This window comes from Bos indicus, chromosome 10, assembly GCF_029378745.1.
Source record: "Bos indicus isolate NIAB-ARS_2022 breed Sahiwal x Tharparkar chromosome 10, NIAB-ARS_B.indTharparkar_mat_pri_1.0, whole genome shotgun sequence".
NCBI classification, from domain to species: domain Eukaryota; kingdom Metazoa; phylum Chordata; class Mammalia; order Artiodactyla; family Bovidae; genus Bos; species Bos indicus.
Window position 1 is genome coordinate 81,973,397 of NC_091769.1, and position 121,037 is coordinate 82,094,433.

The following is a 121,037-nucleotide window of genomic DNA, read 5'->3' on the forward strand; positions in this document are numbered from 1 at the left end:
TACTGGAGTGGGTTGCCATTTCCTTCTCCAGGGGATCTTCCCAACCAGTGATGGAACATACGTCTCCTACATTGGCAAGTGGATTCTTTACCACTGAACCACAAGGTAAGCTCCTGTTTTTGTATAAAAATATTAAATTTGGTTACAGTCAAATTTATCAATCTAATATTATTTTACATTCACTGGGTTTTACATTTTTCACTTGTGGTAACTTTGAGATAATCCTTTTTATTTTCTGGGATTATGCTGACTTTGGTTTTCATGCTCAAATTTGGACTTTATTTTGCTATAAGAAATGAAATCTTCAATTATTTACTAAGAAAAAAACCCCTCAAATTGTCAGAGAGCAAAGAGAATCATCAAGAAGTAAAATTCCTTAAATATATTAAAAAATTGAACACATATCCATTGTAGCAGTGGACATGCAAAATATAATTTGCATAATTGAGAGTTTCTTTCTGAGATCGGAACTGAAAAGTAGAAACAATGAGAAAAAATAGAGTGCTCAATTATTTCTCCTTTAAACTCCTTTATGACTTAGCATGGCTGGATTAGGGAATTAGAAAACAAAACATAACCTCACCTAGGAGTGCTGCCAGGGTTAGCAGAATCACAGTGTGTCTCATTCCTTTTCTTTTATGGAAATACAGGAGAATGCAGAAAACTAATATTTCTAAAACCTAACAGGGGAAAAGATAGAAAGAGTAAAGTGTAAATTATTCTACACAAAGTCTTCAGAAGGCCACACTTCTCTTTTTTGATTTTGCAGCGATTATCATATGAGGGTTGAGGGTGACTAGAGTTCCCAAGAACAATTCTAAATATATGAGAACAACATAAGGAGCCTCAGCCATCCAGACTCAGAGTTCTAACGTCACCTGCAGGGTAGTGACACCTAGCTCTAGATCTCCAGTTCTCCCTGCAACTCCACTCTCATTTAACCAGTTGTCTACCAGACATTCCCACATGCATGTTCAAAAACCATATCATATGAATACGGGCAACACTTAACTCTTTTTGAGGGGGAGGGGCTGTACCATGCGGCATGTGGGATCTCGGTTCCCTGACCAGGGATGGAACCTGTGTACCCTTCTCTTGAAGTGTGGAGTCTTAACCACTGGACTACCAGAGAAGTCCCCACACTTAACTCCTTCTCCCCCCTCTCCATCAGCAAGGGTTAATTGTTATGGCTCCTTCCAGTGATAAAAAGAATCAACGGTACAACAACAATGACCAAAAAAGAAATGAAATAGAAACCCAACCACATGTGTTTTTTTCAAATGGCTATCCAGTTGTTCCAATGTTTTACCAACAAATTAAGATTCTGTATTATATTTTAATTTGTTAGAGTCATATTATCTTCCTTGCAAAGTTTTTTCAAGAAGTTGTAATGTTTACAATATTTCTAATTTTAGGAAAAGCTGCATTGTTATTTTATGTTGGCTGAGTTAATTAGGCTGAATCTGTCAATTATATCAAGATTAGTGGTTAAAATTAACCTCCTCATAATGAACATAGAGTCATAATTGGAGTTCCCTAAAAAGTATGCACTGAGATCAGGGTTTAGGTGGAGTTAATTTACATGGGAGGCACAAAACTGAGTATATTATGAGCAAATTTCCACTGTGGGCTACTGGAGCCATTCCCTGTAAACTCTCTAAGTCATGTGAAACACACCTTAGAATATCCCTCCATGTCGTAGGAGAAAGCTGTCAGAAAAAGAAGTGAGATACAGCATTTGAAGTAGGAAGCTGCCACAGGATGGAAATTGTCACAGCAGGAAACTGCCTCCTGCACAGTGAACTTAAGTGGATCAGGGAGGCGCAGGGTGGGCCACCAGCTACTGCACCCAGGTTCCCTAGAAAATAGATGCTGAGCCAAGGATTACATGCATTTGACCTTTTGTAGTATGATGACAATTCCTATACAGACTAGTGGCTTCTGACTTTACAGCAGTGTATTTGGCCCATCCACAGAGCAGGCTAGAAGCAAAAAGGAGTTAATACATCTGGAAGCAACTCTTAATCAATGATAAAGATTTTGCGAATAAATCTCACAGTTCCCCGAGTCCTCATGGAACAATTCTGAGGTGTCTGACAGTGTCTCTCAGAGAATCCACAGGAGAACTGTGTCCTAGTTGCTCACGTGGTCACTCACTAATGTATGCTTGATTTACTTTTATCCCTTCCCTGTCTTAGTTGTAAAGTTGGGCATGGTATTAAAGTCCCAAGACCTCTAAATGTTCACAGAGAATCAGCCTACAGACTGTGCTGAAAATAATACCCAAGATTTGTCACACATCTGCAAAATTATAAAGATTTAGGTCTCTGGTATGTTTCCTACATAAAAATTAAAGGTCCTCTTAGAAAGTGTTCTAGTTTCATTCTTTTACAAGTGGTTGACGAGATTTCCCAGCACCACTTGTTAAAGAGATTGTCTTTAATCCATTGTATATTCTTGCCTCCTTTGTCAAAGATAAGGTGTCCATATGTGCATGGATTTATCTCTGGGCTTTCTATTTTGTTCCATTGATCTATATTTCTGTCTTTGTGCCAGTACCATACTGTCTTGATAACTGTGGCTTTGTAGTAGAGCCTGAAGTCAGGTAGGTTGATTCCTCCAGTTCCATTCTTCTTTCTCAAGATTGCTTTGGCTATTCGAGGTTTTTTGTATCCAGCAATCCCACTGCTGGGCATACACACTGAGGAAACCAGAAGGGAAAGAGACACGTGTACCCCAATGTTCATCGCAGCACTGGTTATAATAGCCAGGATATGGAAGCAACCTAGATGTCCATCAGCAGATGAATGGATAAGAAAGCTGTGGTACATATACACAATGGAGTATTACTCAGCCATTAAAAAGAATACATTTGAATCAATTCTAATGAGGTGGATGAAACTGGAGCCTATTATACAGAGTGAAGTAAGCCAGAAGGAAAAACACCAATATAGTATACTAACGCATATATATGGAACTTAGAAAGATGGTAACAATAACCCTGTGTACGAGACAGCAAAAGAGACACTGATGTATAGAATAGTCTTATGGACTCTATGGGAGAGGGAGAGGGTGGGAAGATTTGGGAGAATGGCATGGAAACATGTAAAATATCATGTATGAAATGAGATGCCAGTCCAGGTTCGATGCACGATACTGGATGCTTGGGGCTGGTGCACTGGGACGACCCAGAGGGATGGTATGGGGAGGGAGGAGAGAGGAGGGTTCAGGATGGGGAACACATGTATACCTGTGGCGGATTCATTTCGATATTTGGCAAAACTAATACAATTATGTAAAGTTTAAAAATAAAATAAAATTAAAAAAAAAAGGTCCTCTTAGGAGAGAAGTGTTACCTTAAGACTTGGGATGAGAACATTTGAGGGGATACATTTGAAAACTTGAATCGGGAGATTTTCTTGAACACTCTGGGCCAGCATAACTCATTCCTTAACGCTTGCTATAAGAGAGCAGCCTCTCATTACCTGGAGACCAGGCTTCACCAAAGATTATGCTTACACTCCTGAAGATCTGTCCTTAATTTTCCCTCATAGCATCTAGACCAATAACTAGCGTCAGTCCTCAAAATGGTCCAAGTGGGGCTGTACAGTTCTTTGTATAAGATGAATTGGATCATTGCTCCAAAGAACTATGCGAAGTGGCTAATATATGACCTTAGGAGTCAGGTAGAGTGCCTGAAGAACTATGGATGGAGGTTCGTAACATTGTACAAGAGGAATTGATCAAAACTATTCCCAAGAAAAAGAAATGCAAAAGGGCAAAATGGTTATCTAAGAAGGCTTTGATGGAGCAAGGTGGCGCTCCATCAAATCGATGGAGCAAGATGGCAGAGTAGAAGGACATGTGCTCATCTTCTCCTGCAAGAACTTCAAAATTGCAACTTGCTGATGAACCACCATTGACAGGAGAATGTTGGATCCCACCAAAAAAAGATGCCCCACATCCAAGGGCAAAGGAGAAGCCCCAGCAAGATGGTAGGAGGGGCAAAATCATGTCTAGAATCAAACCCCATACTCAGCAGAGATGCTTGGAGGGCTGAAACAAAATCTTGTGCACACTACACCCAGAGACCCCACAGAGACTGAGCCAGACCAACCTTGGGGTGTTTGAGTATCTCCTGTGGAGGCACAGGTCAGCGGTGGCCTGCCGCAGGGGCAGTGGCTCTTGCTGCAGCAGACCTAGGTCACACAGTGTGTGGCATAAGCCCTCTTGGAGGAAGTCACCATTAACCCCACCATAGAGCCACCAAGCAGACAACCCACAAACTGCAGAACAATTATACCAAATAAATTCTCACACTGTTAAGAAAGTTCTAGGAACCACGACAGATTTCCCAACCTGGGGGTCTGGCAAAGGGACTGAGAACCCCCAGGGAATTTGACTTTGGAGGCCAGTAGGATTTGATTACAGAACTTACACAGGACTGGGGAAACAGACTCTTGGAGGACACAAACAAAACCTTGTGTGCACCAGGACCCAGGAGAAAAGAGCAGTCCAAAAGAGGCTGACCCAGACTTGCCTGTGAGTCTTGAGGAGACTCTAGCAGAGGCATGGGTCAACAGTGCCTGCTGCAGGGTCAGGGACACTGAATACGACAGTGCATGCAGAAGACCTTTTGAAGGAGGTTTCCATTATCTTCATTCAGTTCAGTTCAGTCACCCAGTTGTGTCCAACTCTTTGCAACCCCATGGACTGCAGCACACCAGGCTTCCTTGTCCATCATCAACTCCCTGAGCTCACTCAAATTCATGTCCATCGAGTTGGTGATGCCATCCAACCATCTAATCCTCTGTCATTCCCTTCTCTTGCCTTCAATCTCTCCCATCACTGGGGTCTTTTCCAATGAGTCAGTTCTTTACATGAGGTGGCCAAAGTATTGGAGTTTCAGCTTCAGCATCAGTCCTTCCAATGAATATTCAGGACTGATTTCCTTTAGGATTGACTGGTTGAATCTTCTTGCTGTCCAAGGGACTCTCAAGAGTCTTCTCCAACACCACAGTTCAAAAGCATCAATTCTTTGGCCCTCAGCTTTCTTTATAGTCCAACCCTCACATCCATACATGACTACTGGAAAAACCATAGCTTTGACTAGATGTACCTTTGTCAGCAAAGTAATGTCTTTGTTTTTTAATATGCTGTCTACGTTGGTCATAGCTTTTCTTCCAAGGAGTAGGCATCTTTTAATTTCATGGCTGCAGTCACCATCTGCAGTGATTTTGGAGCCCCCAAAAATAAAGTCTGACACTGTTTCCACTGTTTACCCATCTATATGCCATCAAGTGATGATCAGATGCCATGATCTTAGTTTTTTGAGTGGTGGGTTTTAAGCCAGGTTTTTCACTCTCCTCTTTCACTTGCATTAAGAGGCTCTTTAGTTCTTAGATATCTGCCGTAAGGGTGGTGTCATCTGCATATCTGAGGTTATTGATATTTCTCCCTGCAATCTTGATTCCCGTTTGTACTTCATCCAGCCTGGAATTTTGCATGATGTACTCTGCATCTAAGTTCAATAAACAGGGTAAACATATACAGTCTTGATGTACTCCTTTCCCAATTTGGAACCAGTCTGTTGTTCCATGTCCATTCTAACTGTTGCTTCTTGACCTGCATACACGGTTTGCATCAGGAAGGTAAGGTGGTTTGGTATTCCCATCTCTTGAAGAATTTTCCACAGTTTGTTGTGATCCATACAGTCTAAGGCTTTAGCATAGAGCAGAAATAGGTATTTTTCCAGAATTCTCTTGCTTTCTCATGCTTTTTTCCATGATCCAATGGATGTTGGCAATTTGACCTTTGGTTCCTCCACCTTTTCTAAATCCAGCTTGAACATCTGGAAGTTCTAGTTCATGTACTGCTGAAGCTTAACTTGAAGGATTTTGAGCATTACCTTGTTAGCATCTGAAATGAGTGCAATTGTATAGTAGTTGGAACATTCTTTGGCATTGCCCCACTTTGCAATTGGAATGAAAACTGACCTTTTCCAGTCCTGTGAGTTTCCCAAATTTGCTGGCATATTGAGTGCTGCACTTTAACTGCATTATCTTTCAGGATTTGAAATAGCTCAGCTGGAATTCCATCACCTCCACTAGCTTTGTTCGTAGTGATGCTTCCTAAGGCCCACTTGACTTCACATTTCAGGATGTCCGGCTCTAGGTGAGTGCACACCATTTTGGTTATTTGGGTAGTTAAAATCTTTTTGTACAGTTCTTCTGTGTATTACTGCCAGCTCTTCTTAATTTCTTCTGCTTCTGTTAGGTCCATACCATTTCTGTCCTTTATTGTGCCCGACTTTGCATGAAATGTTCCCTTGGTATCTCTAATTTTCTTGAAGAGATCTCTAGTCTCTGCACTGATCACTTAAAAAGGCTTTCATTTATCCCTGCTATTCTTTGGAACTCTGCATTAAGATGGGTTTATCTTTCCTTTTCTCTTTTGCCTTTTCACTTCTCTTCTTTTCTCAGCTATTTGTAAGGCCTCCTCAGACGACCATTTTGCCTTTTTGCATTTCTTTTCCTTGGGGATGGTTTGATCACTGCCTCCTGTACAATGTTACAAACCTCAGTCCATAGTTCATTGGCACTCTGTCTATCTAATCCTTTGAATCTATTTCTCACTTCCACTGAATCATAAAGGGATTTGATTTAGGTCATACCTGAATGTTCTAGTATCATTTAAGTCTGAATGTTGCAATAAGTAGTTCATCACAGTCAGTTCCCTGTTTTGTTTTTGCTGACTATATAGAGCTTCTCCATCTTTGGATGCAAAGAATATAATCAATCAGATTTCAGTATTGACCATATGGTGATGTCCATGTGTAGGGTCTTCTCTTGTGTTGTTGCAAGAAGGTGTTTGCTGTGACCAGTGCGTTCTCTTGGCAAAACTATTAGCCTTTGCCCTTCATTTTTAGTCCAAGGGCAAACTTGCCTGTTACTCCAGGTATCTCTTGACTTCCTACTTTTGCATTCCAGTCCCCTATGATGAAAAGGACCTCCTTTTTCGGTGTTAGTTCTAGAAGGTCTTGAAGGTCTTCATAGAACCGTTCAACTTCAGCTTCTTCAGCTTTAGTGGTTGGGGCACAGACTTGGATTACTGTGATATTTAATGGTTTGCCTTGGAAACGAACTGAGATCATTCTGTCATTTTTGAGACTGCATCCAAGTACTACATTTCAGAGCCTTGTGTTGACTATGAGGGCTACTCCATTTCTTCTAAGGGATTCTTGCCCACAATAGTAGATATAATGGTCATCTGAATTAAATTTGCCCATTCCTTTCCATTTTAGTTCACTGATTCCTAAAATGTTGATGTTCAATCTTGCCATCTCCTGTTTTGACAATATTTCAACATAAATCAACATGCCTTAAAATAACTTTTGGGTAACAGGACAAATCATGAGAGATATTAGAAAATATTTCAACTGCATGAAAATAAACTTACTACATGTCAAATTTATATATTTATTCAAATAAAATATGTAATATGCAATTACTATAGAATATTGCCTATTCTAGGATCTCACATAAATTTCAATAGTATGCATTCTTTTGAGAATTGCTTCTTTCACTTCGTGTATTTTCAGAGATTCATCCATGCTACCTATTCATGAAGTCTCGATAGTATTGGCATAAGAAAAGATATATAGATCAATGGGACAGAATAGGGAGTCCAGAAAGAGTTTTTCTTGCTTTGTTTTCATGATAGTTCATTATTAATGTGTAGAAAAGCAATAGATTTCTGTGTATTACTCTTGTATCCTACAACTTTATTGAACTTTTTAATTAGTTTCAATCATTTTTTGCTGGAAACCTCAGGATTTTCTCCATATATTACCACATCATCTGCAAATAGTGACAGGTTACTCTTTCTTGGATAACTTTTATTTCTTTTTCTCATCTGACTGCTATGGCAAGGACTTGCAATGATGTGTTAAATATAAATGGTTAGAGTGGGTATCCCTGTCTTGTTCCTGATTTTAGAGAAAAAGTTTCAACATTGAGTATGACGTTAGTGTGGGTCTGTCATAATGGCCTTTATTATGTTGAGATACGTTCCTTTTGTACCCACTTGTATGAAAGTTTTTATCCTGAATGAGGTTGAATTTTGTCAAATGCTTTTTCTGTGTCTATGGAGATGATTATGTGCTTTTATCCTTCCTTTTGTTAATGTGGTATATGACATTGATTTTTTTCAAATGTTGACTCATCCTCACATCTCTGGACTAAATCCCACTTGATCATGGTATTTAATCCTTTCTACATATTGTTGAATTTTCTTTTTTTTTAACTTTATTAACACATTTTCAATTAGAATAGGCATAAACCAAGAGAGGGAAAAAAAATCAGGATGATGTACCGCTGTCACTCTGTGAGCAGGGAGGAGGCAGGAAATGGAACAGATGAGCAGAACAATGTCCTGAGACTAGGCTACATAACATGTAAATGCCTCGGTCAAGTCTTAGCCAACTTAATCTACACTTGAAAACAGGAGCCAAGGTTCATCTTATTTAGTTCAAGAATTTTTACACTGAATATATAGTGCTTCATTTCTCAGAAAGTGATACTAGTTATTATTATAAGGAAGAAGTTCCCATTACACAAGGACTGCTGCTGCTGCTAGAAAACCTCAAATGCAAGTAGGTAGCTGTGCTAGCTCAGGATGCACCGTCGGACTGAGCAGCTTGTGTACATCTCCTTTGAATGCAGATCTGCACCTGGGTTTAGAAAGGCAGCAATCATTACATCTTGGCTTTTATTCTAGATGCTTAACTTAGTTAAGGTGAAAATTCAAGCGCAATAAGTAGTTAAAATGTAATGATAGTCGATACAGTCTCTTACAGCTACACACATTCTCTAATAATGCTTCATGGAATAAAACCAGTGTTACTTAATTGGTGTGTGACACACACAGAACTGAAGAAAAGTAATTCTAAATGTACACAGCGACACGGTAAAAATGCAAATACACCATAGAACTAAAGTGATCTGACAGCACTGCTTGATGCCCAGGGTGAAGGTGACGGGTCTAACACGCAGCTGAGCCTGTATCAGTCATTCCACTCACAAAGCTTGTGAAAGATTCAGTTTAGTTCAGTTCAATCGCTCAGTAGTGTCCAACTCTTTGCGAACCTATGGACTGCACCATGCCAGGCTTTCCCGTCCATCACCAACTCCCAGAGCTCGCTCAAACTCATGTCCATCCAGTCGGTGATGCCATCCAACCATCTCACCCTTTGTCATCTCCTTCTCCTCGTGTCTTCATTGTTTCTGAGCATCAGGGTCTTTTCCAATGAGTCAGTCCTTCACATCAGGTGGCCAAAATATTGGAGCTTCAGCATCAGTCCTTCCAATGAATATTCAGGACTGATTTCCTTTAGGATGGACTGGTTTGATCTCCTTGCAGTTCAAGGAACTCCCAAGAGTCTTCTCCAACACCACAGTTCAAAAGCATCAGTTCCTCAGCGCTCAGCTTTCTTTACAGTCCAACTCTCACATCCATACCTGACCACTGGAAAAACTATAGCTTTAACTAGTTGGACCTTTGTTAGGAAAGTAATGTCTCTGCTTTTGAATACGCTGTCTAGGTTGGTCATAGCTTGTCTTCCAAGGAGCAAGCATCTTTTAATTTCATGGCTGCAGTCACCATCTGCAGTATTTTGGAGCCCAGTGATTTTGATCCTAGGATCAGGATCCCAGGAAAGCATCAGGTTCCCAGGAAAGAAACTAGTCTGTGAAAGTCTTTTGAACTGTAAAACCAGGATACGATTACAACTATCTTGATGTCTGAACAAGATACCAGATCGAACAGTAAGATCCCCGGCCCTACTGGAAGACATGAAGGTCCTCACACAGCAAATGCTCACTGGCCCCTGGAAGGCTTCATGTGCATGATATAAAGGCAAGTTGCTGAAGACTTACAGGCGAACTTCTGGGAAGTTTCCACTGTGCCCTGAATTCTAAACCCCAGGAATGATGTGACCCAGCAAGCTTTTCATTATGCTTGGAGGAATGGTGTGATCCAGCAAGCTTTTCATTATGCTTGGCACCATCTGTTTAATAATGTGTCCAAAGATAAAAGCAGACATGATTATAATAGTAACTATATTTAACTATATTTCCAGCTGTGGACAGTACATCTGCGATTCGAGAGTCCTTCAGTCCAATGACATGCTGTCCATTGACCTCACAGGTGTTGTGTTCTGTAAGAAGACCATTTCTAGCTGCAGAACTGTATTTCACAATGGACGTGATTTTTTCATTTTTTAAAGACAAAGTTGACACGTCCAGTACTATCCTTATTCAAGGTAATTGTCTGTTCAAAGGGCCTGTCACGAATGGTCATGGTGATCTTCTCCCCAAAAGCCTGTGTGAGCACCCTGAGTGCCTGATCTGAGCTCCAGCCCACACAGTTCTCCTTGATCTGCAGCACCTGGTTCCCAAACCACAGACCCACCAGGGAGGACCAAGACTAGGCCTGGACGAGCTGAACAAACGCACCATTGTCTATGGATTTCAGCCTGAGCCCGATTATTATTTTTCTGTCCTAATCCTTACACAAGATGACTTCCCAGATTCCTTACTTAATCTCTGCTCTGCAGATTCCCATGTCACCACCAGTGACTAGAAGTTCATGCCAACCAACTGCCCCTGACTTGGTGCTCCAGGAACCATGGCCCTATTTGCACATATTTATTCTTCATTTAAACTCAGTCCCATTTACTGAGAGAACTCTGGATATAGTTTAGGACAGAGATTTCCATCTGGAGAGATAGGAGCAGAGGCTTCGGATAAAATCACTGGGTTGGCAGGGTTTGTGGAAAAGGCAGCCTGAGCCTGAATCTCCTTGTCTACCTTCAGGTCTTCAGGCGATGGGTACAGACACAGAGCAACTGGTCTAATGTGTCATTTAAGGCCACTGTTTCCTTATTAATTTTCTGTCTGGATAATCTGTTCTTAGACTTAAAGGCGGCCATTAAAGTCTCTTACTATTAGTGTACTATTGTCAGTTTCTCCGTCTATGCCTTTGAAGGTTTGCTTTATATATTTGGGTGCTCTCATTTAGTTGCACATATGCTAACGAATGTTATATCCTCTTCTTGTACTGATTTATCATTATATAATGCTATTCTTTGATTTTATAATAGACTTTGCTTTAAAGTCAACTTTGTCTGATATGAATATACTACCCAGGTTTCTTTTCATCTCCATTTGCATGAAATATTTTTCCATCTCCTCACATTTAGTCTGTGTCTTTAGATCTGAAGTGCGTCTCTTGTAGGCAGCGTATAGATGCTCCTTGTTTGTTTTTTTAAATCCAATTAGCCACCTATGTATTTTTTTTAAGATCTACTTCTTTGGAGCTGTGCTGAGTCTTCACTGCTGTGCATGGGCTTCCTCTAGTTTCAGTGAGCAGGAGCTACACTCGATTTGTGATGTGTGAACTTCTCATTGTGGTGGCTTCTCTCATTGTGGAGCTTGGGTTTAGGCATGTGGGCTTCAGTAGTTCTGGTGTGTGGGCTTAGTAGTTGTCGCTCATGGGCTCTAGAACACTGGCTCTTCAGTTGTGGCACACAGCATTAGTTGCGCCATAGCAGGTGGGATCTTCCTGAACCAGGGATTGAACCTGTGTCCCTGCAATGGCAGGGAGATTCTTAACTACTGGGCTACCAGGGAAGCCCAACCCTACGTCTTTTGATTGAAGCATTTAATCCATTGGCACTCAAAGAGATTATTGATAGGTATGTACATGTTGCCAATTTGTTGCTTAATGGTTCTTTTTGTAGTTTTTCTTTGTTCTTTTTTCCTTGTCATTTGGTTTTCTTGAGTAAAAAAGTTGTGTTTTTTCTCTTTAGTTTTATGTATCTATTGTGTATAGATTTTTTTTTTTTTCCAGTGAAGTACAGCTGATTTATAATGCTGTATTAGTTTGTATTACAAAGTGATTTGGGTACACACACACACACACACATACACACACGGAAGTTCCCCTGGAGAAGGGCATGGCAACCCACTCCAGTATTCTTGACTGGAAAATCCAACAGACAGAGGAGCCTGGCAGGTTACAGTCCACTGGGTCGCAAAGAGTTCGACATGACTAACGTGACTTAACAGCAAAGGTGAAATACAATGAGTAACCCATGAAGATGTGTACTACACTCCAAAGGAACTATATGAGTTTTCTAATTTATAGAAGCAGACATCAAGTGAACATGTGTGAGAACGAACGCTGACTATGTAGGATAACGGTAGAGGGATCATAAAGTTGGATTGGTCTGAATTTATTGACGTGGGCTCACTAAGCTGAGATTCTGCATTAAATGCTACAGGTTGGGGTTTCAAAAAGGGCTCTAACAATTTGTTGGTTGGTTCTCTGAAACATGGACCAAAAGAAGGCCTACTGTGAGCCAACTGGAAATGCTGAACCTCTTTTGGTTTAACGTAGAAGAGGGATTCAGAGGCTTAGGGAGACTGAAATATTAGAGTGAAGTCATTTAAGACTTGCTCACCTACACTGGGAGGGTCCAGAGGACATACCTTTCACTTAATATTTTGAGAAATAAATTTGTGAGAGGAGCCCAAAATCCTTGAAGAGCTCAATGATGGCTCTTATCTGGAGGACAGATCTTGAGTGGAAACCATGGCTACTCAATTGGGAAACTTAATGCAATAGGAATATGTGGATCCTAGGGTGGCAGGGGCCAAGTGATGGCACTCAACCACAAAAGCCAAGGGAGGCATGGTTACCATAATGAACAGTAGAGCCAAAGTAGCAATCAGAATAGTCAGGCTCATGCAAACCTACAGTCTTGGTGAATTAATCCTGATGTTCCTACAAGTGAAACAGAAATTCTCTCTTGAGCTAAATAAGCAGAAAAGTTCAAAGTCAAGTGAACAAAAGTCACTTGACTCAAATCAGGAAATGAGTCACAGCCACTCAATCAATTCCCAGAGTTGAGCCAGTTTAGAGACTCAAAACCCCTTGAATGAATGGGAGGTTAGGTCCCCTTGAGGAAGGACCCTGGCAGACTAATGAAGATTTATACAGTAAACTTTGCTCCCAGCCTTCCCCAGAGGAACCTGTAGCCTTTTAACAAGGTAAATGAACATTGAGGGAAGGAAATAATCCTATCTTCTGGAGATTACCAGTGGCTCCAAACTGACACTGATTCCAGAAGACTCAAAACATCACTGCAGCCCTCCAGATAGAGCGGGTGCTTTCAGAGGTCAGGTAGTCAAGGGAGCTTTATCTCAGGCCCATCTCACAGTAGGTCCAGGGCCTCTCCGTACCCACCCTGTGGTTTCTTCCCTAGTTGCAGAATGCGTAACTGGAACAGACATATTTAGCAGCTGGAATCCTCACATTGGTTCCCCACTTGTGCAGTGAGGGCTATTATGGTAGAAAAGCCCAAGGGGAAGCCATTTGTACTGTCTCTGCCTAGGAAAATAATAAACCAAAAGTAATACCACATCCCTGGAAGAACCGCAGATACTGCTGCCACCATCAAGGACTTGAAGGACGCAGTCCTTCACACCACATTCTCATTCATCTCTAGCTGACCTGTGCAGAAGACATGTGGATCTTGGAGAATGACAGTGGATTACTTCATTCTAAGCTTAAAGAAGTCGTGACTCCAATTGCAGCTGCTGAACCAGACATTATTTTGTTGCTTGAGCAGATTCACACATCCCCTGGTACCTGGTATGTAGCTACTGCTGTGGCAAATGGCTTTTTCTCCATTGCTGTCCATGAGGCCCACCAGAGGCAGTTCCTTTCACTGGCAAGGCCAGCAATGCACATGCACTGTTCTCCCTCTCAGACCTATCAACCACCCAGCCCTATGTCATAATTTAGTTTGCAGGGATCTCAATCACCTTTCCCTCCACAATATATCATACCAGCACATTACGTTGATGATACTATGTTGATTACATCTAGTGAGTGAGTTATAGTAACTACCCTAGGCTCACTGGCAAGACATTTGTATATCAGAGGGTGGGAAATAAATCTAACCAAAATTCATTCCTACCTCAGGGAAATTTTTAGGGTACCTGTGGTCTGGATCATGTCAAGACATCACTTTTAAGATAAAAAGTAAGTGGTATCTGGCTCTCGTACAACCAAGAAAGCAGATCAGTCCCCAAGGGGACTCTTTGGATTTGGGAGGCAACATATTCCTCATTTGGCGTGTTGCTCCAAACCATTTACCAAGTGGCCTGAAAAGGTGCTACTTTTGAGGAGGCCCAGAAGATGAGAAGGTTCTGCCCCAGGTCCAGCCAGCTGTGCAGACTTCTCAGAGACTTGGGCCATATGATCCAGCACGTGGAGTGGTGCTTCAAAGTCTCTGCTGCAGGTAGGGACAGCATTTGGAAACTTTGTCAGGCTCCTATAGGTGAATTGCACTGTGGTCCTTTAAGAATTTGATGCAAAGCTATGCCATCACCTTTGGATAACTACTCTCTTTATGAGAAACAGGTCTTGGTAGATTATAGGGACATAGTAGATAATGAATGCTTGATGATGGGCTTACCCAGTTGCCCATCATGAATTGGGTATTATCTGAGCCACCACACCATAATATGGGCCTGCATAGTAACATTCCATCATCAAACGGAAGTGATATATACAAGTCAGGCCTGAGCAGGGGAGCCTCATAGGGAGTTCCCTGTAATCAGATGACAGGGGAATAGAAGATCTGGGCCTGGTTTACAGATGGTTCTGCACGATATGCATGGACCACCTGTATGTGAAGAGCTGCAACACTACGACCCTTTGTGGGGACATTCCTGAAGCAGAGTGAAGAAGGAAAGTTCTCCCGGTGCACAGAACTTTGGGGAGTGCACTCCATTGTACACACTGCTTGCAAGGAGAAATGGCCAGATCTGTGATTATATACCCATCCATGGGCTGTGGCCAATGGTTTAGGGACATGTGAGGAACATGATGTGAAAATTGGTGACAAAGAAATATGAGAAAGAGGTATGTGGACGGGCTTATCTGGTCAAAAGACATGAAAGTATTTGTGTCACACATGAATGCTCACCAAAAGGTTACCTCAGCAGAGGATTCTAATAACCAAGTGGATAGGATGACTCATTCTGTGGATACCATTTGGCCTGTTTCCCTAGCTACCTATCATCACCCAATGGGCTCATTAACAAAGTAGCCATGGTGGCAGGGCAGAGTTGACAGTTATACATGGGCTCAGCAACACTGACTTCCACTCACCAAGAATGACTAGGCTATAGCCACCACTAACTGCCCAATCTTCAGTGGCAGAGACCAACACTGAGCCTCCAATATGGCAATTTTTCCTGGGGTGATCAGACAGCTTCCTAGTGTGTGCATCAGAAGGTGGTTCATTACCTTCCTGGACTGCTTCCAATATACAAGGTGAAGCATTTTATTCCTACAGGAGTAGACACTCTAGATGTAATCTGTGCCCCCCACCCCCACCCCACATCCAATACTTCTGCCAAAGATACCATCCATGGACTTAAAGAATGCCTTATCCGTCAGCATGGTATTCCACACAGCACTACTTTTGATCAAGAAATGTACTGCACAGAAAAATAAATGTGGCAATGGGTCCATGCTTATAGAACTCACTGGTCTTACCATGTTCCCCACCATCCTGAAGCAGCTGTCTTGACACAACAGCCTTTTGAAGACTCAGTTATAGTGCTAGCTAGGTGGCCATACCTTGCAGGATTGAAGCAAGGGTCTTCAGAAGGCTGCTTATGCCCAGAATCAATGTCGAATATATGGTGCTATTTCTCCATACTCAGGATTCAAGGGTCCAGGAATCAATGTGAAAATGGAATTGACCACACTCATTATTAACCTTAGTGACCTACTAGCAAAATTTTGGCTTCCTCTTCTCATGACTTTACACTTTGCTAGCCTCAAAGTCTTAGTCCTAGAGGGCGAAATGCTTCCACCAGGAGACCCTAGATTGATTTTATTAACAGAAAGTTAAGACTGCCACCTGGACAATTTGGTTTGCCATGCCTCCGAATCAATGAACGGAACTATGGTGATGACTGGGGTGATAAGGGGATATTGGACTACTATTCCACAGTAAAGAAGAGAAGGTCTGGAACACAGGAAATATCTTAGGGATTCTCCAGTATTACCATGCCGTGTGATTAAGGTCAATGGCAGGTTGGATTGGCCCAGACCCTCCAGGAATAAAGGTTTGGATTACCCCATCAGATAAAGAACATGATTAGATACAGTACTTGCTGACGACAAAGGAACAAAATGGGTAGTAAAAGAAGATGGTCATAAATACCAGCTACAACCATATGAGCAGTTATAGAAACAAGGATTGCAATGTGTCATGAGTATGTCCTGCTTATTTTGGTATATTTTTATATTCATGTTTCTTGTCTTTTCTTGTTATTTCCTCTTATTCTACCGTGTTGCATAAGGCGTATTGAATTTATATCATAATATCTCAGGATTAATTTCCCATTATACTGTTAAAGTTACCAGATTTCAAGAAGAATCAGTATCACCCAAGGACTTTACTTCCTCTTCTGCTGCTGCTGCTAAGTCGCTTCATTCGTGTCTGACTCTGTGCGACCCCATAGACGGCAGCCCACCAGGCTTCCCCACCCCAGGGATTCTCCAGTAAGAACACTGTAGTGGGTTGCCATTTCCTTCTCCAATGCATGAAAGTAAAAAGTGAAAGTGAAGTCGCTTAGTCGTGTCTGACTCAGCGATCCCCTGGACTGCACCCTACCAGGCTCCTCCGTTCATGGGATTTTCCAGGCAAGAGTACTCGAGTGGGGTGCAATCACCTTCTCCGACTTCCTCTTCTGAGGAAAGGGTAAATCTATAAATCTCCATAGCCTCTTGGTTCTGTCTCCCTGGGGAACTCTCACACAGGAGCCATCCCAGGATGGACTGTACACACTAAGCCAGAGACCTTGACAAGGGTCTGGCAACCAGGGGCTGCAAGTAGCAGTGGCACCGCTTACATTCACTCCCTATGACTCACTGGTGTGTTTTGTACTTCCTGTCCCCTGCAACTCTGGCTCCGCAGAGTCACCAAATGGGTCATATTTTTGCCTTCGGACAAAGCTAAAGTCCCAGTGGAAATAAAAGCTGCCACCTGGGCATTTGGGGATCCTTGGATCCCTGCAGTAGCAAGAAGAGGTCACAGTCTTGACAGGCATAGCTGAGCCTAATCATAGGAGGTAGGGCAGGGGTGTGGAAGCCAGGTGGTCTCAGGTGCCTCTTCTTATCCTCCAGCTCTACTGTGACTGTGACTGGATAGATTCAGCAATCCCAGCCTGAGAAAGGCAATGTGATCAGACGTTCGGGGACTTTAAAGATAAGGACCTGGGTAATGACACAGGGTGAATATCCCGCCCAAACCATCAGAATGCTCTCTAGAGATGAGGGAAACTAGAAGGCATAGTGGAGAGAGGCAGTAACAATCAACTTCAGCTCCAAAACCAACACAGTAGTAGGGTTCATGCTTCATCCCACTAACTTCCCTCTTCTGTGGTTCCCCACAGGCAGAGGTGCCTGCCAGAATCCCGGAGAAGTTGTTCCAAAATATAGAAAGAGGGATGGTATGGGGAGGGAGGAGGGTTCAGGATGGGGAACACATGTATACCTGTAGTGGATTCATTTTGATATATGGCAAAACCAATACAATATTGTAAAGTTAAAAAATAAAATTAAAAAAATATATAGAAAGAAAAGCTGATCAGAGCAGTGTCAAGGTCAGATTGTGGAATTTCCAAATCAGCCACCTTCATCCTCCTTCCAGGAAAGTCTTGCTGACCAGCTGCTGGAATTATCAGCATAGAGCCTCCAGATATTAGCTCTCTGGGTCAGCCTCAGTTGCTGAGGTGCACGGCCAAGCTCTTGGTCTTCCTGGAGCACCCACATCCAGTGAATGGGCAAGGGGAAAGTATGAAGACCAGGCCATTTTAGCCCAATTCAAGACTAGTCTGTCAGGTAATATTCATTCCAGAGCTTGCTGCCAGGTTGGCCAAGGCTGAAAGAGTAGTATAATTTCTCATCTGTACAGCTAACTTCCTCCACCCAATTCAAACTATCACAATGAACTAACTACTGAAAGCACCTTGCAGCCACAGGGCCAAGGGAACAAAAGAAAGAAGTTGGTTCATTCAAGTACTGGTGATTTCAGGAGGTCCTCTGCAAAGCAGGGACCAAGACTTCTAAGGAGGGCAAGTGACCAACTGCTGCTGGTGCTCCAGCAACTCAGAGGAGAACCACACTGCTAACCCCAGAGCTACAACAGTGACCTTTCAAAGCATCACTGGTCAACTGGTGCTTGTACTTCTAATGAAGAATGAGGGTGATTCTAACAGAGTCAACAAAACTGGAATCCAAAACCAAACTTGGCTACCAAAATGACAGAGTAACTTTCAGCACACAAGAAGGTAAACTCCCTTCTCTCTTCAGCCATCATTCCAGGCTACTTTTACTGGCCCCTCCCTGGCACAGATTCCCAGAAAAGAGCAGGCCAAACAGAAATAGGGTATATAGTGGCACATCTTGGACATGACATTTTAAGAGTACAAAGGTGGGAAGATGTTTACAACTGATAGACATTAGGTTACAAATGAGACTTTCCCGTGCCTTTGCTCAGGAAACATAAAGAAATGACTTCCAGAGGGAAAAAATGAACTTTTAATATTGCTTAGCACACTGAGGAGTAAGTTAAGAACATGATAAGAATCCTTCAGTGAAATATTACTGCTTATGATCCTGCCATAAGAGATCCTTAAATTTTTCTTGAAGCAGTCAGACAGGCCCTAATGCTCCTCTACTATTTAAAAGAAAAGCCAGGGATTTTTTTTTTTTTTTTTCCTTTGTGAATGAAGTAGGAGCCTTAGTCACTTTCTTCCTCCGTCTCCTCTTCTTCAGTATCCTCTTCCTCCATCATTTCTGGCTCCTTTTTCTCTTTACGCTTCTTACAAAGCACAAGGAAGCAACATACAAATAAACAAATCAAAGGAATAAGCCACAGTAACATGTGAGTGTTCTTTTCCATTTTTGTGTCTTCCGCCTGTTCTGCCTCTTCGGCCTCTTCTTCCTCCTCTTCCTCTTCTCCCTCTCCTTCCTCATCTCCTTGGGGATTACCCGGTGGGCCACTACTATTACTACCTCCACTGCCTTCATCCTTGCAGTAGGGAGGTGCCCATCCGGGGTTGCAATGGCACTCTTGCTTATTATTGCAGACCCCCTTCATGTGGCAGGTCTTAGGCTGACAGGCTTGTGGCTCAGGAACCATACTGACACACCTGCTGTGAACACAGATCTTTTTTTGACCACACATTGTGCCGTCCTTCACCTGGCCGATATCAGGTATGGACATTCCGACATGATAGTCAGTGCCCCAGCAAGTGGTGTCATTGACTTGAAACTGATGCACTGTGGAATGTTCCATCAGATTTGGGATGACTCCCACATTTTCACACTGAACTCTCCCACACAGGATATCAGGGACTTCACATTTCATGTACTCTGTGTTGCTGATACCACAGTGACCAAATCGATTTCCTTGGGTGTTGATTTCTTTGTAGCAACTCTGAGATGCACTCCTTGCATCTTTGCCAAAAATCTCCCTGCACTGTTCATCATGGTTAGCACAGTTCTTTTTATAGCAGTAGGCACTGTCACTACAGGGAATCCCATCCTGCACAAATACATCTTCTGGGCACTGATGCGATGTCCCATTGCACCACTCTGGAAGGTCACATTCATTGACCTGTTTTCTGCACAAGGTCCCTGCTGACCTGACCTTGCAGTTTTTACAGCAAGACCCAAAAGCACAAGCAGCTCCAGGCTTCAGAGCGCAATTCGGCAGACAGCAGGGATCACGTGCACACTGCCCTATGGTTCCACAGTCACACTCCTCTCCTTCTTCGACCACTAGGTTCCCACAATACTTTATCCTAAAGATATTCTCTGGATTTGGAGGAGAGAAGAGACAAAGTCCATTCCTCATCACATTGTCCCAAAACTCGGCATAACTGCAGTTGCTGAATTTACTTGTTACCGATCTGGCAGGATACATTATGCAAAACTGAAGTTCACACACACAAAATTCAGTATCATGCAGCATACCTAAATTATGACCAAGTTCATGGGTAACAGTAAGCCCAAAAGCATACAGACTCTCATCTTCGAAAACCATAACTCCACTATTAAGAGGATTCTGGCATACTCCAGCAACAAAGGCAACTCCAAGCGTAGGGTCAAATGATTTCTTTATGAAAAGATGGGCTGCATCATGTGGCAGTCGCTTATCAAGGTTAAAAAACTTCCAAACAGCAAAATCCTCCAACATATTCTCTATGTCATCAGTGGCAATTTGGTTTATTTCAGTCCAGATTTCAAGCCCAGTTAAAATTACATCAACTGCCAAAGGGCGATACAGGCTATTTATTATGTTGACAGCATTAGCTATATCATTTTGTACTACTGACACATTGCTTCCTGAGAAAATGTATCGAAGATTGTCCACAATCACTACCAGCTCAAGAAACCGCAAGTGGGTCCACCAGCCTGTGTAAGAACTTTGCTTCAGGGTGAAATTATGCAACTCCAATTGGCGTGCTATTTCCTCTTCTGTTAACCCACATCTCATACGTGGGAACTGAGTATCATTGATGTCTATTCTATATACCCAGTGTTCAAATGTGGCGGAAGACCTAACTGGTTCAATTTCATAAGCAAGATCATTTATCTGCAGTATTCCTCGAAAACCTCCAGAACAGGTACTGAGGGCAACCAGGGACTTGGGAGCACCCTCCACATAACCATGATAGTAGCAGTCATCAGGAACAAAAGGCTGATCCTGCTGCAGGGAACGCTGGTCTGTGTAGGTGAACACTGGGAGGGGCCTGGAAACCAAGAACTTCTTGACCTTCATGTGGGCGATGTGTCTTTGGCCCCCAAATCGCAGGCTATAGGAGAGCCAGCCTGGAACCTTTGCATTTCTGCCCCAGCCAGTCACCTTCAAGGGGATCACCAACTCTGGGGAAGAGAAGTGCTGGGAGGGCCTGGCCTGAGAGTGACCAGAAATGAACAGACACACCCCAAACCAGAGCAGCAGGGGAGTGACTCTGAAGTGTACCAGGGCCTCACCCACTGTCATTATGGAGCCACCTGCTCAGGACAGAAGAGGGCAGGGCATCAGGCACTGCTGGTCTGGCTCCTTCCTCTCAGCTGTTGAGGGTGCAGGGATAAGCTTTATGGATCTGTGTCCTGGAAGAACTGGCCCATCAAAGCTGCAACGCTGAAGTGAAAATAGAAAGAAGATCTAGGAGAGGGTGGTTGGGGCAGAGAGGGTAGGGGAGAGAGGGAGAGAGAGGGAGAGAAAGAAAGTGATTTCAGTTGGGACAAGGCTTGAATCAATAAAATTCTGGAGTTTGTCTCATATATGTAAGGGCAAGGAATAAGGGAAGAGCAGGTTTACAGGGAAAGAAATGCAGGAAATTCATCATAGATGGGTAATTGTTGAATCCTGTTGTAATATAAGGACTCATTAATATACTATTCTCTAAGCATGAACACTGGCATGACATTTCTCATTTTAGAAAGATTGACGTCTGACTCCCAATTTACTCCCCACCCAAAGTCGACTGGTACTCTGCTAGCTTCAGTAAGCATGTGGACAGCCCATCCAAAACTCACCATTTTTTGGTTTCTTTATTCAGACAGTTTGCTCCATCTCCCCTTCTCTTCTACAGACATCTTATCTAGCTCCCATTCTGTTTGAGGTAAGCAGTCAAAGTAAGTCTCACTTAAGGGACTCATTAGTTTCGGGAGCCCAATCCAGACAAACATGTAATTTGTAACACACTTTCATCTGCAGAAAACCCCTGGACCTTCCAAGGAAGGCAGCTATGTTGACAAAGTAATAGGAATGAGACTGTTATCTGGGGACAAGTCAACAACCCAGTTGCCTCTAATCACAGCATGGAAGCAGCAGCCTTCTCTGCACCTAGCCCAGCTGCATCATGTTCTCAATCATAAGAGACTCACCGTGGCTGTGTTTAGATATATTCCATTCTATATTTTACATGCACGGTGAGTTAGCTGAATTCTCTAGAGAACGTTAGACCGAAGAATTTAAATCTAGAGTCAGTTCACTAAAAGATTCAGAGATCACAATTTGAATGGACTTACTTCATATCTGTTGAAAACATAAATTTTAACTCAAGTAAAAGCTAATTTTCTTCATTTGCTGACTTTCCGTTAAAAGTATCAATAATTTCCTTAACATTTGAAAACAACAGATTTTAAAAAATTGGAGACACATCAGAACATACACTGGTGGCTGAATATTCTAAACACAGACACAAATGGGGTTGACAGTAGAGAGCATAAAAATACTCTCAGTAGTACAATGTCAAGAACATCTGGATAGTCCTAGATACTTTGCCAGAACTAATGGATAGCTCCTGGAAGCCAAGTATACTAGATGCAACTTCTAAGGGAAAGCATCTCTGATATAGGTCAAATCCTAATGACCAGATTTCCTTTCCATGTCTCCCTTCATGATATCCTTGGTATCTGCTACAGATCTGGGGACATTAAGATGGAAATGCGTGAGGTGAAAGAGGACTATTAGAAACAAATCACTGTAAAGAGGAAAATAACTTATATTAAGTAATCTCATCAGAAATAGGACGTGGTGACGAGAAACTTTCAACCCCGAGGGTCTTTACGTCTACCCGGCTTTGTCACTGTTGTACCGTTCAATACGACGGACTGCTGCACGCCAAAGCCCTTCCTCTCCTTCCTGCCAGCATTGCCCGCACTTCAAGTAGTGTCAGAATCTTCCTCGGCATCAGTAATTAACTCTTTCTTCCATGCCAGCAGCTACTTCAACTCCTCAAAACCTCTATCTTACTTTGTCTCCACTCACTTTTAGTCACAGCTAATTCAGGGTTTCTTACACTTAGGTCACAAACCATTCAGGGTCATGAGAAGAATGTAATGAGCCACAACTAAATAATAAAACAACAGAAAATACGAGACAGCATCACACAAATCATTTATCACCTCCTATATATCACCTGTCACCACAGAAGCTATTAGCAGAACTCTGCTGACATAGCTTATACTGATTATCAACTATTTTCTGAGTCCTAACGCTAAAGTTTATACTTTGTTTATGGAGCTAGAGATGGGAACTGGCACATTATATTTCCCCATTTCTAGCTGGATTCCTGAAAAATGCTGTCAAGAAAAGCCTGAGAGGGAGAATAAAAAGCAAAAGGGAAGGACAAGAGGCTCTTCCTGTTTGCCTGCTGTTACTGTCAGTGACCTTCCCCGTACACCCAGAATGGTCTCTTGCTCTGGTGCTGAGAGTCAGTTACCACATTCTAGAACCAGCTCCATCAATCCTACCAAAGGCACCTAGTGTCAATGCCCCCTGCCAGAGGGCTCAGAACCAGATGTACAGAGCCATCTTCCAGTACTGTGGGCAACCCATACCAGCCAGCCAGTATCTCTTTCTCAGATGTTTCAGGCTATACCACAAAGCTCCCTGATAACGGGTTTGATATGCTCCATGAGAGGAGTAACCCTCTGTCTCTTAGATCTGTGTCAGAGTCCTGGCGGACCTTCTTCCAAGTCCCTAAGGAACCAGTACCAGCTCAATATTACCTAATAGGAAGTACAGCTATCAACTCCACACTACTTTTCTGAGTTCCTAAATTACCAGCATCACCTGGGCTGGTAGTGCTCTATCTTCTACTGTCCAGGTCCAGACCTATGAGGCCACTGTGAGAGCTTCTAGGTTATGAAAACCGCCATCTCTTCCCTTCGTTCCCACAATCTCAGGGGTGCAACTCTCTGTGGTAATTCATACTTCTCTGTACCTCCGTGTTCCCTTTTTACCTTTTTGGCTCTCTAATACTTTTCCAAGAATTTTTACAGTAATTACTCTTGGTGGATTTTTCTTTTCTGGACTAGATCTTGACAAATACATACAGCACTTGGTACCAAGAGTGCTGCCGAGAGAGATAAACTGGGTCTCTGGGATTCGCTTAGGTATGTCCATGGCCTTAACACACTGCTGAACTCCTGTTGAATGGGGGATGGGCTCATAATAACATCACAATTAGTTAAATTTCTCCTCACTGTTGATTGTGATGAAGTGCCCTATTGAAGCAAGTGTGTGGCGGACCAAGGGAAGGCTGTGATGTTGCCTAGAAATATCTCAAAGACTGAGGGGTGGAATGGGTGTATTAAATTCTAATGGACATTTTGCACAATGAGGCTCAAGGCTCTAAGGTCTCAGCTCAGATTGCTGATAACAGGAGACTTAAAAAAAAAAAAAATCTCTCCTTTAGCCACAGAGCGAACTTCAAAGAAAACCAGAATTTAACTGTGGAGTTTCAGAATCACAGCATAAGTTGAATACCAAGATTTGCCAAGACTGTAGCGGGAAATCCGATTGAGACAAAAAAAACACAAAAAAACTTTGACCTTGATAATGGGAGTTCCAGGTCGACTGGATTGGTTCTGAGTATCTAGATCCTCCCAAGACACCTGACATTCCTCTACCAGGGAAGGTGCCTAGACTCCTCTTGTCTGAGAAGCCTAGCCACCTTTAGCTAGAGACCCTGTGATTATCTCAGCTGGGGAAGTTATCCCACCAGGGCATGTCTAGTATCCTCAAGACATACTCCTACTGCCCTTTAATGGCTCTAAATGCAAACCAGAATCTAATTCAATATGCTACAGAGGAAAAGGTTCTTTCCTCTGAATTGAGAGGAAAGAACTTCTACTCAAAATAATGACAATAGTTTACTAATTTATATTGACAAAAGAAAGGAAACAAACCATATTAATAGCAGAAACGATGAAGTCATTACAGAGATAAAGATATATTCAATATGATAAAATTCAGCAGGAGTTTGTATCTTCTTAACAAATAGCTTTGAAATATATAAAGCAAACACCAACAGAACAAAAAGGAGAAATAGAAAAAAATTAGAAAAAATAGAAAAGGAGAAATAGAAAAATTCAAAATCTACTTGTAGGTGTTAACATACTTTCTTTCAGCAACAAATACAGCAACAAAACTTAAAAGAGTTAAGTAGAAGATTTAAGCAAACTTAATCAAATTAACCTAATTGAAACAGGCTTCCCAGGTGGCCCTAGTGGTAAGAAGCCACTTGCCAATGCAGAAGACATAAGAGACGTGGTTCAATCCCTGGGTCTGGAAGATCTCCTGGAGGAGGGCATGGCAACCCACTGCAGTATTCTTGCCTGGAGAATCCCATGAACAGAGAAGACTGGCAGGCTACAGTCCATAGGGTTGCAAAGAGTCAGACATGACTGAAGCAACTTGGCACACAAGCACACACATGATATTTACCAAAACAGACAATATTTACAGTCATAAAGGAAGTCTTAACAAATGCTAAAAATAAAAACTGCTTAAGGTTCCTTACTTGCAGAATTAAAATTGTGTAAAGAAGAAAAACAAACTAGAAAATAGTAATTTGCTTCAAAGTTAAAGAACAGCCATGATCCAAACATGGTTTAAATGTATAACTGTAAATATTTTGGTCTGAATGAAAATATAACATATTATATTTGTATAACAGAGTTAAAGCAAAAGCTTACATGAAAATTTCTGGCTTTGGGGATACTAGTAGGAAAGGAGAAAGACTAAAAATACTTTGTATAAGATATAATGTCACAAAACTTGAAAGATAACAGCTAATCAATCTTTAACAGCAGAATTAAAAAACAGAGTACCAAAGACATAAAAAACAAACACTGAAAAGAAAATTAAAGCCAAGTTCCTTGTGAAGAACTGACACACACCTACCAGTGATGATCAAGGACTATCCTGGAGAATCGAACTGCGGGCTCCTGCATTGCAGGTGGATTCTTTACCAGCTGAGCTACCTGGGAAGCCCAACTTCTCACAAAGACTTAAAAACAATGACCATATAAACAACTTTATATCGATAAATTTGAAAATTTTAGCAATATGGGAAAATTCCTTGATAAACCACACTAACAAACGTAACAAGAAATCTAAATGGTTCTATATTAACTAGAGGTTGGATCTATAGTAAAAATATAAATTAAAAATAATATATCTTTTCACAAAACCCCCAGTACAGTGGATTCTTCCAACTGTTTTTGGCAGTAATACAAATGACTGAATAGTAATAAATCAGAGATTATCCTTACAAGTTTTATTAATAAAGCTTCAATTGCTTCAACAATAGTAACCTGAGAGCAACTGTTTGAATCTGAAGGAATTACAAATGTCTGTGCTATGATAAAACCTTTAACTATACTGGGATAATGATACCAATTACACTTATATTTAACTCACCTGTTTCACATGTACAAGTGGGTTGATCCTGAAGAGTTACTATTGAGTTTCCTAAACTAGGCAGGGGTGATTGTATTTACACTTGCTATTTCAGTTGTGATTTCTTTACTAAATAAGCCAAATCTAATATGAAGGTAATTATGGAAGGCTGAAAGCAAAAGATAAAACATGTGGATAGTAAAAAGTAAAGAAAGTAGTCAATGTAAACATTATAAAAATAAATCTTATTAAAAGTTGACAAAATATTGACAGTAATAGAAAGGTATAAATCAAGTAGAGAAACATCCAGTATATGATTAAAAAAACAGGGACCATTCCACAGTGTTTTATATGCACATAACAGCATAGCTTCAAAACATACAAAGCATATGTTGAGAGTGAGAGATAATGGAGCAAGAGTTGAGAAATCAAAAAAAAAGAAAAATCCAGGATCATACATGAAGAAGTTTACCAAGAGTAAGCATGCAAAAAAAGTAAAGACATAGAAGAGTTAAACAATATTAATCAAATTGACCTTGATATATATAAAATACTATACTCAAAAACTGTAGAATACACATTATTTTCAAATGCATGTGGGACGTTTACCAAGATTGATGATCTTGGTAAAGATCATTGGTAAAGATCATTTGTGGCTTCTGCTAAGCCACAAAGCATCTACACAAAACTTAAAACATACAAATTGCACAGTGGGTACCCTTCCAATTTCCACTCTGACATGTAGATCTTGTACTCCCACTCTCACAAAAAGAAAAAAACTACACTGAAAAGCAATGAGTTTTCTTCCGTTCACTTTAGTCATTCAGTCTTGTCAGACTCTTTGCAACCCCATGGACCACAGCACGCCAGACCTCCCTGTTCATCACCAGCTCCCGGAGTTCATCCAAACCCATGTTCATCGAGTCGGTGATGCCATCCAACCATCTCATCCTCTGTCGTCCCCTTCTCCTCCTGCCCTCAATCTTTTCCAGCATCAGGGTCTTTTCAAATGAGTCAGTTCTGCACATCAGGTGGCCAAAGTATTGGAGTTTCAGTTTCAACATTAGTCCTTCCAATGAACACCCAGGACTGATCTTCTTTAGGATGGACTCCTTGCAGTCCAAGGAAATCACAAGAGTCTTCTCCAACACCACAGTTGAAAAGCATCAATTCTTTGGCCCTCAGCTTTCTTTATAGTCCAACTATCACATCCATGCACGAGCAATGGAAAAACCATAGCCTTGACTAGATGGACCTTTGTTGGCAAAGTAATGTCTCTGCTTTTCAATATTTTGTCTAGGTTGGTCATAACTTTCCTTCCAAGGGGTAAACATCTTTTAATTTCATGGCTGCAATCACCATCTGCAGTGATTTTGGAGCCCAGAAAAATAAAGACAGCCACTGTTTCCACTGTTTCCCCATCTATTTGCCATGAAGGGATGGGACCAGATGCCATGATCTTCGTTTTCTGAATGTTGAGCTTTAAGCCAATTTTTTTCACTCTCCTCTTTCCCTTTCATCAAGAGGCTCTTTAGTTCTTCTTCACTTTCTCCCATAAGGGTGGTGTCATCTGCACACCTGAGGTTATCGATATTTCTCCCGGCAATCTTGATTCCAGCTTGCGCTTCTTCCAGCTCAGCATTTCTCATGACGTACTCTGCATATAAGTTAAATAAGCAGGGTGACAATATACAGCCTTGATGTACTCTTTTTCCTATTTGGAACCAGTCTGTTGTTCCACGTCCAGTTCTAACTGTTGCTTCCTGACCTGCATACAGATTTCTAAAGAGGCAGGACAGGTGGTCTGGTATTCCCATCTCTTTCAGAATTTTGCACAGTTTATTGCGATCCACACAGTCAAAGGCTTTGGCATAGTCAATAAAGCAGAAATAGATGTTTTTCTGGAACTGTCTTGCTTTTCCCATGATCCAGCGGATCTTGGCAATTTGATCTCTGGTTCCTCTGCCTTTTCTAAAACCAGCTTGAACATCAGGAAGTTCACAGTTCACATATTGCTGAAGCCTGGCTTGGAGAATTTTGAGCATTACTTTACTAGTGTGTGAGATGAGTGCAACTGTATGGTAGTTTGAGCATTCTTTGGCATTGCCTTTCTTTGGGATTGGAATGAAAACTGACCTTTTCCAGTCCTGTGGCCACTGCTGAGTTTTCCAAATTTGCTGGCATATTGAGTGCAGCACTTTCACAGCATCATCTTTTAGGATTTGAAATAGCTCAACTGGAATTCCATCACCCCCACTAGCTTTGTTCATAGTGATGCTTCCTAAGGCTCACTTGACTTCACATTCCAGGATGTCTGGCTCTAGGTGAGTAATCACACCATCATCATTATCTGGGTGGGGAAGATCTTTTTTGTACAGTTCTGTGTATTCTTGCCACATCTTATTAATATCTTCTGCTTCTGTTAGGTCCATACCATTTCTTTCCTTTATTGAAACCATTTTTGCATGAAATGTTCCCTTGGTATCTCTAATTTTCTTCTCTAGTCTTTCCCATTCTATTGTTTTCCTCTATTTCTTTGCATTGATTGCTGAGGAAGGCTTTCTTATCTCTCCTTGCTATTCTTTGCATTCAATGGGTCTGTCTTTCCTTTTCTCCTTTGCTTTTGGCTTCTCTTCTTTTCACAGCTATCTGTAAGGCCTCCTCAGACAACTATTTTGCTTTTTGGCATTTCTTTTTCTTGGGGATGGTCTTGATTCCTGTTTTCTGTACAGAGAAATGAGGCCACAGGACCGACTGGAGAGACTGGCTAATACAGAGAATACAAATGAGCTTACCTGAAGCAGAGTGGCAGGAGCCAGTAACACATAAACAATGACTTCAGCAAATTTGTGAAGCCTAAGTGTAGACTACCACCAGTGTTCAAAACTCATGGGGGCCCATTATAAAGGGAGCTTCTGCACTGCCATAAGTCTGACCTCCTAGAAACCTACCATATTCTCACAGTAGAGACTAGGAAAAAATTCATCATGTTTGACCAAGAAATGTGACCTTTCTGATATATGGAAAGAGTTATAGTCACCATTTTGAAATACACCCGAAGTGTCCTCAAAGTAAAGGTCTAGTCAACAAGGTAAAAGACTTCATTCACCATAGCCTTTTTCAACTTGAGGGAAGGGAAATTACCCAACTTCAGCTTCCTCCAGCCTTCTTATCTCACCTAGGGGAAGAAGGGTGCAGCTTAAATGCACGAAATTCACAGCCCAGAAGCACAAGACCATTGTAAGACTGAGACCTCACCTTAAGACTAGAGAACGCTTCCCATCCTCCCACACCTTATACCATCTCAAAGGTGCTCCTGTAATAAGCAGATTATAACGGAAATAACTACAGGCATAGGCTCTATTTAAGGGGTTTCTCAGAAAATCCTAAGAGGACATGGGAAACAGACATAAGAACATTAGAGGAAATTGAAACCTCTGACACCTACACTAAAGGAAACAGTAAATACAGACTAACACCTAATCAGATAAACAATAAAGGCTTATTTACTTCAGTTTCTATTAAACTTCATATCTGGTTTTCAACAAAAAAGTTGCAAGGCATGCTAACAGGCAGGGGGAAAAACAAAACAGTCTGAAAGGAAAAAACAAGCAAAAGAACCAGAGTCAGATATGGCAGAGTTTTTTGGAATTATCTGGGAATTTAAAATAATTATGATCTATATGCTAAGGGTAACAGAAAAAGTTGACAACATGCAAGAAGAGATTAGTAACATAAACAGAAAGATGGTAAGAAAGAATCAAAAGGAAACCACAGAAATAAAAAACACTGTAACAGAACTGGTATATTTAAAATGGATAACCAACAACATCCTACTATATAGCACTGGGAACTCTGCTCAGTAAAATGTGGCAGCCTGGATGTGAGGGGAGTTTGGGGGAGAATGGATACATGCATATGTATGGCTGAGTCCCCCTGTCATCCACCTGAAACTATCACGACATTGTTAATTAGTTATACTCCAATATAAAAAGTTATAAAAAAAGACACTGTAACAGATAAGAATGTTTCTGATGGGCTCATGCTTAGACTGATGGGTCAAGGAAAGAATCAGTGAGCTTGCAGTCAGTTGGAAGGACTGATGCTGAAGCTGAAGCTCCAATACTTTGGCCACCTGCTGTGAAGAACGGACTCATTGGAAAAGACCCTGATGCTGCAAAAGATTGAAGGCAGGAGGAGAAGGGGACGACAGAGGATAAGATGGTTGGATGGCACCACTGACTTGACGGACATGAGTTTGAGCGAGCTCCAGGAGTTGGTGGACAGGGAAGCCTGGCATGCTACAGTCCATGGGGTTGCAAAGAGTTGGTCACGACTGAGCGACTGGACTGAACTGAACTGAACATCCAAACAATAGAATACTATTCAGTGCTTAAATAATAAAGCTACCAAGATATGGAAGGACACAAACAAACTTAAATGTATATTACTAAGTGAAAGAGCCAATCTGGAAAGGCTGTACATTGTAAGACTTTAACAATACAATATTCTAGAAAAGGCACAATTTTGGAGACAATAAAAACATCATTGTGGGTGGGGGGCAGAAATCAGTGGTTGAAGAGTTAGGTAAAGGAGGGTGAACAGGGCACAGAGGATTGTTACAGCAATAGAACTATTCCATATGCTACACTGGTGAATATATGTCATTATACATTTGTCCAAACCCAAATGATGTATAACATCAAGAGTGAACCCTAGTGTAAACTACAGACTTTGGATAATAATGACAAGTAATGCAGGTTCATCGATGATAACGAATGTGCCACTCAGATGCAGGATGTCGATGGTGGGGGAGACTATACTCATGTGCAGGCAGCAGGGTGTGGTATGTGAGAACACTGTACTTTTCACTCAATTTTGCTGTAAAAAAAACTGCTGTAAAAAAAAGACAATCTATTAAATATTTCAACAACAAAGAAAATTAAATAATATTTTGAATTAAAATAAAAACATATATCGCAATATGTAGAACACCACTAGAGCAATACTTAGAAGGAAAGTTATAGAATTACATGCATAAATTAAGAAGTAATAGGGAGAAATATGCAGCAATACAATAATAGAAGGGGATTTCAATACCCTATTTTCCTCATCTGGACAGAAAATCAACAGGGAAACATCAGACTTAAGGTACATGTGATATCTGATGGACTTATCATATATATATGCAGAACATTTCTTCAAAAACAGCAGAATACACATTCTTCTCAAGAGCACAGGGAACATTCTCCAGCACAGATTATATGCTGAGCCAAAAGCAAGTCTCAACAAATTTAAGAAAGTTAAAATCATATCAAACATCTTTTCCAACCACTGTGGTATAAAACTAGAAATCAATTACAAAAAGAAAACTGGAAAATTCACAGATAAGTGGAGATCAAACAACATGCTATAACAACCAATGGGTCAAAGAAGAAATCAAAAAAATATCTTGAGAGAAATGAAAATGCAAAGACAACATACCAAAATTTACAGGATGCAGCAAAAGCAGTTCTAAGAGGAAAGTTCATGACAGTAAGTGGCTACATTAAGAAACAAGAAAAATCTCAAATAAACAACCACCCTTTACACCTCAAGGAAACAGGAAAAGAACAAATTAACTCCAAAGTTCACAGATGGAAGCAAACAACAAAGATCAGAGTACAAATAAATGAAATAGAGACTAAACAGAAAATAGAAAAGACGAATAAAACTAAAAGTTTATTTTTTGAAAAGATAAACTAAAGAAAACTTTAGCTAGATTTATAAAGAAAAAAAGAAACAGCAGCCAAATAAAACTAGAAATGAAAGAGGAGATGTTATAACTGACACCACTGAAATACGAAAGATTGTAAGACAACAATATGAACAATCATATGTTAACAAAATGGACAATGTAGGGAAAAAATGGATAAATTCCTAGAAACACAATCTACCATCTACTCTGGCCACCTGACGTGAAGAGCTGACTCACTGGAAAAGACTCTGATGATGGGAAAGATTGAGGGCAAGAGGAGAAGGGGGTGACAAAGGATGAGATGGTTGGATGGCATCACCAACTCAATAGACATGAGCTTGAGCAAACTCCAGGAGACAGCGAAAGACAGGGAAGCCTGGCATGCTACAGTACATGGGGTCACGAAGAGTCAGACATGACTTAGCAACTGAATAACCACCATCTACCAAGACTGAATCATGAAGAAACAGAAAAGTTGGACAGATAATTACTAGTAAGGAGTGTGTGTTAGTCACTCAGTCATGTCTGGCTTTGCAACCACATGGACTGTATAGCTTGCCAGGTTCTTCTGTCCATGGAATTCTCCAGGCAAGAATACTAGAGTGGGTTGCCATTCCTTTCTCCAGGGGACCTTCCCAACCCAGGGATTGAATCCAGTTCTCCTGCATTGCAAGCATATTCTTTACCGTCCGAGTCACCAGGGAAGCCCCACTAGTTAGGAGACTGAATCAGTAATCTAAAGTGAGTGGAAGTCACTCATTCGTGTCCAACTCCTTGGGAACCCATGGACTATACAGTCCATGGGATTCTCCAGGCCAGAATACTGGAGTGGGTAGCCTATCCCTTCTCCAGGGATCTTCCCAATCCAGGAATCAAACTAGGGTCTCCTGCATTGCAGGCAGATTCTTTACCAGCGGAGCTACCAGGAGTAATCCAAGTAGTAATCCAAAACCTCTCAACAAAGAAAAGTCTAGAACCAGATGTCTTCACTGCTGAGTTTTACCAAACATTTAAAGAAGAATTAACACCAATTATTCTCAAACTTTTCCAAAAAATACAAAAGGAAGGAACATTTCCAAAGTCATTTTACAAAGACATCATTACCAATACCAAAAATAGACAAGGTCACTATAAGAAAACTACAATCCAATTCTCTCTAATGAATATCAATGCAAAAATACTCAATAAAGCAGCAAATCAAATTCAACAATATATTAAAAAGGTCATACAATATGATCAAGTGGGATTTATTCCAGGATAAGTCAGAGAGAGAGAGAGACAAATATTGTATGATCTCACTTATATGCAGAATCTAAAACCAAATCCAGTGATACAGAGAACAGATTGTATTTTCCAGAGGCAAGGGTTGGGGGTTGGGTACAATGGGTGAAGGGGTAAAAGATACAAACTTCCATTTATTTATAAGATAAAATAATCCTGAGGATATAACATACAGCATGGATACTACAGTTAACAATACTATATTGTATTCAAAAGTTAAGAGAATAGATCTTAAAAGTACTCATCATAAGAAAAAATATTTGTCATTATGTGTGGTAAAGGATCTTAACTAAACCTCTTGTGGTAATCATTTCACAGTATGTACACATATCAAATCATTATGTTGTATACCTAAAATTAATACAATGTTATATGTCAATTACATCTCAATTAAAAAAGAAACAATAAAGGTCTCAAATCAATTATCTCAATTTCCACCTCAAGAAACTAGAAAGATAACAGCAAATTAAATCCAAAGTAAATAGATTAAAGAAAGTAATAAACATCAGAGTGAAAATTAATGAAATAAGAAACAGAAAACAGGACTTTCCTGGTGGTCTAGCAGTTAAGACTCCAGGTTTCTACCGCAAGTGGTGTGGGTTTGATCCTTGGTTAGGGAACTAAGATCCCACATGCCACATGGCCAGGCAACACACACACACACACACACACACACACACGGGGAGAGAGAGAGAGAGAGAAAGAGAGAGAGAGAAACAAAGAGGGGAAAAAAAAAGTACACAAAAACAAATGCTGGCCTTTTTTTGACAAAGCCAGTAATAATCATACACCTCCAGTCATACTGATCAGAAAGAAAGACAAAAATTACCAACATGAGGAACGGTTGAAGGATGATGCCATGGTTTCTATGGTTACTGAAAGGATAATAAAAAATAATATGAACTTTGTGCCTATAAATTAGACAACTTAGAGATGAAATGGACACACTCGTTGAAAGACACAAACTGTGAAAGTTAACACAAGAGGAAATGGATGACCTAGATAGTCCTGTATCTTTCCAAGAAATTGAAATTGGAACTTAAAACTTTCCCACAAGGAGAACTCCAGACCCACACTGATTTTACTTATGAATACTATAAAAAAATACAAGAAAGAAAAAGAACAATTCTATATAAACTTTCAAGAAAACTGAAGAGGAGAAAATATGACCCAACTAGTTCTTTGCAGCCAGCATTACCCTGATGTGAAAATCAGTTTACAACATTAATACAAAATTTCAGACCAATGTCCCTCCCAAATACAGATGGCAAAATCCTAAACAAAATGTTAGCAACTGAATTCAACAATGTATAAAAAGGATAATATAACATGACCAAATGAAGTTTATCCTATGGACACAAGCTTGGTCTGAAAATCAATCAGTGTATATTACCATATTAACAAACTAAAAATGAATAATCATAATGAAACAGGAAGACAAGAGTACACAGCCATCTTGGAAGAAGACCAAGGAAATGCCTGGAGCAAAGAAAACTACAAGCCCACTACAACAAAGTGCCCGAGGGCTTAGGTCTTTGAGACAATAACTAGAGATCTACAAAAGTACCAGATTATTTCTGTTCCATTGATGTATATACAGTTTCCAAAGGACAAAAGCTGGACTGTAAACCCACCACACAGTAGAATCACAGAACTCCCAGTTTCCTGAGAGATAAAGGCTGACACACAATCCTAAGTTGTATTTGAAGGAAGCAGACCCCGACCAGATGAAAACTGCTGACTGCAAGCATGCAGACCTCAGACCAACTGAAACCAGTATGTTGACGAAGCTCAGAATTTCACTTTTATGCCAACCAACCTGAGAAATGATGCCAAGCTAATCAGGCATCCTGTGGCCCCCTCCTTCACACTGCCTTTAAAATCCTATTTCTGAATGTCCTTGGGGAGCTGGGACTCGTTCACCTTCTCCCTTGGCACACATTATCCCTCCAATAAAAACTATTGCTTGCCTAAAAATCTTTTGGGAACAATATTCATTTTTGTGGTATTTCTGTCCAAGAATCTAGAGCAAGGCCAGTAACAATATGATCACATCAATAGATCAGAAAAATCATTTGACCAAACCCAACATCCAATCCTATTAACTCCCAGATAACTGACAATAGGGGGGACTTTTCAACATGAGAAAGGAGATCTGTGGGAAAATCTACAACTAATGGTAGCTTCCAATGGTAAAAGATTGAATATCTTCCCTCTAAGATCAGAAACAAGACAAGAACGTCTACTCTCGTTATCTCTATTCCACATTGAACTAGAAGTTCTGAGCAGTGCAATCAGGCAAGAAAGAGAAATAAAAGGATTCCAGATAAGAAAGGAAGACTTAAATTTGTCTTTATTTATAGATAACATTTATAGAGGTCTATGTAGAAATCTGAGGGAATCTACAAAAAAAACCTACTAGACCTAATGAGTTTAGTAAGCTCAAAGGATGCAAGATGAATATGCAGTAGTCAATTCTGTTTTTATAATACTAGCAACGAACAACTGGAAATTAAAAATTTTAAGGGGTATTATTACAGAGTGAAACAGTTAAGTACTTAGCAATGATTCTGACAAAAGTTGTGAAAAACATGTAACTTAAAACTATAAATATTGAGAGAAATTGACACCAACCTAAATAAGTGGAGGGATCTTATTCATCAATTAAATAATTAACATCATTAATTGTCAATTTTCCCCATAGGTCAATCACAAGGTTTTTCTTGTAGAATTTGACAAACTGATTCTAAAATTCACATAGAAATGTAGAAGATCTAGAATAGCCAATCCACTTTGAAAAAGAAGAAAAAAATTGGAGGACTACCACTTTCTGATTTTAAGACATATAAAGTCACAGTACTCAAAACAGAGGGGTATTTGTGTAACAATCAGTTCAGTTCAGTCGCTCAGTTGTGTTCGACTCTTTGAGACCCCATGAACCGCAGCATGCCAGGCCTCCCTGTCAATCACCAACTCCTGGAGTCTACTCAAACTCACGTGCAATGAGTCAATGATGCCATCTAACCATCTCATCCTCTGTCGTCCCCTTCTCCTCCTGCCTTCAATCTTTCCCAGCATCAGGGTCTTTTCAAATGACTCAGCTCTTCGTGTCAGGTGGCCAAAGGACTGGAGTTTCAGCTTCAACATCAGTCCTTCCAATGTATATTCAGGACTGATCTCCTTTAGGATGGACTGGTTGGATCTCCTTCCAGTCCAAGGGACTCTCAAGAGTCTTCTCCAACACCACAGTTCAAAAGCATCAATTCTTTGGAGCTTAGCTTTCTTTATAGTCCAACCCTGACATCCATACATGACCACTGGAAAAACCATAGCCTTGACTAGATGGACCTTTGTTGGCAAAGTAATGTCTCTGCTTTTTCATATGCTGTCTAGGTTGGTTATAACTTTCTTTCCAAGGAGTAAGCGTCTTTTAATTTCATGGCTGCAATCACCATCTGCAGTAATTTTGGAGCCCCAAAAAATAAAAGTCTGACACTGTTTCCCCATCTATCTGCCATGAAATGATGGGACCGGATGCCATGATCTTAGTTTTCTGAATGTTGAGATTTAAGCCAACTTTTTCACTCTCCACTTTCACTTTCATCAAGAGGCTCTTTACTTCTTCACTTTCTGCCATAAGGGTGGTGTCATCTGCATATCTGAGGCTACTGATATTTCTCCCAGCAATCTTGATTCCAGCTTGTGTTTCTTCCAGTCAAGCGTTTCTCATGATGTACTCTGCATAGAAGTTAAATAAGCAGGGTGACAATATACAGCCTTGACGTACTCCTTTTCCTATTTGGAACCAGTCTGTTGTTCCATGTCCAGTTCTAACTGTTGCTTCCTGACCTGCATACAGATTTCTCAAGAGGCAGGTCAGGTGGTCTGGTATTCCCATCTCTTTCAGAATTTTCCACAGTTTTTTTGTGATCCACACAGTCAAAGGCTTTGGCATAGTCAATAAAGCAGAAATAGATATTTTTCTGGAACTCTCTTGCTTTTTCCATGATCCAACGGATCTTGGCAACTTGATCTCTGGTTCCTCTGCCTTTTCTAAAACCAGCTTGAACATCTGGAAGTTCACAGTTCACATACTGTTGAAACCTGGCTTGGAGAATTTTGAGCATTACTTTGCTAGCGTGTGAGATGAGTGCAATTGTGCAGTAGTTTGAGCGTTCTTTGGCATTGCCTTTCTTTGGGATTGGAATGAAAACTGACCTTTTCCAGTCCTATGGCCACTGCTGAGTTTTCCAAATTTGCTGGTATATCGAGTGCAGCACTTTCACAGCATCATCTTTCAGGATTTGAAATAGCTCAACTGGAATTCCATCACTTCCACTAGCTTTGTTCGTAGTGATGCTTCCTAAGGCCCACTTGACTTCACATTCCAGGATGTCTGGCTCTAAGTGAATGATCACACCATCATCATTATCTGGGTCATGAAGATCTTTTTTGTACAGTTCTTCTGTGTATTTTTGCCACCTCTTCTCAATATCATCTGCTTCTGTTAGGTCCATACCATTTCTGTCCTTTATTGAGCCCATCTTTGCATGAAATGTTCCCTTGGTATCTCTAATTTTCTTGAATAGATCTCTAGTCTTTCTCATTCTGTTGTATTCCTCTATTTCTTTGTACTGATCACCGAGGAAGGCTTTCTTATCTCTCCTTGCCATTCTTTGGAACTCTGCATTCAAATGGGTCTATCTTTCCTTTTCTCCTTTGCTTTTGGCTTCTCTTCTTTTCACAGCTATTTGTAAGGCCTTCTCAGACAAAGGTTTTTCTTTTTTGCATTTCTTTTTCTTGGGGATGGTCTTGATCCCTGTCTCCTGTACAATGTCATGAACCTCCGTCCATAGTTCATCAGGCACTCTGTTTATCAGATCTAGTCCCTTAAATCTATTTCTCACTTCCACTGTATAATCATAAGGGATTTGATTTAGGTCATACCTGAATGCTCTAGTGGTTTTCCCTACTTTCTTCAATTTCAGTCTGAATTTGGCAATAAGGAGTTCATGATCTGAGCCACAGTCAGCTCCTGGTCTTGTTTTTGCTGACTGTATAGAGTTTCTCTATCTTTGGCTGCAAAGAATATAATCAATCTGATTTCAGTGTCAACCATCTGGTGATGTCCATGTGTAGAGTCTTCTCTTGTGTTGTTGGAAGAGGGTGTTTGCTATGACCAGTGTGTTCTCTTGGCACAAATCCATCAGCCTTTGCCCTGCTTCATTCTGTACTCTAAGGCCAAAGTTGCCTGTTACTCCAGGTGTTTCTTGTCTTTCTACTTTTGCATTCCAGTTCTCTATAACGAAAAGGACATCTTTTTTGGGTGTTCTAAAACTATTAACAATAGACAGATCAATAGACCAGAACAGAACGACTAGAAATAGACCCACACAAATATGGCAACAGATTTTTGACAAAGGTAAATCACTGGAGAAAGGATAGCCTTTTTATATACAGTGCTGGAACAACTGAATGGAAAACAAAAGAACTTAATTTCATATCTTGCATCACATAAAAAAAATAGTGTAAAATAGACCACAGACCAATATGTAAAGCCAAAAACTATAAAACTTCTGTAAGTAAACACAGGAGAAATCTTTTAAACTGAGAGCTGAAGGTTAAGCAAAAATTTCTTAGATGTGGCAGTGAATAAAAAATTCATGAAAGAACAAAGGGATAAGCTGAACTTCATCAAACCTACAAGCTTCTCTTTAAAATATTTTATTAAGAGAATTAAGAGACAAGCCAGACTGGGGTAAAATATTTTTAAAATGTATATTTGCTCAAGGACTATTCAAAATATATTTTTTTAAAAAACCTCAAAACTCAGTAAGAAACAAATCCTCAAGAAATAGGCAAGAGATCTGAACATATACTTTACCAAAGAAGATACATGGAAGGCTAATAAGCACAGAAAAAGATGCTCAACATCACTAGTAATAGGAAAATGCAAAATTAGCCACAATGTATATCACTACACACTTATTAGAATGGCTAAAATTTAAAAGACTGACCATACCAACTCATCGTAAAGATGCAGAGGGATTAGAATTCTGATATATATATTGCTGATAGAAATGTAGAATGGTACAACCACTTTGGAAAACAGTTCTGCAGTTTCTTAAAAAGTTAAACATTCAACTACTATATATCCAGTCATTCCACTCTCAAGTTTTTACCCAAGAGAAAAGAAAGCCCAGGTTCATACAAAGATATATGGAGGCTCATAGCAACTTCATTTGTTTAATAGTCTTAAAGTGGAAATGAAAAAAATGTTCACCTATCGACTGGAAAACAGATAGCAAATCATGGTGGTTTCAGGGATGTACACATATATAAAAATTTAGCTAGTTATGTTACAGAAATCACAAGTCTGTGTGCCCAACACACAGTGAGGCCCATCAATACTAAACATTAGAGTTTGGAACAGAGAAAGGTTCATTACAGATTCATACAAAGAGATGGGTGGTTCATGCACTAAGAACTTCAAAGTTACTGAAAGCTTCCAGCAAGTCCATGTAAAAGCCAAAGGTGAGGGATGGGTGTGGTTAGTTATTGCAGACTTCTCGGTATCAGATGCTTTGTTCTTGAGGTCCGGTCATGGTCAGGTAATGATGTTTCTGCAAATCTCTACCAGATGAATGTTATTCTCTGTCCTGACCAGAAAGGGCAAAGTCCCAAGGCACAACTTTCACCCTCCAAGGTTCCAGCCCTGGCTAAGAGAAGGCAGATCTCAGTTGACAGCTCCTTCAGGGCCAGGTACCTACATCCTGCCCACTTGTCATGCCTGAGGGAGCCAGGCATCCATCTCAACTGGCCCTCAGTCTCCTCAGACCACCCACATGGGGAGACCAGGTCTCACAGACTATGACCAGACAGATGGCCACTGCCATTAAGTTGCAGAGACAAGGATGGGGAAGAGGTTCACCGCTGCCTCAAGGCCTGGACCAAGGCTAGTGGAGGGCCTTAATGAGGGCTCTGGAGCCCTGCAGGACATAGGGCCCAGTCTGTTTCCTGGGCCTTCCAGCTGACCTGCTGGCCCAAGGCTTGGGTGAGCTGGAGGCCCTCCAGGAGAAGGCCTGGTTCTGCCTCTTACCTCACTCTCCACCTGATGACCACCGCACCACCCACCCTTGACTGAATCACTTTCCCCAGTGGTCCCTCACTGAGATACCAGTGGGCAGGGCCCACTGAAAACCCAGAGCAATGGCTGAGCAAGACCTGTTGCCTTAGTTACAGGGTGCAGAACAGTGAGGCACAGCAATGGCTGCCTGCTAGGAGCTGTGCTCTTTCTGCTCTGTTGCAGTTACACAATGTATTATGTGTAGTTTGCTATAGAATAAATAAACTGCAATAAAGCTGTTTTATTAAAATAAAATTTAAAGGGATGAAAAATTATACTGTATTAAACTATTAGCACTCTCTGTCTCTCTCTCTCTCTCACACACACACACACACACCCTATTTACTCTTTACTGCAGGAGTTCAGCAAAAATGCAGTTAACACCCTCTTAGACTTCCTCATGGAAACAGACTTATATGTTATATCCCTTTTAGGAACAGCCAGCAGCTGGCTTTAGTAAAATTTTATCAGCCCATGGTGGGAACAAGTTACTGAAAATTTAGTTTTGCCTATTTGTTCAGGACCAATACCAAGAAGTGAAACAGGCCTGATCTCTCAATTTCCATAGCCTCTTCCAATATGCTGACCCCCTAAGCTTCTCTCTTCCAAATTAAATTCCCTTCGCCCCAGGGTACCCTTCTGCTGCTGTCTCTTCCCTACACTTCCTCACGCCTCCCCTCCAAACCACTTCAGTTGCCTGCTCAGTTCCCTCTGTTGTCACTCTATTTTTCCTGTACTTCTCCCTCTGGCCAGCTTCCAGACCCTGGAACCCCAGCCCCAGTCCCTTATACCGGGACAGCACTGAGGAACCGCCCCTTTTCTCAGGTCCAGGGCGGCAGCCGCCCAACCCAGAAAGCTGGGTTCCCGCCTTGGAAGAGGGTTTGCTTCGGAAGCAGATTTTCATACTCAAGCCTCTATCACCCACCTTCCTAAGACCGCACAGAGCTGCACTGCAGCCCTCCGAAAGGCCGCATGGAGAGCGGTGTGGGCCAGGTGCATGCGACTGCGCCCTCCTGCGGCTCAGGCTGCAGGTGCTCCTGGCCCGCCCGCAGGCTCCGCGCAAATCTGGCCCAAAGTGGGGCTTCCCCAACGTCCCCAGCGCACGTAGCGCCTTTGAGGGTGGCTCAGGGTCTGGCCTCCAGCTGCACTGGCGTCATTCCTGTACATCCTAAGAAGCTCTTGGTTTCCAGACACCTACAGAGAGCAGGGTGGATTCCAAGAAAATCAGCCCTTCATCCAAGATACCTGGTACTATCATGGTTACGTGAAAGGGCTCCCAATTCTCTGGTTGTCCAGCATTGGAGAGCCTTTCGAGGGATGCCACAGATAAATGACCTCACTGACGAAATTGGGCCCTGAAGCACTCTACCACATTTGAACACCAGTTGTGTTAGGTAAGATAGTAACAAGAGTCAGTTTTCATGAAATGCAGCTTTGAGGAAGACAGAACTATGTCAGAAGCTGGAGTTCAAGGCAGAGAGTTTAAAACTGCCACAATGCCACAAAACTGCCATTCCCCTGGCTGCTGGACTCACTGGCCCTTTGTGGAGTGTGCTTATGGTGGTGGACAATTACAGTTTCAACTATTCAAATGTCTCCAAGGCCACAGAAGATATATTAAATGTGCCTAATGTAACAGATCCAATCTGTCTACTGCTATGCCTTCACGTTTCTGTAACTGGGACTGAGATTTGGAACCAGGGGAATCTTAATGTCAACCTAGACATGAGTCAACTTCTTGACAACTTCGAGTCAAGGGAAGTGTTCATCTGTACCCCCGTTTGCCATGTTTCTGGGCATCTGTTTGTGTGCAAGGACTTTTCTAATGTATTTAAGTTGGCTTGAATCTCAGGGATATGCTACCATCATTTTGGGCAAGCCTCAAAGTAAATCAATTGCTTTCATTTTGCAGTGGTCATTGTTCAACAAGGGTCATAATCTTGTTATGTCTCATACATAGGAATTCTGTTTATGTGAGAAAAAACACTGCATCATGAATGCCTATAATACAAGTACCAGTGCTCCTGGCAACTGCTGCTATGGAAGTTACTTTAACCTCATTCATCACAAGGGACTCTGTGTAATGAATACACCAGCTTCTCAAAACATCAGCCATCAGAATAATGTCATAATAAGGAAGCGGAAGTTGAAAAAGTACGCTGTGACTGTGGATCAGAATGTCAGTGCAGAAAGGATCCTTGTGTACTTCTTGTAAATTGAAACCTTGGGCAGGCTGCTTTTGGATCTTGCCATGTAAAATCTAAGTCTGCTTCTCTTAGAATGCTCTATAGAGCACAAGAATGTAACCTTCCTGAGTGGTACAATGGAAGTTCAAGGTGACGCCCTGGCAATTTCTATGTGCAAGATGGGATGCCTTGTGGTGACACCATCTACTGCTATCACAAAATGTGTAACAACCACAATAAACTAGGTCAATACATTTTTTATCATAAAGCAAGGAGTGCCCCCTGAGCAGATACAAAACAATTAATGCACAAGGAGATCACTGAGGCCAATATGGTGTGGAAATTCAACATACAAAAGATGTCTTTCTTCAAATGTTTTGTGTGAAAGAGTAAAGCGTGAATACATAAACAATTCCCAATCTAAAGTAACACAATGCCATAATTCAGACAACACTGTTAAAGGTATCAAGTATTAGGAAGCCAGCTCCCACTTTGGGAAGGATACAGTTGATATTGGAGAAGTAAAAGATGGCACCCTGTGTGCTATAGGCAAGGTATGTATAAGGAGCTGTGTCCGTTATTCGACCCTCAACTCTGTAAATTAGAGAAATGTCATTAAGAGAGGAGTATGCAATGATGAAAAACATTGCAACTACTGGTTGGAGTATTGTGACTTTACATGGAGAATGCAAAATAATGAAGCTTGTAGATAATGACAGAAGAGTACATTTTCATAACTACAATGTAGAGAAAAACCTCAAACAAGACACAAAAAAGCATTAATAATGGAGGAGACTGACAAACCAAGCAATGTTAAAATTAGAAACACTTGATCATTTTTCAGTTCAGTTCAGTTGCTCAGTTGTGTCCAACTCTTTGCGACCCCATGGACTGCAGCACACCAGGCCTCCCTGTCCATCACCAACTCCCGGAGTCCACCCAAACTCATGTCCATTGAGTCGGTGATGCCATCCAACCATCTCATCCTCTGTCTTCCCCTTCTCCTCCTGCCCTCAATCTTTCCCAGCATCAGGGTCTTTTCAAATGAGTCAGCTCTTCGCATCAGGTGGCCAAAGGATTGGAGTTTCAGCTTCAAAATCAGTCCTTCCAGTGAACACCCAGGACTGATTTCCTTCAGAATGGACTGGTTGGATCTCCTTGCAGTCCAAGGGACTCTCAAGAGTCTTCTCCAACACCATAGTTCAGAAGCATCAATTCTTTGGCACTAAGCTTTCTTTATAGTCCAACTCTCACATCCATGCATGACCACTGGAAAAACAACGGCCTTGACTCAACAGACCTTTGTTGACAAAGTAATGTCTCTGCTTTTTAATATGCTGTCTAGGTTGTTCATAACCTTTTATTAAAAGGAGCAAGCATCTTTTAATTTCATGGCTGCAATCACCATCTGCAGTGATTCTGGAGCCCAGAAAAATAAAGTCAGCCACTGTTTCCACTGTTTCCCCATCTATTTGCCATGAAGATGGGTCCGGATGCCATGATCTGAATGTTGAGCTTTAAGCCAACTTTTTCACTCTCCTCTTTCACCTTCATCTTTAGTTCTTCTTCACTTTCTGCCATAAGGGTCGTGTCATCTGCATATCTGAGGTTACTGATATTTCTCCCGGCAATCTTGATTCCAGCTTGTGCTTCTTCCAGCCCAGCGTTTCTCATGATCATTTTAAGTCACCATTAAAGGGTAAGAAGGCAAGCCAGAGTGGACTTACACCCTGGCTTTAAAGATACATTTAAAAACAATACATGTAAGGACTCTTGTCCATGCATACAAAGGACTCTTCTGACTCTGGGAGACAAACAGACAAAACATACTTCACAAAAATGGACACACTTCACAAAAAAGAATATTCAAATAGTCAATAGTCGCAGGAAAGAATGCTTAATTAACATCACTAAATCATCAGGAAATACAAATTTCAGCCTCAACAAGATACACAAGACGGGTGGTAGTGGTGCTGCTCAGTCACCTAGTCATGTTCGACTCTTTGTGACCCCGTGGACTGCTGCAAGATAGGCCTCCCTGTCCCTCACCATCTCCCAAAGTTGGCTTTTCACATCAAGTGGCCAAAGTATTAGAGCTTCAGCATCAGTTCTTCCAACGAATATTCAGGCTTGATTTCCTTTAAGATTGCTTGGTTTGATCTGCTTGCTGTCCAAGGGACGTTCAAAAGAGCCTTCTCCAGCACCACAGTTCAAAAGCATCAATGCTTTGGCGCTCAACCTTCTTTATGGTCCAACTCTCATATACGTACATATAGTCAAAACTATAGTTTTGACTATATGGACCTTTGTCAGCAAAGTGATGTCTCTGCTTTTTAATATGCTGTCTAGGTTTGTCATAGCTTTCCTTCCCAGGAGCAGTGTCTTTTAATTTCATGGTTGCAGTCATCATCTGCAGTGATTTTTGGGGTAGCTTTTAATATATACAGAATAAACAGATATGTGTGCAGACATACGTGTATTCATTCATGTCACACACACACACACATTTCTTTTCTTTTTTTTGGCTATGCCATGCAACATGCAGGATCTTACTTCCAGAACCAGGGATTGAACCCATGCCCCCTGTAATGGCAGCATGGAGTCTGGAGACATCCCCACCAGGGATGTCCCAGTATATGTCTATTTCTTAACTCTATCATCTAAAAAAGCCCAGAAGCCATGCACCCCAGTAGCAAATGAACATACCTAGCACACAGATCTTGATTTCCAAATATATTCTCTATTAAAAAGAAGGAGGGACCCTTAGAGAAATGGCTGACTCGAGGGTTTTTGAGATGAACTTGGGGTATCTTATTGTGCCAAAACACAAAAGATACTCAAGGAATGACAGGATTATGTCAAAAGGACCACAGGAATCAGTTTGAACTGGTTCCCATTGGCCCAGTCTGGCACAATTTGAGCATCAGTATAAATTAATGACAATGAAGAAATAACAACACATTGAACAAATAAGATTCCAGGTGTCTACAGTGATATAAACAAGTAAGTACTGGGGTGGGGGCGGTGCAGGTGCAGCTCTTATTTATAATAGAAAGCCAAGTAATAAACACAGAAAGAAAGAAGAAATTAGAAAACCACCATTTGGCAACCCTAATAGTAAGAAATGATTCAGGTAAGAATGATCAATGAAAGCTGCCGGAGGGTAAAATTTTGAGGAATAACATGGCATTTACAGAGCCTCAAACTATTCCCCCACCCCATATCCCCACCTCATGATACTTAAAATTATGAAAAGAAAAATTCTAACTTTACAGTGGAGTACCTGACAAACACTACCTTAACCAAGTATTCCAAGTTAACATCACCAGCAATGGAACAAATAGCTCATGCCTCCATAAGCATCTTTTCCATGGTATTCCTAACAAAAGTACATGAGGTGAATTTAATTATGAAAATGTATCAAACAAACCCAAACTAAGAAACATTCAACAAAATAACTGGCCCAAACTCTTTAAATATTAAGTCATGAAAAACAAGGAATTAAAGAACTGTTCCAGATTAAAGCAGACTAGAGAGACAAGACAACTAAATCTAATGTACAATTCAGGATATTCTTTTGCTGACATTCCTGGCACCACTAGCAAGACCTAAAAAAGACCTACAGATTAGATAATGGTATCATACTGGTTTAATTTTGATAATTGTGCCAAGACTATGTAAGAGAATGTCCTTGATCTTAGGAAATGTACACTAAAATTCTAAGGGGAAACAGGTATCATGACTGCAGTTGTCTCTCAATTCAAAATAAGAGGTGTACATATGTATTATACATATGCATACACACTCACAGGGCTTCCCTGATGGCTCAGTGGTAAAGAATCCACCTGCCAATGCAGGAGACACAGGTTTCACCCCTGGGTCTGGAAGGTCCCCCGGAGAAGGAAATGGCAACCCAATCCAGTATTCTTGCCTGGAAAATCCCATGGATGGAGGAGCCTGGTGGGCTACAGTCCATGGGATTGCAAAAGAGTTGGTCATGACTAAGCAACTAAACAACAATAATACACATTCGCACATATAGAGAGACAGAGAGAGACAGCAAATGACAGCAGGAGTTAGAGACAAAGATTAAAGAATAAACAAACATGGAAAATCTTGTTATATGGGGAATTTGGGCAAAAAGTATATATGGAGGAATTATTTGTATTATTTCTACAATTATTTGTAACTTTTCTATAACCTTGAAATTGTCAAAATTAAAAATCTTACACAATTCAGAAAATTAGATATTTCATAAAAGCAAAAATCAAAGATAAGAAATTATTCAACCACTTAAAATAATGAAACACCATTTTTTTGCTACTTTGCACTAAAAATGTGTACTGTAATACTTAGTGTTAGCAAGATTCTGGAGAAGTTGGTATTTTCATATTTTGCTGTTACAATAGTTAACAGCAAAACTTTTGAGAAAAACAACCTGGCAATATGGACTAACAGCAAAAAAAAAGTACAGATTCTAGTGATTCTACTGCTGGGAGTCTATACTAAGGAAATAAATGCTAAATGTAATCACTGCATGCGTGCATGCTAAGTTGTTTCAGTCATGTCCAACTCTGTGCGACCACATGAACTGCAGTCTGCCAGGCCCCTCTGTTCCTGGGATTCTCCAGGCAAGAACATTGGAGTGGGTTGCTGTGTCCTCCTCCAGGAGACTTTCCTGACCTAAGGATCAAACTTATGTCTCTTGCATCTAACCTGCACTGGCAGGCGGGCTCATTACCATCACCACCACTTGGAAAGCCCCGAAATCACTACAGTCTTATTTAAATAATGCAAACTGGGAAAAACTTAAGTACAACACAGGGAGAGTTTAAGAAAACAGATATAATCATTCAAAGGAATTATTCAGTCAATAAACTATAAATAGTCTATAAAAACTAAGTAATCATGGCATAGTGCATCAATTCAGTTCAGTTCAGTCGCTCAGTCATGTCTAACTCTTTGCGACCCCATGAATCACAGCACGCCAGGCCTCCCTGTCCATCACCAATTCCTGGAGTTCACCCAGACTCACGTCCATTGAGTCAGTGATGCCATCCAGCCATCTCATCCTCTATCGTCCCCTTCTCCTCCTGCCCCCAATCCCTCCCAGCATCAGAGTCTTTTCCAATGAGTCAACTCTTCACATGAGGTGCCCAAAGTACTGGAGTTTCAGCTTTAGCATCATTCCTTCCAAAGAAATCCCAGGACTGATCTCCTTCAGAATGGACTGGTTGGATCTCCTTGCAGTCCAAGGGACTCTCAAGAGTCTTCTCCAACACCACAGTTCAAAAGCATCAATTCTTCGGTGCTCAGCCTTCTTCACAGTCCAACTCTCATATCCATACATGACCACTGGAAAAACCATAGCCTTGACTAGACGGACCTTTGTTGGCAAAGTAATGTCTCTGCTTTTGAATATGCTATCTAGGTTGGTCATAACTTTCCTTCCAAGGAGTAAGCGTCTTTTAATAGTGCATACAACAGACAAAACATGATAAAGTAAAACAGTATGAAGAGAAAAATTACAAACTATGGTTTTAAAAATATCTACACATAGGAATTTTCCTGGTGGTCCAGTGGTTAAGACTCCATGCTTCCATGCCACACAGTGAAGCCAAAAAAAAAAAAGAATCTACACATAGAAAAAGAAGACAAGGAAAATTCACAATATTGCTATGGTATTTGTGGGACATTGGTTTCAGTGAATAAGGTTGTTTTCCCTTTATCTTTCACATTGTCAGTAACTTTACTATTTTAATACTGAGGAATATGCAACTAAGAATAGAAAATCAGCTTAGTTACTACTTTAACAAAAATCCTTTGTGTCTGCAAAATGTACCTGGACATATTTCAGAGGGAAAATAGGGGGGGAAAGTCAAGATAAAGTAATTTATACAAATACCTTTATTTTGTTTTTAAACATATATAGCAGTAAACATGTGAGACAGGAAGCTGCTTAAGTCCAGAAGGGAAAAGGTTACAAAAGATACATTAAAAATATTTAGGTTGATAGCATGAGCATCCTTAACATCCTTTCTTAAAGAATAAGCACATTCTATACAAATGATTGTGACAAAGAATTTTAAAGTTCAAGAGCCTGTCACAGTAATGAGGTAAACCGTGGCCAAGAGGAGTCTTGCCAGCTTCTCTCTTCTCCAATACTCACTGGAGTCTCATTCGTTTTTCAGGTGGGCCTTTAGTGCCCACTGTCTGTTGCACATTCTTTGCGGTCTCCTTCTCCTCAGATTTTACAGTCTCTGGTAGAGGTTCTGCCTCTTTCTTTGTCTGATCCACTAGACATCAAAAGCAGATATTTTTTGGAGGGGATGGTGGGTGGAGGGATGAGACCAGTTTAGACAATGGTTAATGTGAATGGTTCAGACTCTCGAATTCACTTAAACTACTTATCCCAAGTTCTAGATTTAGCTGTTTCATCAGGCAGATGTTTAAGAATCAATTCATTTTACCTGGTAAGACCCAAAACCTGGTAATACAAGCAAATTATGATACAACCTCAAGTCACCTCAGCTTTTCCACGCATCCTCAATACCTATTCATCCCACTCCAATTCATCTTTTAAATACTACTATAATTACCACAAAAACACCATCTTTTGGCAATTCAGCAAATCAAAACAAAGGTTAGGAGTAACAAATTACCATTAGAGAGTCTAAAAGGACAAAATGACAATTCATCTCACATGTTATAGTTATTATTTCAAGTTTAGTAAGAGTTATCAGATGAACCATACCTGGGACAGGCTTTTCTCCAGACTTTTGCTGTAAGTTTAAGAGTAGGGGAGGGAGGTGGAGGAAAAGGAGAAAAAAAACAGGGAAGGTTAGCAAAGCTTTCTTCTTCTTGACTTCATAATTTTCATTAAAATTATACCTGCATGCAAATTATATTATAAATTACTTGATGAAGAACTACTATCCATGTACCATAAAAAGTAAACTTATTCTCTACTTCTTAACCCCCAGTTCCAAAAAGACACAAATGTAAAACTAGAACCAAAGAATCAAACATTTAAAAAAAAGAAAAACCTTGAACATCAATAAAGTCCTTTGTGTCTGCACTGAGGCTACAATTTTTTAAAAAGTAGCTAAGGAGAATCCAATGAGAGGGAATAATGGAGCTTTTCAAAACTCCATAGACTTACTTGGTTAGGGGAAACGAGCTATAAGTAAGCAGAATGAAATCTGGATGACTGATTTTTAAAGTTGGCAGGTATCAGAAGTAAAGAAAGAGGTATTTTTCTCTGAATATAAGACTTCTGTTGAGTGAGTACACTATTAGAAATCAAACTGCAGGAAAAAATGACGGGGGCACTAGGAGTCAGGAACAAGGTCAGATCCTTCATTCAGCACAGCAATTCTTAAACGTGAGTGGGCCCTGTCGTCTCTAGGATCTCTTTCCCAAGTTAAATGCTTTAAAACACTTTTCTCCTCCCCCGCTCCTTCTTCGTCCTTAAGGCTCACAACCTACCCTTCACCATCAGCCAAGGAAGGAGTCAACATCCCAAACTCTCTCCCTTCTGCTGCTGCTACTGCTAAGTCACTTCAGTCGTGTCCGACTCTATGCAACCCCATAGATGGCAGCCCACCAGGCTCCCCAGTCCCTGGGATTCTGCAGGCAAGAACACTGGAGTGGCTTGCCATTTCATGCAGACATACATACATGAAAAATACTTCTCTATACTTCCCTGTCATCTCAGAATAAAAGTATTCTAATAGAACACTTAATGCCTCTATTTGTTTTCTGAATTTCCTTCTGAATTTACATGCCCTCCCTAAGCTTTCTTTTCTATTCCTACAACTAAAGGCTTCAAAATTTTCGGTTATCATATGCTCCAGAGTCATGCTGCCCACTGACTACCAACCCACTCCAACTACAAGTTCTGGGAACCACTACACTTAATAAGACCAAAACTGAGTTTTCCATTATTACCCACTGTACAGAAAAGGTTAACACAGAAGGCCTGAGGCTTTGATCCTTAAAAGGGCCAGCTTGGAAGGTTGGCCTTTGACTGGTATCTGGAAACTTGGATTTCAGGAGGGTTCCCACCATTTCCTAACTGATAACAGCAGTTAATTATGCCTAGACTGTATTTACAACGCTGTTTTTGCTTCCTTCAAAGAATGTGGTGGAATTTTGGTATGTGCTAGGTGCGGGGGTGCTAAGTCCCTTCAGTTGTGTCCAACTCTGTGCAACTCTATGAACTATAGTCTGCCAGGCTCCTCTGCCCATGGGATCCTCCAGGTATGAATACTGGAGTGGGTTGCCAGGCCCTTCTCCAGGGGATCTTCCCAACCCAGGGACTGAACCCACATCTCATGTCTCATGCATTCGCCAGGCAGGTTCTTTACCACTAGTGCCACCCGAGAAGCCTACATGTGTTAGGTAAAGGGCACCTGAAAAACCTCCCAAAACCTGGGCACCAAGTCTCTAACAGACTTCCTAGGGCAGAAACATCACAAACACGTTGATGCATTTTCACTGTTGAAACAAAAGAGTATATCCTGTATGACTCTTGGGTTATGGGTTTAAAATAGTGACTGAATACTGGACTATAGAGTTAACAATAAACTCCTTTGTGGAGCATATAAAGTTCTCCTAAATATGACTTTAATCCAATTTTTAAGTCTCATATTTCACCACTCTTCCCTTCATAAAACATATAAAAGTAATCAAACTTCAGAGTATTTTCTGGTTCTTTTTTTTTTTTTTTACAAGTACACTACAGTATAACTGATATGCAAAAACATGGCACATATTTGATATACACAACTTGGTGAGTCTGGACATACACATATACCTGTGATACCATCATCACAATCAAGGTAATAAACATATCCATCACCTCCAAGATTCCTCTTGCTGCTTTAGTTTGGAGTTCTGTGTGTTTGTGTGCATGCACACTAAGAACACTCAACATGAGATCCACCCTCCTAGCAAGTTTTTAAATGCACAACACCGTAATGTCAACTATAAGCAGTATGCTATACAGCCTATCTCTACAACTTATTCATATTCATAGAGCTGTAACTACATCCTTTTTACAACTCCTTATTTTCCTCTTCCTTCATCCTCTGGCAATCACTATAATGTTTCTGCACCTGTAAGTCTGACTACTGAATATTCTGGATACCTCATATAAGTGAAATCATACAGTATTCATCCTTAGGTGACTGACTTATCTCACTTAGCACAATTATCTCCCAGGTTCATCCATGATACCACAAATAGTACAATTTCCTTTTTTTTCTAAGACTGAATGTATGTCTATCCCACAGATTCTTTTTTGGAAGTTAATTTAAGAGTTTATTATGGTGTATAAGTCTCATTTTAAAAACATCAGTCCATCAAACCATGTAGAAATAAGTATGCAAAAAGTCTACAAAACAAAACATACTTTAAACATGTTTAAGTAGAGAAGTTATCTGAAATTCTGGATTTTCAGTCACTTAATTATTTGCATTATTATGCAATGGCAGCCAAATAATCCTTAACTTCAGTTGGGGAAAGCCTCCTAAATCCAGCTTCATTGCAGATTCCAACTTCTATATTATCTTCTGTCATATGCCCTTCAAAGCTTTCCTTTAGGGTTAATATGACTGTATGAATGGCATCTTCAAGTTCCAGATCTTCATTATATCTTTTCTCAAGGAAAGTTTTCCCATTCACATAGTTCTTTCCCATTGCTGTGGCTTTCCAGACAAAGTAAGCTCCAGATGGATCTGACTGAAATAAATATGGCCATCCTTCATTCCAACTACAGATAAGTAAAGAAACTCCAAATGGGCAAACACCATCTGACTGGGTGTATTCCATCATGGAAGCTACTCCCTGGACCAGCTGAGCTCTGGGAATGGGCTCTTGGTAAACGAGACAGCACTGTTGAGCTAGTTTTCAAGCTCTGTGCACAAGTACCCTGTAATCTGGGCCCATGCCACTATACACCAAACCTATATGCTTGGTGACTGGTTCCACTTTGTGGACACTTCGCTCATCATACAGAATGGATTTCTGTTTCTTCTCAGTTGCCAAGACCATGCCACTTGCAGCTTTAATTCCCACTGAAGGAGCTCCTCCAGCTACAGCAGCCAAAGCATATTCTATTTGGACAAGTTTACGAGACGGGCTGAATGTAGTCAGCAAAAAGCTGTAACCACGCTCTGCCACCTTTACCCGAAGACCTTATCCCAGTTTTTTTATCCATTCATCTGTTGATGGACATTATGGCTGCTTCCAGATTTTGGCTATTGTGAATAATGCTAAAATATTCACAATAATTATAAATGTGGGAGTACACATAACTCAGATTTCAAACTATATTACAAAGCCACAGAAACCAAAACAGTATGGTACTGGAATAAAAACAGACACAGAGCAAGGGAACAAAACAGAGCCCAGAAATAAACCCATGTTTATATGGTCAATTTACACCACACACAATAATTAACTCAAATGGATTAAAGACTTGAATGTAAGACCTGAAATCATAAAACTCCCAAAAGAACAGACAGTAAGTTCCCTGACATCAGTCCTGGTGATGCCTTTTTGGGTATGACACCAAAAGCAAACATAAACAAGTGGGACTATATACATCAAACCAAAGAGCTTCTGCACAGCAAAGTAAATCATCAACAAAATGAACAGGCAATCTACAAAATGGAAGGAAATAAGTGCAAATCTCATATCTGGTAAGAAGTTAATATCCAAAATATATAGACAACTTATACAAGTTAACAGCATAAAACAAACACTTCAGTTAAAAACTGGGCAGAGGACCTGAATAGGTATTTTTCCAAAAAAGATACACAGATGGCCAACAGATACATGAGAGGTGCTCAACATCACTAATCATCCAACACAGCACTGTAAAGCAATTACAGTCAAATTTAAAAAAAAAAAAAAAAAAGACAACTGGTGAGAATGTTAAAAAAAAAAAAAGGACGGGAGGAACACTTGTGCACTAGTGATGGAAATCTAGTGTAGCCACTATAGAAAACTGTATGGAGGTTCCCCTAAAAATTAATAACAGAACTACCATATGACCCAGCAATCCCATTTCTGTGTATATATTCAAATGGAGTGAATACAAGATCTTGAACAGTCACCTGCATTCCCACGTTCACTGAAGCACTATTCACAAAAGTTAAGATATAGAAAACAACCTATACATCTGTCAACAGAAAGGATAAAGATGTGATGTGTATGTGTATGTGTGTGAGAGACTTATGCGATACACACACACACTGGAATATTATTCAGCCATGAGAAAGGATATCCTCCCATTTGTGAAAAAATGGATGAACTGAAAGAGTATTATACTAAGTGTTGAATAAGTCAGACAGAGAAAGCCAAATATGGTATCATTTATATGTGGAATCTAAAATATTCAAACTCATAGAGAGAAGAGTGGTTCCCACCAGTGGTTGAGGGAGTGGGGGAAATGGGGAGATGCTGGTCAAAGGTAAAAGATGAAGTAAATTCTGGGAATCTAATGTGCAACTTGGTGATTACTGCTAGTATTACTGTAGTATATATTTGAAAGTTGCTAAGAGTAAGGAGATCAAACCAGTCAATCCTAAAGGAAATCAACTCTGAACATTCATTAGAAGGACGATGCTGAAGCTGAAGCTCCAAAACTTTGGCCACCTGATGTGAAGAGCCGACTCACTGGAAAAGACCCTGATGCAGCAAAAGACTGAAGGCAGGAAAAGAAGGGGACAACAGAGGATGAGACGGTTGGATGGCATCACTGATTCAATGGACAAGAGTTTGAACAAACTCCAGGAGACAGTAAAAGACAGGGAAGCCTGGAGTGCTGTAGTCCATGGGGTTGCAAAGAGTCAGACATGACTGAGTGACTGAACAAGAGAGTAAAACTTAAATGAACTCACCATAAAAAAGAAATAGTAATTATGTGACATAACAGAGGTATTAGCTAATGCTATGGTAGTAATCATTTTGCAATATATAAGTGTATCAAATCCACAAGTTGTACATGTTAAACTTACACAACATTGTACACCAGTTATATCTCAATAAAGCTGATAATAAAAAGTTTATCCCTGACTGTTTTTTGATGCTATTTTAAATGGAATTTTCTTGCTACTTTTACTGATAGTTTGTTGTTAGAATATAGACATGCAACTGATTTTTGGGTATTGATTTTATACCCTGAAACTTCACTGAATTCATGTATTGGTTCTAACAGTTTTTTAATGGAGCCATTAGGGTTTGCTATGCAAGCAAACAATTTTACTCCTTTCCTATCTGAATCCCTTTATTTTTTTGTTGGCTATTTCTCTAGCTAGGCCTTCTAATACTGTGTTGCATAGAAGTATGGAGAATGTAATCTTGGTCTTGTTTTTCATCCTAAGAGAAAACGCTTTGTTCTTCCCGACTGAATACGATAGCTGTAGGTCTCTTACAAATGGCTTTTATTATGTTGAGGTATGTTCCTTTCATACCTTTGTTTTTACCGTAACAGGATATTGAATTTTCCCAAATGCTTCTTCTGCATCTACTGAGATGATTATGGGATTTTTATTCTTCATCCTGATAATGTAGTGTATTATAATGATTGATTTTGGTTTGTTGAACCATCTCTGCATCCCAGGGATAAATCCCACTTGATCATGATATATGATCCTCTTAATGGGCTACTGTATTTAATTTGCTAGTATTTCATTGAGAATTTTTGCACGTATTTTTACTAGGAGTATTGGTCTGCAGTTTTCTTGTCTTGTAGTGTCTGTGTCTTTGGTATCAGAGCAATGCTGGCCTCATAAAATGAATCTGGAAATGTTCCCTTCTCTTCAGTTTTTTTGAAGAGTCTGAGAATGGTGTTAATTCTCTTTAAATGTTTGGCAGAATTCACCCATGAAGTCATCTCTTCCTGGACTTTTCTTTGTTGGGAGGTTTAAGATTACTGATTCAGTTCTCCTTACTCATTATTGGTCTGTTCGGATTGTCTATTTCTTAATGAGTCAGTCTTTGGTAGGTCATGTATCAAGGAATTTCTTATAGGTTAACCAATTTCTTGGCATATAAACTGTTTACAGTAGTCTCTTAAGATCATTTTATTTCCATGGCTTCAGCAGTAATGTCTCAAATTTTACTTGAGTCTTTTTTGTTAGTCTAGCTAAAATTTAGTCAATTTTATCTTTTGAAAACACCAGCTCTTAGTTCCTTTGCCTTGTTGTTGTTTGCTTGTTTTTTAAATTGAAGTATAGTTGATTTAAAATGTTGTGTTAGTTTCTGGTGTACCATTGATTCTTTTCTATTATTTTTCTAGTCTCTATCAGTAGAAGTTAAACAACACACTCCTGAACAACCAATAGGCCAAAGAAAGAATAAAAAAGGAGAATCAGAAATTATATGGAGAGAAAGGAAATTGAAAACATAACATATCAGAATTTACAGGACAGCAAAAGAAGTACTATGAGGAAAGTTTACAGTGATAAAACCCTTCATTAAAAAGAAGGAAATATCTTGAAAAATATAACTTTCCACCTCAGGAAATTAGCAAAAGAACAAACAAGGGATTTTCTTGGTTTCTGAGTATATTTTCATCAATAATTTTTCATGTTTTTTGTTTTGCATTTTCCATTTCCCTTTTCTAAATCAGCACTGCACCCCCCCCCAAAAAAAATGTGAGCCACAAATGCAACTATATATGTCATTTTAAATTTTCTAGTAGTCACATTTTCAGAAACAGATGAACTTTAATATTTTTAACCAAATGTATTTCAAATAGTATTCTACACATATAACCAATATTTTTAAACTAGATATTTTATACATACTTTTATGTACTAAGTCCTTGAACCCAGTATGTCTTCCACACATATCACAACTCACTATGGACTAGGCGTGTTTCAAATGCACAACAGCCACATGTGCTGAGGGTCTACTGTACTGTGTAGGTCTAGAGGTTCTGCCTCCACCATTCCTAGTATATACTATGTACTCAGAGAATGAATGGTCAGCCACACCTAATCTCTTACACTCTGTAGTCACGACTCAGTATCTTACATACAGCTGTAATTCACTGATTTATTTATTCAACACACATTGTTTCACCTTCAAGTGCAATTCATGAGATTTCTCTAGACTGACTTTTCTGAATTCCAACTGGGCCTCTGCTGCCTTCAGTACCATATCACCATTCCAACAGCACATTTCATCCAGTAGAGTCAAAGAAGGGGGAACGGGAGGTCTGTTCTAAAATCATCTCAGGGTGTGAAAACTCTCAATCAGAAACTACCCTTGAAAATCTCTTAAATAGGCCCTCAACAAGAAAAACAGTATCTATGACCTTAAGTCTAAGTATCTAAGTTGTATCCAACTCTTGCGACCCCATGGACTGTAGCCCACCAGGCTCCTCTGTCCATGGGATTCTCCAGGCAAGAATACTGGAGTGGGTTGCCATTTCCTTCACCAGGGGATCTTCCTGACCTGGGATTGAACCTAGGTCTCCTGCATTGCAAGCCAATTCTTTACCAACCAAGCTATGAGGGAACCCCATCTATGACCTTGTGTGTATATAATCCTGTAAAGACAAATAAGAGCTGAGACAAATCGTGAGAATAACATGTTCACATATTCCATTTCACACCTACTTCTCTGCCAAAGCTCATTCAGTAGACCTGCTATTGCTGTTGGAATACCCAAAATGACATAATAAAATTCATTTTAATTTCAACACCAGAACGACATAAGCCTATTTATTTTTACTCCTGCCTCCTCCATTTGTTATGCAAAACCCTCCACATCAAATGTGCTATTGTGTTACAAAAGTTTAAACTATTCTATCATTTAACGACTTATATATCCACTATATTCAGGCTAGAAGGTAGCATACAGCATGACAGCATGAGTTCCAAATTCTAGTTTTGTTACCAACACTTTCAGCAACCTTCTGAATATATTATCTATAAGCAGGCCTCACAGTCTGTGAGGATTCCATAAGGAATTAAACTTCAGAGCACAGAATAGTATTAATTAGATTCCCTTTACCCGTTTTTTCCATTAAGTCCTTGAAAAACTTTCAATTCAGAGTTTTTATGTTTAGATCACATCCGAAACAGTTTTTAATTAAAAATTAAAATGTCAGGAAAAAGTGTTGAATCAAAATTAACCACATGTATTCTCATTACCTGCACAAATTTGGGTGGAAATTTTTGTCTAAGATCTAGGAGCAAAGCATCCACACGCTGTCTCTGGAAAATAGAACTTGGTTCTTCTTTCCTTTTGACTTTAGGTTTGACTTTATCTATTAAAATATGAAGTCCAAATCAAAACACTAATTACTTTGGTGCCTTATATTTCACAAATCTTTGTCTGCCACAAATATATTCAAATTTCATTTTTTTTAATGGCTGCTATTCCAAAGGCAATCCCCCCAAATACATTAAACATAGCATAAGGACAGAAGCATTCAAACTCCCTCTCTGAAATGAGGTTAAAATTCTAACATTTAAAAAGCTGACATATCTTTTAAAGATATTTCAGTTTTAGCATGGATAGACACTGTTCTTATGTTTTCATAATAATTATGAAATAAATAATTATGAAAAACTTTAAGGCTACATTTTCCATAATTATCTAACACATTCTGATTATGTCTGAAACTATCTTATGTTTACTTTAAGTGTATTAAATTTGTTTTTCCCACAAAACCTAATAGGCACAAATGGAAAATGTAATTTTCATAAACTTAAGTTACCATACTCAATTATGAAGACTATAATCCACTAAAAATCAGGACAAACCAGACAACAAAAGATCATGAAGAGAAAAAAGAACTTACAAGAGAAATTCTGAAATTAATCACATGTGGGCGTTTCCCTGGGAGGGGAATATGCTGTGGGTTGTCTCTAAAGGAAGCGTTCCAGTTAAGTTTTACTTCAAATACTTAATTAGGGGAAAGAGCTCGTGGGAGAAGTTTATTCAACTCATGCAAACTTTCCTAAGTCAAATGTTGTCGCCAGCACCTACTATCAAGAATAAATACAACCACATCTCAAAGACCCTTTATTCCACGGGTCTGAATTTTATTTCAAGGCTACCTTTTCCATAGTAATTCATCCTAAGTTGCTATTTCTCTAAAGAGAAATGCAGAATATAGGTATACTGCTGTAGATATGTTTCTAGAAGTATTTTTATTGGCAAAATATGGTACAGAACAAGGAGTGGATTAGCAGCTATGGAAACTAGACACCTAGCATCACAACAAGTGGTCATATGGAAAAATCAGAAACAGACTGGTAATGGAGATATGGCTTTAAGAGCATCTCCCCTAGTTCAAAGACTCAGATTTAGGTTCCGGGCTTCAAGATGACTCAAGAGTTAAGAAAGAAGGAAATATCATCATTACTCTTTCCTCATCATGATTTCCCGTATGTTTTCTAAATATTTTAAAACCTTGAATCAACTTATCAATGACGTCACTTACCAAAGAGATTAAAATTTATACCTGCTGTTGCTATGGGAATGCTATGACTACCACATCTAGTTGCAAGAAACCTAGCTCTGACAATGTTATCATCCTATGAAATTTTCCTATTAGAGGTAAAACACACCAAGAAATCACTGATAGCCATTTTTCGAAAGAAAAACAGCTTCATCCTCCGAGTAACAAAAAGTGTTTTAGGAGGGTCCAGGTGTCCCACCTACCTTGCTCTTCGTGATCTTTGAAGTGCCACCAATACCCTTTGGAAGGGTGATATCGACAGTATGACATAGCTTCATCAAAAGCTGACTGAATGCCATGCACTGCAGTAAGCTGATAAAGGGAAAACCAATTTTGAACTTTTCATCAGTCATCCATAATTTACAAAGTAACTACACAGTATTACATGTGCAAAGACAGTAATTCTTCTGTTTTTCAGAACCTGAATCACTATGTATCTGGGGCTGTGGTATATACTTTGAACATGGAGCTGGCCCACAGGAAGCAATGCTTAAGACATTCTAATGGTCAACACTTTATTCCAAGGGAGAGGAGTTCCTGTTTAATTCTTGGAAGAAGGTAGTTCAGCTAGAAGTTTTCTGTAATGTTTAAAGAATGTAAAGACACTTACCACTCTAGAGTTTATAACTGACCCCAAGTCTGGTGCCTGATAGATCACTCCAGCAATAATATAGTAATCAGCCAGTGGGATAACTAAGGCAGTGGGAGAAACAAACGTTTATTAATACAGCTATGCACACAAACTGCTAAATACACTTCCTTAAGAACTAAAGTTTGACGTTTTCCCATTTTAAAGCTTAAGGTGGGATTTGCCAATTCCTGTTTTTGTAAATAAAGTTATTTAGAAAAATCACCACACCCCTTCATGTGCATCATTATCTAAGGCTGCTACAGCACTAGTGGAGTAGTCTCAGAGACCATGAGGCCCACAAAGCCTAAATACTTAGTCTTTGTGATGTGGACCATCACAGAAGTGTGCTAACTTTTGCTCTAGGAGCAGTGCTTCTTAAACTTACTGATCATCTGAATCATCTGAGTGTCTTGTTAAAATTAGACTCTGAGTAGTAACGACAATGCATTGCTAACAAATTCCTAAGTGATCCAATGCTGCTGTCAGTCAACCACATTTTGGGGAATAAGACCTTAGAGCACGAGGATGAAGGTATCAGACGCACTCAACTTGGTTCTGTGCTCCAGTCCAAAGTTCTAAGGAATAAAACAGCTGCGAGTGAGGCTGGTGTCATCGTGGGTCACTTCTGTACCTGGAATCCTTCTATCATGGAAACTGTGTCCCTGGGGAGGGACTCTGATCTTTGATTTTGAAAGTTAGTTTGGATTCTTGACTCTGGAACCACAACTTCATTAGCAAAGTCATTCTCTGGAATCAACACCAGGGTGAAGGTTGTTCCCAAAGGTCTTGAAGAGAATATGTGATTTAGGAGATGTAGCTGATCATCTCTGGAATGAGTGACTAGCTCTTTGATTCAAAATCAAGTCTGAATTCTATACTCTCCATACGATTTCTAAAGCAAGTTTTTATTTGGTAACATAACCCAAAGATCGGAGAAGGCAATGGCACCCCACTCCAGCACTCTTGCCTGGAAAATCCCATGGACGGAGGAGCCTGGTGGGCCGCAGTCCATGGGGTCGATAAGAGTCGGACACGACTGAGCGACTTCACTTTCACTTTCATGCACTGGAGAAGGAAATGGCAACCCACTCCAGTGTTCTTGCCTGGAGAATCCCAGGGACGGGGGAGCCTGGTGTGCTGCCGTCTATGGGGTCGCACAGAGTCGGACACGACTGAAGCGACTTAGCAGCAGCAGCAGCAGCAACCCAAAGAAGACTTTTGGTTCAATGTGTCGATGACGGTTTTCAACTGATCTTTTATGAATCTGGTGCAACTGCATCTACCAGGAATTAAACATGATTTCCTTCTGAGAGACTAGAATTTTGACAGGCATGTAGAGGATGTAGAGGATGTCTACATGATCAGCCCTCAATAAAAATTCTGGACTTAAGAGTCTCTAAGGGTCTTCCCTGAGCAGACATCTTATGCATGTGGGGGTGCATTTCACTACTGGAGGGAGGGTGGACTTGGTGTGGCCCCTCACAGAAGGGAAAGCATGGGAAGCCTACACATGGATTCCTATAGATCCCTAAAACAGAACCCAATCCAAAAACATAAGAACATACAGCTCAGGAGTCAATATATCATGGTATTTTAAGAAGAAAATAATACCTGAAGTTTACACATTTTACCTTGAGTAGGGGACTGCCGCTGTTGCTTCCGAATGATAAAAAGAATGGGCTCTTGAGCGTGTAAAAGGATGTATTCCACTCCAACCATCTGACTGAAAACAGGAGACAAAAATTCAGAGATCTATGAATGCCCTACAAACAATTCTGCAGAACATTCAATTATATAAAAGCAGAGCAACATTGTAAATAGGATAAAACTGCCTATGTGTGATAATAAAAACTGGCTGTTCAATAAAACTGGCTGTTTTTCCCAGGTAGGTGGAGCACAGATAAAGTAAGATTTGGTTTTTAAACAACAATAAAATTTCTCTATAAAAATTCATGATGAACTTGTGTTAAGAGTATTTTCAGTCATGAAAGTACACTGAACTTACATTTCAAAAAAGGCAACTAAAATACCCACGATGCATCTTGACCAAAGAGATCTACAAATATATATAAAATATTAAAATATACATGAACACTGTATCTGTCCTAATTATATATCTCTACTATATATTCTACCCAACCAGAAAACATCAAACCTTATCCTCACCTCCAACAAATTTTCTTCTGACATACTATATTTAAAAGCAACATCAAGATGCTTCAGTAAATGTACATATTTACCTCACAACGAAAGCTATTTAAAATACAAGAAATTTAATTACCTGGAATCCACGCTCCCCATGTTTAGCTGACAGATGAAAAACTCTATTACCCAGTTGTTTCAGAAACTTTTGTATCAGTAATAAATTCTTAACTATTTAGCATCTGAAGTCTGAAGAATCTTGCTTTGTATTTGTATGGCTAAAATTTTACTTGTCATACAAAAAAAAATGTTCTATAAACGGCACTATGGATTAAGACATTAAATTAGATGTAGAGGAGATAATAAATACAGTTACCTGGTTAAGGACAACAGAGCTGCATTGTTAAAATCAATGACATCTACATCTAAACTTCATACTGCATTTTAAATGGACTATAATATAGGAAGTTATAAAGAAAAGACTTCCTAGGTTACAAGTGACTACTAATAATTCTTTTGCATGTCAAACTTGTACAAACAAAACTCCGGTTCTTCCAAAACTTCTACTCTGTACTTCATGATCCACAGCTGGAAAGAAATATTCATTACAAAATCTGTAGCTGGCAAAGATGCTACCTTCTTACTAATAACTTACTTTAAGTGCTCTAAAGTTAGCCTCTGCATTTTGACCACTTCGTTATTACATGTCCTGTCATAAAAAGGATTACTTCTTTCTGAAAAATAATCCAGGACACTTCCACTGTTCAAAATAGGGATCCAGGAACTGTCAACCCAAGAGATTCCCAGCAGATTATCTTTAAAAAAAAAGAAACAAAATGATAAAGGATGAGAAAAGAGAAAAAAATCCAATCCAACAAACATTTATTATGCATATAACATAGGAGGCACTATGAATATAAGAATGTCATGGATCCTAAACTATATACCCTCACAGTCTAACAGAAGTGATAAGTATGCAAGAAAACAATGATAACACAACATTAAGAACTATAATAAAGATGTGAATAAATATATTATGGGAGCACAGTGGAGCGAGCAGAATACCTCACCTGAGGAAGAGAAATGACTTTTCCTGGGGTGAGGAGAAGGTGGGTTTTAGCAGGTGAGTTTTTTTTGTGTGTGTGTGTGTTCATTTACTTTGATAACACTACATTTACCATGTTATCACCATGGAATGTAAATTCAGGTTAGACGAGAATTCACAAGTACAACAAAGCATTCTGTGATATACCAAAGTTTGTATAATGTCTGACCAAACCAGCTTGCTCATCAATGACTTCCATTGTAGGGATTTTATTTAGTTGATGATACTTTTGGAGAAAATAAACATACTGCACACATTTAAAAAGTGTTTTTCATTTACCTTTGCATTAGCACTTAAAATACATGTTTCAAAATAATTTAAAATTATTCTAATATAACAGCAGCAAAATATAATTCTGCAATTTACTAAAGAGCTAAAAGGGATCCACAAGTTAAGTTACTCTCATGTTTATGATTCTAAAATAAATACTACTTCAAAGTGGCTCTGTTACCAGCTTTTTAGTTTTGGTTTAAAAACACACACAGACTTGCAGGGAGGTCTATAATGTTGTATTCCATGCACTGTTCTGAAAGGGTTCCTCAAGAGCCAACCAGCCCTTAAAACAGTACTCAGTCCACAAGGCCGTCAGAAAGTTACATTAACTGGGGTAAACAGGATTCCTACATTACATCAAAAGCATACGATATTCTGCAGCAACTGGGAGCATTTTCAGGATTGGCATGTTGTCTTCTTTAGAACTAATTTCAACAGAAGAGTTTAAGAAGGTGGACAGGTACCACTATCAAGTGTATTTAAAAGTGACATGTTTCTTTTGTGCTGGTCTGACTCCCCTGAATGACCTAGCTAGTGAACTAGTCACCAGTAACTTGGTCACCAGGCAAATCAAGCCTGCAAGAAAGGAAGCCAATTTTCAAATTACCATGTTCTTGTCTGACCCAAACAATTTATTTTCAGCATAAACATATAACCTCAATATGAGATGTCTAACTAAAGCAAGCACCACCAAGACGACCAAGACAGCATCTCCTCTTCTAAGGTTTAGGTTTCCCCCAGAATTCTTGATACAGGGAATAGCCCATACCAAGAGTCATTGCTCCCACAACAAAGCCTTGGGCTGCCACACGCATGTGGATCAGGTGAACAGACATTTTAGTATGTCCCCTGCTCTTCAATCTATATAATCCATATGCAACAACTGCTGCAAAACCTGCCATTCCAATGGGGACAAATGGTGCCTCTCTAGCTTTTCGGATAAGTTTAGATCCCTGATCTTCATCATATGAAGAAAGAGAAATATCTGTGTCGCTTGACATAGTGATTGAAGACTCTTCAGACAACTTCAAGACGTTTCAGGTTCCTACCGTATTCTCAGCAGGTGAGTTTTAACACGATATGTTAAAGAATAGATAGAGGCTCACCATGGAGAAAAGAGAAGCAAAGCCAATTCCAAGCAGAGAGAATGTAAATACAAAGGTAGGGAAATATAAAAATACATGATTAAAGGTTTAGGTGAAGAAATTTTAAGACTTGAAATCTAGAGAAGTCTTCATTGGAAATCCTGAGTTTTTATAATGCTGGCAACTAATTCAAAAATTTTCAAACAATACTCATGTCAAAGAAAACACATCCACTGTCACTAGTCTGAGATCTTCCAGTTAAAGAGACAGAAATAAGTTAGGAAGCTATTATTATAGATGAGATAATAATGATGTAAAGGGGGCAAATGAAAAGTTGAATGCCCTTAATTACAGCCATACAATGTCATATTTTAAAGAATTAAACCTTCAATTTTTCAAAATGGAAAAAGAAAAAGACAGACATGGAAAGTAGGGCTAGACAGCTTTAATTGAGCTTTTACTGGTTAACAGCTACAATGTTTCCTAACACCGACAGTACCAAGTCCCACTAGGTGTTAAGTCATGGATGTCAAACTGCCTATATAATACTGGTTGAAGGAGGTAGAACTGAAAACTTCAATCTCTTCTAAACTGTATTTCTGGCATCTATAAAGAAATCAGACCTAATTCAAGGTGACAAGCAATTTAGAGGAAAATGAATCAAATTGAAAAAGCAATTACACAAAGGTAAAACATGCTGTGTACATTATAAAGTAAAGGAAGAATAGATGAAGCATGTTAATGACCAAATAATCAGTAGAAATCACTGAGATAGCCCATCATAAATGGACCATGCCATAAACAAATATTTAACAGGCCAGGAAAAAACATTTTCAGAAAAAGAAAGGTTTTCCAATGAAAAACAACTAAAGATAATCATTATTTTCAGCTTTAAACACTACAGTTACTAAAGTTGTTTTCCTTAAACTTTCTCACACTTTTCTTTTTTATTTACTTAGGTACAATTATATAAAAGCATTTGCAGAAGAACAATTTGAGGTTGGTTTCTCCTTTACATAGTAACTATGTCTATATGGTGTTATAAGTTATCACAAACCATTATAGTATCACAGATCATTTCAGCATAGGCAGAAAAATAATCTGCAGAAGCAAATAAATGTATAATTATAGATTCTTCCTATCCACAATTATGGAGTGTTAATAGACATGGGCATGAGGCGATGAGGGCCTAGTGGAAGGCAATGGCAATATACAGCAAGATAAAAACAAAAGAAACATTTCTAGGAGGGAAAATAGACAATTTTCTGAATGACCAATTATAAAGTCAGCGAGCTCGCTGCTGCTGCTGCTTCGAAGCCGCTTCAGTCGTGTTCGACTCTGTGCGACCCCATAGAGGGCAGCCCACCAGGCTTCCCTGGGATTCTCCAGGCAAGCACACTGGAGTGGGTTGCCATTTCCTTCTTCAATGCATGAAAGTGAAAAGTGAAAGTGAAGTCTCTCAGTCATGTCCGACTCTTAGCAACCCCATGGACTGCAGCCCACCAGGCTCCTCCGTCCACGGGATTTTCCAGGCAAGAGTAGTGGAGTGGGGTGCTATTGCCTTCTCCGGTCAGCGAGCTTAGGAACCAGTAAATGATTTATGAAGGTGTAATGAATTCAGCTTGAATACACTGAGTTTACATATGGAATCAGACTCTCAGAATTAGGAAAAATTACAAATGTCATCTGATCCAAGTGACTGTTCAGTTAATTCTCTCTACAATTTTCTTCACCTGGCTGTTTCTTGATCAGCAATTTTATGTCATATTTTCCTCATTTAGTAAACTAGTCAAAGATAAAAAGTAAGGTGAGTATGACCTGGAAATAAATACAGAGAACAGTATTTTCCACTTTTGAACACTAACAGTACAGACACTAACTACTTTACCCAATAACTCAAGATTGGTACTATTATTAATATTAGTTTACAAAAGAAAAACCTGAAATACAGCAAGGTTAACTCGTCAAGGTCACAGAACCACTAAATGGTAGACTTGAGATTTGAAACCAGGCAGCTCAGCTCCAGAACCCACACACCTCTACACTTGGCGGCCTCAAAATCAAAATACTGAGTCAGGAGAATTTCTGAGAGAAGTCAGGGCTGATACCACAGATTTTGAGACCACTAGTAGAACAACAAGTGCTGTCCTGTAGAAGAGGTAGTCTAATCAAATTCATTTCCTCTTCTCCACTCCTTTTGCCAGTATCACATCTAATCTACCAAGTGTCACTTGGACAGCAGCCTCCTTAAGGGGCTTCCTGTCTCCAGATCTTCTCTCAATCCTATTCAGCCTTAAAAATGCCACTTATACGTTTAAAAAAAAAAAAAAAAAGATTGATTTTATTATTTTTGGCTCTGCTGGGTCTCTGTTGCTGTGAGCGGGCTTTAGAGCAGGGGCTATGTTTGCTGCGGTGCATAGGCTTCTCACTACAGTGGCTTCTTTGTTGCAAAGCACGCTAGCCCACTAGCTGTGGCCCATGGGCTTAGTTAGTTGCCCCATGGCATGTGGAATTTTCCCAGACCAGAGATCAAACCTGTATCCCCTGGACTGGCAGGCAAATCATTAACCACTCGACCACCGGGGAAGCCCAACTTGTACATTTTTGAGTGAGAGCTGCATAATACGTCATGATATTCTATGCAAAATTTAATTACGTCACTTCTTATTTAAAGAACAGCAGTGCACCTACAGTCTAAAAGAACAAGGTCCAAATTCTTTAACATGGCATTTCACAATCTAGCTCCACTATTCCTACTTTACTGCCCACAATTCACCATCACACAGCTGAATGGCACAAGGAAAAAGCAGTGACAACTATAGGACTTCAGGCGAGTTAACCTCCCCACGCCTTACTTTTCTCATCTATAAAACAAGGATTATTATGTATGTAAAAGGTTTAGTACATTATAAAAATCCCGTGTCAATTTGATGATGATGGTGGTAGTGCTGATAGTCAATTTCATTTAAGATTAATATGACTGACCTTATTTCTGGCTTAACCAAGGCTAGCCTAGTTTGGGCCTCTTTTTTCTTTTTTTTCTAGTTTATACACTTTTTTGGAAAAAATAGAAACCTCTTTCTCAAAAGGGTATAGGTTTACCAGAAAATTCAAAGGGTCAAGTTAGATTAAACTCATTTCAAATGTTACTAATTTCTGCAAAGTCTTTCTCCAGTTTGCAAGGGAGAAATAATGGTTTCTTTCTCTATGTTCTCATAGCAGTTTCTATATACTTCAATTATTAATTATTAATAACCCACAAATACAAATGTGTTCCTATTAAATGATGACTTTTTAAGAAACTGGGGCTGTGGGTTACTAATCAAAACTAGCACAGGATCTGACTGGTAAGAGTTAGAAAAAGTTTATTAATTCATGATTAAGGGCTAAAGGTAAGTTACTCTACTGGTCATAAATTTACACATACTCCAGTATCCAAAGATGTTCGTTTACAAAATAGTTAACTGGGTGGTGTGTGGCTGTAAAATAGAATACCTTAGCTCTCCCACATAGAAACTACCTAAGACCACAGCCCAATAAAGAGAATACACTACCAAAACAAGCAGACTCCAACTACTACTTACCATCTCCACTGTTACCACCCTAGTCTGAGCTATCCCCAAATCCCCATTCATTACAAAAATGGCCTTCTAACTAGCCTCCCTAATTTCACCATTGCTCTCCTACACTGTTCTCAGCAGCCAAGGTGATCATAAGAAAAAGTAAGTTACATTATGTTCATCCTCTTTGGTCTGAACCCTCCAGTGGTTCTCCGTTTTTACTCAGAGGAAAAGCCAAAGACCTTACAACAGCCTACAATTCCTATATGACCACATCACCAATTCTCTCTGACCTCCTCTACTTCAGGCCTCCTCACTCACCCGGCTTCAGCCATACTGGCATCCTTGCTGTTCTGACACACCAGACACATTCCCACCTTAAGAGTCTCTGCAATGGCCTTAACAAATCTAAATAAAAAGTGAAAGTCGCTCAGTCGTGTCCGACTCTTTGCGACCCCATGGACTATACAGTCCATGGAATTCTCCCGGCCAGAATAATGGAGTGGGTGGGTAGCCTTTCCCTTCTCCAGCGGATCTTCCCAACCCAGGGATCGAACCAGTTCTCCCGCTTGGCAGGTGGATTCTTTACCAGCTGAGCCACAGGGAAGTCTAAAGTTATGAAGACTAAAGTCTGATAGACTTTTTATTTTTTATTCAATTGCAAGCGAGAGCGTGTTAACATGGCCCTAACAAAGCTCTCTGACAACAAGCGAGTAATGAAATTAGGTACTTGATATTCTCACTTATAATGAAAGAAAAACATATAGTAAGCATTATTCAGAAATGCTGAAGATCACTAGACATTTTGACAATATATAAGTGACAATATATTTGCAATGCATGTGCCAGACTCCAATTTGGTCAATAAAGAAAAAGGAATATCAAACGTCAGGATTAAGGCGGCCCCCAGGCCAAGTTCCAAGGATGAACCAAACCCTGTCGGCGGCTCATTACCCCACCCGCTTCTCTATCCAAAGGCCGTTCCTTCACCCGGATAGAGAGCCCCAGCCAATACTGATGGAGAGATATGTATGTAGAACAACACCGCAGCTATCAGGGCTCAAAGCCCAGGGCTTCTTCCAACCCCCTTCTTTTTAACGTTTCTAAGACTCCTGAAGAACTGCGAAAATCTAGGCGGTTTTCCGCCAGATTAGAGCTTCGAGTCGTTCAGAAAAAAACAATCACAAGAGCTTGGCAGACATCATAAAGGAACCAGAATTTTGCCCTCAAGAGCTATAAATCCCTAAACCAGGCCCCAGACAATCAGAAAACAAAGGATGATAACACAGGTTACCTCGGATATCCACCGCCGCCATAACTCCGAAAGCGTTCTCAGGCCCTTCTTCCGGCGCAGAGAAAACGTCACAACTCAGAGACGAAAGAGGCTGCAGAGCGAGCGGAAGAACGTTGAGGAGGAACCAAAAGAGGGCGAGGCGAACAGAAGAGGGGGTGGAGCGGCGACGGGAGAGGGCGGGACTCAGACCGAGTGGGCGGGGCTAGGAGGCGGAGTGGGGAGGGGAGGAGGGGATGGGAGAGCCTTGCTGGAAAGAGCTGCTGCTCCTGCTGGATCGCTTCAGTCGTGTCCGACTCTCTGCGACCCCATAGACGGCAGCCCACCAGGCTCCCCCGTCCCTGGGATTCTCCAGGCAAGAGTACTGGAGTGGGGTTCCATTTCCTTGTCCAATGCATGAAAGTGAAAAGTGAAGGTGAAGTCGCTCAGTCGTGTTCGACTCTTAGCGACCCCATGGACTCCAGCCTACCAGGCTCTTCCGTCCGTGGGATTTTCCAGGCAAGAGTACTGGAGTGGGTTGACATTTCCTTCTCCATGCTGGAAAGAGAGAGCAGATTCAAAGAAAGGAGAGGTAGAAGCAGGAGATGCTATCGGGTTAAAAGTTTGAAGACTTTGAGAAAAAAGGGACTGAGCAGAGGCCTGCCCAACGCCCATCTCTGAGGGATTCGAAAATTCCACCTTGATCTGTGATAGTTTTAAAAAGACAAATTCTGATTGTGCAGAATTGGGGGTGGTAACATTTTTAATTTTAAAAACTGTTGCTGGCGTATTCAGTGAACTGCTCAGTTTAGGAGCCACTGTACTGTTGTTAGTCGCTCAGTTGTGTTAGTTTCTTTGCGACCCCGTGGACTATAGCTTGTCAGGATCCTCTGTCAATGGCGATTCTCCAGGCAAGAATACTGGAGTGGGTTGCCACGCCCTCTTCCGGATCTTCCCAACCCGGGGATCGAACCCAGGTCTCCCACATTGCAGTCAGATTCTTTACGGTCTGAGCCACCAGGGAAGCCCAAGGATATTGTAGTGGGTAGCCTATCCCTTCTTCAGGGGATTTTTCCCACCCAGGGATCAAACCAGGATCTCCTACATTGAAAGTGGATTCTTTACCATCTGAGCTACCGGGGAAGCCCTTAGGGGCCACTGACCATTCTATTTTTCACCCCACCTCAAGTGTGGGGATCTGACAGGACTAAGCAGGAGGAATTTGACAGCTATTAGATTTATGTAACTAAGCCCATTAAGAGTCTAAACCTATTACATACCTTTGAGACAAAATTTTCACAAGACAAGGCTTCCAGCACAAAACATTAACAAGAAAGGGAATACCCTGGGTCCCTGAGTAAAGACTTAGTGTCCAAATTCTGGGTAATCTGGGCTAAATAGCAAGATGCCTTAGAGGGACAGTTCTGGAATGGGGGAGCTATAGGAAGTCTTAGAAAGATTTGCAAGCTCCAGTGTGTCTCCATAAAAGCAAAATGTTGAGGATATTTGCAAGCAAGACACAGATCCCAAGAAGAGAACCCCAAAATCTGAAGAAGCCCTTTTGTATGGGGATGAAGTGTTAGTGCCTGTATCTTCTCCAGAATTTAGGTAGTGTGAAGGTTCCCCCAGAATTTAAGCACAGAACAGTGGTAAGGGGTGGGGGGTATGCAGGGGGTGGGGGGCAGAACGGCCATGAATTTACTGGAATTTTCTATGTTATAGACTGGGAATTCAAAACTTTTAACTCTAAGTGACATAAAAATATATGGCTTTGTTTAACTCCAGTTTTTGAACTTGGATTTTATGCTTGAGATGGTATGTATACATGTCCCAACAAAAGTATGCACACACACAGAGCAGAGTTTTGTTTTCAAAGGACGAAGGCCTGGTGGGGCCTGGTTGAGGAGGCATTCCAAAATAGGGGTTATCACATCCAATAAACAGAACTGTGAAACATCAAGCTTTCTGTTTTGTTTGTTATGCTTTCTTGTACTTTTATTAAGAGAAAATAACAGAACACAGATCCTTAGGTAATAAAACATATGGTAAGCATAGTAAGCCAGACCTGGGAGCTCAGCCTTTATCTTGTAGGCAGTGGGAGAAGTGTAATTGTGATTCCATTTTATCAATTTGAAGATTATCCAAAGAACATGAGTTGGAGGCATTTATAAGACTAAGAACAGGGAGTTGGTTTAGGAAACTACGGCAAACAAATGATGTCTACAGGCATACAAAGGCAGTGGTAGCCGAGGGAAGAAAAAGGATGACAAGTATTTAGGAGATAAAATCAAAAGGTAATTAGTGACTAATAGATGAGTCTGATGAAGGAGAGGCAGGAAATAAAAAATTATTCCCAGGATATTGCTTTATAAGACTAAGTGCTCCTGGAGAAGGAAATGGCAACCCATTTCAATATTCTTGCCTGGGAAATCCCATGGACAGAGGAGCCTGGCAGGCTGGACTCCTGGCAGCTGGAATCAAGATTGCTGGGAGAAATATCGGTAACCTCAGATATGCAGATGACACCATCCTAATAGCAGAAAGCAAAGAGGAGCTATCTTTCACCTTGATGAAGGTGAAAGAGGAGAGGGAAAAAGCTGGCTTAAAACTCAACATTAAAAAACAAAGATCATGGCATCCAGTCCCATCACTTGATGGCAAATAGGTAGGGAAAAAATGGGGAAGGTGACAGATTTTATTTTCTTGGGCTCCAAAATCACTGTGGACAGTGACTGTAGCCATAAAATTAAAAGACGCTTGCTCCTTGGAAGAAAAGCTATGATAAACCTAGACAGCATATTAAAAAGCAGAGACATTACCTTGCTGACAAAGGTTCATATAGTCAAAGCTATGTTTTTTCCAGTAGTCATGTATGGATGTGAGAGTTGGATCATAAAGAAGGCTGAGCACTGAAGAATTGATGCTTTTGAACTGTGGTGTTGGAGAAGATTCTTGAGAGTCCCTTGGACTGCAAAGAGATCAAACCAGTCAATACTAAAGGAAATCAAATCCCTAATATTCATCAGAAGGACTCATGCTGAAGCTGAAGCTCCAATACTTTGGCTACCTGATGTGAAGAACTGACTCATTGGAAAGGACCCTGATGCTTGGAAAGATTGAAGGCAGGAGGAGAAGGGAACAACAGAGGATGAGACGGTTGGATGGCATCACCAACTCGATGGATATGAGTTTGAGCATGCTCTGGGAGTAAGTGACGGACAGGGAAGCTTGGCATGCTTTAGTCCATGGGGTTGCAAAGAGTCAGACACGACTGAGCAACTGAACTGAACTTAACTGACACAAATCTGGAGTATCTATTGCTTCATGGACAAACCGCTCAGAGAAACAATTTGCCTTCTCAGTATTCATTCATCTAATCATTTTTATTTACCTGTCTGTTGTGGGTGAGTATCAAATGGCCTGTGAACCAATATTGTCATACAAATTGGAAAGTGATGTAATAGATGTTACTATTACAGACTTACAGAAGACAAATCAACTGTAAAGCTGCTGGTGAGCAGTGGAATAATGGGGAAATCATTCTAAGCTGAAGATGTTTAAGGTTGTATTTTTAGATGATAAAACATAGTTGTACACATGTCTATGCTCAAAGATGATACAAATAATTCATAATTAATTTGTGATGCAAATTTTATTATCCTTCTTACCAGAAAATTCTATCTACATATAAGAGTTTGTCAGATATTAAAAGCTAGATTAGATATCACAATGAAGGACTGACTTCCCTGGCAGTCCAGTGGTTAAGAATCTGCCTGCCAAGGCAGGGAACATGGATTCGATTCCTGGTCCAGGAACTAAGATCCCAAGGAGAGAAGCGACCACAATGAGAAGCCAGTGCATTGCACCTAAAGAGTAGCCCTTGCTCTCTGCAACTAGAGAAAGCCCTCATGCAGCAACAAAGACCCAGCACAAGCCATTCCAAAAAAAAATTTAGAAATCACAGTGGTATTTGTAGCATTTTGATATAGAATGAAAATAAATTTAATTTTGATGTATAGTTAAAATTGAAATAAGTCAAATTTGAAATTAAAAACAAGTTCAAAGTGGTATATAAAAATCACAGTTGTGTGTACAAATTCAGTAAAAATATTTTTTTCCATACAGACATAATGAACATAAGTAGAAAGAGTTTTACTAAGGTAGACTCTTTGAATTATTTGGTTATGTTAATATTGCTTATTATTAATGCAAAGCATTAAAAATACCTGACTGGACTCTAAGAACCTCCAAAATACAAAAGCTTGATCCTGGCTCAAAAGTTCCTGATGGAATTACAGTTAAAAATATCATTATCACATGGCACATGGCAGTTCAATATCGTTTGTTCAACCATACTCCATGAGATACAACTGGAATAAATGCCAAGGAAAAAAGGAACTACAGTTGGTAACGACAGTTACTTTGGTCATTTGTTTCACCCAAATTAATATAATTCTACATATAAAAGGTGGCTAAGTTAAAACATAAAAGTTAGAACACAATTGAGTTGGAGAAAATGTCAGCAAAAATAAAATAATAGTCCATATTTACATATTAAGTACTTACAACATGCCGGGCACAATGCTAAGCCCTTTAAAAAGATGACTGCATTTAATCGTCCCAACAGCCTCATATGGTTTAAGGGTTTCCCTCATAGCTCAGTCGGTAAAGAATTTGCCTGCAATGCAGGATACCCAGGTTCAATCCCTGGGTCAGGAAGATCCTCTGAAGAAGGAAATGGCAATCTGCTCCAGTATTCTCATCTGGAGAATCCCATGGACAGAGAATCCCAGCTCACAGAACCAGAAAGTAGAATGGTGGTTGTCAGGAGCTAAGGAAAATGGGGGCAAAATTGCTCAAGGGTATAAACTTTCAATTATAAGATGAATAACTCTGGAGACTCTCACGGTGATTATAGTTAAGTAATACTGTACTGTATACTTGCAACTTGTTATGAGAGTAGATCTTGTCTTCTCATATGCAAGGTGATGGATGTGTTACCTAACTGGACTGTAGTAATCATTTCACAAGTGTATGTATCATCACATTGTACAACCTAAATATATACCATTTTTATTTGCCAATCGTACTTCAGTAAAGCTGGAAGGAAAAAGTCGTCACCTTATGTATGAGGAAACAGAAGCTGAGGGAACTCAAACAAGTCACTTGAGGTTACAGTGATCAATGGTGGAACCTAGGTCTCCTGCTACTGCTGCTAAGTCGCTTCAGATGTGTCTGACTCTGTGCGACCCCATAGACGGCAGCCCACCAGGCTCCCCTGTCCCTGGGACTCTCCAGGTAAGAATACTGGAGTGGGTTGCCATTTCCTTCTCCAATGCATGGAAGTGAAAAGTGAAAGTGAAGTCGCTCAGTTGAGTCCGACTCCGTGCGACCCCATGGACTGCAGCCCACCAGGATCCCCCATCCATGGGATTCTCCAGGCAAGAGTACTGGAGTGGGGTGCCATTGCCTTTTCCGATCTAGGTCTCCAGTCTCCTGTTAATCACTCAGTCATGTCCAACTCTTTGCGACCCCATGGACTGTAGCCCAACAGGCTCCTCTGTCTGTCCTCTTGCTTGGAATTATCCAAGCAAGAATATTGGAGTGGGTTGCCATGCCCTTATCTAGGGGATCTTCCCAACTCAGGGATTGAAGCTGAGTCTCCCTGCATTGCAGGCAGATTCTTCACTGTCTGAGCCACCAGGGAAGCCTCCCTACTCTTTCCCATTTTGCTATTCTGCTTTTAACATATTGAACACAACCACCAAAATTAGAACTAGTATGAAAAGATGATTATGATTTTTTCCTAGAAGAGAAAAAACAACAGGCACTTTGACTGGGAGAAGAGCTGGCACAAAGCCACAGAAGTGGACAAGATTTTGTTCAAAAGAGAGCAAGTATGTTGTGCACTGAATGAACAATATGATAATGCTGGAAGATGATGATGAAAGATAAGATCCTTGGGCCCCATTTGTTTCAGACCTTATTTGCTTAAGAGTTTTGACTTGATCCTAAAGGCATTGGCTAGTCAATGGAGTTTGTTAATTGATCATGGGAACTCATGTCACTGTGAATTAGATGGAATTCACAATGGAATTAGATGGAACCTGAGCGATAGTTCCTAACAGTCCAGACAAAAGCTGATGATGGACAAAACTAAGGCAGGAACTACCAAAGTAATGGAGATACAGACCTTGGAGGGGTCAAAGAAATTTGCTCTCCTCTTCCCCCAAGCCTGCAGATACAAATACTTCAACTGGCTGTTGAATATGTGCAAAAATGGAAATGGTCAGCAAAAAAGTGCTGAGTTTTTCCACACAACAATATTTCCTGCTGTGGGCTCTTCTTTACCAATCCAGATGGGAAATTATTACTTGTAGACTTCAGAGGAAAAGGTAATTACAAAATTCATTAGACTTCCTGAGTGAAGAAGTGCAATGTCTTCCAAGAAAATAATTAAACCACTGTGGGCCAAGAGCCTCATCTGTATAATTTAAAGCTATGCAGTGGGTCATTGTTTATGTCTCAAATCTAGTCTACATGTAGCTAGTTCATAATCATGCTTCATCTGGCCAAAAAAATTACATTATGCTGTAGGCCAAGCAAAAATATTTTTTAAAGAGGTTTTAATATCCTCTCCAGTGTAGTTTTATGTGCATATGGAGTATCCATTCTCCTTTTCTCAGAATATTTGAATCTTGCTAGAGTGAAAAGAAAAAAATAGAATATATAGCATGTATAAGACAAAGCTCTTATTTCAAGAGCCCAGAGTCCTTAATAACACAAAGTTAGGATGGAACATTCTTGTATCTATTTAAAGGTCAGGGGACAGGGAAAACAGGCAGATGTGTGCCAAGCTGCCAGGTGTTGAGGTGTTCAATTAGGATTATAAGCCAAGATGAAAGTAACAATCAAACCTCTTTATTCATTTCCTGCAACAGTGCAAGTGAGAGGTGAAAGAGAAAGGCATTGGCTCACTTCCTCCATGGAATGGCCCCAGGCAGGGATCAATGGAAGCACAGATGGGAGATTCAATCTCACTGTCAAGGAGCCCTGAACAAAAAGCTCTGGCTTTTTAATGGACCTGTGTGGCTACAGGAAAAAAGCAAAGAGCTGGGTGTGAAAAGTACTGAGTCAAAGTGAGAAAAATGGGCTCAACCAAGGGTCCCGGATCTTGGTAGAGGGCCTTGGAAAACATCTCAGCCAAGGTGGTTTAGTGGTTTAGATGTTAAGTCGTGTCCAACTCTGTGTGACCCTATAGACTATAGTTGGCCAGGTTCCTCTGTCCATGGGATTCTCCAGGCAAAAATACTGGAGTGGGCTGCCATTTCCTTCTCCAGGGGATATGCAGAACCCAGGTTATCCCTGGGTTTCCTTCCCAATCCAGGGATCAAACCCGGATCTCCTGCATTGGAGGCAGATTCTTTACCAACTGAGCTACAAGGGAAAGCTACTATCTCAGCCAAAGCCCCGGATAAAGAGACTTGGTCTGAATGGAGGTAGTGGGCTGGGGATGCAGATATGAGCATGGCAGCCCAATGAGGCTTGAGTTCATTGGCTGCAACTCCCTCCAGAAAACTACAAAGCACTGGCTGTGCACCAAGTATGATGTGGGGAGGGCAGCTTCTCCTATGAGGCCTGCCAGGCCTGACCATACACAGGATTCTGTCTTAGAGCCGCACTACTCAATGTGAATCCAGGAGAAACCACACCTGATAAGTTGAAGTAGATTCATGTGTCCAGCGTGCCAACCTGCCAAAAGCCATAAATTGTGAATAGAGAGCATAAAGGAAATTTTTTGGTCTAATGTTATGCAACTACTAAAGGTTGCCATCTTGATTTTGTGCTTTTTATCTAAGAAGCCCAAGTACAGAGTTTAGGCCCAGGGCTTGGGTAGTGAAAGGAGAAACTGGGATTTTCCCTCCTGTTTCCCAACTTTGCTGATTTCTCAGCATTCTGTACATTAGACTTTGAGAAGAGAAGGGAGGAGAGAAGGGGTGGTGCTCTGAAAATATTTGACCTTCTCAGTCCGGTGAGCACTCACTGGGTCAGCCTTCACCACTTTCGAAGTAGACATCAGCACATACAGCATAATTTCAGAGCAGTGGCAGAGGTTCTTCATCTGGCCTGATGCAACTTGTTTCACTAACATCTCTTCAAATTGTTTCCTAATTTCCATTCTCACTGCCTCTCACTTAAGTTATTATGATAGACTTATGGATTACAGTCTCTGCATCTGGTTTATTTTCCCCACTGGACCATTTGATAAGCCTTAAAAGACATAGAACCAGAGCTTCTCTGGAAGTTAGTTATGTAGAGTTGGTAATTGAAGCTCACAGGAATGAGTAAGCTTTCCTAGATAGTGATGTAGTATTAAAAAACAACAATAACCAAACTCTTCCACTAATGAACTAGGGAGAGAGGACACATCCATTTTTTTCCACTTACTCAATAGATAATTATTATGAATATTTATTTATACCATTATACCACTAAAGATTAAGAAATCCTATCCAGGAAGTAAGGAGGACAATAGGGTGGAGTTTTCAGCAAAGGCTTTGTATGACATTTGAACTGACATGAAAGATGAAAAAGGTTTTTTTCCAGATACGGTAGGAAGGGGAGGAAAGAGAGGAGTAGGAAGGAGGAAGAAAGGGAAACAAATATTTAGACATGAAGCATCCTGGAGTATTCAAAGTCTTGCAAACATTTCTCTATGTCTGGGTAAGGTAGATTTTGAGTGAGATGAGTGAGCATAAGATACAACGGGAGGCAAATCGAAGCCCCATAACTGGAGGGCTTACAGCCCGTGATAATTAATTTGGGTTTTATCCAGTAGGCAATTGAGGAACTATTGGAGAATTTTTTACCTAGAGAAATAATAAGGTCAGATTTTTATTTTAGAAAGCCCATCTGGCAACTGTATGAAAGATGAGTTGAAGGGTATAAGTGACTGAAGAGATTACTGCCAGTAAGTGTAAGTGGAAAAGAATATGGACCTGGGTAGGGAAAATAGCAATGGAATGAGGAGGAAGGAATGGATGTGATGGGCATCAAGAAAGTAGAATTTAAAGAGCTTAGTGATTGAATGGATGTGGAAGTGAGAAAAGTCCAGGGTGATTCCCCAGTTATTTGGCTTGGGTGAATGGATAGATATCATTTGCTGAGAAAGGGAATAAATGAGGAAAAGGGAACTTTTTAACATATTAAGCTTGAGATTATTATAAAACATGTAAAATAGTGTGGTCCAGATGGCAGTTGGAATAAGAGCTAGAGGTCAGAGGAAAGCTGTACCTGGGTAATGTTTAAAGCAAAGAGATCTCATATTTCCTCTCTGTAGCCGGGCCTGTGACTTTGTTCATGACCTCATCATCTCTCATAGCCTCCTCATTGATCTTCAGTCTCTACCCTTTCCAGTTCATTCTTCACATTTCCATCAGAGTTATATTTCTAAAATACAATTATATACTCGGCCATTTAAAACTTCTCATGGCTCCCTACAAGTCTGCAACAGAAAAATCCATACTTCTTGTTTTGGCTTTTAGAGAATAGAGCGGCCTCACTAAAGACATTTATTTTTACATCATCCATTATAAGGCTCTAACACTTTACAGTTATTCACAGGTTATCTTGGAAGAGTGATTCCCAAACATACATATGTTGATTACCCTCTGAAAAGACAAAATCAGATGGCTAAAATATTCTTCACAGTTGTCTTCTTAAGATCTTAGACACATTAAGAAAATAATTGCTCTTCATTACCAACTATGGCTTTGAATCCAAACCCTAATGCATTATCCTGGAGAACTTGAATTGCCACCCAGAATGGGCAATTCTCAAAACTCTGGGTGAAACACAAGTGGAGGGGTTTCTTTGGCCCCTTACCCCAAGACCTATTCCCTAATCATTACCCTCAGATATTTGTCATCTTAGTGATAACAAAAAGGAACTAAATAAATGACCCAAGGGAAGAGAAATTTCTCCCTGCCCTGTAAATCTCTTAGAGATTTCACATTGGCAGCTGCTACAGCAAATTCTACTTAAAAGCATCTTTTGTTAGCTAACACAGTGAGGCCCCACAAAATATTCTTTGTAAAATCTTTATCCCTTCCCTTTCATAAAAACATGAAAAATGAACTTGCAGAGGGGTGCTGGTGCTCTTTACATTTTAACGTCCCATGATCACCTGGACCTAAAATGGTATTCCTCTTAAGATGGGGTATTCGTCTTCCAGTCCGTCACCTCTGACCCAGTTCCCTAATGGGGGTTAGGCCAGTGCTTCTCAGTCATTAATATACCTGCAAATCATCTGGGGAATCTCATTAAAATTCAGTTGACTTGACAGGTGTGGGGCGTGGTCCGAGATTTGCTCCAGGTAATTCTGCTGCCACAGTCCAGAAACCACACTTTGGGTAACAAGGAATTAAGCAGGTATCATAGTAATCAAGGCTATGGTTTTTCCTGTGGTCATGTATGGATGTGAGAGTTGGCCTGTGAAGAAAGCTGAGCACTGAAGAATTGATGCTTTTGAACTGTGGTGTTGGAGAAGACTCTTGAGAGTCCCTTGGGCTGCAGGGAGATCCAACCGGTCCATTCTAAAGGAGATCAGCCCTGGGATTTCTTTGGAAGGAATGATGCTAAAGCTGAAACTCCAGTACTGTGGCCACCTCATGCAAAGAGTTGACTCATTGGAAAAAACTCTGATGCTGGGAGGGATTGGGGGCAGGAGGAGTAGGGGACGACAGAGGATGAGATGGCTGGATGGCATCACTGACTCGATGGACGTGAGTCTGAGTGAACTCCAGGAGTTGGTGATGGACAGGGAGGCCTGGTGTGCTGAGATTCATGGGGTCGCAAAGAGTCGGACACGACTGAGCGACTGAACTGAAATGAAACTGATAGTAGTTAAGGGGCTTCTCTGGCAGCTCAGCTGGTAAAGAATCCACCTGCAATGCAGCAGAGCCCATTTCAACTCCTGGGTTGGGAAGATCCCCTGGAGAAGGGGTAGGCTACCCACTCCAGTATTCTTGGGCTTCACTAGTGGCTCAGACAGTAAAGAATCCACCTGCAATGTGGGAGACCTGGGTTCGATCCCTAAGAAGATCTCTTGGAGCAGGACATGGCAACCCACTCCAGTATACTTTCCTGGAGAACCCCCATGGACAGAGGAGCCTGGCAGGCTACAGTCCATGGGGTCACAAAGAGTCGGACTCAACTGAACTAAGCACAGCACAGCAGCATATAGTAGTTAAGTAGACTGTGGAGTCAACAGTCTGATTTTGGATTCTAGTTCAGCCACTTACTATTATAGTTGAACCTCTTGGGAAATCTTTCTACATTAGCTGTGCCTCAGCTTCCTCATTTACAAAATGGGTGCTAATAATAGTTCTTAAAGAATTCCAGAAAAGATTGAGTCATTGTGTGTGACATTGTCAAAAGGATGCCTGGCACACAATTAGAAACAAATGAGTGTTAACTATTATTATTCATTATTGAAGTTATAGTAGGTCACTCGCTTGCTTAAAATGATGGACTGATTTTCCATTGTCTCCAAGATGAAATCCAAACTCCTTGGCATGGACTATAATCCCCTTTATGACTTGACCTCTATTTTCCTCTCCAACTTCTCTCTCTAACTTTTGTCCCTAGCAATGCATGCTCATCTTGATCCCTTTTCCCATGGAGTTCTCTCTACCTAGAATATCCTTCCTTTTCTATACCCTGCCAACTCCTAGAAGTCCTTGAAAACTTAGTTGAGACAACTCAAGTTAGTTGAGTTGGAATTCTTCCCAGAGCATCCCCCATACTACTGTGAGTTAGGTAGCTCTCTTAAACATTCCCATAGCATCCATAGCACATCTCTCTCTGTAACGCTTATCACATTACATTCTATTAGTCCAATTGTCCATGTCTTCTTTGAGGAAACTGTTGTGGGCATGAGCTTTCAATTTGTCTAGTGCGGAATTAATAAGTGGATAAATGACCAAGTTTCTTGATGCTACTGTAGATCTCTATTGGCCCAAATCCTTTGATTAGACCTCTTCTTTTATGATTTGTGGATCTCTGACCTTTAGGGATCCAGACAAGCTATAGCCCAACCCTTCATCCCAGGATGCACCCATATTCACCACTGCCATGATCCTGCCAAGTCACTGGTATCATAGCAGCCCTGTGGGCAAACAATGCACATGACATTGCACAAGTTCTTACATTTCCAGATTCAAGAAGATGGCTCATGGATGTGGAAGATGGTGGTGGATGTGGAGCTCAATCATCAGGTAAATGACTACCCAGCACGGTAATTTTAAGGGATTCCCGGGTGACTCAGTGGTAAAGAATCTGCCAATGCAGCAGATGCAGGTTTGGTCCCTAAGCCAGGAAGATCCTCTGGAGGAGGAAATGGCAACCCATTCCAGTATTCTTGCTGAGGAAAATCCCATGGACAGAGGAGCCTGGTGGACTACATTCCAAGCAATCTCAAAGAGTTGGACATGACTGAGCACACATACTCAGTAATTTTAAACCTAGATTTAGCAACTTCAATTCAAATCCATGCTAAGTGTTTTCCATAAGCCATATTCATTTAACCTTTTAAATTCATTTTCATGACTTGTGAAACTGTTTATGACCTACTTCCAGTTCACCTCTCCAACCAAGTTTCACTATACTTCCTATGCTCCCACCACATTGGCCTGTTTTTGGTTCCCGAAATAGCCAGCTGACCTCTGTAGGATCTTCCCACCAACTAGTTCCTTGGCCTGAGATACAGCTCCATCCCACACGCCACTCCCACACCCTCAGAGACTGTAGACCATCTCTGCCCCTTTTTTACTTCCAGAATGCAAGCTCCTTGAGGCCAGTTCTTTGTTTTCCCCCATCCCCCACTGCTCTATTTCTAACACCAAGAGTAGTGCCTGGCCCATACGAAGAGCTCAATAGTTATTTGTTGAGTGCTGGCGTGCTGCAATTCATGGGATCACAAAGAGTCGGACATGACTGAGCGACTGAATTGAACTGAACTGAGTGAATTAAGACCTCCTGTCAGGTCTCTGTTTGACTGTATCCTTCATTCTTGCCCCATGTTAAGGGCAGCCTCCCTCCGCCTTTAATTCCTATGAGCTCTCATTGGATTTGTTTTATTTTATGGCATCTATCATGGCTTCTGAATATTTCTGTTTGTTTGTTCATGTCTGTCCTCGGCCCCTACCCCAAGCTGTGTTCTCTCCAACAGATTCTAAGTTCCATGTGGGAAGAAATGATATTAGTTTTGTTCAATGTCTGGCACCTAGTAATTCACTGGTAAATTTCTTTTTATATAATATAAATTTATTTATTTTAATTGGAGGCAAATTACTTTACAATATTGTAGTGGTTTTGCCATACATTGACATGAATCTGCCACAGGTGTACATGTGTTCCCCATCCTGAACTCCCCTCCCACCTCCCTCCCCATCCCATCCCTCTGGGTCATCTCAGTGCACCAGCCCCAAGCACCCTTTTCATGCACCAAACCTGGACTGGCAATTCATTTCACATATGATAATATACATGTTTCAATACCATTCTCCCGAATCATCCCACCCTTGCCCTCTCCCACAGAGTCCAAAAGACTGTTTTATACATCTGTGTCTCTTTTGCTATCTCACATATAGGGTTATTGTTACCATCTTTCTAAATTCCATATATATGCATTCATATACTGTATTGGTATTTTTCTTTCTGGCTTACTTCACTCTGTATAATCAGCTCCAGTTTCATCCACCTCATTAGAACTGATTCAAATGTATTCTTTTTAATGGCTGAGTAATATTGCACCATGTATATGTACCACAGCTTTCTTATCCATTCATCTGCTGATGGACATCTAGGTTGCTTCCATGTCCTGGCTATTATAAACAGTGCTGCAATGAACACTGGGGTACATGGTCTCTTTCAATTCTGGTTTCCTCTGTGTGTATTCCCAGTAGTGGGATTGCTGGGTCATATGGCAGTTCTATTTCCAGTTTTTTAAGGAATCTCCACACTGTTCTCCATAGTGGCTATACTAGTTTGCATTCCCCCAAGAAGGCATGGCACCCCACTCCAGTACTCTTGCCTGGAAAATCTCATGGACAGAGGACCCTGGTAGGCTGCAGTCCACGGGGTTGCGAAGAGTTGGACACAACTGAGCGACTTCACTTTCACTTTTCACTTTCATGCATTGGAGAAGGAAATGGCAACCCAATCCAGTGTCTTGCCTGGAGAATCCCAGGGACGGGGGAGCCTGGTAGGAGGCTGTCTATGGGGTCGCATAGAGTCGGACATGACTAAAGCGACTTAGCAGCAGCAGCAACAGCAACAGTGTAAGAGGGTTCCCTTTTCTCCACACCCTCTCTAGCATTTATTGCTTGTACACTTTTGGATGGCAGCCATTCTGACTGGCATGAAATGGTAGCTTATCATGGTTTTGATTTGCATTCCTCTGATAATGAGTGATGTTGAGCATCTGTTCATGTATTTGTTAGCCATCTGTATGTCTTCTTTGGAGAAATGTCTGTTTAGTTCTTTGGCCCATTTTTTGATTGGGTTGTTTATTTTCCTGGAATTGAGCTGCAGGAGTTGCTTGTATATTTTTGAGATTAATTCTTTGTCAGTTGCTTCATTTGCTATTATTTTCTCCCATTCTGAAGGCTGTCTTTTCACTTTGCTTATAGTTTTCTTCATTGTGCAAAAGCTTTTAAATTTAATTAGGTCCCATTTGTTTATTTTTGCTTTTATTTCCATTACTCTGGGAGGTGGGTCATAGAGGATCCTGCTGTGATTTATGTCAGAGAGTGTTTTGCCTATGTTTTCCTCTAGGAGTTTTATAATTTCTCGTCTTCATTTAGATCTTCAATCCATTTTGAGTTTATTTTTGTGTATGGTGTTAGAAAGTGTTATAGTTTCATTCTTTTACAAGTGGTTGACCAGTTTTCCCTGCACCACCGGTTAAAGAGACTGTCTTTTCTCCATTGTATATTCTTGCCACCATTGTCAAAGATAAGGTGTCCATAGGTGCATGGATTTATCTCTGGGCTTTCTATTTTGTTCCATTGATCTCTATTTCTGTCTTTGTGCCAGTACCATACTGTCTTGATGACTGTAGCTTTGTAGTAGAGCCTGAAGTCAAGCAGGTTGATTCCTCCAGTTCCATTCTTCTTTCTCAAGATTGCTTTGGATGTTCGAGATTTTTTGTATTTCCATACAAATTGGGAAATTATTTGTCCTAGTTCTGTGAAAAATACCATTGGTAGCTTGATAAGGATTGCATTGAATCTATAGATTGTTTTGGGTAGTATACTCATTTTCACTAGACTGATTCTTCTAATCCATGAACATGGTATATTTCTCCATCTATTTGTGTCCTCTTTGATTTCTTACACCAGTGTCTTATAGTCTTCTATATATAGGATTTTTGTTTCTTTAGGTAGATATATTCCTAAGTATTTTATTCTTTTCATTGCAATGGTGAATGGAATTGTTTCCTTAATTTCTCTTTCTGTTTTCTCATTGTTAGTGTATAGGAATGCAAGGGATTTCTGTGTGTTAATTTTATATCCTGCAACTTTACTATATTCATTGATTAGCTCTAGTAATTTTCTGGTGGAGTCTTTAGGGTTTTCTATGTAGGGGATCATGTCACCTGCAAACAGTGAGAGTTTTACTTTTTCTTTTCCAATCTGGATTCCTTTTATTTCTTTTTCTGCTCTAATTGCTGTGGCCAAAACTTCCAAAACTATGTTGAATAGTAGTGGTGAGAGTGGGCACCCTTGTCTTGTTCCTGATTTTAGGGGAAATGCTTTCAATTTTTCACCACTGAGGATAATGTTTGCTGTGGGTTTGTCATATGTAGCTTTTATTATGTTGAGGTATGTTCCTTCTATTCCTGCTTTCTGGAGGGTTTTTTCATAAATGGATGTTGAATTTTGTCAAAGGCTTTCTCTGCATGTATTGAAATAATCATATGGTTTTTATCTTTCAATTTGTTAATGTGGTGTATTACATTGATTTGCGAATATTGAAGAATCCTTGCATCCCTGGGATAAAGCACACTTGGTCATGATGTATGATGTTTTTAATATGTTGTTAGATTTTGTTTGCTAGAATTTTGTTAAGGATTTTTGCATCTATGTTTATCAGTGATATTGGCCTGTAGTTTTCTTTTTTTGTGGCATCTTTGTCTGGTTTTGGTATTAGGGTGATGGTGGCCTCATAGAATGAGTTTGGAAATTTACTTTGCAATTTTCTGAAAGAATTTGAGTAGGATAGGTGTTAGCTCGTCTCTAAATTTTTGATAGAATTCAGCTGTGAAGCCGTCTGGTCCCGGGCTTTTGTTTGCTGGAAGACTTCTGATTACAGTTTCAATTTCCATGCTTGTTATGGGTTTGTTAAGATTTTCTATTTCTTCCTGGTTCAATTTTGGAAAGTTGTACTTTTCTAAGAATTTGTCCATTTCTTCCAAGTTGTCCATTTTATTGGCAAATAATTGCTGATAGTAGTCGCTTATGATCCTTTGTATTTCTGTGTTGTCTGTTGTGATCTCTCCATTTTCATTTCTAATTTTGTTGATTTGATTCTTCTCCCTTTGTTTCTTGATGAGTCTGGCTAATGGTTTGTCAATTTTATTTATCTTCTCAAAGAACCAGCTTTTGGCTTTGTTGATTTTTGCTATGGTCTCTTTTGTTTCTTTTGCATTTATTTCTGCCTTAATTTTTAAGATTTCTTTCCTTCTACTAACCCTGGGGTTCTTCATTTCTTCCTTTTCTAGTTGCTTTAGGTGTAGAGTTAGGTTATTTATTTGACTTTTTTCTTGTTTCTTGAGGTAAGCCTGTATTGCTATGAACCTTCCCCTTAGCACTGCTTTTACAGTGTCCCATAGGTTTTGGGTTGTTGTGTTTTCATTTTCATTCATTTCTATGCAAATTTTGATTTCTTTTTTTATTTCTTCTGTGATTTGTTGGTTACTCAGCAGTGTGTTGTTCCACCTCCGTATGTTGGAATTTTTAATAGTATTTTTTCCTGTAATTGAGATCTAATCTTACTGCATTGTGGTCAGAAAAGATGCTTGGAATGATTTCAATATTTTGGAATTTACCAGGGCTAGATGTATGGCCCAGGATATGATCTGTCCTGGAGAAGGTTCCATATGCACTTGAGAAAAAGGTGAAATTCATTGTTTTGTGGTGAAATGTCCCATTGATATCAATTAGGTCTAACTGTTCTATTATATTGTTTAAAGTTCGTGTTTCCTTGTTAATTTTCTGTTTAGTTGATTTATCCATAGGTATGAGTGGGGTATTAAAACCTCCCACTATTATTGTGTTATTGTTAATTTCTCCTTTCATACTTGTTAGCATTTGTCTTACATATTGCGGTGCTCCTATGTTGGGTGCACATATATTTATAATTGTTATATCTTCGTCACAGTAATCCAAGCCTATGCCCCAACTCTGAAGAAGCTGAAGTTGATTAGTTCTATGAAGACCTACAAGATCTTTTAGAACTAACACCCAAAAAAGATATCCTTTTCATTCTAGGGGACTGGAATGTAAAAGTAGGAAGTCAAGAAACACCTGGAGTAACAGGCAAATTTGGCCTTGGGATACAGAATGAAGCAGGGCAAAGGCTAATAGAGTTTTGCCAAGAGAACGCACTGGTCATAGCAAACACCCTCTTCCAACAACACAACAGAAGACTCTACACATGGACATCACCAGATGGTCAACACCAAAATCAGATTGATTATATTCTTTGCAGCCAAAGATGGAGAAGCTCTATACAGTCAGCAAAAACAAGACCGGGAGCTGACTGTGGCTCAGATCATTGCCAAATTCAGACTTAAATTGAAGATGTAGGGGAAACCACTAGACCATTCAGGTATGACCTAAATCAAATCCCTTATGATCATACAGTGGAATTGAGAAATAGATTTAAGGGACTAGATCTGATAAATAGAGTGCCTGATGAACTATGGACGGAGGTTCATGACATTGCACAGGAGACAGGGATCAAGACCATTCCCATGGAAAAGAAATGCAAAAAAACAAAATGGCTGTCTGGGGAGGCCTTACAAATAGCTGTGAAAAGAAGAGAAGCAAAAAGCAAAGGAGAAAAGGAAAGATATAAGCATCTGAATGAAGAATTCCAAAGAATAGCAAGGAGAGATAAGAAAGCCTTCCTCAGCGATCAATGCAAAGAAATAGAGGAAAACAACAGAATCAGAAAGACTAAGATCACTTCAAGAAAATTAGAGATACTGAGGGAACATTTTGTGCAAAGATGGGCTCGATAAAGGACAGAAATGGTATGGACCTAACAGAAGCAGAAGGTATTAAGAAAAGGTGGCAAGAACACACAGAAGAACTGTCCAAAAAATCTTCACAACCAAGATAATCATGATGGTGTGATCACTCACCTAGAGCCAGACATCCTGGAATATGAAGTCAAGTGGGCCTTAGGAAGCACCACTACGAACAAAGCTAGTGGAGGTGATGGAATTCCAGTTGAGCTATTTCAAATCCTGAAAGATGATACTGTGAAAGTGCTACACTCAGTATGCCAGCAAATTTGGAAAACTCAGCAGTGGCCACAGGACTGGAAAAGGTCAGTTTTCATTCCAATCCCAAAGAAAGGCAATACCAAAGAATGCTCAAACTACCGCACAATTGCACTCATCTCACATGCTAGTAAAGTAATGCTCAAAATTCTCCAAGCCAGGCTTCAGCAATACGTGAACCATGAACTTCCAGATATTCAAGCTCGTTTTAGAAAAGACAGAGGAGCCAGAGATCAAATTGCCAACATCCATTGGATCATCGAAAAAGCAAGAGAGTTCCAGAAAAACATCTATTTCTGCTTTATTGACTATGCCAAAGCCTTTGACTGTGTGGATCACAATAAACTGTGGAAAACTCTGAAAGAGATGGGAATACCAGACCACCTGACCTTCCTCTTGAGAATCCCATATGCAGGTCAGGAAGCAACAGTTAGAACTGGACGTGGAACAACAGACTGGTTCCAAATCTGGAAAGGAGTACATGAAGGCTGTATATTGTCACCCTGCTTATTTGACTTATATGCAGAGTACATTATGAGAAATGCTAGGCTGGATGAAGCACAAGCTGGAATCAAGATTGTTGGGAGAAATATCAATAACCTCATGTATGCAGATGACACCACCATTATGGCAGAAAGTGAAGAGGAACTAAAAAGTCTCTTGATGAAAGTGAAAGAAGAGAGTGAAAAAGTTGGCTTAAAGCTCAACATTCAGAAAACTAAGATCATGGCAACTGGTCCCATCCCTTCATGGCAAATAGATAGGGAAACAGTGGAAACAGTGTCAGACTTTATTTTTGGGGGGGCTCCAAAATCACTGCAGATGGTGATTGCAGCCATGACATTAAAAGATGCTTACTCCTTGAAAGTAAATTCATGAGCAACCTAGATAGCATATTCAAAAGCAGAGACATTACTTTGCCAACAAAGGTCCATCTAGTCAAGGCTATGGTTTTTCCTGTAGTCATGTATTGATGTGAGAGTTGGACTGTGAAGAAAGCTGAGCGCCAAAGAATTGATACTTTTGAACTGTGGTGTTGGAGAAGACTCTTGAGAGTCCCTTGGACTGCAAGGAGATCCAACCAGTCCATCCTAAAGGAGTTCAGTCCTGGGTGTTCATTGGAGGGACTGATGCTAAAGCTGAAACTCCAATAGTTTGGCCACCTCATGCGAAGAGTTGACTCATTGGAAAAGACTCTGATGCTGGGAGGGATTGGGGGCAGGAGGAGAAGGTAGCGACAGAGCATGAGATGTATGGATGGCATCACTGACTCGATGGACATGAGTTTGAGTGAACTCCAGGAGTTGGTGATGGACAGGGAGGCCTGGTGTGCTGCGATTCATGGGGTCGCAAAGAGTCAAACACGACTGAGTGACTGAACTGAACTGAACTGATGATCCTGTTGCCATTTACTTTGTTGTTTTGGGTTCAATTTTATACACCCTTTCTTTGTTTCCTGTCTAAAGAAGATCCTTTAGCATTTGTTTGAGAGCTGGTTTAGTGGTGCTGAATTCTCTCACCTTTTGCTAGTCTGTAAAGCTTTTGATTTCTCCTTCATATTTGAATGAGATCCTTGCTGGGTACAGTAATCTGGGCTGTAGGTTTTTTTTTTTTTTTTTTCTTCATCACTTAAGTATGTCCTGCCATTCTCTTCTGGGCTGAAGAGTTTCTATTGAAAGATCAGCTGTTATCCTTATGGGAATCCCCTTGTGTGTTATCTGTTGTTTTTCCCTTGCTTCTTTTAGTATTTGTTCTTTGTGTTTGATCTTTGTTAATTTGATTAATATGTGTCTTGGTGTGTTTCACCTTGGGCTTATCCTGTTTGGGACTCTCTGGGTTTCTTGGACTTTGCTGATTATTTCACTCCCCATTTTAGGGAAGTTTTCAACTATTATCTCCTCAAGTATTTTTTCATGGTCTTTCTTTGTGTCATCTTCTTCTTCTGGGACTCCTATGATTCGATGCTGGGGCGTTTAACGTTGTCCCAGAGGTCTCTGAGGTTTTCCTTCTTTTAATTCTTTTTCCTTTTTTCCTCTCTATTTCATTTATTTCTACCATTCTATCTTCTACCTCACTTATCCTATCTTCTGCCTCTGTTATTCTACTGTTGGTTCCCTCCAGAGTGTTTTTTATCTCATTTATTGCATTATTCATTATATATTGACTCTTTTTTATTTCTTCTAGGTCCTTGTTAAACATTTCTTGCATCTTCTCAATCCTTGTCTCCAGGCTAATTATCTCTAACTCCATTTTGTTTTCAAGATTTTGCATCATTTTCACTATCATTATTCAGAATTCTTTATCAGGTAGATTCCCTATCTCTTCCTCTTTTGTTTGGTTTAGTGGGCATTTCTCCTGTTTCTTTACCTGCTGAGTATTTCTCTTCCTTTTCATCTTGTTTATATTGCTGTGTATGAGGTGGCCTTTCCGTATTCTGACAGTTTGTGTTTCGTCTTTATTGTGGAGTTTCCTCACTGTGGGTGGGGTTGGACGGTGGCTTGTCAAGGTTTCCTGGTTAGGGAAGCTTGTGTCGGTGTTCTGGTGGGTGGAGCTGGATTTCTTCTCTCCTGGAGTGCAATGAAGTATCCAGTAGTGAGTTTTGAGATGTCAGTGGGTTTGGTGTGACTTTGGGAAGCCTGTATATTGAAGCTCAGGGCTATGTTCCTGTGTTGCTGGAGAATTTGCATGGTTTGTCTTGCTCTGCTACTTGTTGGCCCTTGGGTGGTGCTTGGTTTCAGTGTAGGTATGGAGGCGTTTGAAGAGCTCCTGTTGATTAATGTTCCCTGGAGTCAGGAGTTCTCTGGTGTTCTCAGGATTTGGACTTAAGCCTCCTGCCTCTGGTTTTCAGTCTTATTCTTACAGTAGCCTCAAGATTTCTCCATCTATACAGCACCGATGATAAAACATCTAGATTAATGATGAAAAGTTTCCCCATAGAGAGGGACACCCAGAGAGGTACCCAGAGTTACAGGGAGAAGAGAAGAGGGAGGAGGGGGATAGAGGTGACCAGGAGGAGAAGAGGGGGAATCAAAAGGGGAGAAAGCAAGCTAGCCAGTAATCACTTCCCTATGTGCTCTCCACACTCTGGACTGCTCAGAGATGTTCACATAGTTACACAGAGAAGAGAAGAGGGGGGAAGGAGACAGAGGTGGCAAGGAGGATAAAGGGGGGAATCAAAAGGAAGGAGAGAGACAGATCCAGCCAGTAATCAGTTCCCTAAGTGTTCTCCACAGTCCGGAACAGACAAAGAGATTCACAGAGTTGGGTAGAGAAGAGAAGTGGGAGGGAGGAGATAGAAGCGATGTGGTGGAGAAAAAGGAGAGTCCAAAGGGAGAGAGATCAGTCAAGCCAGTAATCTCACTCCCAAGTAAAAATGGATACTGAAGATTGGGTTCTTAAAGGTACAAAATTGATAACAAATACCAAAAAGCAAAGATTAAAAATCTAGAGTAGAGGTTAGATTCTCAAAAATACAATATTAAAAAAACAAAACAAAGTCACAATAATTATAAATACATATATATGAAGCTTGCTTTTAAAATAGGGTCCTTTTTTTGCAAGGTAATAGTAGTTTGTAAAAATGAAAATTAAAGGAGTAATAGAGGACTTAAAATATCTTTTTTTTTAATTTAGAAAATGATACTAGTAAAAATATATCTGATAAATTTCTTTCTTGAATAGTTCAGTGAAAATTAATTAACCAAAGAAGAATAATGGCACTATTTTTCCAGTTTATTTATCTGATGTAAAAAATCCTACAAAAGTTTAAGTTCCATTTGTAGCTTTAAAATACAAACAATTAGTATAAACCACAGAAAGTTGGAATGAGAAAAAGTCTTAGATATCATGAGGCCCATTTTCCTTACTTTGTAAATGAGTAAATTAGGGCATAGGAAGGAGAAGTGACTTGCGCAGCTAATTAGTAACAGGATTGGAAGTAAAACCTAGGCTTTCTAATCCTACATGATTCATCCCCTGAGTTAAAGAATGTATTAAGTACCTACGCTGTTGAATGGTTTTGACTTATGTGCTTTGTCACCCTGATGGCAACTCCAGGTGTCCATTCAAAGGTAGATGCAAGTAAAAGATGGAGTCCATGTTGCTACTTCTAAGGATAAGGTTTTTCCATTTATAAAGGCATATTTGGCTTTAGTCAGAAAAAGTGCACCCACTTCTATTTAAGCTAATGAAGAGCTCACTTGTAGCCAATTTCTGGGGGTGGTGGTTGTAATTAGAACCAATTACACAAAAGCCTCATTTTGATAATCATGTATTGTCAACAAATGACTCATAGTTTTGATATCTGCAGTCGGTTAGGAAAAAAGTAAGTGCACACTGGATCATACATTCTCAATGTGGGCAATGAAAAATGGCTCTTGGGGAAGTATAAAAAAAAACTCACTCTCTTTATGTATAAAGCACAGATATATATGCAGTGCATAAATAAATATATAGTATATCTGTCGTAAGACCACATATTATATAATTCCTTTCGTATGAAATTCAGAAAGGCAGATCTATGAAAATAGAGAGTGGGAATGAAGGTAGGGACCTGGGGTGATAATTAATGGGTACAGGGTTTATTTGGGGGTTGATGAAAATGTTCTTAAATTATTGTGGTAATAATTGTACAACTCTGTGAATGTACTATAAGTCATTGATTTGGACACCTTAAACAGACAAATTTTATGGTATGTAAATTACAGCTCAATGAAATTGTTAAAATAAAAAAACACACAAAGCTTCCCTCAAAAGGGGGAGGGAGGTAGGGTGGCAATTAGGAGAAAGGCTCTAAAAAGGTTCTTTGATGAGTCAGTAATGGAAAAAAAAAGAAAAAAGAGAAACACTGCCTTGGACCAAAAAAAAATGAATTTCATTTTAAATCTCTGTATTCCCAGTTCAAACATCCATGATGATACAGTTCACTTAGCCTGAACAGTTCCTGGGTTCATCCTCCCCAAGCCAGCAATGTCCTCTGGGCCTCATCTCTACCAGTAGGTGGAGTCTGGAGTTAGTTTTGCTGCCCAGCACTTGGTCTGTAAGAATGGTGGGGCTGAGAAAAGGACTTGAGGAATCATGGCTGCCCTGCCAGAGTCATATTAGAAACTGTCTCCTAAAAACGAGGTTGCTTAGGTTGCTTGCCATTGCTAGAGGGTCTTTGAGCACTTAACTGTCTAACTCAAAGTCAGAGGGTAAGTTCTCAGGCAGATAGACTCTGAGGTGGTTAACAAGCATGGCTTTTCTTAGGGAATACTCTGGGGATTAACTTCTGTGGGAAAGAGCAGGAATCAGCTGCCGAAAAGTTGAGCTGTGATGCAGGCCTGACAATGGTTTTAACCAGCCTCAAGAGAAGCGCCAGTGCTGGGATAGCCCTTCTGAGTTGTCCCAACAACTGAGCATAAGACCTTCACTTCTGAAGGGGTGTCTGAGTGGTGCATCACAGCATTCGTCCCACTCAGCATCTCACAAGGGGCAGAAGTGGAGTGTTAAAGAACACTAACAAGCTCATTGAGTATCCTGGTTGCTGTAACTAAAGTTGACGGCAGGAAGTGACCTCCCAGATGAATTCATCCTTTCAGTCACAGAACCATAGAGGATGAATTTGTATAGCATCACAAGGAATATGCAACTAACATTAGCTAATATCACAAATTTACACTGATATTATGACAAAATAGATGACCCAGCCACCAATGAAGCCACATCCATCAATGTACAAATAGATCATAAATACCACCAATAATGTACATTTTAATACCATGCATCTATGTGCATGTGTTGTGTTATCTGGCATGCAATATGTTGGGTATGATATACACAAAGACATATTGCCACATATAATATAAAAAGCTATACAAATATATTCAGTTTTTTCATATATAAATAATAATGTTGCAGCAACATGGACGGACTTGGAGGGCATTATGCTAAGTGAAGTAAGTCCGACAGAGAAAAACACATACTGTATGACATCACTTACATGTGGAATGCAAAAACTAAAACAAACCAGTGAATATAACAACAAAAAAAGCAAACTCATAGAGAACAAGTTAGTGGTTACTAGTAGGAAAAGCAAAGGGGAAAGAAGCAATAAAGAGGTAGTGGATTAGGAAGTACAAACTATTAGGTATAAAATAAGATGCAAAGACATATTGTATAACATGGGGAATATTGTTGTTGTTCGGTCACTAAGTTGTGTCTGGACTGCAGAATGCCAGGCTTCCCTGTCCTTTACTATCTCCTAGGGTTTGCTCAAACTCACGTCCATTGAGTCAATGATGTTATCTAACCATCTTATCCTCTGCCACCCGCTTCTCGTCTTGCCCTAAATCTTTCCCAGCATCACGGTCTTTTCCAACGAGCTGGCTCTTCACATCAGGTGGCCAAAGTACTGAGCTGCAGCTCCAGCATCAGTCATTCCAATGAATATTCAGGGTTGATGTCCTTTCGGATTGACTGGTTTGATCCCCTTGCAGTCCAAGAGACTCTCAAAAGAGTCTTCTCCAACACCACAGTTCGAAAGCGTCAGTTCTTCAGCACTCAACCTTCTTAATGGTCCAACTCTCACATATGTACATGACTACTGGAAAAACCATAGCTTTAACTATACGGACCTTTGTCAGCAAAGTGATGTCTCTCCTCTTTAATACTCTGAGTAGGTTTGCCATAGCTTTTCTACAGAAAATATTTTCAATAACCATAAATGGAATGTAACCTTTAAAAACTGTGAATCACTGTATCATATACCTGTAACATATAATATTGTACAACAAATATACTTCAATTAAAAAAAAAAGAATGTATTAAGATTTCCCATGTTCTGTCAAACATAGTTCTGGGAAACCTTGCTCTTACCAAAAGTCACTCCCATCCATAAGCCTTCCATGCTGTGCTGCTACTATGTCGTCCTGGTCCCTTATTGCTCTCTCTGTTGAAAACTGTCTATTTAGAAGACATAAAGAATTCAGAGAGTTTATAGAAGGGCTTCTAGAACATGGTGAACTCTGTGGAATTGAATGCAAAATTTGTTCTTCATCACCTATGTATGTTTTTTGAGGACAAGTGTCCATAACTTCATTAGATTCTCAAGTGGGTCCATCCTTTTGAGTTTATTAATCATTTCATCTTCCATAATGTTCTTTTTCCTGTGTTCTTATATTCACTTGGTATTGTGTTTTCCATCATGTTATGAACTAGAATAATTCCCTCATTTCTTCAGTGTCCACCGAGGACCATCTTATAACACACTCTGAGTTCCCCTGAAAAAATATTTCTCTTAAACAGATACCACTTCGCTGAAGATATTTGTTAACATTCACTGCCTAACAGTGGACACATTCCAACTGGATCCATCTCGAATATATTCAAGAAACTCCCTAGAGCTGTTGACATGACTGTCCAAAATGACAGTGTCTTTATTTACATATACTCCAGGTCTGGCTCTAGAGAGAAATCCACTGGGCCTGGTAAATTATATAACTAAAGCCTTCCCCCCAAATGGCATTGTATTTTGGTCTTTTATGTATAGATGCTATGTATCAGCAATTCACCAAATACTACATAAATAATCTCATTTCACTGACATAACAAGCCTATGAGATGAGTATTTTCTGAAACTAATTCAGCAGAGTTCACAGAAGAAATGGGGTGGGGGTGGGGGGAGGGAAGATCAGTAAACAGAAATTTCCTAGAAAGATAGTCCCTATCAGTTTAGTTGTGCTACACAGGAAAATTTGTCCCAGACACAGGAAGAATTTTCCACTTTTCATGTTATAAAAAACCAAATCTACACAGTGACCAAAATATACAAGTCTAGTAAAGTCTTTCCCACAGATGTTATTTTATGATTAGTAATGAAGGTTTTAAGAGGTTTGGTTTGTTAGAGGATTAACTAAGTCACAAGAATGAAAGCTCCTCAAAGGATTTTTGTCGGATGTTCGGAATAGGGTCCAGCACATAGCAGATGCTCAATGAATATTTGTGGGTTGTACAATGCAAGCATATGTGTCAAATGTCATTTCTAACCATTTCAATGAGAAGCCCAATAAGTTTATAGATTCTTGAATCTGTAAGGGATGGAAACTTGACATCTCAAGCCATCGCCATAGTCAGCATTTCAGTGCTCCTGCATCAAGCAGTTGGCTCACTCTTTCTTTCTTCAGTTACTGGACAGTTTCTCAGCACTGGACTGAGCGTGTGATCAGATGACAAGCCTCAGTGGTAGACTTGTCGGAGATGCAGATCAAGAGGGAAGTTCAAGATCATTCAATTTCTGGTTACATGTGGATATCTCTAAGTGTGGCTGATTTTACCTTAAGAGAGCTGTAATACTTTAAAAATATTTTTGTGTTATTATTCATAATTTATTTAAAAAATAATTATTTGTAACTTCTTGTGCCAACCACTATGCCAGTGACAGAGAAATACAGTGAATAAGATAGACATAGTCTCAATATTTCAGGCTGCGGAGATATATGGACAAAAAAATAAGAATTAAATTCCACTGTAATTGAAGCTATGATGGAGGAAGCAGAGCAATCAGAAAGCATAAAAAGAGGGTGCAAAACAAAGGAGGGAGATGAGGAAGACTGCCGGGAGGAAAGGATGTCTAAGCAGAGACAGGAAAGAAGACTAGGAATTCACCAGCTGAACAGGAGAGGTAGGAAACTGCAAGGCAGGGAATTCCTTGGGAGTTCTGGTGGTTAAGACTCCATGCTTTCCCTGCCAAAGGCCTGGGTTCAATCCTTGGTTGGGGAACTAAGATCCCACAAGCCACTTGGTGTGGCCAACAAAGGAAAAAAAAAAAAAAAAGAAAATGCAAGATGGAGGAGCATGAACTAGAGCTAAGAGGCAGGAGAGAACAAGAAAGTGAATGTTCAGAATGACTGGAACATAGAATATGTGAAGATCAGCAGGGACAAGGCTCGAACAGGAATCAGGTGCAAGATTACTGTAAACCACATCAAGGAACTGAGAGCAGTAGGGCACTAAAGGAAGATGTTAAGGAAGTGAGTGACAAGATCAGGCTTGAATTAGGAAGTGTGTTACTATAAACTAAGCCTGAAAAGACAACAACCTCGACTGAAGAAGTAACAGTAAGAAACGAAGGAAGTAGAATAGGTGGGTTTTGTTTTAGTTGTATTTCAAGTACCACTGAATTGTCCAAGGAAATACATCTACTGGGCAGTTAAAGCCAAGTAAAATCCATGGATCCCATATATAAATTTAGGAGCCCTGGTAATCATTGAGTATAAAGTAGAACACTGCAGCTGTATCAAAATATTAAAAGAAACAGGTACGATGGATACTTTTTATTGTTCCATCATGAGCTTGAGTTGATTTAATATTCTATTCTGGCTTCCTGCCCTTAACTTGCTGTATTTGTACAGCCCTCTCCAAAGCTTGGTGTTTATTCTGAAGCAGATCCTAGCTGCTAAACTCTTCTATGTCCTTTTCATTCCAGGCGGTTACCAGGGCTACATGTGAGAAGAATGAGGGTGGCACTGAAGCTTGCATTGTTTGCTAGAAACAACACAGACAACTAATGTGTGAAGTGTTTGGAGCAGGGTGACACCTAAACACCTTTTACTGCTGCCACAGACACAGTCTCATAACCCCCTCTTCTGATCCTAATTCATCCTTGTGAAAACCTTCAGGTGTTCTCTAGGAAAGAGCCCAGCCTTGACCAGAATGATGGTACCTCTGTCTGAACATAAGTTAGGTTGACCTCTATTGTTTAGAAAACATGTTAGACCATCAAATTCAAACTTTAATAAGCTTCTTTCAACTCCAAACTCCTCTGCATGCATGGGCATACTGAGTCCTGCCCAACTCTTTGCAACCCTATGGACTGTAACCCACCAGGTTCCTCTGTCCATGGAATTTTCCCTGCAAGAATGCTGGAGTGCGTTGCCATTTTCTCCTCTAGGGTATCCTTCTGATCCAGGGGTTGAATCTGCATCTCCTGTGTTTCTTGCATTGCAGGCATATTCTTTACCACTGAGCCTCCAGGGAAGCTCCAAACTCTTCTATATCCCCCCCACTTTTAGAAAGCACTAAAATGGTTTTCTAGTTTGGCACCAAACCTCTCTATATTTCAGTTTGTATCTCAGTTACTCAGATATTGAGGTAAGTACAGACAACATTTTTTTTCATGTAAACCTCACAATGATCCTAGAAAGGATACGGGGGCTTTAAGAGGCTAAATAGCTTTCCCAAGCTCATGGAGCCCACATTCTTTAGCTATAGTGGCTCCCATTTTCTATTATCTTAATCTTAATGGTAACAATAATTACCACAAAGACAATTAACATGTTGCTGCTGCGTAGTCACTTGAGTCATGTCCAGCTCCATGTGACCCTAGGGACTGCAGCCCGTCAGGCTCCTCTGTCCATGGAATTCTCCAGGCAAGAATACTGGAGTGGGTTGCCATGCCCTCCTCCAGTGCACCTTCCCAACCCAGGGACTGAACCCAAGTTTCCTGCACTGCAGGCAGATCCGTTACCGCTGAGCCACCAGGGAAGCCCAATTAATATATCAGTTCAGTTCAGTTCAGTCACTCAGTCATGTCCAACTCTTTGTGACCCCATGAATCGCAGCACGCCAGGCCTCTCTGTCCATCACCAACTCCCGGAGTTCACTCAAACTCAGTTCCATCAAGTTGGTAATGCCATCCAGCCATCTCACCCTCTGTCGTCCACTTCTCCTCCAGCCCCCAATCCCTCCCAGCATCAGAGTCTTTTCCAATGAGTCAACTCTTCACATGAGGTGGCCAAAGTACTGGAGTTTCAGCTTTAGCATCATTCCTTCCAAAGAACACCCAGGACTGATCTCCTTTAGAACAGACTGGCTGGATCTCCTTGCGGTCCAAGGGACTCTCAAGAGTCTTCTCCAACACCACAGTTCAAAAGCATCAATTCTTCAGTGCTCAGCTTTCTTCAGTTGTGAGTCCAACTCTCACATCCATACATGACCACAGGAAAAACCATAGCCTTGACTAGACAGATCTTTGTTGGCAAAATAATGTCTCTGCTTTTTCATATGCTGTCTGGGTTGGTCAAAACTTTCCTTCCAAGGAGTAAGCATCTTTTAATTTCATGGCTGCAGTCACCATCTGCAGTGATTTTGGAGCCCAGAAAAATAAAGTCTGACACTGTTTCCACTGTTTCCCCATCTATTTCCCATGGAGTGATGGGACCAGATGCCATAATCTTCATTTTCTGAATGTTGAGCTTTAAGCCAACTTTTTTACTCTCCACTTTCACTTTCATCAAGAGGCTTTTGAGTTCCTCTACACTTTCCACCATAAGGGTGGTGTCATCTGCATACCTGAGGTTATTGATATTTCTCCCGGCAATCTTGATTCCAGCTTGTGCTTCTTCCAGCCCAGCGTTTCTCATGATGTATTCTGCATATAAGTTAAATAAGCAGGGTGACAGTACACAGCCTTGAGGTACTCCTTTTCCTATTTGGAACCAGTCTGTTGTTCCATGTCCAGTTCTAACTGTTGCTTCCTGACCTGCATATAGGTTTCTCAGGAGGCAGGTCAGGTGGTCTGGTATTCCCATCTCTTTCAGAATTTTCCACAGTTTATTGCGATCCACACAGTCAAAGATTTTGGCATAGTCAATAAAGCAGAAGTAGATGTTTTTCCGGAACTCTCTTGCTTTTTCCATGATCCAGTGAATCTTGGCAATTTGATCTCTGGTTCCTCTGCCTTTTCGAAAACCAGCTTGAACATCTGGAAGTTCACAGTTCACGTGTTGCTGAAGCCTGGCTTGGAGAATTTTGAGCATTACTTTACTAGTGTGTAAGATGAGTGCAATTGTGCGGTAGTTTGAGCATTCTTTGGCATTGCCTTTCTTTGGGATTGGAATGAAAACTGACCTTTTCCAGTCCTGTGGCCACTGCTGAGTTTTCCAAATTTGCTGGCATACTGAGTGCAGCACTTTAACAGCATTATCCTTCAGGATTTGAAATAGCTCAACTGGAATTCCATCACCTCCACTAGCTTTGTTCGTAGTGATGCTTTCTAAGGCCCACTTGACTTCACATTCCAGGATGTCTGGCTCTAGGTGAATGATCAAACCATCTTGATTATCTTGGTCGTGAAGATCTTTTTTGTACAGTTCTTCTGTGTGTTCTTGCCACCTTTTCTTAATACCTTCTGCTTCTGTTAGGTCCACACCATTTCTGTCCTTTATCGAGCTCATCTTTTCATGAAACGTTCCCTCGGTATCTCTAATTTTCTTGAAGAGATCTCTAGTCTTTCCCATTCTGTTGTTTTCCTCTATTTCTTTGCATTGATCGTTGAGGAAGGCTTTCTTATCTCTCCTTGCTATTCTTTGGAACTCTGCATTCAGATGTTTATCTTTCCTTTTCTCCTTTGCTTTTTGCTTCTCTTCTTTTCACAGCTATTTGTAAGGCCTCCCCAGACAGCCATTTTGCTTTTTTGCATTTCTTTTCCATGGGGATGGTCTTGATCCCTGTCTCCTGCACAATGTCATGAACCTCCGTCCATAGTTCATCAGGCACTCTATCTATCAGATCTAGTCCCTTAAATCTATTTCTCACTTCCACTGTATAATCATAAGGGATTTGATTTAGGTCATACCTGAATGGTCTAGTGGTTTTCCCTAGTTTCTTCAATTTAAGTCTGAATTTGGCAATAAGAAGTTCATGGTCTGAGCCACAGTCAGCTCCCGGTCTTGTTTTTGCTGACTGTATAGAGCTTCTCCATCTTTGGCTGCAAAGAATATAATCAATCTGATTTTGGTGTTGACCATCTGGTGATGTCCATGTGTAGAGTCTTCTGTTGTGTTGTTGGAAGAGGGTGTTTGCTATGACCAGTGTGTTCTCTTGGGAAAACTCTATTAGCCTTTGCTCTGCTTCATTCCGTATTCCAAGGCCAAATTTGCCTGTTACTCCAGGTGTTTCTTGACTTTCTACTTTTGTATTCCAGTCCCCTAGAATGAAAAGGACATCTTTTTGGGGTGTTAGTTCTAAAACGTCTTGTAGGTCTTCAAAGAACCATTCAACTTCAGCTTCTTCAGCATTACTGGTTGGGGCATAGACTTGGATTACTGTGATATTGAATGGTTTGCCTTGGAAACGAACAGAGATCATTCTGTCGTTTTTGAGATTGCATCCAAGTACTGCATTTTGGACTCTTTTGTTGACCATGATGGCTACTCCATTTCTTCTAAGGGATTCCTGCCTGCAGTAGTAGTTATAATGGTCATCTGAGTTAAATTCACCCATTCCAGTCCAGTTTAGTTCGCTGATTCCTAAAATGTCCATGTTCGCTCTTGCCATCTCCTGTTTGACCACCTCCAATTTGCCTTGATTCATGGACCTGACATTCCAGGTTCCTATGCAATATTGCTCATTACAGCATCGGACCTTGCTTCTATCACCAGTCACATCCACAACTGGGTATTGTTTTTGCTTTGGCTCCATCCCTTTATTCTTTCTGGAGTTATTTCTCCACTGATCTCCAGTAGCATATTGGGCACCTACCAACGCGGGGAGTTCCTGTTTCAGTATCCTATCATTTTGCCTTTTCATACTGTTCATGGGGTTCTCAAGACAAGAATACTGAAGTGGTTTGCCATGCCCTTCTCCAGTGGACCACATTCTGTCAGACCTCTCTACCATGACCCGCCCATCTTGTGTTGCCCCACCGGCATGGCTTAGTTTCATTGAGTTAAACAGGGCTGTGGTCCTAGTGTGATTAGATTGACTAGTTTTCTGTCAGTATGGTTTCAATGTGTCTGCCCTCTGATGCCCTCTTGCAACACCTACCGTCTTACTTGGGTTTCTCTTACCTTGGACGTGGGGTATCTCTTCACGGCTGCTCCAGCAAAGTGCAGCCACTGCTCCTTACCTTGGATGAGGGGTAGCTCCTCACCGCCGCCCCTCCTGACCTTCAACATGGAGTAGCTCCTTTAGGCCCTCCTGCGCCCGAGCCACCGCTCCTTGGACGTGGGGTTGCTCCTCTTGGCTGCAGCCCCCGACCTCGGGCATTGGGTAGCTCCTCGCCGCCACTGCCCCTGGCCTCAGGCACGGGGTAGCTCCTCTTGGCTGCGCTTGTGCTCCATCGCAGCTGTCCAAGCATTTATTATGCCCTAGAAACTCAATGAAACCCCTGACATAAATTTTGGCATTTAATCCTTTCAATAATTTTATGAAGTGTTGGGTTGGCCAAAAAGTTGATCTTATGGAAATGTCTGAATGAACTTTCTGGCTACCTCAATACTATAGTCTCCAATCTTAAGATAAGGATTCTGAAGCCTATTAAAGTTGTCACTTTTTGACTGCACACAGGTGATAAGTGGCAAAGCCAGGATTTGAACACAAAAGCCTGGCTTCAGAGTCCTCACTGTAATCACTACACTTCGGTCAGGGTAATCTCTGATGTCCCTCTCCCACTACCTGACCCCGGCTGCCACCTATTCAATGAATCTAATAGGTATTTAGATTCAACAAATAGGTATTTGTTCCTATACCATGGAGCCTTATCACATTTTATTTCACACAAGTTACATCATTAAAATTATAGGTTTTGAATGGTTGTGTTGAGTTCATCTGGTTTAACAAGTTTTGTCTAGCTTAAGCTCTAGAAGTAGCTAAGAAAGAAGAAACAGGTAGAGCCAGTCACAGGTTGGCCCAGGACAAAGGTGAGGCCAAGAGATTTATTTTTCAACCCTGAAGGTACATGGAAAGAGCTGAGTCTTGGCTTTCCCTCCACAGCTTGGAGAGCTTAGTACCTTCCCAAGTAGCAGAAGCCACCTTTACCAGCAGGAGTCTCTGCTTCACAAAGCAATTTCTCCTTGGCTCTATTTTTGGCTCCAGAAACACGAAGCTGGCTGGATTACCTTCGCAGTGCTCAGGAGTAACTCTAGAGCCCAGATTTACCAGCAAAACAAAATAAAATAACATTTCATCTTTTTCTGGCTTTTTAAGGATTTTTTCAAAAATATCCTGAGCTTGAAAAGTGGAAGTCGCTCAGTAGTGTCCAACTCTTTGTGACCCCATGGACTACACAGTCCATGGCATTCTCTAGGCCAGAATACTGGAGTGGGTAGCCTTTCCCTTCTCCAGGGGATCTTCCCAACCCAGGGATCAAACCCAGGTCTCCTGCATTACAGGCGGATTCTTTACCAGCTGAGCCACAACGGAAGCCCAAGAATATTGGAGTGGGAAGCCTATCCCTTCTCCAGGGGATCTTCCCGACCCAGGGATCAAACTGGGGTCTCCTGCATTGCGGAGGCTTCTTTACCGACTGAGCTATCAGGAAGCCCATCCTGAGCACTGTGCTACCCAGTCTTCAGGCTAATGCACAAGACTTGGAAATGAACACTTGGCTTGCTTTTTTGTACTCCCCTCTAGCTGTCTGGTAGTCCTCACCTCATACTATGATAGCCCTCATAGTACCTATGTGTTGCCCTTCAAGCCCCTCATTCAGGTCTATTCATTCTGAAGATTCTGAACTCTTCTCTAGACCTCCTTTCCCATATGCCAAGGTGTCCCTGATAATGCTAGAATTTTTGAGAATTAAATAACAGGCAACTCAAAACAATATAGTACCTTACCTTCCCAGTATAGAAAAGTACTTGAAAAATATGAAATAAATGGATCGACTACAGTACAACTTGGTTGCTGGAAAATAGAAGTAAAGAAAGACTGGAAGGATGAAAAAGGAAAGAGGTAAAGAAAAAAAGAGAAGTTGTTAATAAGCTTTCTCTATATGGTATAATATATGCTTTCACATGTTTCTGTCTTAATAGTACCCTTAGGCCGCCTCCTTGAACCACACCAGTGAGCATGAACTTTGATTTATTGAGAAAGTTCAGAGAGCCCTGGATTTCTGGTGTTAATAGATCAGGTATTTTATAACCCCTGTATAAAATTATCTGATATACATAAGAGAAAGAAGTATAAATGAAGCTTTATGTTCATCCTAATCCTTTTTCTCTGCCCTACCAACTTTTATGTCCAAATATGTCCCTCCCAGGCACACACCTCAGCCCTGAATTTACTGACAAAGCCTCTGCAGCCTGTGAGTGGGAAGGCTGAGACAAAGTGTAAGGAGAGGAAATAAACAACGAATGATAAGCTTGGCTGGTGACAGATTGCTGCCACAGCAGCAGAATCTGCAGAAGTTTAGATGCAATTCTGCAGATCTGAAGAGATCTTGAGAACAAGAGAAGGAAAAGAAAATGTGTCCATCTTCAGTAGCTCCTTAACGAGTCCACTCTTCACATGTGGTTGTCACAAGCCAACAAGACAGGCCCATGCAGTCCAAACATTTGTGGTGGTCAGTGGTGTGATTGGAGTTGCGTGAGAACAGCTGCCTGCTCAGGAAAAGCTCTCTTACTGGGTCTGAAATGTTCTATTCATTCACCAAACCTTGATGATTTCCCAGTTTAAACATCATCATATCAGGGCAACCATATTGTGCCAGTTAGGTGCTCACATTGGAGTGATTTGAATAGAAAAGGGATTGATTAAAGGCTAAGAGTTGGACTATAAAGAAAGCTGAGCACCAAAGAATTGATGCTTTTAAACTGTGGTGTTGTAGAAGACTCTTGAGAGTCCCATGGACAGCAAGGAGATCCAACCAGTCCTTTCTAAAGGAAATCATTCCTGAATATTCATTGGAAGGACTGATGCTGAAGCTGAAACTCCAATCTTTTGGCCACCTTATGTGAAGAACTGACTCATTTGAAAAGACCCTGATGCTGGGAAAGATTGAAGGCAGGAGGAGAATGGGTCAAGAGGAGATGAGATGGTTGGATGGCATCACCAACTCAATAGACAAGCGTTTGAGCAAACTCCGGAAGTTGGTGATGGACAGGAAGGCCCGGCATGCTGCAGTCCATGGGATCGCAAAGAGTCAGACATGACTGAGCAACTGAACTGAACTGAACTGAAAGGCTAAGGGTGGAAGAGAGTGATGTCAGCAAGATGTTGGACTAAGAAGCTTCAGGCCCTCCTTCCCCACAGAGACACCAAGTTAACAATACATGGACCAGAATACCTCTGTGAGAACTCTAGGGACTAGTTCAGAAGCCACAGCACCCAGGTCACTGTGAAACAAAAAGAGCTTTCAACAACAGGGGTAGGTAAATTTACAGCGTCTGGCATACCCATCCCTGTCCTTCCTCTGCTCAGCATAGTGCTGAGCAACTAGGAAATCTCTCAGACCAAGGCTCCCTTTTAATATGGAATCAAAAGAGTGGACCGTATGTCTAGCATTCTAGCTTGTCTGGAGGGTTACCTGAAGGACTGGTGTCTGTCTAGCCTGACTTGGACCTCTGAAGGCACTTGCACCGGAGTTTGGAAACTGCTGAAAACAGAGGCAAGCAGTGTGTTAGAGCTGCAGAACCACAGGTAGGCACTAGGGGGAGCAATAGGTCAGAAAAGGTTTGAGATTTCCTACAACTTGCAGCGGAGCTGACTGGTGAGCACACAAAGACTGGGAGAGGTGGTTATTCTTTTTAAATCCTAGCAAAATATTATAAGGCACATAAAGAACATTGGAAACATGGGCCAATTCCATAATAAAAACAAAACTCCAGAAACCAACTCTGAAGAAACACAGAATTATGAGCTGCCATAATTATTAACTGGCATAAAGATGCTCTCAATGAGTTAAAAGAGAACACAAGCAGAAAACTAAATTAAATCAGGAAATGATGCCTAAACAATATGAGAATATCAACAAAGAGAAACTATAAAAAGAAGAACCAAACAAAAATTCTGGAGTTCAAAAATGCAAAAGTACTGAAAAATTCATTCAGTTCAGTTTAGTCACTCAGTCATGTCTGACTCTGTGACCCCATGGACTGCAGTACGCCAGGCTTCTCTGTCCTTCACCATCTCCTGGAGCTTGCTCAAACTCATGCCCATTAAGTCAGTGATGCCATCCAACCATCTCATCCTCTGTCATCCCCTTCTCTTCCTGCCTTCAATCTTTCCCAGTATCAGGGTCTTTTCCAATGAGTCAGTTCTTCACATCAAGCGGTCAAAGTATTTTTCTAAAAAGTCATTAGAGGAGTTCAATATCAGATTTTACAGGCAGAAGAAAGAACCAATGAACTTGAAGATAAATCATTTGAAACCATTGATTCAGAAGAGTAAAAAGAAAAAAAAATGAAGAAAACCAAAGATAAGGTACTTAATGTCTGCAGGAGTAATATACATATTAGGGATCCACAGAATAAGAGAGAGAAGTTGGCTGAAAGCTTACTTGAAGAAATAATGGCAAAACTTCCCAAATCTGAGGAAATAAGTGAACATACAGATTCAAGAAGCTGAAAGAAATCAGTCAGGATAAATCTAACAAAAACCACACTGAGCTTCATTGCAATCAACTGCCTAAAGTCAAAGATAAAGAGAGAATCTTGAAAGTGGCAACAAAAGACAGTTTGTGACACCCAAGAGAGCTTTCATAAGATTATCAGCAGATTTCTCAGCAGATACTTTGCAGGCCAGAACAGAGTGGCATCATATACTCAAAGTACTGAAAGGAAAAAAAAAAAAATCTATCAACCAAGAGTACCATATTCATTAAAACTATCCCACAAAAATTAAGGAAAAACTAAGACTTTCCCAGATAAACTAAAACTAAAGAAGTTTATTGCTACTAGACTTGCTCCACAAGAATTATGAAAGAGTCCTTCAAGTTGAAACAAAAGGAGAACAGACAGCAACACAAAGATGTATGAAAACATAAGATTCTCCAGTAAAGGTAAATACATGGACAAATACACTAATAGTAACCTGTACTACTGTAATTTAGGTACACAGAACTTAAATGACAAAAACATTTTAAAGAGAACTATAGATCAGTATTAAAATATATATATATAATATCTAAAAATATAGTTTGTGATATCGGTAATATAAAGTGGAGAGGTAAGGCTGTAAAACAGAGGAATTTTTGTGTGCAATTGAAGTTGTATCAGTTTCAAATAGAATGCTATCACTTTAAGATGTTTTTGTAATTGTAGTGATAACTACAGGAAAATGTTATGTGAAGTACCTAGTCAAATTCACAAAAACCAAAAATGGAATGGTAATTACCAGGGTCTGGAAAAGGGGGAGGAAAGTTGTTTAATGGGTATAGAATTTGAGATTTACAAGATGAGCAAGGTCTGGGGATCTGCATTAGAATCATATGAATATATTTAACACATCTGAACAATATACGTAAAAATGATTAAGGTGGTAAATTTTATCCTTTTACCACAATAGGAAAAAGGCTACGCATATGAAGGGAAAGTTCATGTTTAATGGGTATAGAGTTTCAGTTTTGTGAGATGAAAAGGATCTGGGAGATGGATGGCAGTGACGGTGGCATAACAATTTGCATGAATGTAATGCCACTGAACGTGGACATAAAACTGGGTAAGATGGTGTGACAAAAAATCCACACAGGCACAGCCTCACACACCAGCATCAGAGCAGGTCTCAGCACTTGACTGAATAGACTACTGCCAAGCAGATAGAATTTGAGAGTAAAAAGGTTGCGAATAGCTCCAAATAGCTTGCCCTATTAACAAGGCTTCCCTCATAGCTCAGTCGGTAAAGAATCTGCCCGCAGTGCAGGAGACCTGGGTTGTATTCCTGGGTTGGGAAGATACCCTGGAGAAGGAAATGGCAATGCACTGCAGTATTCTTGTCTGGAAAATCCCATGGATAGAGGAGCCTGGCAGGCTACAGTCCATGGGATCACAAGAGTTGGACACGACTTAGTGACTGCTGCTGCTGCTGCTAAGTCACTTCAGTCATGTCCGACTCTGTGTGACCCCATAGACGGCAACCCACCAGGCTCCCCCATCCCTGGGATTCTCCAGGCAAGAACACTGGAGCGGGTTGCCATTTCCTTCTCCAATGCATGAAAGTGAAAAGTGAAAGTGAAGTCGTTCAGTCGTGTCCGACTCTTCGTGACCCCATGGACTGAAGCCTACCAGGCTCGTCCGTCCATGGGCTTTTCCAGGCAAGAGTACTGGAGTGGGGTGCCATCACCTTCTAAACCACCACAATTAACAAGAAATTTTACCATTAAAGACTTAACATCTTAAAACAATATTTATAATAGGGTCATGACGGAATGGATTTCTCTGGTAGCTCAGATGGTAAAGAATCTGCCTGCAATGAGGGAGACCTGAGTTTGATCCCTGGGTTGGGAAGATGCCCTGGAGAAGGGAACAGCAACCCATTCCAGTATTCTTACCAGGAGAGTTTCATGGACAGCGGAGCCTGGCGGGCTACATTCCATGGGGTCGCATAGAGTCGGACGCGACTGATAGAATAACACACACACGACAGAATACAGAATCTTACTCTAACGGTTCATCCAAAAAGACTTTTAATACAGAGACTACTTACAAAAGTATGGGCATGATTATTAGAACCAAGAAAGAATGCTGAAGCTACCACAGAGCATCAAGAGAAGGAAGATACTGGGGCAAAAGGCAGAAATTGTTTGCTGTTGTTCTGCAGTCACTAAGTTGAGTCCAACGTGGTGCAACCTCGTGGACTACAGCAGGTCAGGCTCCTCTGTCCCTCACTATCTCCCATAGTTTGCTCAAATTCATATCCACTGAGTCAGTGATACTATCTAATCATCTCATCCTCTGCCGCCTCCTTCTCTTTTTGCCTTCAATCTTTCTCAGCATCAGAGTCTTTTCTAGTGAGTCGGCTCTTCGCATCAGATGGCCAAAGTATTGGAACTTCAGCTTCAGCATCAGTCCTTTCAATGAATATTCGGGATTGATGACCTTTAAGATTGACTAGTTTGATCTCCTTGCAGTCCAAGGGACTCTTGAGAGTCTTCTCCAGCAGTACAATTCAAGAGCATCATTTCTTTGGTGCACAGCCTTCTTTATGGTCCAACTCTCACATCCGTACATGACTACTGGAAAAACCATAGCTTTGACTATAAAGACCTTTGTCAGCAAAGTGATGTCTCTGCTTTTTAATTCACTGTCTAGACTTCTCATAACTTTCCTTCCAAAGAGCAAGTGTCTTTTAATTGCATGGCTGCAGTCACTGTCCGTAGTGATTTTGGAGCCCAAGAAAAGAAAATTCGTCACTGCTTCCACTTTTCCCCCTTCTATTTGCCATGAAGTGATGGGACCAGATGCCATGATCTTAGTTTTTTGAATACTGAGTTTTAAGCCAGCTTTTTCACTCTCCTCTGCCAAAGTCCATTGACAGGTAGACCCGAGGGAAAGGGGCCCCAGAATCATAACTACCATATTGTCAGGACACAGCCACCCCCCAAACCATGGTGCCTCAGGGAGGGAGAAAGTGGGAAAGAAATGTATTCCTTTCTCTTCCCTCACCCTCCAGTCTCATGTTGGGGCTCTCCTCTGTGCAAAACTGACCAGAAGCAAGAGGGCAAAGGAGCCCAGTCAGTGCAGAGGTCAGTCTCCCAGAGCAAAGCCAGACAGAAAAGCACAGCAAATGGATGGTGAGGCATGGCACAGTATTAGAGAATTTCTAGATTCTTAAAGAATCTTTAAGGTCATCTAAGACAGTCCACCAGGAAGTCTGTGTAAATCATCTTTACTTTTCTAACTGATGTTATTAGAGAATTTCTAGATTCTTAAAGAATCTTTAAGGTCATCTAAGACAGTCCACCAGGAAGTCTGTGTAAATCATCTTTACTTTTCTAACTGATGTTATTAGAGAATTTCTAGATTCTTAAAGAATCTTTAAGGTCATTTAAGACAATCCACCAGGAAGTCTGTGTAAATCATCTTTACTTTTCTAACTGATGTTATTAGAGAATTTCTAGATTCTTAAAGAATCTTTAAGGTCATTTAAGACAATCCACCAGGAAGTCTGTGTAAATCATCTTTACTTTTCTAACTGATGTTATTAGAGAATTTCTAGATTCTTAAAGAATCTTTAAGGTCATCTAAGACAATCCACCAGGAAGTCTGTGTAAATCATCTTTACTTTTCTAACTGATGCACCAAAAGCTCCAAAGGCAGCAAAAAGCGTGGCCTCTGGAGTCAGGCAGGCCTGATCCCCACTTGCAAGTTGTGTGACCTTGGGAAAATTACCTAACTTCTGAAAACAGGTTTCTTCTTTGTAAAGCAAGCATCATAATAACAGCCTCATGAGATTGTGGTGAAATTAAAGAATAAACACAGAGGTGAGGAGACTGGGCCCCTCCCTGATAGGGAGCTGTTGACCTAGTTAAGCCTGGACAATTTGGTCACCAGATTCACAGTGCTACCTGACTTCCCAATTAGTTGAGTGGTTCATCAAAACATCTTTGTTTCTACTTAAACACCCACCAACTGAGGCCTGGTAAAAAACATTCTGATACATCTGTACAAACAAATACTGTATAGGTATATTTTAAAATGTGATAGTTCTATATGTACATTGTATCGGAAATACAATGATTTCCAGATAATACTTATAATTTAAGATAGATAGGGAAATAGGTAGATAGGTTGATAGATTATCTCTGGAGTAATTCACAAGGACAAATAACACTGGATACCATTGGGAAGGATTTGGAAAGACTGATTCAGGGGTAAAAGGAAATTTTAATTTTTATTATATAATCTTGATACCAAAAAGTATTTTGAGTTGGTATCTTATATTCTTCTGTTTGTTCTGTTTTCCCACAACCATTATACAATGCCTACTATGTACACAACAAGGAGATTGAACCAGTCAATCCTAAAGGAAATCAACCCAGAATATCCATTGGAAGGACTGATGCTGAAGCTGAAGCTCCAATACTTTAGCCACCTGATGTGAAGAACCAACTCATTGCAAAAGATCCCAATGCTGGGAAAGATTAAGGGCAAGAGGAGAAGAAGGTGACAGAGTATGAGATGGTTGGATAGTATCATTGACTGAATAGACATGAGTTTGAGCAAATTCCGGGAGATAGTGAAGAACAGGGAAGCTTGGTGTGCTGCAGTCCATGGGGTCACAAAGAGTCAGACATCACTGAGTTACTGAACAACAACAGTACTAGGTGCTGGGAATACAAAAAAAGACACTATCCCTACTTGTGAGCAGCTCTAGCCTAGGTGACAAAAAAGCAAGTAGAGAACCATTATGCAATGTAATGTGTGGCCTATCTGATTTTCCTTATTCAAAACTTGAAGACACACACACACACACACTCACCAATCGCCCCTTAAACTCCTTTTCCATTGCATGTGTCACATTCTAACATCCTATATATTTATTTATTTATGATATTTCTTGTCAGTTTTCTCCCATTCCTTGAAGGTGAAAATTTTTGCTTGTTCCCTGATAGATCTCCAATGCCTGAAATGGCAAAATTTTTCAGTGGATGATTGTTGAACTGATGTTGAATGAATAAATGTTATCTAATACAAAAGTATGAAAAAGAAGCTATCAGAACACAGCAGAGGAACACCAAATGTATACATGGAGGTCAGTAAGGCTTCATAGAAGAAGAGACATTTGTCCTACGTCTTGAAGCAAACATGAGTGACTTGGCTGAAAGACCTAATGTCCAAAGAGCAAGTAAATGAGAACTATAGAAAGATGAAACATACAGGGAAGTGGAATTCCAAAGGTAATAAAGATACGAAGGAATGGCAGTAGAGAAGACTGAACGTATGGCAACAAGGATGTGATCCTGTTAACTCTTTATGTTGGTGAGGCAATGGTTTCTTGAAGACTTGTTATAGTGTTCTTTCTTCTGCTGCTGCTGCTGCTGCTGCTGCTGCTAAGTCGCTTCAGTGTGTGACCCCATAGACGATAGCCCACCAGGTTCCCCCGTCCCTGGTATTCTCCAGGCAAGAACACTGGAGTGGGTTGCCATTTCCTTCTCCAGTTCTTTCTTCTCTGTATGTTTAATTTTTTTTCACAATACAAAGCTAAGAATAAATGAATAAGGGGCTTCTCTGGTGGTCCAAGCGTTAAGACTCCATGCTCCTGGCCCCTGGTTGGGGAATTCAGATCTTGCAAAGATCCTGCCTGCCACACATTGCAGTCAAAATAAATAAATAAAAAGTTTTTTAAAAATCAGATCAGATCAGATCAGTCGCTCAGTTGTGTCCAACTCGTTGTGACCCCATGAATCGCAGCACGCCAGGCCTCCCTGTCCATCACCAACTCCCGGAGTTCACTGAGACTCACGTTCATCGAGTCAGTGATGCCATCCAACCATCTCATCCTCTGTCGTCCCCTTCTCCTCTTGCCCCCAATCCCTCCCAGCATCAGAGTCTTTTCCAATGAGTCAACTCTTCACATGAGGTGGCCAAAGTACTGGAGTTTCAGCTTTGCTGCTGCTAAGTCGCTTCAGTCGTGTCCGACTCTGTGCGACCCCAGAGACGGCAGCCCACCAGGCTCTGCCATCCCTAGGATTCTCCAGGCAAGAACACTGGAGTGGGTTGCCATTTCCTTCGCCAATGCATGAAAGTGAAAAGTGAAAGTAAAGTCTCTCCGTCGTGTCTGACTCTGTGCGACCCCACGGACTGTAGCCCACCAGGCTCATCCGTCCATGGGATTCTCCAGGCAAGAGTACTGGAGTGGGGTGCCATCACCTTCAGCTTTAGTATCATAAAATAAACCTTTGTAAAAGAAAAAAGGATAAATGAACACGCAAACCACTTTTGGAAAGTATAAAAATGTTTTCTAGGGACTTTTGAGGAGTATAAAAATGCTTTTCTAGGCAAGGGAACATGACTGGTTACCAGCCACAAGTAACAGCAGCCAAACTAGGGTGGCAGCAAGCGGTAGGTGAAAAAGGTAAATACCTTGGAAGGAACACATAAGTCCATAGTTTTTCTATTGTAAATGACAACTCAAGATTAAGCGTGAAAGGGAATTTTTACTGGTTCACACACTAGGAAGTCCAGGGAAGTATCTGGGCATTAAAAACTGCTGATCTATAGCACAGGGAACTCTCCTCAATGCTCTGTGGTGACCTAAATGGGAAAGAAATCTAAAAACAAGTGGATATATGTATACATATGACATATGTATATCAATATATGTATACTGATTCACTTTGCTGTACAGCAAGAAACTAAGCAACATTATAAAGTAACTCTACTCCAGTAAAAATTTTTTAAATGAAAAAAAAAAAACAAAACTGCTAGATCTAAGAACTTCATGGATAACACTAGAGCTTTGTCTCTCCCTTAAATCCTTTTTGCTTCTGTTCCAATTCAGTTTTCAGATAGGATTTCCCTACATTGTAAGAAAGATGGCTGTCAATTGCCCCCACCTCAAATCCTCCCAACTTAAAGAGCCACCGTCTCCTAATGTCTATATAACTCTCAGGGAAAATTCTGACTCTCTGCTTGGGTCATGTGCTCCTCCCTAACCAATCACTATGGGGTAGAGAGATGGAATAATACGACTGGCCAGGCGAGGAAGAGGCACTAGCTGGAGAGGATGGAGGCTCAGACACTCTTTTTTGGTGTACTGAGCACCCAATTCCAGTATGAGGGAAGGGAAGTTCCCCTACACCAACAAGCAGTTCTTGAGACACCAGCTGGGTGTCTACAATTAAGCTCCATTCTGACACTGTCTACCCAGAGATAGCATCAGATTCTACAGGTCCTACAAGACTGACACATGCACACACCACCCCCTCCCTCCCATTTGAGATGCCACTCACAATTCCAGGTTTTATCTGTGCTTCTGGCTAACTGGCTATAAATCAAAGGTTGCTGTGATCCCCCTCCTCACTTCCCCTCCTGTTTGATTAATTTGCCAGAGAGGTTCACAGAACTCAGAAAATCCACTTGCTCTTTAGGTTACTGCTTTACTATGAAAGGACACAACTCAGGAACAGCCAAATGGTGGAGATGCACACAGCAAGATGTGTGGGAAGGAGCATGGAGCTTCCATGCTCTCTTCAGGCATCCTATTCTCCCCAAATCTCCATATGTTCAGCAACCCAGAAGCTGTCTGAACCCTGAACCCTGTTTTTTTAATGGAGGCCTCATTACCTAGAAATGATGAACTAAATGAGTAACATCAGTGATTGGACTCCAGCTCCAACTCCTCTCCCTTTCCCCAGAGGTTGGAGGTCTGAGGACTGAAAATTCCAACCCCCTAATCACATGGTTGATATTTCTCCTGGCAATCTTGATTCCAGCTTGTGCTTCATCCAGCCTGGCATTTCGCATGATGTACTCTGCATATAAGTTAAATAAGCAAGGTGACAATATACAGCCTTGATGTATTCCTTTCCCTATTTGGAACCAGTCTGTTATTCCATGTGTGGTTCTAACTGTTGCTTCTTGACCTGCATGCAGATTTCTCAGGAGGCAATTGCCAGGAGAAATATCAATAACCTTAGATATGCAGATGACATCATCCTTATGACAGAAAGTGAAAAGGAACTAAAGAGGCTCTTGATGCAAGTGAAAGAGGGGAGTGAAAAAGCTGACTTAAAACTCAACATTTGAAAAACGAAGATCATGGCATTCGGTCCCATCACTTCATGGCAAATAGATGAGGAAACAATGGATACAGTGACAGACTTTATTTTCTTGGGCTCCAAAATCACTGCAGATGGTGACTGCAACCATGGAATTAAAAGACGTTTGCTCCTTGGAAGAAAAGCTATGACCAACCTAGACAGCATATTAAAGAGCAGAGACATTACTTTGCTGACAAAGGTCCATCTAGTCAAAGCTATCGTGTCTCCAGTAGTCATGTATGGATGTAAGAGTTGGACTTGAGAGTCCCTTGGACTGCAAGGAGATCAAACCAGTCAATCCTAAAGGAAATCAGTACTGAATATTCAAAGGAAATCAGTCCTGAATATTCATTCGAGGGACTCTCAAGAGTCCTCTCCAACACCACAGTTCAAAAGCATCAATTCTTCTGTGCTTAAGTGAGTTCCAAAAGTCATCTCATTAACATAAAAAAAAGACACCTTCATGGCTCTCTTCATTCAGGAAATTTCAAGGGTCGTAGGAACTCTGTGTCAGAAACAGAGATAAAGATCAACTGTATATTTCTTGTTATACATCATAATATCACAGACACTGTGATTGACAGCTCTACCAGGACCTCATAGAACAGGGGAAGGAAGAATCCCCTAAGGAAGACATGCTGACAGATCCAAATAACTGACATCATAGCCCCTGTGGAGAGCTACAATTGATAGTGGAGATGGGAAGATTGAGGGGTGCAGAATGGATTGAGTAGTAGGAGAGGGTAAAGATAGGCAGAGAGGGTTTGTTTTTCTAAATAAGACCAGACTGAACTAGACTGTGATAGAGGAATTTCTTGTTGGGGTGGCAGTGGGGGATGAAAATATGAAACTCACATTAGCCTCATACGGTTGATACTACACCTGAGCATGAAATATTTAAAAATCTCCCACTTTCCCATAGAGGGATTTTTGAAGGTTGAATATGGATTAAAAGCTGGTAATGAAAATGTTGTAATTTTCTCAGGTAAATTGTGAAGTTGAATGCAATTAGAAAAACATCCCCCAAAATAGCGTTGGTTTTGTTGGCATGGGACCAAGGCCTGAACAGCTTAGATTAGTATAAAGAAGATTCAAATATATGTCTTTCACATATGCTTAAGAAACTGAGCTGAAGGAAGAGAAAAAAGCAGCACATGCCATCTGTTTAGGAGGTATGAAAGCTCCAGAGAGAGTTTGAAAAGAAAGGGAAGCTTCAGTCTTCTAAGACCAAGAGGCAGTGAGAAAGGCAGAAACACAAAGAAATAGAAACAAGGTCAGGTCCAAGGGCAGATACAGAGCCTGAGGCCCATAAAGTCAGCAGGAGCACTGTGCCTTCTGCTGTGCATCACACCAAATTCTTCCCAGCAAAATAATCCATGAACATCTCTAAGAAATCTTGCAATGCATCTCATCTCAGTAACAGCTCAGTAATGAGCTATTACATTAGTGATAAGATCACCCATAGGATTCACTGTCCTATGTCCAGTGCTGGCCAAAGGACCAGTGAAGCCAACTGTGTAGCAGAAACACCGTGGCTCAGTCTTCATTCTCCCCTGTGAAATCCATGAGCAAGCAATACATTCAAGGACCACCTACAGGTGAGCAGTCCAAATACTATTTTTACCTGAATAGGTGCTCAATTTCTTAGTGCAGAGTTCTCTTGCAAAAACAAGATTGGAGCAAAGTAAAAGCCAATAGTAAAGGCTAGATGAGCCTTACCCTCTCCAACACATACCCAAATCTCGCTCTCTGTCCTGCCATCAGTTCAGTTCAGTCACTCAGTCGTGTCCGACTCTGTGTGACTCCATGGACTGCAGCACGCCAGGCCTTCTTGTCCATCACCAACTCCCAGAGTTTACTCAGACTTACATCCATTGTGTCGGTGATGCCATCCAACCATCTCATCCTCTGTCGTCCCCTTCTCCTCCCACCTTCAATCTTTCCCAGCATCAGGGTCTTTTTCAATGAGTCAGTTCTACACATCAGGTAGCCAAAGTATTGGAGTTTCAGCTTCAGCATCAGTCCTTCCAATGCATATTCAGGACTGATTTCCTTTAGGATAGACTGGTTAGATCTCCTTTCAGTCCAAGGGACTCTCAAGAGTCTTCTCCAAGACCACAATTCAAAAGCATCAATTCTTCGGCACTTAGCTTTCTTTATAGTCCAACTCTCACATCCATACATGACTACTGGAAAAACCATAGCTTTGACTAGACAGACCTTTGTCAGTAAGGTAATGTCTCTGCATTTTAATATGCTGTCTAGGTTGGTCATAGCTTTTCTTCCAAGGAGTAAGCGTCTTTTAATTTTATGGCTGCAGTCACCACCTGCAGTGATTTTGCAACCCCAAAAAATAAAGTCTGTCACTGTTTCCATTGTTTCCCCATTTATTTACCATGAAGTGATGGGACCAGGTGCCATGATCTTAGTTTTTGAATGTTGAGCTTTAAGCCAACTTTCTCATTCTCCTCTTTCACTTTCATCAAGAGGCTCTTTAGTTCTTCTCCACTTTCTGCCATAAGGGTGGTGTCATCTGCATATCTGAGGTTATTGATATTTCTCCCAGCAATCTTGATTCCAGCTTGTGTTTCATCCAGCCTAGCGTTTCTCATAATGTACTCTGCATATAAGTCAAATAAGCAGGGTGACAATATACAGCCTTGATGTACTCCTTTCCAGATTTGGAACCAGTCTGTTGTTCCATGTCCAGTTCTAATTGTTGCTTCTCAACCTGCATACAGATTTCTCAGGAGGCAGATCAGGTGGTCTGGTATTCCCATCTCTTGAAGAATTTTGCACAGTTTGTTGTGATCCACACAGTCAAAGGCTTTAGCATAGTTAATAGAGCAGAAATAGATGTTTTTCTAGAACTTGTTTGCCCTGCCATACTGGGCCAGAAGTGGAAGCAATAAAAAGTATGCGTGCCTATGCATCTGAGGAAGAGAAAGCAAGATGGCCTGACCCCCAAGAGGAGGCTCTGACTTAGCTCATCCATCCCCACTGCATGAAATAGAAGAGAAAACTGCATGGAGGTTCAGAATCCTGCCCTTGTGAAGTGTGGACCAATTAATTTTCTGGAATATGTTCAATCTAGTGAATATGTCTTCTCTGGGAGAAAGCAAAGGCCAGGAGAGAAGGGGAGAGATGGAACATCCTTTCTTTTCAATACTTGCTTCCCAAAATGTGGGCCACAGACCATCAGTATCATCTTCCCCAGGTGGTTTGTTAGAAATACACTCTTGGGTCCCACCCTAAACAGTAGAATCAGGGAATTGCTTTTTAAAAAGATCTCCTGTGGAGTCACATGCATGTTAAAGTTTGAGAAGCACTGAGTTTGTGAATCCTAAATTCATGCCCAAATTGTCTGTCATTTGGATCTTCACTTACTTCCTAAGACAGTGCTCTGTGTATGCTGCTGCTGCTAAGTCGCTTCAGTCATGTCCGACTCTGTGCGACCCCATAGATGGCAGCCCACCAGGCTCCCCCATCCCTGGAATTCTCCAGGCAAGAACACTGGAGTGGGTTGCCATTTCCTTCTCCAATGCATGAAAGTGAAAAGTGAAAGTGAAGTCGCTCAGTCGTGTCTGACTCTTCACGACCCCATGGACTACAGCTCACCAGGCTCCTCTGCCCATGGGCTTTTCCAGGCAAGAGTACTGGAGTGGGGTGCCATTGCCTTCTCTCAATAGTTAATGAAAAGGGTGTTTGAGAAATTCTCTTTGGCACCTATTTAATTCCATTTGAAGGGAGGAGGCCATTTCTGAGAAACCAGCACACACTTATCAGGGAGTAGTTTAGACAGAGACAGAAGCATACTAAATACAAGCAAACAAAACCATTCTAGACATATACACACAGCTCTGCAGAGTGGGACAGATGGGCCTAGTAAGTTTCCTCTCACACCGTCTCCCCGCCCATAATATTCCCTCCCTTCCTCACTTGTGCTCTCCTTCATCCAATCTAGTCTGAAGCGCTTTTGTTGAACTGTTTCCTACACAGAATAGTTACCGTGTGTATTACATGTCTCTTGCAGCTCCATCTCAAACCCAACATTGAAGAATGAGATGTTGGACCATTAAGCCAGGACACAGAAAAAACAGACAACAATTGGGCACATACTTCTCACATTTAAATATTGTGACTATGATGATCAAATTCACACCTTATTCCTGACAGTAACCAAATCCCAGGCCTGGATCTCCATCTAATATTTGCCTTCAGTAGCTCTTCCTACCTAAGTAGGAAGTTTAAAATGTATATAGCACACGAAACTTATTCAATATCCTGTGATGAACCATCATGGGAAAGAATACCAAAAAAAGAATGCATATATGTGTATAGTCACTCTGCTATACAGTAGAGATTGGCATGACATTGTAAATCAACTGTACTTCAATTTAAAAGGGGCTTCCCTGGTAGTAAAGAATATGCCTGCGATGCAGGAGACCCAGGTTCAATCCCTTGGTTGGAAAGATCTGGAAAACAGAATAGCAACCCCCTCCAGTATTCTTGCCTGGAGTATCCCATGGACAGAGGAGCCTGGCATGCTACAGTCCATGGGGTCGCAAAGAGCTGGACATGACTGAGTGACTAACACTTTCACTTTTTCAATTAAAAAAAATTAAAACAACAACTCAGAGTACACAACTCCCAATTTCTTCTCTTTGCTTTACCTGACACAATACTGTAAAGTGAAAAGGGCCAGGGGTCAGCAAATATGGGCTGAGTCTGCCATAACATTTATTATGGAATCTAATCATGATGGAATTTAATGAGTCATAATCAAAGTTATAATCTGTTGAGTACTTACAATGTACTTCACCACAATCCTATGAAGTAAACAGAATCCCTATTTAATGACTAAGGATATTTGAAGTTTTCAGAAGTTGAATAACTTGCCCAGGAAGAAGCAAAGATAGAATTCCAATCTATACCTGTCTAAGTCCAAATCTTAACCACTAAACTAGTATAATCTCTCACTGATCAGAAACTACTACAAACTCACTGTGTGAGTACAGAATCATTTTCCTTCTCTGGGGCTGTGAGGAGGATTAAATAAGATTAAAGATGTTCAAGCACTTAAAAAAGTAAGGTGCTGTAACATATAAGGTATAATTTAGTACATTAAGGCGGTGTCTGGATAAAAACCCTCAATACTATATAAATGGCAACTAACATGTGAAAAATGTTCACCCTTGAAATTGATGATATCCCAGTTCATTCAATACACAGGTCTTATGTATCAAATTAGGAAACATTTTTTAAAGTTTAATTCTTCATGTTGGCAAGGATGTTGGGAAACTAGCATGTTGCTGGTGAGAGGTCAAGTACTACAATCTTTCTAAAAGCAAATTGAAAGTATGTTTCAAGACACTTTTAGATATTAACATAGTTTATTGTGAAGAAATACAAATGAGGACAAAAACTAAGTATGAATAGAGTTAGTTAAGAGCATAGATACTAAAGCCAGATTGCTTGGATGTAAATGCCAGCTCAACTTCTTTCTTAAAAATATTTATTTATTTGTCTGTGCTGGGTCTTAGTTGCAGCATGGGGGATCTAGTTCCCTTACCAGGGACCCAACCCCAGCCTCTCACTTTGGAAGCGAGGAGTCTCAGCCACTGGACCAGCAGTGAAGTCCCCCAGTTCTATTTATCAGCAATGTGACCTGGGACGAGTCTCTGTGACCTGGTGTCTAAAATGGGGATAATAACAACACCTATTTCACTGGATTATTATAAGTGGTATCCATTATTTTTATTATCTCAGTGTACTTTATAATAGCAAACACTTGGAATCAATCTATCTGACCACAGAAAAATGATTAAATACACTATGCTACAAACACAAAAAGAATATTGTGAAACCATTAAAAACAAGACTTTAAAAAGCTATTTAATTACATAAAACGTAAAGTAAAAAGAGCAGGAAACTGTATATATCATCCCATACCACTCATGTTTGTTAAAAGAGCACTTTGTACAAATATAGATGCTTAGAAAAAAACAGAGAGGAATTATATCTAAATATTAACAAAGAATATACCTGGGTGACAGTATAGAGTGGGGGGGTTTCTTTGTACATTTCTGTACTTTGCAAATCCTCCAGAGCAGGGTTTTTCACACTCTTAATAAGCATATGAATCATCTGGTGATCTTGAGGATAGATCTGGGTCAGCAGATCTTGGATTTTGCAGATTCTTCATCTCTAACAGGCTCCAAAGTGATGCGGATGCTACTGGCCCAAGGCCTCCACTTTGAGTAGTTAGGTTTTGGAGCCGGAGTCTTCAAACTTGACTGTGCATCTGAATCAAGGTGGCAGTGGGGGTCAAAATACAGACTGCTGGATCCCATGCGTAGAGTTTCTGATTTTAGCAGGCCTGGAGTGGGACCCTGGAAACGCCATCTCCTATTTTCCAGGTGACACTGATGCTGCAGGTCTGGAAACCGTGCTTCAAAAACCAATGATGTAAAATACATACATCTTTTTCTCAGCATCATAAAGGAGGCAGGAGCACTAAAAAAACAGGCCACCCTTCTCCTCCGTTTGCAAAATCATATGCAACCCCTTCAAATGCTTCCATAATCTAACCCAATTATTTTCAGTTACTTCTGTTTAGACCATTAAACTCAAACCACTAATGCTGTAAACATCCCCAAGATTCCGAACATCAGGACCTCTGCTGTTTCCTCACTCTGGTTGAGATGACATTTTCTTATATTTCCTCAGGATCAGATCTTACCCATCCTTCAAGGCCTCAAATG

At 40.6% G+C, this 121,037-nt stretch overlaps 2 protein-coding genes and 3 pseudogenes across 3 annotated transcripts; all 5 read right to left on the reverse strand.

The window, feature by feature from the left end:
* Positions 1-9,973: 9,973 nt before the first annotated feature.
* On the reverse strand, positions 9,974-14,557 carry LOC109564409 (syntenin-1 pseudogene; annotated as a pseudogene).
* ADAM20 (ADAM metallopeptidase domain 20) lies at positions 10,908-21,164 on the reverse strand. Its single transcript, XM_070797784.1, has one exon. The coding sequence runs from the start codon at positions 21,161-21,163 to the stop codon at positions 18,893-18,895; it is 2,271 nt and encodes a 756-aa protein (XP_070653885.1). The 5' UTR covers position 21,164; the 3' UTR covers positions 10,908-18,892.
* Positions 21,165-21,229: 65 nt separating this feature from the next.
* MED6 (mediator complex subunit 6) lies at positions 21,230-69,401 on the reverse strand. Of its 2 annotated transcripts, none has more exons than XM_019969151.2 (8): positions 69,269-69,401; positions 62,607-62,766; positions 61,441-61,532; positions 59,789-59,871; positions 59,382-59,490; positions 57,863-57,978; positions 49,444-49,471; positions 21,230-21,328 (listed from the first exon to the last, which is right to left on the reverse strand). In XM_019969151.2, exons 1-8 carry the CDS (start codon positions 69,288-69,290, stop codon positions 21,291-21,293), a joined length of 648 nt encoding a protein of 215 aa, XP_019824710.1. In that variant the 5' UTR covers positions 69,291-69,401; the 3' UTR covers positions 21,230-21,290. The 2 variants fall into 2 exon arrangements, with proteins under 2 accessions (XP_019824710.1, XP_019824709.1); XM_019969150.2 differs by lacking the exon at positions 21,230-21,328 and adding an exon at positions 48,579-48,985.
* On the reverse strand, positions 51,395-52,889 carry LOC109564157 (proteasome subunit alpha type-2 pseudogene; annotated as a pseudogene).
* Positions 63,941-65,527, reverse strand: LOC139185359 (HIG1 domain family member 1A, mitochondrial pseudogene; annotated as a pseudogene).
* Positions 69,402-121,037: the final 51,636 nt, after the last annotated feature.

Excerpts from the sequence above, each read along its gene's own strand:
- MED6 (XM_019969150.2), bottom strand. The coding sequence starts at position 69,290 with ATGGCGGCGGTGGATATCCGAG. Across the intron at positions 62,767-69,268 it reads GGCGGCGGTGGATATCCGAG|ATAATCTGCTGGGAATCTCT; the intron begins GTAACCTGTGTT and ends TTTTTTTTAAAG. Across the intron at positions 57,979-59,381 it reads CAAAGATCACGAAGAGCAAG|ATAAAGTCAAACCTAAAGTC; the intron begins GTAGGTGGGACA and ends ATATTTTAATAG.
- ADAM20 (XM_070797784.1), bottom strand. The coding sequence starts at position 21,163 with ATGACAGTGGGTGAGGCCCTGGTACACTTCAGAGTCACTCCCCTGCTG.